General features: G+C 34.8%; 5 protein-coding genes across 5 annotated transcripts; 2 read left to right on the top strand and 3 right to left on the bottom strand.

Moving 5' to 3' along the window:
* Positions 1 to 27,898: 27,898 nt before the first annotated feature.
* On the bottom strand, positions 27,899 to 29,985 carry LOC123535006 (uncharacterized). Its single transcript, XM_045317516.2, has 4 exons — positions 29,871 to 29,985; positions 29,651 to 29,728; positions 28,441 to 29,133; positions 27,899 to 28,070 (listed from the first exon to the last, which is right to left on the bottom strand). Exons 2-4 carry the CDS (start codon positions 29,721 to 29,723, stop codon positions 28,063 to 28,065), a joined length of 774 nt encoding a protein of 257 aa, XP_045173451.1. The 5' UTR covers positions 29,724 to 29,728; positions 29,871 to 29,985; the 3' UTR covers positions 27,899 to 28,062.
* A 22,456-nt stretch (positions 29,986 to 52,441) lies between these two features.
* On the top strand, positions 52,442 to 55,706 carry LOC123534256 (uncharacterized). The gene is made up of 4 exons (XM_045316425.2): positions 52,442 to 52,588; positions 52,761 to 52,838; positions 54,418 to 55,098; positions 55,530 to 55,706. The coding sequence occupies exons 2-4, from the start codon at positions 52,766 to 52,768 to the stop codon at positions 55,535 to 55,537; spliced, it is 762 nt and encodes a 253-aa protein (XP_045172360.2). The 5' UTR covers positions 52,442 to 52,588; positions 52,761 to 52,765; the 3' UTR covers positions 55,538 to 55,706.
* A 4,888-nt stretch (positions 55,707 to 60,594) lies between these two features.
* On the top strand, positions 60,595 to 80,254 carry LOC123534528 (CD2 antigen cytoplasmic tail-binding protein 2 homolog). The gene is made up of 5 exons (XM_045316814.2): positions 60,595 to 60,782; positions 67,483 to 67,604; positions 75,671 to 75,801; positions 78,362 to 78,810; positions 79,951 to 80,254. The coding sequence occupies exons 1-5, from the start codon at positions 60,641 to 60,643 to the stop codon at positions 80,151 to 80,153; spliced, it is 1,047 nt and encodes a 348-aa protein (XP_045172749.2). The 5' UTR covers positions 60,595 to 60,640; the 3' UTR covers positions 80,154 to 80,254.
* Positions 80,255 to 97,656: 17,402 nt separating this feature from the next.
* On the bottom strand, positions 97,657 to 106,870 carry LOC123534877 (transmembrane protein 17B-like). Its single transcript, XM_053519374.1, has 4 exons — positions 106,748 to 106,870; positions 101,758 to 101,861; positions 100,852 to 100,965; positions 97,657 to 98,097 (listed from the first exon to the last, which is right to left on the bottom strand). The coding sequence occupies exons 1-4, from the start codon at positions 106,848 to 106,850 to the stop codon at positions 97,807 to 97,809; spliced, it is 612 nt and encodes a 203-aa protein (XP_053375349.1). The 5' UTR covers positions 106,851 to 106,870; the 3' UTR covers positions 97,657 to 97,806.
* Positions 106,871 to 128,613: 21,743 nt separating this feature from the next.
* Positions 128,614 to 133,862, bottom strand: LOC128547103 (uncharacterized). The gene is made up of 4 exons (XM_053518829.1): positions 133,274 to 133,862; positions 132,731 to 132,799; positions 129,745 to 129,856; positions 128,614 to 128,959 (listed from the first exon to the last, which is right to left on the bottom strand). Exons 1-4 carry the CDS (start codon positions 133,772 to 133,774, stop codon positions 128,928 to 128,930), a joined length of 714 nt encoding a protein of 237 aa, XP_053374804.1. The 5' UTR covers positions 133,775 to 133,862; the 3' UTR covers positions 128,614 to 128,927.
* Positions 133,863 to 144,179: the final 10,317 nt, after the last annotated feature.

The following is a 144,179-nucleotide window of genomic DNA, read 5'->3' as shown; positions in this document are numbered from 1 at the left end:
TTCACACGAAATACCCAACCCCCGTACCTCAAAATTTGGGCTCAAAAATGCAGCACAGGCCACCATTTTATACATATATTTCAAACATTTAAAGGCAGATACGCCCTGACCCACCTAACATGAGGGTTTAACCCTTTCCGTACCTAACCCCACTCGGCTCGCCGATGCCGCCTTCATTCTTTAACTGTTGCCGCTCCCCGCACCCAGTGAAATATTTCTGGAACCAGGTCAATTATACATACACTTCATATTTCTCTATATTTTATAAGAGATGTCTGAAAAGAATGTGTCGTGTTTTCGTGTCGGCGGGGCGAAAACACTAAACACGAAAACTCGACAAATACCTAATTTGTCGAGTTTTCGTGCTTTCGTGTCGGCGGGGCGAAAATACGACAACACGAAAACTCGACAAATAATGTATTTGTCGTGTCTACGTGTCGGCGGGGCGAAAACACGACAACACGAAAACACGACAATAACTCGACAAATAAAGGGCGCCGACACGACAAATTTATACCCGCCAACACGAAAACTCGACAGATAAATCTGTCGTGTCGGCGCCCTTTAAACGTCGAGTTTTCGCGTAAAATTTGTCGTGTTGTCGTGTTTTTGCCCCGCCGACACGAAAACACGCAATGGCAGAAATCAGCCACCATAAGAAATAGTTATTTCAAATCAGTTATACTTTTATGAGTAATAAAAAACTGATTCCATATCTTACATTCTTTGGCAGTATACTTCTAAAAGCAAACATTTGAAATTCATATTTAATTAAGAAATAATTTACAGCAAGAGTGCTTAAACACTATTTATGCACGATGGGCGATTATACGTCGGGCGTAATGATTTCACGAGGGCGCAGCCCAAGAGAAGTTATTTGTACGACGTATTACCGCCCGGGTGTGTAAATAGTGTTAAAACACGGTTTTGATATACTAGTAAATTATTTCAATTCAAATATGCCTTTAATCTAAAACAGTAGATAAAATATAATAGCGCTCTTTTTTGGTCGCAACAAAACCTTTGACGTCACCGCACGTTAACGTGACGTCATTCTAGCGTAAGTGTGTTAACAGAGAAAAGCCATATAAGAATGCTTGGTAAATTGAATGAAAAACAAGTGCTTCTATCATGTTTTAAAAATGAGTTTTTTCATGTAGAATTTCGAGCATTTTAGATTAGAAATGTTGAGATTTCACACGGCTTGTACGTGCACAAGCACATGCATAATAAGACCCATACGTATTTGTAAGCGTTTGCTAAACTCTGTCCGAAAAATGTATGTTTTACAATGACATATCGTACGGCTAAATTGTATGAAAAATTTAAAGCTCTAGATTTTGACACCTTAGATTCTATTTGAAATAAGGAATAATATCCTTTATGTACGCGTACCCGAAATGCACGTGGACCGTATCGACTCCGCAAACTGATTATGCACGGCAATCACGTTCTGCCATAAATAAACAATCAAAAAAAAAAAAAAAAAAAAAAAAAAATGAGGCGCACCATGAGAAAACCAACATAGTGCTTTTGCGACCAACATGGATCCAGACCAGCCTGCGCATCCGCGCAGTCTGGTCAGGATCCATACTGTTCGCTAACGGTTTCTCTAATTCTATTCGCCTGCAAAAATAGCGTTCCGCTATCTACACAACAGGTTGAATAAGGTACGTTTGACGTAACGTCAAATGACGCATAAAGGGATATTTTCGTTTCGATGGTCGGGTTGAAGATCGGCGTGTACAACTGGCAACTTTAAAGATATCGTAGTATCTTTTTAAGTTTTATCATTTAAAACGATAATACCTTTTGCCATTTTAATATTAGCAATTTGCATGAAAGGCCATCCTTTTTTATTTTATGTTTTCCAGTGAATTCATGATAGAGTTTCCTCAGTGAAATAAAAGTGATAATCCACAGTTTTTAACAGTAGATTATCATTTTTATTTTCACTGTTTTTGCCGAACTAGTTCCGGTCCTCCGTCGCAATTGAAGTCAAATTGTATACCGGGCGTTATGAATACCGGGGACCATAATGACTATGACGTCGTTAAAATGACGTCATTTGTGTTATGCTTTCTGTTGATCTTTCCCGCGATTTTCGAAAAAAAATTATAAATTACGCAACAAAAATAGAGTTTTACACATGAAATAAAAAGAAAATTTGTTTGTTTCAGTGAAATATCAATTTTATTTCACTCGTGAGCACCAAAAAAAAAGTCATTTTCACTCGTGGCTACGCCACTCGTGAAAATGTCAGTTTTTGATGCTCACTTGTGAAATAAAATTGATATTTCACTGAAACAAACAAATATCCTCTATTTATTTTATAGACGTACATGCATGTGCCTATGGAAGGTGATATCGGCCTGTACATACTGCTTTATGACAGATGTATCATGGTTTATTGTATTTGTAATAAAACACTGTTTATTGCATGTACCTTCATTTTGTTTTTCATGTATGCTTATGTTAGTTTAGTATATGTCTGATGCTTAATGACAACTGCATATTGACTATTTAAATGTGTCAAGTGGTTTCCGGAATTTTTCAGTGTTTTAAGTTCGAGAGCCCGAAACTCCAGCCAGATCCTAAGTTTTATCTAGCAGAAAGGGGTGGTAGGTAGTTATCCTGGAGGAAAGAATTCGGCGTAAGGCAACACCGATATCCAATCGGTCTCATGAATCTCAAGCGTACAGGAGTTAGTTAGACTAAAGAAAACTAATGAACAGAGAAGTTTTGCTTTCTTCACAGTATAACATGTATCAATGTATGTAACTCTATTTTGGGAATAAATATGTTTAAACTAATAGAGAAGTTGAGCAGTTGCTGTACCATCCAAACTGTGTACATGTGAGCTTCGGCTGCGTGTCGCTACCTGACACATGTCGCCGCCGGCAACGGAATCACCATATGAGATACAGCAACTGAGTCCAATGCGCAACTACTGGTCAAAGTCTATCAGTCATGGAGTTTAATAGGTTTTTTTATGAACTTACTTCACAAATGATGCAACAAGAAAAAATCAACTTGATTATTAAGGAAGGTATAAGTGAGCCGTGCCATGGGAAAACCAACATAGTGCCTTTGCGACCAGCATGGATCCAGACCAGCCTGCGCATCCGCGCAGTCTGGTCAGGATCCATGCTGTTCGCTAACAGTTTCTCCAATTCCAATAGACTTTAAAAGCGACCAGCGTGGATCCTGACCAGATTGCGCGGATGCGCAGGCTGGTCTGGATCCATGCTGGTCGCAAACCCACTATGTTGGTTTTCTCATGGCACGGCTCAAATTGCTACACAAGAACAGCGGCGCGGTGCAATGACCCGGTAACTCAAATGCACTGGTACAAAAACATGTTTGACACAGTCTTACACAATTCACTCACCCTTTGTGAATCAATCAACACGTTATTTCCGAGGCGCTGTTTATGCTCAGGTCGATTAGCACGTGACTTTCGTGACTACATATTGTTAGTGTTGGCGCTAGCGTGGGTTTTCAGAGGGACACGTCAAAGAATAGTATGTAATTTTTTTCTTCCTCTTATTTCTTTTCTGGTTTCTTTCTATTTCCGTCGTTCTTTCTTTTCTCATTTCTCCGATTAAACCTATGAATAATTTATTTTGTATTTTCCGCTCATTTTTATCTGCGATCATCAGTCAATTTGCTGTAAACACAAGAAATTTCTTCTGGAGTGGAGATATAGCTAATGCTACTGTTTTCTTTGGACTGATAATTAAGAATTATAATGATGAATATTCATACGTGAGCGAAAAGCCAGTTTGTTCTAGAGAATATTTATACGCACATTCATTCCATATAGGGACCAATGCCATGAATTTGCCCAAACTGGATCGATGGATATGATCTGATGATGGAATTATCGCCTGTAAATGTTGCTATTGTCAGAAATGAACGGTTGTTATGGAAACAATCAAGGTATGTACTGAGCAAGTTTTTTTTAATGGGAACATGTTTAAGTTTCATATATTTGACCATGCCAACAACCTGGCGCCCATGAAAAATTGTGCCAAGAGGGCTGCACGGCATGGCTTACTGACTTCCGGTCTACCGTCAAAATATAATTTGAAATATGAATTTGAAAATACCGACTTAAAATCGGGTTTGATACTTTTCTGTTACTCTTATTTCTTAACACCGTAAGTTGTCAAGCCACAATAGGCAAGTAACCCTGACTTGATTTATTTTATCGTCAACTCATAAGGTTTCATTTATCCCGGAAATGAAAGCGGTCAAGTCCGAAAATTTCGAAAGTTAAGTTCAATACAGTACAGATTCTTTGTCTTTCTCTTTTTATTGATTTTTAGAGTATCATAAAAGTGATTTTGGTACCTTTAATTGCAACTGAAACGTACACACGTTTTACAATGTAGTTTTTTTTTTTTATTTCTGCAGGTTTCCAGGTTGCCATGGTGACATAGATGGAAGACCATACAATACAGAACATTGACGGACGTGGTTTCAGATTTGGAGCATATAGGGCGTGTATGTTTTTCAATCAAGGTATGTACTGAGCAAGTTTTTTTGAGTGTTAAGACACTGATTCTGGTATGCCAGGTATGTGGCCTATGGGAATGATAAGGTCTGCGTATTGGTGGTAAGGGCCAATACACAAGACTGGACCATTGATAGACTTGCTTCTGTTTATCATAATAAGCTACTGTATAGCTACTGTGCAGTACATAAATTACAGGTGATATTTCTCACCTACATAGCAAATCAGTTCTCACCTTTATAACGAGTTTAGAAAGCTTGATTGAATTAGGGCTAAATAAACAAAGTGATAAGATACAACAGTGTTTTTTTTCTTCATATTTTCAATAATCAAGTTTTTTAACAATTAAATATCATCATTGCGTTTGTTTGTTTGTTTGTTTTTTTTTAATAAAAAATACAAAAAATGCATTCAGGCACATAGCTTTTATAAATTATGTGTATCTTGAACAATGATATCTCTTTATTGCTGGATTTTATTATACATAAAAGAATCGTTATTTAGACAACACAAGGGAATTATGCATATCCTTCTGTCCTTATTCCATTTTATCTATTAACAATGCAACTGAACGCTTCTTTAATTTCTAATAAAATCTAGCAATTATCACTTCTTTTCCTGGTTTTATTTGTTACTTTTGATAAAAAGATCATAATCATTGAATAAACAGATTTTTAATTTCTTTTATTAATTTTAAGTAATTATTTAATTGTTAAGGAGTGAGAAGAATTGCTTCGCTATAAGAGTTATTATTTAATTGGTCGGGACATTACTCAACATCAATTAAAATAATTTTGTGTACATTCTAAAAAAAAAAACAACAAAAAAAAAAAACAGCATTTTAATCAATAAAATGCAAAACACAGGAAATAACCAATTTATCTGTAGGCAATAAAATTTATGATTCTCTGACAATAATTAGGCTACATGTCAAGTCTACAGGGGTTTTATGGACCCTTATCAGACTGGACCAGACAGGATCTTGTATATTGGGGATTAAAAAGTCTGGTATTTGGGGGGGTGGGGGGGGGGGGGGGTCACTTATATAGGAGATTTTCTTTGCCTTTAATGGGAACATGTTTAAGTTTCATATATTTGACCATGCCAACAACCTGGCGCCCATGAAAAATTGTGCCAAGAGGGCTGCACGGCATGGCTTACTGACTTCCGGTCTACCGTCAAAATATAATTTGAAATATGAATTTGAAAATACCGTCTTAAAATCGGGTTTGATACTTTTCTGTTACTCTTATTTCTTAACACCGTAAGTTGTCAAGCCACAGTAGGCAAGTAACCCTGACTTGATTTATTTTATCGTCAACTCATAAGGTTTCATTTATCCCGGAAATGAAAGCGGTCAAGTCCGAAAATTTCGAAAGTTAAGTTCAATACAGTACAGATTCTGGGTCTTTCTCTTTTTATTGATTTTTAGAGTATCATAAAAGTGATGTTGGTACCTTTAATTGCAACTGAAACGTACACACGCTTTACAATGTTGTTTTTTTTTATTTCTGCAGGTTTCCAGGTTGCCATGGTGACATAGATGGAAGACCATACAATACAGAACATTGACGGACGTGGTTTCAGATTTGGAGCATATAGGGCGTGTATGTTTTCTTTTTTCAGTTTTGTCTAAAATGTCTAAAGGCAACATAGCGATATTTTCCATACATATCTTTCTGTATTTCACACACTGAGCATGATGACCAGGGAAATATACTTATTGCATGTTTTTCAGTGAATTATCGAAATATTAGGGTGAAATATATCAAATATATTTTTCACAGGTAAAGAAATTATAAAATGGGCAAATTTAGTCAAAACATGAAATAAAAAGAAAATTTGTTTTACATGTAAGGTAAAAACACATCTTTCACTCAAGAACACCATATTTTTTTTACTGATGGCTAAGCCACTCGTGAAAATATTGCATCTGGTGTTCAATCGTGAAAGATACTTAAATCTTACACTGAATCAAACAAATATCCTCTATATCTACAAAATCATAGAAATGGATGGTCAACGTTCAGTATTTACTCTGTAATATTCCTGATTCGCCTCCATTGATTTTGAGTTGTCGCGGAAATTGTTTTTGATGCTTTGACAATGACAAGCGAGGTATTTACGTTAACTTTGTCAAAATCATGTTTGTTTTTAGCTCACCAGAGCACAAAGTGCTCAGGGTGAGCTATTGTGATCGCTCACCGTCCGGCGTCCGTCCGTCCGTCGTCCGTCCGTCCGTCCGTCCACACTTTCCTTTAAACAACATCTCCTCCTAAACCAACAGGCCAATTTTGATGAAACTTCACAGGGATGTTCCTTGGATGGTCTTCTCTAAAAATTGTTCAAAGAATTGAATTCCATGCAGAACTCTGGTTGCCATGGCAACCGAAAGGAAAAACTTTAAAAATCTTCTTCTCAAAAACCAGAAGCCTAGAGCTTAGATATTTGGTGTGAAGCATTGCCTAGTGGACCTCTACCAAGTTTGTTCAAATCATGACCCCGGGGTCAAAATTGACCCCGCCCCAGGGGTCACTTGATTTTACATAGAAAAATCTTTAAAAATCTTCTTCTCGAAAACCAGAAGCCCTAGACCTTAGATATTTGACATGTAGCATTGCCTAATGGACCTCTACTAAAGTTGTTCAAATCATCACCCCGGGATCAAAATTTACCCCGCCCCATGGGTCACTTGATTTTACATAGGAAAATCTTCAAAAAATTTCTAAAAATAAAGCAGAAGGCCTAGGTCTTAGATATATCACATGTAGCATTGCCTAGTAGACCTCTACAAAATTTGTTCAAATCAGATCCCCGGGGTCAAAATTGACCCCGCCCTAGGGGTCGCTTGATTTTACATATGAAAATCTTCAAAAATTTTCTTAAAATAAACCAGAAGGCCTAGAGCTTAGATATTTCATATGTAGCATTGCCTAGTGGACCTCTACAATATTTATTCAAATCATGACCCCAGGGTCAAAATTGACCCCGCCCCAGGGGTCACTTGATTTTACATAGGAAAATCTTCAAAAAATTTCTAAAAATAAACCAGAAGGCCTAGGTCTTAGATATTTGACATGTAGCATTGCCTAGTAGACCTCTACAAAATTTCTTCAAATCATGACCCCCGGGGTCAAATTGGCCCCGCCCCATGGGGTTACTTGATTGTACATAGAAAAATCTTCAATATTTTCTAAAAATAAACCAGAGGGCCTAGAGCTTAGATATTCGACATGTAGCATTGCCTAGTAGACCTCTACAAAATTTGTTCAAATCTTGACCCCCCCCCCCCCCAGGGTCAAATTGACCCAGCCCCAGGGGTTACTTTATTGTACATAGGGAAATCTTCATAAATTTGCTTAAAATAAACCAGAAGGCCTAGATCTTAGATATTCGATATGTAACATTGCCTAGTCGACTTCTACAAACTTTGTTCAAATAATGACCCCCGGGGTAAAATTGGCCCCGCCCCAGGGGTTACTTGATTGTACATCGGAAAGTTTTCCAAAAAAAATCTAAAAATCATCAGTTTGACATTTGAAACATATTACTCTGGTGAGCGATCCAGGGTCATCATGACCCTCTTGTTATTTCTTGCACAGCCCGGTTAAAATTGTATGTGCAAGATCATATCTCTGTAACCACTGCATGTTTATACAACGCTTTCTAGTCATCAAACCTGCATAACTCTTGGTTGAATTTTATATAAATTATGGCCCTTTTTAGCTCATCTGATTTAAAAAAAAAACAAACGATGAGTTATTTTCATCACTTGAACGGCGTCGGCGTTGCCTGGTTAAGTTTTATGTTCAGGTCAGCTTTTCTCCTAAACTATCAAAGGCATTGCTTTGGAACTTGCAACAATTGTTCACCATCATAAGCTGACTCTGAATAGCAAGAAACATAACTTCATTCTGCTTTTTGCAAGAATTATGGCCCCTTTTGGACTTAGAAAATATCAGATTTCTTGATTAAGTTTTATGTTTAGGTAAACTTTTCTCCTAAACTATCAAAGCTATTGCTTTGAAACTTGCAACACTTTTTCACCATCATAAGCTGACCCTGTGCAGCAAGAAACATAACTCCATCCTGCCTTTTGCAAGAATTATGGCCCCTTTTGGACTTAGAAAATCAGATTTTTTGGTTAAGTTTTGTGTTTAGGTCAGCGTTTCTCCTAAACTATCAAAGCTATTGCTTTGAAACTTGCAACAGTTGTTCACCATCATAAGCTGACTCTATACAGCAAGAAACATAACTTCATTCTGCTTTTTGCAAGAATTATGGCCCTTTTTGGACTTAGAAAATCATGGGTAGGACAATATTTCTATTATACAGAGACAAAAAAAATCAGATGAGCGTCTGCACCCGCAAGGCGATGCTCTTGTTCTACAAAGAAAGTTAAGCGTGCAATTAACTATTAAGCTGTATCTCAGAAACAACTTTTTATATTGGACTGAATGTTCACACAGTGCTTCCCAGTCATCAAAACTTCTGCAATAACCAAGTTGGATAACTGTTGATTGGAATTAATACATTGTAATATCATCCTTTTTCGACTTAGTACTTTCGGTTCAATTCTATATGCAACTATCAAGCCGCATCTCACTAAAAACTGCATGTATTGGATTGAAACTTCACATAATACTTCACAGGCATCAAACCTACTGAAATAAGTAAGTTTGATAACTCTTGGTTGAATTAATTTTAAATATGGCTCTTTGTCGACTTGGAAGGTTTGGCGTATAAAGCTGGATTCAGTAACGACCGAAACCGCTCACAGGACATCCTTCCCATTAAAACGACTTCCGCAACAAAGTTAAAGAACTTGCGGTTGAAATTACTCCAAATTATGCCCCTTGTTTAACTGATTTGTTGCCATAATAAAATTTTAGTTTGTGATAAATTATAACGCAATGACTCAGTTATTTAACTCTTGTCAAGTTGTTGAATAAATAAGCCCGCTGTCTAATGGACAGCTCTTTTATACCAAGTTTGATCACCATGTGGAAATGTAGATCTTCATCTGCCAGACGGATAACCGACGTTCAATAGCTTGGCTGTAATATAAATCTTGGATCGCCTTCACTGATTTTGAGTCATTGGTCTCATGCAAGTGATGCTTCCATGAAAACATGCTTTGTAAAATAGCTTTATTGGCAATAGAGATATTTACGTTTAACGAAAATCATGTTTTTCTTTATCATGCATTATAGGCTGTGTTTTAGTGACAAAGATCAAGAACATATATGCAGATCATGGACGAAGGTTTTGTCAAGTCTCAGGTCTGGGGTGTGCATGTTTTCGTATTTTCTTTGTTCTAAGGTACCATTAGAATTTTTTTCTTCTTTTCTTACATATAGGGCCCTTCCTGTGTCTTAAGTACTCAGCAGGGTTACCATAGAAACATATATATCTACATCTAGGCAATGAAATAAATGAATGACCGGCATTTAGATGTACAATATCATACAGGAGATTTTGGAACATGAAGGGTCCGTGTGTTTACATTTTCCTTCTTGTGGCAACACTATGATGTATTTGTTTGGTTTTGCACATGTCGTTTTGTATCTATACACTCGACAGGGTTACCATGGAAACATGCATCTACAAACAGGCAATGGTATAGATGGACGACTGGCGTTCAGATGTACAAAGTCAAACAGCAGTTTGGAGCATATAGGGTGTGTATGTTGACTTTTTCTGTCTTGTGTAAACACTATGATATGTTTCTTTCTGTTTTTAGCTCACCTGTCACATAGTGACAAGGTGAGCTTTTGTGATCACCCTTCGTCCGTCGTCCGTCGTCAGTCCGTGCGTCCGTATGTCAACAATTTCTTGTCTGCACGATAGTGGTTTCATTTATGATTTTATTTTAACCAAATTTGCACACAACTTGTATCACCATAAGATCTCGGTTCCTTTTTTGAACTGGCCAGATCCCGTTATGGGTTCCAGAGTTATGGCCCCTGAAAGGGCCAAAATCAGCTATTTTGACATTGTCTGCACAATAGCAGCTTTATTTATGATTTGATTTTTACCAAACTGGCACACAACTTGTATCACCATGAGATCTTGATTCCTTTCTTGAACTGGTCAGATTCCAGTATGAGTTCAAGAGTTATGGGCCCTGAAAGGGCCAGAATTAGCTGTTTTGACCTTGTCTGCACAATAGCAGCTTCATTTATGATTTGAATTTAATCAAACTTGCACAAAACTTGTGTTATCATACGATCTCGGTTCCTTTTTTGAACCGGCCAGATCTCTTATTGGGTTCCAGAGTTATGGCCCCTGAAAGGGCCAAAATTAGCTATTTTGACCTTGTCTGCACAATAGCAGCTTCATTTATGATTTGATTTTAACCAAACTTGCACACAACTTGTATCACTACAAGATCTTGGTTCCTTTCTTGAACTGGCCAGATTCCATCATGGGTTCCAGAGTTATGGCCCCTTAAAGGTCAAAAAATGGCTATTTTGGCTTTTGCAGCCGTATAGAGACTTCATTTATGATTTTATTTGATGCAAACTTCCAAAATATCTTCAACAACAATAAATCTTGGATTCCATGACAAATCAGATCCAATCGTAGGTTCCAGTGTTATTTTATATCTGATTACCTCCCCTGATTGTAATCAAAATGGACTTATATCAGTAAGTACTTATAGGACTTATTTGAAATTTCATTAATGTCATTAGTTGGACTGAGCCAATCAGGGTAGATAACTATGGACTGATTTTATGTCAAATTACCTCCCTTTATTTCAAATTAAAATGGGTATATCTCCGTAACTAATGAAGATACTGATCTGAAATTTCATTTATGTGAACAGATTTATTTGGCAGATCCTTCTTTTGTTCACTTACAATAATGTTTTTTAATTACTTCCCTTTTACGTTACTATAAATAGCTTATTTTTATTATTGGCCGTAGGAAAAAACCGAGACCACTTTTCTGTGGTACAACATGGATGGTACCTCCAATTTTTAGGTGTATTTTGACATATCTGTACCTTGTAAGAATTTTTTTTTCTTTTTGGTTAAATACCTTCCCTTTGTTGTTCCTGTCCTTTGGACTTTTTTCTGAGGACCGTCTTGTCCTCAAGTGCAATGATAACAGGTGAGCGATATAGGGCCATCATAGCCCTCTTGTTACACATGCTTCTCGGTATCTATACACTCAACCTCAACAAGGTTACCATGGAAACATGCATCTGCATACAGGCAATGGTATAAATGGACAACCGGCGTTCAGATGAGCAGAGTTTGGAGCATATAGGGTGTGTATGTTGACTTTTCTTGTCTTGTTTAAGCCTTTTGATATATTTGTTTATCTTTTTTTTCTTTTTGGTTAAATTTCTTCCCTTTGTTGTTCCTGTCCTTTGGACTTAGATATTTTTTCTGAGGACCTTCTTGTCCTCAAGTGCAATGATAACAGGTGAGCGATATAGGGCCATCATAGCCCTCTTGTTACACATGCTTCTCGGTATCTATACACTCAACCTCAACAGGGTTACCATGGAAACATGCATCTGCATACAGGCAATGGTATAAATGGACGACCGGCGTTCAGATGAGCAGAGTTTGGAGCATATAGGGTGTGTATGTTGACTTTTCTTGTCTTGTTTAAGCCTTTTGATATATTTGTTTATCTTTTTGCACATGCCTTTCTGTATCTATACACACAGTAGGGTTAGCATGAAAACTAGCATCTCCATCCAGGCAATGGTATATTGATGACCGGCGATCAGATGTAAAAAGTTATACCGCAGATTTTAGAGCATACAGGGTATGTATGTTTACTTTTTCTTTCTTGCATGTGACAACACTCTGATATAGTTTGTTTCTCTACATACACAGCATGGTTACCATGGAACCTTACATACCATTTAGGCAATGGTAAAATGTATGACCTACGTCCAAGTCGTCTGCAAACAGTAGTGAGAGAAATCCTGCAACCCAACACGTGGTTAACGCTTAGCTTTAAATAGTCTAAGCATTGCTTAGACCTGTTAATAAATTCAGGCAGAAATTGAATTTAAAGAAAAATCTGGATAATATGAGCGCTTATTGAGAGCACGATCTACATGGTATGTTTATGTTTCGTAATACGGTTCGGTGTTTGCTGTTTTGTCACGGATTTGTTTTCAGTTGTTTCTTAGTGGTGTTTGTGTGCTTGTGTTGGTGTTGGTGTGTTTGTGGTGGTGCTTGTGGTGGTGTTTTAGTGTTTTGGTGGTGTTCGTTGTTTCTTCAATGTGGTTTTCTCGGTTGTATACGGTATGGTTTGTGTTGTTTTGTCATAAACGTTTTTTTGTTGCTGCGAATAGTTTGTCGCATTGGGTTTTCTTCGTCTTTCGTTCCGTTTCACGGTGTTTTCTTTCTGCCGTTAGCAATATATTATTATTAGATTTATTTCTGAACACAATTATTAGAATCTTTAAATATTGCAGTAAGACCGCCTCGATGGATAGCCTAGTGGTAGAACGTCCGCTTCGAATGCGAGAGGTCGTGGGTATAATCCCCGGCCGCGTCATACCAAAGACGTAAAAATGGTACCAGTAGCTCTCTTCTTGGCATTCAGCAATAAGAGGGACACTGGCTTCTCTTCTTCTTTTTTTTTTTACATGTCCCATCAATTTTAGATATACCATGAAATATAACGGCAGACGACATCTGGGTAAACGCGCGCAATTGATCTATTTTATTTCTGCTTTTTATTCTTTGTTTTGTATTGCAGCTTTTTTGTACTGGAATGTTGGAATACTTAGAGAATAAAGACGCAGACGGATATGGAGATGCAGACGACCAAATAAAACGTGCGTTTCTCATTATCATGAACAGGTATTATATTGCTACATATAGTATCCTATTTTGTATGCATTTCTTTTCAGATTTTTCCAAAATAGTGACTGATGTTGACTACAAGTACGTGTGAAGGTATCATATTGTAGATATCACAATGGTATAATGGATAGTGCAGCTAAGCATGCGCACAGATGTCATGTTGTGGATTTCACAATGGTTTATTGGAGAATGCAGATATGGCGGCTGATGTTGACTATACAAGCACGTGCAAGGATGTCATGTTGTAGATTTCACAATGGTTTAGTGGACGGTGCAGCTTGGTCCTTTTTCTCGGGCAGATTGAGGTATGTAATTTTTCTGTACACGTTATTTATTTATTAGGCTAGCTTTATATTAGGCGTGTAGTTTTCAACAAAGTTATTCGTCATTTTTACTTTAATAGATTTTCTACAAACTAAGTATTAATTGGTTATCATGAAGGTTTCCATTGTTTGAATTCTTTTTTGCTTTAAACCCGTGACTATTAACTGTTTAATATTGACTACCAGTGTTCAGTCAGCAATGCATAACTTTAAACATTAAGAAAGCAACGCTCGGAGTAATCAAGTAATGCACATGTATACAATTTCTAGATTTGGTGAAAGTAACACTCGAAGAATTGGAAGTGAAACTCAAAACTATTCGATGACAAACGCAGACTATCCGACGAGAAGCAGTTTCCTGTACCATGCACGTAAGGACTTGCTTATATAATTTATAACACACTTGTTTACGAGTCGGTAATTCAGTTTAGTTACGCTATGAAGTGTCATTTGGTGTAACTTTTACGTCAAGAAAACGTTACTGGGCTCAATGCAGTGCTGTGTTCTAAATAAGGCAGGCGTCTGTTACCATATCAGCCCGAGACATGGTTCGAACCACTTTTTTTAATCCGTACTATTTTGAAACGAAGTTTTATTTTCTGTCAGTAAAAACTAAACAGGGATAAAAGTGTCTTTTCATTTTTAAAGAAAATTAAATTACTCAGCTTTCCATTCGTGAATAAAGTAATTGTTTGTGCGAAGTCAATCTAACCTCATTTGACCTTTTGACCCTCGGTCCGAACTGACCAATGCCGGCCAATTTAAAATCCACAGGTTTTAAACCCAATTAAAAGTTTTAAATACATATGATATAGATGAGTTTACAAAATAAAATATATTGTTTGAAAGAAAGAAGATTTACTGATAATATAAACCCCCATTATGTTATAACAAAAAATGGGAGAAAAATGATAAAAGCTACCTGTTCATCTTGTGGAAAAATGAAATCAAAGTTTGTTAAAAGTACAGGGGGTAATTTAGATATTCACAAAGCAATGTTACCTTTATTATCTAAGAAAGGTTTAACACTTCCAGGATATAATTATTGTGGGCCAGGAAATCCCCTAGATAATGGCCCCCCTGTCAATAAAATGGATGCAGAATGTATGGACCATGATTTATGCTATACATGATTTTAAAAAAGGGTACATTTTGATAAGCCAAATGTTTTCCCAATTTAAATAAAACTAAACCCAAAAACTTTTGGGGGGAAAAGATTGAAAAACTTTTAGGGGTAAAACCCTTAAAAAAAAAACAAAATCCATTTGGGTCCCCGGAAAAAAACAAAAGTCAAAAACGGGAAAAGGGGGAAATTTTAACCCCCCGGAATCACTGCCCCAATCTCCGCGGAGGATAAATTAGCAGAAGAATTACAAAAACCCAAAAAAAGGAAATTTAGGAAACGAAGAGTGATAGTTAATGATTTTGATGATATTTTGGTTTCCACTGATTTAGTCGAAAAGAAAGTTTTTTCAAAATTTAAAAAGGGTAAAATACTTTTTAAACCCGTTTTGATATATTTAGTAAATATGCTTGGGTTATTCCATTAAAGAATAAAAGGGAGAATTGTTACTGAAGAAATTTGAAAAAAAAATTTTTAGAAGGACGTTACCGAAAATTTATGGGTAGTTAAAAAGGAAAAGAATTTTATAAAAAAAAGTTTGAATTTTTTTAAATTAAAAAAAGATTAATATGAAACCCCAACCCATTTTAAAAAAGCTGTGGGAATAGAAAGATTTAATAGAATTTAAAAAAAGAATAATGTGAAATATTTTACAGCAAATAATTTTTTACTTTTTTAAAAAAAATTTGCGGGAAAAGGTTGAAAAAATATAAAAACAAAACATTCTGGGTATAAAATGCCCACAACCGAACCCAGAAAAAACTTAAATAAAGGTCCCTTTTTAAATTTAAATTTTATATGGTGATTTAAAGATCCAAAGAGCAAAGAAAAATTTTAAAAATTTGGTGACCCGATTTCGTTTTAACCCCAAACTTTAAAAATCCATTTTAAAAAGGAAATTAAAACCCCCCAAACCCGGCCAAGAATTTTTTTTAAAATTTATACAATTAATAAACAAATGAACATACCCCCAATTTAAAAGTTTTAAAATGATGAAATAATTAAAGGGTTCTTTTAAAATGAACAAAAATTTTTAAAACCCTATACACAAGAATTTTTTAGAAAAGAAAAAGTTATTAACAAAGGACTATAAAAAAAGAAAGCTTTAGTAAAAGGGAAAAGGTTACAAAAAAAAATTTAATATTTGGGGGTTCCCTTTTTAGCGATCTTGAACAAATTTAATTTAGAAAAAAAAAGGGTTAAAAATAAAAATAGCAATAAAAAATCTTTTTTCTAAAAAAAGGGGGAATAGAAAAAATTAGATCAATTAATTATTCATTTAAAATAAAAAGCTGCGGGCTTACAGAAAAATTTATAATTTTGGGGAGAGTAATTCCCTTTTTATATATTACGCAGGTGTTTTTGGTTGTTCAGCGCTTTATACTTTTTCCCAGCTTTTTCCTATATTTGTAGCAGTTGCTGGGGGTGTCCATCAGTAATTCCCTTTTTAAAAACTAAAAAGACTAAAATTTAAACGCCCCAGAAATTTTATTTTAAAACACATCACAAAATAAAAAAAACTTATAACAAAAAAAGGTTTGGGAAAAAAGAAAAATAAAGAAGAGCCAAAAAAAGTTTTTTCAGGTTTTTTTACAATACTTTTAGAAAGCAAAAGGGAAAAAAAATTATTCAACCCTCTTGAAAGGGCATAGGAAGGAAAATTTAAACTTAAGGTAAAAAAAGAAAAAAAAGAAGAAAAACCGGTATTAAAGATTATTAAGTTTTTTTCTATAAGCATTTTATATAAAATGAAAAAAATTTAAATTTTTCAGTTGAAGGCAAAATTGATCAGGAAAAAGAAACGTTTTTAGATATTTTTTAAAGAATTAATCCTTTTTTAAATAAAATTTCCAGAACCAATTCACAAATGGCAAAATGTTAAAAACCCAAGCGGAAATTAAATATACCTTTTTGAACTTGTGCTCAAAAAACCTTCCCCAAATATTTTTTTCCTTTTCAGCAAAAACTTTAAAACAGTCATAAAAAAATGTTAACTTTGCAAAACCCATTTTTGATGGTTTTTTCCTTTTCCTTGAATTTTGGTTATTTAATTTAAACAGAAAACCGTTTTTAAAAAAACAAAAACACGAAAAACGGTGTTATAAATGACCCAGGGGGGCAGTATACAATTTTTTTCTTAACTGATCATATTAAAAAACCATAGGGAAAAAAACCCAATTGATGGATTTGTTTATTTTTTAAAACCAAACCCAAAAATTTGTTTAAAAGACTTCAAAAAGAAACGGGAACGGAAAAAAACAATTTTGGTTTAGATTATTTGAAACCACCCCAAATTCCTAAAAGAATTTTTTAAACGAATGTTTCAAAAGGTAAAAAATTTTAACTTTTTGATAAAAAATTTTAAAAAAAATGATTTTAAAATCTTATTCAAAAGAAAAAAGATAATATAAAAAAAATTTTCTAAAATCAAAAAATTTTTCATTAGGGGGGGTTTTTTTAAAGATTTTTTTTATAAGTAATTAAAAATATATAGAGGGTTTTAAATAGAAAGGTAGATAGAATAAATTATGCCTTTTTAACTAGCACTTTAGGGAAAATTTAATAAAACCCAGATAAAAATTTCCCATATAAAAAAAGTTTTAAAAGAAAAAATGTTTTTTAAAATTTCAAAACTTGACCCAAATAGTTAGCGATGAATATAAAAATCACGTTTTTGAAAAATTTACAAAATTTTTATAGACCCCTTAAATCTTCGTAAAAAAAATTTTATTTGAATGGGACTGGGGTTTTTCTATTAACTGAAGAAGAAAATGATGAAAAAATTATTTGATTGCCCAGCCCCAAATAATTTCGAAACAATCCAAAAAAAGTTATTGTAACCGACTGTGATACTAATGAAGAAAAAAAAATATAAAAAGCACTTAAAAAAGCATCTAAAAAATTTTTGGTATTAATGCTTTTTTTAATAAAAATGGTTGTGAAGGGAAAAAACCGAGTAAAATGTGGAATATCAAAAGTAAGGGAAAAAAAGATAAAAAATTTAAATTTTTTATTTTTTTAAAGAAAATTTAAAAACTTTTTATTTTTTTTTTTTTTTAATTTTTTTTTTTAAACCCCTTTTTTTGCTTGAAGATTTTTTTTTAAAAAAAATAATAGATGGGAAATCGAGAAAAATTTTACAAAACAATATTATAAGAAATTTGAAATTAAAAATTTTCCTATAGACAAATCCAAAGAATCAATTATATTTAACTATAAAACACTCTTATGAAAACTTAAATTGAACTTAAAAATTTAAAAAGGGATAAAAAAAATATTTTTTTTGTTGTTTTAAAAAATTTAACTTTTTCAAAATGGAAAAAACTGATACAATATATAAATCAGCTTATTTTCAAAAAAGGCTTTTAAAAAATTTTTAACACAAAGAAAAAAAAAAAACTTTACATCAAACTTTTGATAATAATAAATAAAATTTGGGAATTGGGGTTTTGAAGGAAGTGGTGGAAAAAATAAGTCGTTGATGCCCCAAAATTTTTAAAAAAGATATTTAAATTTATCCCTTGGCTGCTTCAAGTTTTTAGGGAAATTTCCAAAACATTACAAAATTTCCCCCTTAAAAAAATTTAATAAAAAATAAAGAAATTTATTGGGTATTAATTTTAATGGTGTTTTTTTTACTTACAAAATTTTTCCCGTAACAAAGGGATTTTGAAAGAGTTTCAAATTATAAAAAACATATAAACGTCTTGGGTTATACGGGGAAAAAATTTTCCCTTTTCATTAATCAAAAACCCAAAATAGAAGTTTTAAATTTAAATATCATTTTTATTTTTTGGGTATGAAAAAAAATGTATTTATCCTTGTACATTTCAAAATATCAATACGAAGAAAAATGTTACCCTGTTGCTAATTAAATAAAGATAAAATAAATGATAAAAAAAATGATAAAATAACTGATGGATGAAGAAGCCTCAAGAACTGAAATCCAAATTATGGTTTTGGGTTAAAAAAACTTTTAAAAGATTAATGAATAAAAAAACAAAAAATTAAAACAAAAAAATTTTTGTTTGATTTTTTGTCTGCAAAAACTTTACTCAAGAAAGGAAATTAAAAAGAACCCCATACCAAAAATGTTTCGCTATTAATGGTACCAAGGGGTTTAAAAAGCCCAAAAAAGGGGGGAAGGGAAAGTACAAATTTTAAAAAAATCATAAAGGGGGTTTTGCAGTACCCCTTTTTTAATTTATGGATTTTTTAAAACAATAACTAAAAAAGTTTTAACTGCTTTACCAAACAAATGAATCTTCATTTACTGAACCCTAAAAAAATCATTTTGATTGGGGTTACGGGAAAAAAGTTGTTTGTTTTTATGCGATAATTTTAACCCAAACCCCCCCAATTTTTTTTGGGGGGCCCCAATGCGTTTACTTTTTTTTTGAAAAAAATGCTTTTAGGAAGAGGAAAATTGGAAAAAAAATATTTAAAAAAACATTTTAACAAAAATTTGAGAATGTCTAAAAAAAAATGAAAGTGAATTTTTAAAAAAAAAAGTTTTGTCATACTTGAAAAAAAATATATAGAAGGTGAAGTGTCGGGCTACGTCCCCCGGGGGCCGCAGGTTCCCCCAGTCCCGTGACCAATTTTCATTTTTAAAAGGAAAATTCAGAGGAAAAGTTTACCGGAAAAGTAATATTAATTTTAAAATAACACATAAAATTTCCCGTTTTTTTTCATAATTTAAGAGGGTTTTGACGGTCATTTTATTAAAACAACAAAAAGGAAAAATTTAAAAAAAAAATTAATGTTATTCCTTTAAAAATATTTGGAAAAAAATAAATGGCATTTATTTATTTTTTGACTTGGTCTTTATGATTTATTCCAGTTTATGTCCAATCATTGGGTAACTATAAAAAAAAATTCCAGAATTTTAAAAATTTATCTCAAGAATTTGATAAAAAAAAGAATTTTTAAAAAAAAAAGGTGTTTATTCATATGATTACATGGATTTATTTTAAAAAAAAAAAAGAAACAAAATTACCCCTTTTAAAAAAGAGTTTTATTCCCAAATTTTTAAAAGAAACTTATTTCCCCCATAATGAATATGAACAGCTAAAAAAGTTTGGAAAAAATTTAAAAAATTTAAAAAAATGGGGAATATCATGATCTATATTTTTAAAAAAAAACGTATTTTCTTTTTGCTGATGTATTCGAAAATTTAGAAAACTATGTTTTTGAGTATTCAAATTAATCCCTTTTCATTATTTTTTAGTCCTGGTTTTCTTGGGATGCAAAGTTAAAAAAGACTGGAATTAAGTTAGATTTAAAAAACTGATATTTATTTGTATTTTTTATTTTAAAAGGGATTTAGAGGAGGAATAAGTTATATTTTTAAACAGATAAGGTTTAAACCCAAAAAATAAAAAATATGAAAAGGGTTTAATTTAAAAGAAGAAACAAATAATTATGTACTTTACGCCAATAAAACCCGTTAAAGGTTGGGCTATTTGTCAAACCTTTTCCCTCTGGAAACTTTTTAAATTTTTAAAACCAAAAAAAAAATTTAAGAAATTTAAATTTCAAAAAGGTTTTAAAAATAACTTTATAGGGTTTAATTTTGACTTTAAATTTCCCAAAAAAATTACATAAAACCCATAATGGTTTTCCCCTTTTGCTCCTGGGGAAAAAATTAAAATACCAGACAATGGCTTTTTGATTATGTAAAAATATTAAAAAAGAATTTTAAATAGGGAAAAAATTAAAGTAAAGAAATTGGTTTTCCCAAATTTAAAAGAAAAAAAAAATTAATGTTTCCCTTATAAAAAAACTTGAAAATATATACACAATTGGGTTAAAAGTAACAAAAATACTTTAAAAATTAACTTTTGACGAAAGTCCCTTGGGGTTTAAAAAAAATATAATTTATTTTAATTTCTCCCCAAAAAAAAACTAAAGCAAAAAATTTCCCTTTGAAAGGACTTTTTTAAGTTTTAAAGAAAAATTCTGTATTTTGGAAGACGATTTGGGGAATTTTTCGGGAAAAAGGGTTAATATTAAATTAACTCATGATGAAAATATTTTATTAAAAAACCCTAGCCCCCAAACCCTTTATTTTAAATTCCCAAAGATGTTTAACTCAACCTTTTTGGTATTTATAGAATAAAAAAAGTTTGTTATTAAACAGACCTTGTTTTGGGTTTGGGAAAGTGCATTCTAGTTTTTTCAAAATATTTAATTAGATTTTTATTATAAATTTCATTTAAAAGGGAAAAAAATGAGGGTTTAAATTTTTTTTAAAAATTTTTGTTTTTTCTACACGATTCATTTTTGTTATGAAATAAAAAACCCAAAAATTTCATAATAGGGTTTTTTTTAAGGAAAGGGGGGGGGGGGGGGGGGGGTTTAAGGGGGGGGGGGAAAGGTTTTGGTGGGGGGGGGGGGAAATTTTTTATTTGTAATTTTTAAAAAATTTTGGGAAAAATTTGTTTTTTTTTGGGTTATTTTTGGTTTTTTTTGGGAAAAAAAAAGGGGGGGAAAATGTTATTTTATTTATTGAGGAAATGGTAAAATTTTTAAAAAAAATTTTTGGGGGAAAAAAGAAAAATTTGGGGTTTTTAAGAAAAAAATAGTTCATAAAAATTACAAAGAACTTTGTTTAATTCAACCATAAGTAAACACACTTTTAAAGTTTATTCGGTTTTGAAGCATAATCCCTTTTTTAATTATGTTTTAAATAAAAAAATCTTTTTCATGTTAGATGAAAAAAATATATTCTTGATAATGGTTTTTATACATTAGCTTACTCTTTAAATTAGAAACCATAAAAAAGTTTAAAAAAAAATATTCGTAACCGGGTTTAAAAGGGAAATTAAAATTTAAAAAAAAAACATCCATTTTAAAATTTATTTGATAATTAATAGAATAGATTCATTTTTTCTATTATTTTTTTTTCTGATAACTTTGAAGAATTTCACTTTCTTTTTTTTTTTTATTTTTAATTTGCTTTTCCTTTTTTCTAATTTAATTGCATCAACAAGAATAATTAAGATTTCAATTTTTTTTTAATTGCCACCAAAATTTCCACCCCCCAACCAAACCAGGACTAGCATTTACAGTTTTTTCCATTTAAAAAATCCACCATCGGTTCTTGGGTAAAACTTTTTAAAAACAAAAGGAGGTTTCCTTTTTAATTCCTTTCTATTTGTTTTTCTATTTTTTTTAATTTTTTTTTTATTTTTGATTATTCCCATTTTTATTAATTATTCCAGTTAAATAAATGTCCTTTTTTTTAAAATAATTCATAATAGTTTGTTCATTTACTCTTTGATTATGAATTTTTAGTTTTTTAAATACAATAAATCATACAACGGTACTTTATCTTGTAACATTTTAATAAAAATAAACAATAATACCGCAAAGCATACTTGTTTTGTCTTGATATTGAACATTGTTGTATTTACATTGGTATATATTTGAATTAACTTCTTTTGGTGGAGGAAGTCCAAACGGATCGAAGTATATTTTATTAAAGTAACAAACCCAATGTTTCCAGGACCAACAGAGTCGTCCAAATTTATAATTCCACATTCAACCTTTTCTTTAATTTTATTTAAATATTTCTACAAAATACACCCCTAAAGTTTTTTAATTTTTAAATTTTTTTTACCCATTGTTCAATTTTCAAAGTTAATTATTGGTTTGTTTATAAATTTTATTTTTTTTTTACTATAGGAATTCGTCTGTAAGGTCTTCTCTGAGAATCAATCTGAAATACCCTGCCATGTCCCTTACCACTTAACAAAGATGTAATCAAAGGTATTCCTAGACTAGCAGCCAACATACCTAAAAAGCCACCGTCTGTTTTTGTTTTTGTGTTAATTTAATCACTCCAGATCCTACTAATTGCTTTCTTTGATTAGGTGTAAGATTTTGGTGATATCATATTTCTCTTATCATTAGCTACTGAAACATACCATTTCCAAGTATTTTACTAACACCAGTACTGGCTAACCCAACAAAGCACCAATGCCTAGAGGGGCTAATATTTTTGGAGCTATTTTTGCTGCCCTTGGAAGAATTGTTTTTCCTAACAAACCAGCCAAAGCTCCTAAAAATCCACCATTTTGACCTTGACTGGACATTTGTTTTTTTGAAATTGTAATTTCTAATCCCTTTTTTATTTGCAACAGCTTTTTTAATTTGATTAATTTTGTGTTTTTTTTAAAAGTAAAGGGAAGTTTCCACGTAATTGTTCCCTGTTTTAATCTAAAAGTATGTGGAATTTTATTATTATAAGCTTGTGGGTAAATTTTCTTTTGCCATCTGTAAGGTTAATTTTATATTCAATATAATTTGATGACTTTATAAATTTTAAATTTTTTTTTTTTAAAATTTTAATATTTATTTTATTTAAACAAAAACAAGTTCTTTTCCCCAATTTTTTATTTCAACTGTTTCCTCATAAATACAATTGCGTAACACGAATATTGGGGCTGTTTGGTGGAAAAATTTTTTTTAGCTTTTAAAATGTAATAGGGGGGGGGCTTAGGGTCATCTGTAGTTACTTCCTTTTTTTTTCCAATTTTAAAATGAAAAAATCCAAAAATTCAAAAAAATTTTGGGATCTATTTAAAAAAGATTTCCCAATAGTTTTAAATTATTTTGTTTATAATAAAAATTAATTACACCCTCATATTTTCCCTTGATATACTTGTAAAATTCTGTTTCGGGAAAAAAAACCCATACCAACTTCAAGACGAAAAGGGGGCTCAAAATGCAATTTTAAATTTGGGGGGGCGGTTTAATTTTAAATTTTATCTAAAAAATGTGGATTTTGTTTCTTGGGTGAATTACTTTTACCCGGGTTTCTTTGTAAATAAACAAATAAAATTTTGGGGTTTTAAATTAAACCAGCTGTTTTTCCCTAAAGGTTATTTTAGTTTGTTTTGAATCATTGATTGCGTCATTTTTTCCCCAAAGGGTTATGACCATCTTGTTTTTTTAAATTTTTTTCCCGTTAATTAGATAAAACCCCAAATTCATTAAAAATAAAACGTGGAACCCAAAGAATTAAATTGTTACAATTACTCTACCAGGGGATCAACAGCATTAGCTCTAAAAATTAATTCATCATCATTGCAGGGTGTAGTGGGTTTTTTGAATTTGACCTTTGGGGTAAAATATTTTGTTTCTAAAAACCCGGAAAAAAAAAAATAATTATTTAATGGAATTTTAGTGTTTACCTCTTTATTATCTTGGATTAATGCCTTTCTAATAGCGAAACCACTATTATATCCAGCTTGGTCCATTCCTACTTTCAGCAACAGCAGTAGTATCTAAATAAATAAACTCATTTGTTCCAGTTGATTTTGCATAATCCTCAGATAGTTCAACCAAACTCTTTACATTTATTACTTTGTATAAATTATTACAATCATAAACAATTTTTTTCCATTTGTTTAACCACTAACTGATCAATTAATGAAGCTGCATTATTAATTAAAGCAATTTGATTATCATCTCCACCAGCACCATAATTATTACCATTAGCAAGTTTATTTACTTTAAAACTTACTTCAAAATAAGCATTAAAACCAATCAAAATATGAACTTCTATCATTAATTGTAAAGTGATATCCGTTTTTTTGTTGTTTAAACATTATTTCCCAGGACAGATATTAAAGCTGTATCTAATTGAATAGAGTTAATTCATATCTTTCACAATATTCTTTGTTCTAAACATGTATATATTATATATTATTTTATTTTTTATTAAAGTTTAAAACTTTATTTTTTATAAATTAATCTGTTAATACGTTTTTGTTGAGCTGAAGTTCCAGCACGAGCTAAAGTCCCAGATCCTGACAATATTCTATTTATTCTCATATGAATATCCTCCTCTTATCATTATTATTTTTAATTATTATTCTTTTCTTGTAATTCCTTGGCAATTAAATTACCAACTGCCGGAGCAGGTTTCTTTTTAAGTTTTTCAACAATTTAGCTGCAGCTAAATTTCCAACTTCTGTTCCAACCTTTTTTGTTCCACTTTCAAGTGCTGCTTTTCCTGCTGTTTCCAAAGCTTTTTTTCCCAGCTGTGCTAATTGAAGATGCGGCTGAACTTGAAAGCAATTTCGTTAAAGTGTCAAAGATACCTGTTCCGTGTATGATTTCTTCTCCTGTGTGAGCATCAACATAAATAAATATTCCTTTATTTTTATCATAAACTTTTTGTACATTATATAAAACTAAAATTTTAATTCATAATAAAGTTTTAAAACTTTAGTTTTAATTAATTTCTTTTAAAATTAGTGTAAAACTTGTTTCAACCTCATTAAAATTAATTATTCTACCAAATACATCTGTAATATATATTCTAATTGAATTTATAATATATTTATTAATTTCAGAATATCCAACTCTTTGTGGTTCTTTTGTAAATGGATAAGCTCTTGTTAAATCTGCAGTACTTAAAGCAAGATAATATCACTGAAATTACCATCAACAAGTGAATTATCAATAAGATCACAATGAATGTAAATTGTATCCACAGAGTTAGTTATATTTGGTGTTTTAGTTCCCCATTCAATTTTGTCTAATTTTTTTTTCTCAAATCCAAGCAATGTAATGAAAATTTGATATTTCCAAATCCAACATAAAATTATCTGTAATTGAAATCAAAATCTTAAAACTACTTAAATCAAATTCCAAACTTATTGGAGCAATTTCTGATTTATCAAATTCATAATCACCATATTATTAATGTTTCCCTTAAAATTTTAGGCCGTAATGCGTTAACGCTCTGCCACGGAACGCGCATATATAAAAAGGTGTTATAACAGCACGTGAGCGCGAGAATCTCTCTGTTAACACACGTTTTCTCTCCTGTTAAAACACCCCCAAAAAGTGACATAAACAGCAGTTTTATGCTAGAATGGGTGTTTATACTAGGTTATAAAGTAGAACATAAAATTAACAAAATAAAAATAAGTAGAGATGTAGTATTTTGACAGACAGAAGAGTTGTTGCCGCTATTATACAAGGAGCTTGCATACTGGGAAATATGTTAGTACATGTATTTTTTGGTAGTAATATGAAATTAGGCGCTGCCTGTCTGACGGGAAAACCTGGTAATACGGATTCTTTCTTTTTTTCTGCATAAATTGTTCTTTCTGATATTTTCAGTTTGGCTTTCAGTTTTGACAGTAAACCTGACGGTTTTGCTCTTGTTATAAAAATTAACAAAGGAAAATGTTTTAAAATGTTTTGTTTAAATGAACGTAGATCTAATCATTTCTGTGTCAAGACTAGACAGACAATGGAAAATAGTGTTCATGAGTTAAAGATAATAGTGATATTTGGGTGCACAGAATCTATTCCCAAAATGCACCCATACTGGTACTGATGATAAACCCGGACAGAAAATGAGGTTTTTTTACCTGTGACTTTTTTATTTCTGCAAATTGTTATCAATGGTTGGTATCAAAATAATGCTTAACATTTGCTGAAAACTTTACATAATTCAAATTTATATTTAGTAAGCAAACTCGCATGAAGTGAGGCCCTGAAAGGGGACCGGGTATGTAAAATGGGGACTGAACGAACGTTGACTGATGATAAATTCGACCACTTTGTCATTTACAAAATTTTCTTCATAGTATTATATCGAAACTTTCACAAAAATACTGCAACAGTCATTTTGGATCAAATAATGAAAAGTGACCCAATGTCAGGCCTTTATGTTGACAGTGAGCATGCGTAAAACAACACCCTCTTCCCCAGTAATTTTGGATAGATATTTTGTTATACAGATAAATGTAAGTCATTTATTTATACAGAATATTACCAATTTTGTTTTTGTTTACACCAGTTGGTGTTGTAAGTGGTTGCTATTAGATGGTGTGTTCAATTATATAAATAACCGATTGCAATCGAATAATTCCAAGGCGGTCGACTTTATCATCTGTCCGGGTTTATCATCAGTTCCAGTAGGCCACCAATTACATACGTACTAATATTTAAAACTGTTCAGTATACCCTCTTCGGTACATACCTACACTTGGCGCTATGCGCCTCAACGATCATGCCTTTGATGGCAACTTGTTTCTCTAATACAATTTCTGAATCCGGGAATGCACAGTTTCTTTTCAGTTCATTTGTTACAAATGGTTTTTAAAAACGACCAAAAAAAAAAACCACACACACACACAACAATTTACACATTAAGCCTGCGTAACATCACGCTCAACCTCATGTTCTTCCGATATTCTTTTGTAGTATAGATACCGGAATTTACATAATCCTGTTATCCTAAACACTGACTATTTCAATTCTTTCAAATGCCATTATTGTCAAATGACACTCTTTTAGGACAACTTGTGACCCACTAATACAGCTATGGTAAAACTCTTGTATGTGAGAATGACAAACAACCATTTACATGTAAAATTCTTATTTCAAATTCATTCTAAAAAGTTCTTGACCAGAATTTTATCTATAACACAAACACTCTTAGTCGAAATTCAAGAAATCCAATTTAATTTACCTAACTCCTAACAGTCTGGGGCCTGTTTTGAATATGATTAAGGTTAATTCTTAGCTCGATAGGCATCGTAGTTAGGGCCTCTCAAGGATATAACCAACATATTTTTCCAAGTGTAAAACTCTAGTCAATGAATTGATCTTTTGAGAAAGTAGTTGCAATATATGTGAAAGACTGTGGAAGGGAGGGGAGATAAGTAATATCGATATATGCTTTTCCATGGCTTCGAATTTTTTGTTCAAAATTTATAGGCAGAACATTGATTAACTATACACATTATTGATTTCTGTTCCAATAATTGCAAAAATTGTGATAAATATCAAAAAAAAAAAAAAAAATGGGCATAAGCAAAAAAAAATATGTGACAAGCATCTGACAATATTCGAACTCGGACCTCGCGCATGGAAAGCATGTACGCTAACCACTGGACCACGGTGAAGTATGACGCAATTTGGTGATAAAATTATGTATATAGATAAATTTTGTTACGACAGCGTGTCTAAATTCGTTTTACTTTGACATTTTTGAAATTATTGGCTTTTCTACATTAAAAAAGAATAAATTAGCGATGATTTTGTTATACAAACACTGCTGTAATGTAGCCTACATATATATATTTTTTATTATTTATTTATTATAACAGATACACCATAATACATGTATAAACATATTGACTCTAACGTCTGTTGTAGTAAGACAAACACAGAAAACACACCACAATTTGCACAGCAAAATATTTTCAACACTGTTCATCCAGCTTAGAGACCTGAAAAAAGAAAAGATTAAGATATTATGCCAAATAACCGAGGAAAAAAAACCACAAACATACAGACCCTCAGCCCCAGCTAAACCGCCTTTTGTTATTTTGCTAATATCTGAATGAAGTCAAGACTGCACGTATCCAGATGGTATGATTAAAAGGAGAATGTGATATATTAAAACACTATAACAAATAAATCGAATAAGCAGTCGAATAAGCAGTCGTGCCGAGTCAAAACCTAAACGAAATTTGATTTTGCAGTAAACTGTCTTTTGATCAAACTTTCAAATACTATTAGCTACTTTTTTCTGAAATGAAACAGCTTGACCGTTATATATGACGTACTGATGAGTTAAAAAATAGTCATTGTACTTACTGAAGCGCATGCCCAACGCTGCTCCGCAAATGTTGCTTAATTTGTTATACCCATTGATTGCATATCCACCACAACCGCCCATGTGCATTTCAAACTGGAAGAAGTAGCTTTGGGGAAGATGACTTTCTCTTTTGTTTGGCGCTGTTTGACCTTCGTTTATCCAGTCCTGCATGAGCTTACTGTAACAGCAGCGCAAATGATAGTTGGTTGGATTTCCGTTACTTGGGTTAAAAAAGAAAGCCAAATAACTGTTAGGATTTCTGTCGCAATTTGTAAACGTGAAATCCTTTCCATTGGCACTGTAACCTTGTTTCGACTTTTGATTTGCAATAGATCGAGGCAGAAACCCTAAATAAAGAAATGGTCCCATTGTATTAGAGTTAAGTGGACGGGCATAATTGACATATTTGCTATATTGAATACTTAACGGTACTGAATACTTTGAAGATATTTGTCTCATATTGGTATCGTATTGCTTCCCGTTGGAGCGCGCATGTCTCACAAGAACCTCATGGGTGTCAGGATTTATCAGGTCCAGCTTGATTTCGACGCCAGCATTTTTAGAGATGAACATGTATCCGTAAGTCCCGTGGAATTCGCAAAATGCTTTGTATGTCTGACCTTTGCCGTTGTACATCAAATATTCTCCACTTTGAAGGTTTGTATTATACTGTTTAAGATCTTTGCATGAATCTGAAATAATTTGCAATTATTTATTATGCAATGCTTTTAACGGCCAACATATGGTCTCATATGTCTTTCTAACACTGGCTTACAAGATAAAATACATAGCCAACTTTGATCAGGAATACAACGAACCTGCTCTTGCATGATCAGCAATATGCGTATACAACACGAACACACATACACAGAGAAATAATACATTATTTAAATGCATTCTACTGAATTAGATTGTTACATACAATGCGTTTAAATATAATAGGAGCACAATTTGCACTGACATACAATGTATGTCTTAAATATAATAGGAATACAATTTACATTTGCATGGGATGATCTCCACATGTCTCCATCGTATGTATAGACAGATTGGAAATTGGATACCGATTCAGACGCGTGACGAACGGCTTTTACAACTTGCAATTATTTTTTTATTCTTGCAATATGTTGGCTTCTGGCGAACTGGACAGAAAATAGGATATATCTAATTTATTTGAAATAATATACATATGTGTTTGTTTTTACTTACGGTAACCAAAGCAAATGTTCACACTGTAATACACTGACAGGACAACAACAATTATATCTCGTAAAGGCACCATCTTGTCTGAAATTTACAAACGTTACATTGTGAATGATTTATTTCAAAATAGTTTTTAGTAATGAAAATATTTCTTTTTAATTATGAAACAGTTTTGAAAACGGTTGCAAGTGATGTTATTCCTTTTGATTAACGGAAATTGTCTTACCTTAATTTATGTTGCTGATCGCAGATTTATTTGTGAAATTGAAACGTTTGAGTCCTTATATACCTGTACATGCTGATCAGAATTGACGTAAGCAATGGATATATTGTTTACGTTACAGACATGAAACATCCGGCTTGAGCTGTTTTGATTTAATTGCGCATAAATCATGACGTAAAATGCTGAGGCGAACAAAAGCCAATCCTTGAAGTAGTTTACATATTTCGGTCAGAGGTTCATTTTAATTTTGATTTTGTTTTACAGCGCACCAACACAATACATGGTACCACAGAATCACAGAAATTCTGCGAAATCAAGTTTTTATACCCTGCAGGATAAGACCGCGGCTCCATTTACTTTTATGCATAAATTTTCCCAGAACTACATGGGACTCCAGCTAGAGATTAAACCAACAACCTACAAAAGCTTCATATCAGAGCTGATAACATCATACATAGAGTACTTTACATCATTTGTTTTTAAAGTATTTTCTATTTAGAAATGCATGTATAATATGCTAAACAGTGCATATATTCCTACATTCCTACAATCACTCTCAGTCATTTTTATCAATTTTATTATGGATTTTATTATTCATAGTGTATATATCAGTTGAGTAGTGCCTTCGTATTAATTTTATTTACTTATATGGAAAGGTAGCGTCTGGGCAACGTTAGTTAGAATTACCGTCTTGATATTTTGAACCCCTTAGTTAATTAATTTAAGCGCAGTGAATTTCGGTACCGGTCTTGCCATTTTCATAATAGAACTTAAAAGAATCGATCCGCTGCTGGAGAACAGAACTCAGTTTTATAACTTTAACATATGAAGCCTATTTTTTCAGCTTCAGCGTTAGTTTTACTAAATTTATTTGTGGTTTTTCTTAAAACAATAAAAGTGATGTAAACAAAACAAAAAAGACAGTGTTAAAAGTGCAAACATATCCATAAAACTACTGACAAAACAAATTATGTTTGCACTGAATGTGTGAATAAATGATCGTAGATAACATAAATTATACACATTAAGTAAACAGTTACATCCTGTTTTAGATTTATGTTGAACCAATCATAATCATTTTTGCATCTTGCTAATAAATCATATGACAGAGGCTTCAACGTGAAAATTTACACGTATTTACAGCAAATTATTAGTCCCCTACTGGTTGAGACTATAGGAATGCGCTTTTCCATCATTCCGTCCGTCCGCAATTTCGTGTCCGGTCCATAACTCTGTCATCCATGAAGGGATTTTAATATAACTTGGTACAAATGTTCCCCCTGATGAGACGACGTGTCATACGCAAAACCTGGACCCCTAGCTCAAAGGTCGAGGTCACAGTTGGAGGTCAAAAGTCAACAGGGTTTTTTTCCTGTCCGTTCCATAACTCTCCCATCTGTGAAGGGATTTTAATATTACTTGGCACAAATGTACCTCATAATAAGACGATGTGTCATGCACAGTTTTCAGACCCCTAGCTTAAAGATCAAGGTCACACTTAGCAGTCAAATGTTAACATTGCATGAACCAGTGTCTGTTTCATGTCCGGTCCATAACTCTGTCATTCATTAAGGGATTTTAATATCACTTTGCAAAAATGTTCCCCATGATAAGACAACTTGTCAAGCGTAAAACACGGATCCCTGGCTCAAAGGTCAAGGTCACAATTGGGGGTCAAATGTCAAGAGGGCTTTTTTCCTGTCCGGTCTATAACTCTGCCATCCATGAAGGGATTTGAATATTACTTGGAACAAATTTTTCCCATGATGAGACGACGTGTCAAGCGCAAAACCCTGATCCCTAGCTCAAAGGTCAAGGTCACAATTGGAGGTCAAACATTAATACGGTTTTTTTCCCTGTCCAGTCCAGAAATCTGTCATCCATCAAGGGATTATTATATTACTTGGCACAAACGTTCCCCGTGATGAGATGACGTGTCATGCGCAACACCCAGAACCCTAGCTTAAAGGTCAAGGTCACACTTTGAGATCAAAGGTCAATAGGATTTTTTTCCTGTCCAGTCTATAACTTTGTCAAACAAGACATGCTTTAAATATCAGTTGGCACAAATATTTTTCTGGATGAGACAACATGTCATGCGCAAAACCCAGGCCCTAGGTCTAAGGTCAAGGTCACACTTAGAGGCCAAAGGTCAGATACAAAAATGACTTTGTGCGGAGCATTTCTTCTTCATGCATGGAGGGATTTTGATTTAACTTGGCACAAATGTTCACCACCATGAGACGGATTGTTATGCGCAAGAACCAGTCCCTAGGTCTAAGGTCAAGGTCATACTTAAGAGGTCAAAGGTTAAATTTAAGAATTACTTTTTCCGGAGCATTTCTCCTTCATGCATGGGATTTTGATGTAACTTAGCACAAATGTTCACCACCATGAGGCACCCTTGTTTTTAGAATTACGTCCCTTTATTTTTACTATAAATAGATTATATTGTTACTTTTTTATTACTGGCCGTAGGGAAAAATCGAGAATTTTTAGGTGTATTTTGACCTATCTCACCTGGTAAAGCGTTTTGTATGGACTTATAATAATTTTTTTTAAAGATTAATTTCCCTTTGTTGTTACTATAAATAACTTACATCGTAACTTTTTTATAATTGGCCAAACAAATTATATATGAAAGCAACTGTAGGTTTTTGTATATGCAAATTTTAATCCAAGTGTTTTGTTATAACATATTGTATATATAGTACAATATTGTTTATACATCATTGACAGATATCAGTTCATTATGTTATACTGCAGTAGAAAAAAATTAGGTGCCTTCCAGTAAGGGACTTGTATTGCATGGCAATACTTCATTCACTTGTTATTACTGCTCTTTAGAATGATTTTGACATAACAGTCGGCTGACGGAGGGATGTATCTCTTCGAACATTGGGTGGGCTGCTTCCCGTATTTCTTATATATTAGCTTTGAATATATTATTGATTTCTATAGTGTTACTTTAGACCTTCGATGCAAAACAACACTATCACTCTACTATGTGAACTGGTATCAATTTTAGATATATATAGGTATTTGACTTTATAGTTTATTAGTCGATTATTCACCTTTGACACCACCATACGTTAAACTTGACTGCTATGTAAAACTACGCCAGCTACCTCGTGAAAAGATAAAAAAGTAGTCATATTTTCTTCAAAACTATCCGATGACTTATCAACACTTTCAATGAATTTCAATGTCAGTGCCAACACCATCTTTACGTTCAAATTTTTGTAACGAAGGCAATGTTATGCTTTCGGATGCAACAGAATCATTCAACTAGGCTTCAAAGAGTGCCTGCATATTCAGACTGTTCGGTATAAAGTATATCGAGTTTGTGTTATATAGTCTGAACATTTAGATGAATGAAAGAAACGTGGTTTGACAGAGAATTTACATGAGATAAAATATTGGTGAGAGTTGAATCAGACGAAATAGTTAATTCTGGACTGGATCTCAGAAATATCCCCCAGCAGTTGATAGAAGAATAGCAAGCCATGCTGGAAAGGGTACAACATAAAAAAGAATACAGAATGCAGCGCTTAAATTAGTGAACAATGAGACTATAATGGAATTTGTTCGAGTTAAGCAAAACAGTTTTAACAGGGTGTCTGATATCATTATACATGCAGACACGTAGTAGGATAGAACTGTAGGGCTATTGTAGCTGTAGGACAACTGTAAATACTTACAAGTGTGTAAAACAGGTAATAACCCATGATTTTCGTATGTGTTGATGACGGCTATTTTAATTGACTTATTGAAAAAATGCCGTCATATTATGACCAAGGAACCCGAACGAGAGATAAACGATAAGAGAATATAGACATAACATATAGAACTTATGAAACTAAGACAAAAGGACCATGATGGCCCTATATCGCTCACCTAAGTTTAATTGCTTGCTTGAACAAATTTCTTTGCTAAAGCTTCGAAAACAAAAATCTAGGTGAGTAGGTCATGGTAAAGAGTATTCAAGATAACTATACTGAAATCTGTTAAAAATTATACAGGCGGTCCAAATTTCTATGCTGCACCTTCAAAAACAAGAATGTAGGTCATTAAGTCTCGATTAAGACTATTCAAGATTTCCAAGTAGGTCCTTTTCTATTTAAGTTTAAGTAATTTTATCCTTCTTTGTTTATATAGGCAAAATTATTGATTTTCCAATAGATCGATGTTACTATAAGTTCGTAATGGTCTATAATTATTGCTGTCGTTAGGCCGGATTATGATTTCTCGTTTGTGAACATAATTCGTCTAATTAATATTCTTTCTAATCAAAAGGACCAAAACAACACTTTAGGGAATCAACAACAAGCAACACCTTTAGGCGTTTACTGATCGTTTAATTTGAGTAATTAACAATACTTTATTGTCGTGGCCTGTTAATTTTTTCGACTAATTGTCGCATTCTGCATAATGGCCATTAGGCATAATGTCTTTTCGTCCATTTGTCTGTTCGACCAAACGTGTTTCGACGAAATGTCATGCAATGTAATTTAGTATTGAATGTAAATGCTATTTCAGATTTCAGTACTCATCTTGAATAGTCTTTATTACTTAAGTAAAATGCATCAGGAAAACAAAATTCATTACTTGCCTTGAAGTAATTTACATATGTCGGTCGAACGTTTAGATAGCCTTCAGCTAAAGGCATAATTTTCAATGTATAAGTTCATATTTAATAAATTAATTGATGGCTTTTCTTAGAACACAAAAAGTGATACAAACAAAATAACAAAAACAAAGACAAAACAGTGTTAAGGGTGCAAACACTTCCGTAAAACTTCTCACAAAACGAATTATTTTTGAGCTAAAAGTCTGAATAAATGATCGTAAATAACAAAAATTAAGGAAACAGTTACATCATGTTTTAGATTTATGTTGAACCAATAATTAATAATCATTTTCAAATCTTTGCTAATAATTCACACAAGTACAGAAGTTGCCGCAAGATGCATCAAAAGGAAACTCCGCACCAAACAAAGAAGTGTATATACTAGTATAGTACTGGTAAAACAGGAGGTAATATAACGATGCTGATGATTTGTTGCAGACCCAAATCAAACAGCCAGTCTGATGAATGTTGGACAAAGAGGCGTGAAACTCGCAGATTAGATTACCAATTAACCTATACTGTGTTGGTGCGCCGTAAAACCCAAATAAATAAATAAATACCAATTGGCATAATTTAACCTTGAACTATAATGCCACACAAATGTAAGACTAAAGACGTAAATAAAAAATTAACAAAATCGTATGAAAAATACGTAGAATACATGTCTGGATTTGATATTTTATTCGTGTGTTTGTGAAAGTTACAATTTCAGTTTTTAAATGTTAAATTATAAAAACATTAAAAAGTTAAGAATAATAAGCGTTTATAAAATATACTTGGAAAGACGATTAATAACTCTAAAACGTCATTTAAAAAAAATTCTAACATGGCTCGAATTGATTTCCAGTTAAACAAAGAAGAAAATCAAACGCAATATATCCTGCGATAAACAACGGTTGACGCACGGACCGGTAAGAGAGCATTATGACGTCAATTTTTAGCCACCTGACGTCCGATACATTACTCCTCTCGTAAATGAATTCCAGCATAATATTTATTGAAATATATTAACGTGCATGTCAGAATGAAAACAATCAAGACCTTCTTGTGATTTATCGTCTAATTTACCACTGTTCATCGTTCAGATGCTTCAGTATTTAACCACTCGGGCTAACGCCCTCGTAGTTCAATTCCTACGCATCTGAACTCTGAACCGTGGTAAATTAGACGATAAACAACGCGAAGGCCTTGATTATTTGTTAAATAAATAGTATAAAATACCAAGGACGTAAATATCTTCTTGAAATAACTGCATAAATATATGGATCACCCTTTTTATTACTTGAAGAAATGTACACTTGAAACAGAACATCTCGGACAATTCACACCTTCAAGCATGTCTGGTCATGGTAAAGAGTATTCAAGATAACTACTGAAATCTGTTAAAACTTATACAGGTGGTCAAAATTTCTATGCTGTACCTTCAAAAACAAGAAAGTATGGGTTCTTGATTTTGTAATTTACCAAAGACGTTGTTTTACGTCTTAAATTTTACTTTTGTATGACATTATAGTTCAGTGTTAAATTATTATATATTTTTAACGTTTCGTGCAACAGCAGTAGAAATACTTGTGCGTGATACTTGTCTCAAATATGCGCTCAATGTCTCTACACTACGTCCTATTATTTGTTCATTAATTTTATGGAAATCTCCTCGTAAACACCCACAAGGAAATGATGAGCTGAACAGTCGTAATGTTATAAATGGCACAATGTAAAATCTGAGATGCTCTTGAGCGTCTCCCACCTAACTAAGAGGTCTGTACTGGTTCTTCCCAGGAAAGACGGCTCCGCGTGTATCGGTGCTATCAACCGGGCACGTTAAAGAACCAGACTGTCGATTCGCAAAGAGCTAGGCTTAGTTAGCCGGACAAGACTGTATCTAAAAAGGATTTCTCTCTATCTGTTCTGGGAGCTATATCTCACTCTGTCCCTCTGATCAGATCGCTCTGTGTCTGTTCTAGTAGAGGAAGAATTTCGCGCCCTGTATGGCTGCGTTAGCTATATGTAAAGCGCCTTTGAAGTGTTTGTCATGAAAAGGCGCTATATAAATCTGGTATAATAATAATAATAATAATAAGGCGACAGTAACCAATTTTGGAAACTTATCAATACGCGAAGAAACAAAAATAATTTAAACACTGGGTTCAAAATATTTTTCAATGGCGTAACAGTCAATGGCCCAAAAGATATAAACTCGGAATGGCAAAATTACTTCAGTAGACTTTATTCGCCGAGCGAAAGCCCGTTTTTTTTTTGTTTTTTTTTTTTTTTTACGAAAACTATCGAGTAGATATTAACAGTCAGGTTGATTTCGATATTAACAGTCAGATTGAAGTCATAATGTCCAACATATCCCAACACACTAATAATAACTATCTAATAACTGATGATTTGGTCACGAAAGCTCTTCGTTCATGCAAGAAACGCAAAGCAAGTGGTTACGACAGTATCTTTTATGACTATCTTATGTATGGTGGAACATTGTTAATAACGGTAATCGCAAAACTCTTTAACAGTACGTTTCACTTTTCGCACACACTTACAGAAATGAAAAAAGGAATAATTAAATATTAATATTTAAAGGTGGAAACAAAAAGAAAAATGACCCAAACAGATATAGAGCGATTTCTCTTTGTTCTGTCGTATTAAAACTTTATGAAAAATTTTTACTGATATTTCTCGAACAAGACGGAAATCTTCAATTAAACTCTTCTCAAGGTGGGTTTCAGAAAAAGGTCAACTGTCTTATGACCTCTTTATGTTAGGATGTGTCCATTACGGACTTGAAAATAATTCAACAGTATATGCGTGCTTTCTAGACGCCAAACAAGCATTTGACCGGATGTGGATCTCATCATTGCTTGTAAAAATGTATAAAATGGGTATTGATATTATGATATGAGCCGCGCCATGAGAAAACGAACATAGTGGCTTTGCGACCAGCATGGATCCAGACCAGCCTGCGTATCCGCGCAGTCTGGTCAGGATCCATGCTGTTCGCTAACAGTATCTTTAATTCCAATAGGCTTTGAAAGCGAACAGCATGGATCCTGACCATACTGCGCGGATGCGCAGGCTGGTCTGGATCCATGCTGGTCGCAAAGCCACTATGTTCGTTTTCTCATGGCGCGGCTCATATATAAGGCAAATGTGTCATATTTTGATAATTGCTTTAGCTGTGTCAAATCACATGGTCACACGTCTGACTGGTTTCCCATCTTACAAGGTACACGTCAGGGTCAGTGTATGAGTCCGTACTTGTATCTGGTGTTCATAAATGATTTGATGAACAAAATTGGAAAAAGCCAGTACTGCTTCAAATGAGGTAATACAATATGCAGTTATTCTACCTCCGCTGATGACATGGTTATATTATTGGGTGTTAAACATGGCCTAGATACCCTCATTGACATCTGTAATACCAGAGCGAAAAAGGAACGTTACTTTTATAACGCCAGTAAATGTAACGCTATGGTGTTTAACGATAATACATAACAACTCGAACGTGGAAGCTGGGAGATGAAAACATTGACGAAACTAATAGCTATCTCCGCCTAGGTGTACCCTGTAACAACGATTTAGATTTAGCTGAAAAATGTCTACGAGCTGTTATAAACTAAGAAATAAAATCTGGAAAGTAGATCCCTCGAAAGCACCGAGAACAAGGCAAATAGTGAAAATTGCAGACTCGGTTTGATTGAGTCTGTTCATGGGCAGAAATGGAAAAAGCAACACTGCCCACGCCCTCTAGCACCGGCTTAAACAGTATTCAATCTTCAAATCTAAATGAGTTGAAATCAATGATCCCGAAGGACCAGAAAATATAACAACACTGAGATGAAGTCGGGGCGACTTTTTACGGCCGCCACACAGCACTTAACACCCACTGTTGTGAAGTAATTTTATAAAATCTGGAAAGTAGATCTCTTGAAAGCACCGAGAACAAGGCAAATAGTGAAAATTGCAGACTCGGTTTGATTGGGAAAGTCTTTTTAGTATAGTTGATTGTGGCATTCATAGAAATGGTTTGCATCCCCTTACTTGTAAACAGATATACATGTCAGTCGTTCTACCTAAACCGTTATATGGAAGCGAATTATGGAATGGCATTACGGACACACAACTACTTCCCCAAATTACACAATGCATTAAACGTATCCAGTCTGCCCTCACATCTACAAGGACTGATGTTGCATTGAGTTGTGTTAACATCCACCCAATAGCGGAATTGATAGAAAAAAGAAAACTATTACTATTTGGTCAACTTTGAGTACAAAATTCAAAGTGAAAGAAATCTTCATTGTCAGACTCATATCATTTATGTCAACACCCTGTAAAGTAAGTGGATTTATGCCTGATATTTACAGAATACTAGGTAAATACAATCTAGCACATTACCTCAATGAATACATTGGTAATAGACAGTTTCCCAATAATCTATCCTGAAAAAAATCAAGACAGCTATCAAGAAAACGGCCGAATTCGAGTGGAAAAATCGCATTCTCTCTCAATCTGATTTAAGCCCGTTTCTGTTGGTCCAATCTACGTATGAGTCGTGTAATCTATGGCAATTTAGTCGCACTTATAGCTATTTGCAAGCTCAATATACCTCTGCTTATGTTCTTCTGTGTCGTTTTTTCTCTCGTAAATACGTTACAAATTGTATCAAATGCGAACAGATGACAAAAGACAATGCTAAGCACATTCTGTTGTTCTGCCCATCTAACGACAAGGCTAGAACCAATTTATAGGTGAAACTTTCACAATCGCTCGGCGTTGATGATTTTGAAAGCCTTTGCATGCTGCCAACAGACTTGCAAGTCATTGAAATGTTTCGGGGTTATGTTTCATTTAAAATGTTTCATTTAAAATGAACGACGAAGCATGAGTGTCCGATTTTAGGGCTTTTATATGCAGTGTGAATGTAATGAGCTGTAATTAAGTCAATGTTGGTAAACAGAAGAAGCATTATCTTTACCTCTTCCTGTTTCGTTTTCGTAGAAATGGGTAATACAAATGAATCGCTTTACCTGATTTGCCTGTCCACATGACCTAGATGCACTGTAAATAAACACTTTTTTTCAATTATGTGATAGTATAATGCGAACATAACTAGATTAAACAAATAATTACAGTGTTGCGAAGTGTCTATATTGTAACTCCTGTTTTTGTTTGCATCTCTATAAAAATAATTAAAATTTTGAAATTATATATATGTTTTGTAAATATATACGGATCTCTCTCTCTCTCTCTCTCTCTCTCTCTCTGCATGAGCAAGTTTGTAATGACAATATTAATTAATATCGATATTCTTGCAATTTGATATTTATCTAATAGTCTACAGTAATATACGAATTGTTGAACACGCGACATTCTATTTTTCCTTAGTTTTAATGAATTAGTTATTAGTTAATACATTACATGCATATTTGAATTGTTACTTTTTGTACGGGTTATAGCCCTACAGCTGTAATTGCGTAAATACATATATATGTATAGCACTTTATTCTATTTGTATGTCGTATGATCATGTATGTGGAGGAAATAAAGGTAATATATATGGAGCCACATTGGTATTTCCTTTCCAACTTGAGTTTCACGCCTGTTTGTCCAACATTCATGAAACCCCAGTTTGCCTAGGGTCTACAACCTGTTCTTTCAGTACTACATACACTGCTTTGTTTGGCGCTGCATGTGTACATTGAAGTGGAGACTCTAGGAAGTTACAGTAAGATATAAGCAATAGTAACAAAGATATGACAGAAAACAAAGGTTGCCAAAACACTTTAACCTTAAAAATAACCTAAGTATAACAGCTTGATGACCTTGACCTTCGGTATAATGGGCCAAGTCCCTATACATACTTTGTTTGTATGCTGGACAATGTTTATGTAAAGTTACAGTAAGATATAAGCAATAGTAACAAAGATATGACAGAAAAACAAAGGTTGCCGAAAAACTTTAACCTTAAAAATAAGCTAAGTATAACAGCTTGGTGACCTTGACCTTGGGTATAATGGGCTCAGCCCCTGCACATACTTTGCTTTTATACTGGACAATGTTCTTGTGAAGTTACAGTAACAAATAAGCATTAGTAACAAAGACATGACAGAAAAACAAAGGTTTCCGAAAAACTTTAACCAAGAAGGGTCACGCCGACGCCGACGCCGACACCGACACCGACACCGACGCCGACGCCGGGGCGAGTAGTATAGCCCCCCTATTCTCCGAATAGTGGAGCTAAAAACGCACGGCTACATGTGGGTATTTTAATCTATACAGGCTTTTGTGAAAAACTTACCATCACTATTATTTTCGTCTGGTCACATGCTTTAAAAAGATAATACAGGACTGTCCCCTGCCCTCATAATTGGTTATCCGAATAAAATAGAAGTCTGCCTCAGTATCTTCTGTATCCACCGGAACGGCAACATTTGTGCAGAGAAAATCAGTCTCGTGCTTAAGGTATTAGACCCGTAATAGTAATGTTTAAAAATGGCATTTGCTTGGTGTATTCCTAAAGTTGACCATGTTTCGCACTGTGTTGCAAATTTTAAACAACTTTTACCGTGCCGTTTTTCTGTAAATTTTGTATAATTTATGGTATTTCCTAAAGCTCAAGTAGAGACAAATTTCAGTGTGATGGCCACTATCTAAAACGTTTGCAGAGAATTCATTACAGCATTAATTCTGATAAAAGAAACATCAAACTATTGTAAAATAATTATAAAACACAAAATAAAACTGTAAATATCTTTTATTTCTAGGGTGCCTCAAGTAAACAGATTTAATGAGACAGAATTCTAACTCCAACATTGAAAAATTAAGGTCGAATCCTGTGGGTCTGTTTTGAATTTTGCTCACTTCATTCATAAATAACCTTGGGGCAGAAGTAAAATCTACCTGCATTTCTTCCACAATATGTAATCTGAAGAATGAAGGCAAAATAGAGAACTTTAACCGCGTGTATTTTTAAAGAAGTCTAACTCAATCCCTCCTGATTCAGAGGTAAATTCACTTTGAACAGCAAGAAATCGCTTATAAAATGAAAATTTTCCACTTTTGTACAATAAATCCATAATAAGTCTTGAAAGAAGTAAAAACTTACTAGAAAAAAGGAAAATATGGAAAACAAATTTGATCCCAGTAGGGCTTGAACCTACGCCCCCCTGAAAATTGCATTCAAAGTAGGTTAATGGTAGGAATTGAATACTCTTCAAAAAGGAGGTACTCTATTACGGGTCCAATACCTTAAAATATCGTATAAACATACGTTACTTTATAGCTGTCAAAAAAACATTGACCAGATATTTATTAGGATATCGTTAGATAATTGTTAAATGGATAATAGGTCACAAACCGGTAAATAGTTTTCCCTATATATTCTATATAAAACCGACTTTTTTTTAAGAGCTACCAAACATAGCTAGACCCATTTCAGAGAACAAATCCTTACCTCATTTTATAGAGTTATGATAAAACTGATATAAAATGAAGAGAAAAGTAGGGGTCATGTATCTTCTAAGAGACATTTCTCTTGTCAGATTTGCTTACTGGCAAATCACATCAAAATCACACTGCTGTGTCCTGGAAGTACTACTCATACTAAAACTGAGTTTCACTTCACCAAATACAACCTCCTCTCCCATTTTTCCTACCAAAATATCAAACATACATCCACAATGAAATTTAAACAGAAACCATGCCAAGTGAAAAATTAGTGTTCATAAACCTGTCCGCTATTACGCGTCTAGACCAGATGGCTCCCACGCTGGTTAGGCCTAATATTCAACCGATTTCTATATCTGAAACAGATTTATTAGGATAAGAAAAATAGCATTGCGCATTTTTATCTTTATTTACATGAAACAAGTATAAACAACAGCTTTCATTTTTAATTTTGTGACAAAAATTTGGACAAAGAATTATATGTTTTAATTACCATATCTCAGTTACATACTTTAAGACAAATAATATTATAAATATATTGACAAATATTTGAAAACGTCACAGAAATATAAGTATATTTTACCCTAAAGTTTGGAGTATATCAGATAAATTACCTCTGTGGCACTATTTTGTTCAGTGTTGTTTGTGACACCGTCCATTCCTTTGTTTGTAATGAGAAAAGCGGAAAGGACGTTATCAAGTGAACGTCTGCGAAGACATGCATGCAGCTTGCTGTCGTTTAGCTCCGTAAATATTACCAGAAACAGAAGAAACTTCCAATCCGTGATGGTCGATGTTTCCTCGTCTGTGCTTGACATAAGGTTTGGATGACATGTTTATTGTTTGATTTTACTGAAATTTATTGCTAAACATTTTGATTTTTCTCAGTCTTTTCCCCTATGCTTTATTTTTTGTACTTCATATTGTATATAAGTCGAGGATCAGATATATCCATGGCAATTTTCTATACAAAAAGTCTTTATAAATATGACCGGTTTAAATTCAGACACCTAGAACCAACCTTCCTTCTTACATAAAATTGAACGTCCTTCAACGTACACTAATGGCCGGACCGATTTATGACGATACTGAGAAACATGATGAAACTAAACGCATTTAGCAGAAATAATTGAAAATGTTTCCCTCATTCGACCTTGAACGTATGTATTTAATTTGATACCTAGAAACGTGATTAACGAGACTAGCTTGTTAGGAATTAGTTTTCCTCATTTGACAAAAGATGAACGCCCTTGAAGATATCACCTTGAACTACTTACGTTGAACAATAATTAAATTGTTTATCTGCTAATTGTCTGTCTAACCAACACAGCATTTACATGCGTGATCAAATTAAAGGTGGTTAATCAGATTCTGTTCAACAAATGAATTTGTTCGAAATTTAAGTAAGTGATCATTTAAACTTATATTTGTGTTCACCGAGATCTTAATACACGTCAGATTTTCACTGGAAGTATTTTTTTTAAATTTGATTTTCATATCCTGGTTGCCCAACCAAGATAACGTATTTTAGCATATTTAGTAAAACACATTTTGCCTAATTAGTTAGTTTATACTAATTTATTTTAGGTCGATTGTGAAGCAAGTTCTATATATTATCTAACTTATATTAATCATTCTCGACACCTCATTCCTGATGGAATCTGTCGCCACGAGGGTATGAGAAAAGAGAAGCTAGTTTCCATTTTAATGCTAAGCACCAAGCAAGGGAGCTGCTGTTACAACTTTTCACGTCTCAAGCCCACAACCTCCCGCACTCGAAGCGGACGCTCTACCACTAGGCTATTGAGGCGGTAAAAGAATTAAATACTATAAATATAAGCTATTATTTTACTAAAGTTGTCAAACATCAATTCAGTAGAAATGCAAGTTCATAAAATTATTATTACCTCCCTTTGTCTTTCTCGGTTAGTTTGAAAACAGATGTATTTCATTTTATTTCAGGTAGTTGAAATATCCCAATATTTATCCAATGCATATGTAAAATTAGATATAATATTTAAATCAAAAGAAATAGTTCTCTAACAGAAAATATGAAAACTGAAAAATGTCATAAAATGTTGCTCAAATGTGGTTGACCATCTTTAATTCGAGTGTGTCAGCAGGGAGACGAAACATTTATAAACGAGTACATGTATGAAAAAAGAGCTTGTGAATATTAAATCATTTTGCAAATATCATTCTGTTGTAGTAACCGATGATTCTTTTTCACTTATCCATATTTGATTTACAGATTTGTCACACACGCAGCCTCGACTAACGGTCATTAGTTTAACCGCGAATTTAATTCTCCGCGTCCACAGGCGCGGAGTGTTTGTGATGGCTTTTTGTCAGTGCAATGTATGTCGTAAATGACGATTTTATCCTTTCGATTTGCAAAATTTCAAATTTTCATATTTAATATCTGGCCTGGTCCATAATAATGGCAACAACTTAATAAAAAGCAAGAAAAATAAGTTTCATAAGACAGGAAAAGAATCAAAGAGCAGAAAAGAAAGCAATTTCTGTCGGACATCACATGGAAAATTCCTTTCCTTTTCAGTTTGATGAATGCGCCAGAAAGAAATAGTTTTGATCCATAAACTCTAAAACATTCTAAAGCACATATTGATGGCTTACCAAAATTATTTTAAATGTAAGCGTATCCAAATATTTTGTTCAGTGTGTTGCAATTATTACCGTTTGCGTAATTTGCGTAATGATATTGCCATGGGAGTAGCTGCGCAACTGTTTCACGCAAATAATCAATCTGCGCGTTTGGTAATCGCGCAGCACAAATAGCCAATTTGTGATTTAATAAGAGCTGAAATAAGACTTTTCTCGAAATACATCGCAATTGGTCTTAATAGTCATAAATCGGTTGTATATGATATAAAAGTGTGTTTCCGATGCAAAATAGCGATTTCTGGGATTAAAAAGCCAATATTTTGTCTCCAGAATGTCAGAAAATGCACAAAATGCATCCTTCTGGGTCTTATTTACGACGGAATGAATGATATTTCAGAATCCCAGTGAAAAATAATGCAAACAAATGAAACTTTTACCAAAATATACAATAAAAGGACCATAGGGCCAAAATTAAGCCCAGTAAATGGGTAGGGGGTGGCTTCAATTAAATGTCTATATTTATCTAAAATCTCGAAATTTCACAATGAAACATGAAAATATGTTTGGTATTACATCTTTCTTGAAAACAGAGATGAAAATGGTATGAAATTTGATAAGAATCATTTCTTATAGGAATAAGGTCAGTAATTCGGTCGAAAATGTGCTTCCGTGGTGTATCGAAAGAAGTCCATAATAAATAGATCCTAATTTTCCCTTTTTTTTGCGCAAAATCGTGTAGAACGAGTGCTTTAATCACACTTTTTCACTACACGAATACATTCTGCATGAAATGAGATGGTTTTCATGTTCATACACCCCACATGGCAAGTTTTGCAGATCGAAACCGGAAGTATGTGTTTATTGCGCGGACGAGAGCAAATAGGCGCCATTTTAGGGTAGCACACCACAACTGACTGGCATTTTACTAGGAACTACTCAACCACCTATTTTCTTTTCATTTTTTCGTTAATTTGTAATAGAACTTACATGAAAAATAGCTGTAGGAAAAAGTGGTGTTCTTTAAAGATACGTAAAGATTTTTTGTAGTCTTGCGCCAGGTGTAGGCTGCAATTTTTTCTGCTCTGCAAAATTGGATTATTTTGCAAAAACCAGTGATTCTAGAGATTGGATTTTTGACTCAGTTTTTAATAAACTGGTAACCAACATTCTGCAGAATTTATTTTGTGGAATTATCATTGGATTTACAAATAACTTTGATGTAAAACAATTGTAATTTGACAAATATTGGGGTAACGTTTCAATAATTTCAGTCAGTTTTGGTGAACAACATCTCACTCGAAATTATGGCTAATCCGTGTACAGGTAGACAATACAGTAGAGACCAATTACTGGATTATAGAGATGTGCCTAGGAGGTATACAATACCGAATAAAGAAACATTAGCTATGTTGAAAAAGTATAATCTTTTGAAATACAGAGGTAAACGAGCTGGTCGCCCGAGGATAAAATCTAAAGCTGATATTCACTTGACAAATTCGACCCAAATTAAACTAAATCATACATTTATATCAAATGCACACAGAAAGAAACAACAGGAACGTTCAAATTTGATCCAAATTAAACTAGATCATTCATTTTTATTGAATGCCCAAAGAATGAAACAACTGAAACTTTCAACTGTGAACATACGGTCTGTGCGAGGAAAGTCTGCTGACCTTCTCCAGCACATATTAGAGGAGTGTATAGACCTCTGTGTGATCACAGAAACTTGGCTACAGCCGGATGGTGATGACGTTGTCAGGGGGGAATTGTCTCAAGATGGTTACTGCTTTGATGATGTCCCGAGACCCGACCGTAAAGGTGGAGGACTTGCCCTGTTATACAGAAACAATCTCAAAGTGTCAAGATGCCCAGCAAAAACCTTTCAGTCTTTTGAATGTGCTGAATGGAAAGTATGTTGTCAATCATTATCCTCTACATCTTTGGTATATATAGACCGCCATATTCGGAGAGGACACCAGTAACTCAGGCTATGTTTATGACAGAATTCACTGGGTTTCTCGAACAAATAACGTCAAGATCCGAGTCTCTGGTGCTGTTAGGTGACTTTAACATCCACATGGATAATAAGTCAGACTGCTACACAAAACAATTTCAGCAGTGTTTGAGATCTTTTGGACTGGTTCAACATGTCAATGCTCCTACTCATTCTGGTGGTCATATTCTTGACCTGATGATCACAAAGCTAGAAGACAAACGTGTGAATGTCTCAGAACCTTTGCCAGACTATTACATCTCTGACCACTGCTTTGTAAGTTGTAACATTGAACAGTGTCGCCCTCCCTTGATCAGGAAAGAAATCAAATCTCGCAATTGGAAATCTGTATCAAGTGACATATTACAATCAGAATTCGGTCAATTAAATGAAATTGTAGTGAACACTTCCAATGTCAATGATCTTGTGTCTGAGTTCACTAGAATCACGTCCGACATTGTTCAGAAACATGCCCCTCTAAAGGAAAGAACTATTCTCTGTAGACCGACAGTTCCTTGGCATTCTGGATACCTAAAACAGCTGAAACAATACAAACGATCAATAGAAAAAATCTTTATGAATGACAAATCTGACCTTTCAAAGAAAGTGTATAGTGGTATAAGAAATGTATATAGCGCTGAGCTTTCTAGGGCCAAGGATGAGTATTACCAGAACAAGATTGGAGAAGCAGAAGGAAACATCAAAAAGCTGTATGCCGTAACATCCGATTTACTGGGAAGGTCGAAAGACAATCCGCTCCCATTACACACAAGTGCAGTATCTTTGGCAAATGACTTTCTACGATACTTTGCTGATAAAATAATCAAGTTGAGAAATGATCTTGACAACATATCAACTGAAACACCCAATGGTAATTCTTCCTACTCAAATCCACCTGTGACTATGAATACATTTACTGCGTTCAAACCACTTTCCGAAAACGATATTTTGAAACTTGTATATGCATCAAAATCTACAACTTGTGAACTTGATGTGATACCAACTAAGAAATTAAAGGAACACTTTTCACAACTTGTTCCCGTTGTGACAGAAATTGTAAATCGATCACTGCTATCTGGTGTGTTCCCTGATGAATGGAAAAGTGCTGTGATAAAACCTTTGTTGAAGAAGAAAGGTCTCCCACTTGAACTGCAAAACTATCGCCCAGTGTCAAATTTAACATTCCTCTCCAAAATTCTTGGAAAAGCTGCACTAAATCAAATCAACAAGCATATTGAAGCTAACAGTCTCCTCCCAGCTTACCAAAGTGCCTATAGAACATATCATGGGGTTGAAACAGCAATGGTCAAAATGTATAATGATCTTTTGGAAACCATAGATGAAAATCAAATAACAATCGTGGTCATGATCGACTTAAGTGCAGCGTTCGATACCATCGATATCCCGATACTGATTCAAATCCTTCAAGATGACTTTGGTATACATAGCACTCCCTTGAAATGGATAGAATCTTATCTCACGAACAGAACAATGAAAGTTTAAGTCGAACAGTCTGCATCTGACACGGAGCCACTAAGGTTTGGTGTCCCGCAGGGTTCTTGTGCCGGACCTGTGATCTTTACCCTGTATATATCGGCTCTTAACCGAGTGGTGCAGAAATATCCAGCTGATCTCTATGGATACGCGGGTGGCCACAAGATTGCGTTAAAATTCAAGCGGGAAATTCTCAAAATGAGAGAACTGTTTTTCAACAAAGCAATCATAAAATGGATGACAACCTTCAAACTGAAAATGAATCAGTCTAAAACTGAAATTATTATGTATGGAACAAGACAACAGTTAGCGAAATTGGACATCACAAGTGTAAACGTTGGTGGGTGTGACGTAAAATGCGTCGATCACGTCAGAGACCTAGGTGTAACTATGACCAATACACTCAACTTTGACCATCACATTCAGAAAAAGTGTCAGATAGCTCATGTACAGTTACGAAACCTTAGGGCTATACGGAAACATCTCACACAGAAGTCAACTGAATCATTAGTGCATGGATTGGTTCATTCTCACATTGACTTCTGCAACAGTCTATTTACAGAAATTCCAGCCTACCAAATCAATAAACTACAGCGAGTCCAAAATCATGCCGCTAGAGTAGTCAAGAATGCTTCCTATGAAAAACCAAGTACTGAACTTCTGAAAGAATTACACTGGCTTCCAGTTAAGGCTAGAGTCATGTTCAAAGTTTTAGTAATAGTCTTCCGTGTCATCAATGGTACAGCTCCAGTATATCTGAGGGAAATGTTTGTACCTACTCGACAACGATACAGACTTCGCTCACAAAGTGACACTAACTTTAACATCCCTAGACGGCGAACAAAACTAGCAGACAGATCTATGGCAGTCGTTGGTCCCAAATGGTGGAACGATCTGCCTAGCTATCTGAAAAACATTCAGTCTGAAGCCAGCTTTAGATCAAAACTGAAAACACATTTATTTAGGCAGTTTTATGAACAATGAGTGTAGTCTTGTTAAAATACAAAATATTCAGAAGTGGTGTAAAATAGTATTTATATATGTCCAAATCTTTAAATCTATGTTCTAGAATCCTGTTCATATTGTGTATGTATATATGTTAAATGTGTGTTATGTAATTGTAAAGCGCAATAGAATATTTTATAATTTTTGCGCTATATAAATGCCATGTATTTGTATTTGTATTTATTTGTATTTAAAGACGACCTGAAGTTGTCGTTTTTTATATGAAACAAAGAAGGATTTGAATTACTGACCTTTAACCTTAAGATATATTGATTTTATCTTACGACAGGACCTTTCATATAAAATTGTTTAATGAAACAAATAACAACAAAAAAAAAACAGATATGCTTAAGGTGTGAATTGCCCGAGCCGTTCTGTTTTAAGTGTACATTTCTTTAAATAATACAATTTGTGATCCATATATTTATGCAGTTATTTGAAGAAGATACTTACGTCCTTGGTAATTTACGTACGTACTATTTCTTTAAAAGTCGTTTTTCGGCGAACGCCGTCTAAGAACGATCATTTATCAAAATGGAAGATTTATGCAACACTCTGCCTGATTATTTCTTTCACTCTATTGATTGTGCTACGCTGAGTGAATTTATCCTAAACGACGCTGTTCACAGTTTTAAAGCTAACTTTGGCTCAGTATATTTAGCAAGAATATTGATATATCTCAAAATGATAAGTAAGTTTAATGAATATGATAAAAACCTGTTCAAATACCAACATATATCAAATTAAAGAAAGCGCTGAATACGGTCTGCGTATCACATGAATAAGGGTGTGATAAGAGTCTTTTATGTAGAGAAGTGCTTTTTAAAAGATTTTCCTTGTTACAACTGTCGTCTGTATATGAAAAGGTTTCTTGCTTTTGTGACTTATTCAGATTGCATATTAAAATGAGTACTTGTTTGCTTTGATATATTTGTTATAAATTATTTAACTGATTTATTATATATGAATATTTTTCTTTAGCATGGTATGCAAATATTGAACTCAGTTGAAATCTGTTTTATTATGTATATGATATATAATGACTGAATCTCATTACACTGAAATGAAGGTACGCTGCATACAGTTTATCTATGTGATATGGCTATGGTCAAACTTTGCTTATGAAAGAGAAATATTGAAATAATTACAATTGTATGTTTTGCTTGACCTTCACTTTTTTATAGGTGTGACGTCATTGTCCAAAGGTTCATGAATAGCGAATATGCATTTGTTAAAGCGGGATCAGTTGGCCTATTTTAGAAATAAATAAAAATAATAAATAAAAAAAATGCTTTAATTGATTTTTTCTCATGTATTCTAATCAAACTTGATTTGTAGCATCTTTATTAGGCCTGCAGCCAGTTCAGCTGGGACATTTGACCCCTTTTAGGGGCTGCTAGAGCTAAAACTAGAAATGCCTTTATACAGCGTCTCATGAACAGCTTGGTGGATCTTTGTCATACTTGGTCTGGAGCATCATTATAAGGTCCTCTTCCAAATTTATTTATATAGGAACGTGGGCCCTATTAGGGACCACTATAGCGAAAAGCAGATATGCCTTTCTTCGCATTAACCACTAAAATGTAATGGATTTTTATCAAACTCGATGTGTAACAATATCGTAAGGTCTCCTGCTATTTTGTTACAAATGGGGATAGGGACCAATTTAGCTAAAAATATAAACACGTTTAATGACCTTTTCTCATGAACCGCTTCATGAATCTTCATCAAGCAACTGCTGTAATTATTCGTCTAAGGATAAACGAAACAAAATTGCAACCCTACGAAACATTTGCGAAAAATTAAAATAGAACCATTTAAATTGTTAAAGTGCGGTGTTTAGTTTTGCAATTTGAAAAATGTTAGATGAAAGATGAATGTTAGATGAAAAATTCATAAACTTCTTTCCTTATTACAATTCGCCGACCATCATTTTTAAAGATATTTCTTGTTATAATTACATACCGTCATCCCACTTGTATTATATAAACACTTGTTATTGCTTTTATAATTTAACATTTAAAAACAGAAATTATAACTTTCACAAACACACGAATAAAATGTCAAATCCTGACATAACCCGCCCACTTGGCTCAATAGGGAGAGCGCCGATCTACGGATCGCGGGGGCCTGAGTTCGATCCTCGGGTGGGCCGTATGTTCTCCAAGATGATTTGATAAAAGACATTGTGTCTGAAATTATTCGTCCTCCACCTCTGATTCATGTGGGGAAGTTGGCAGATACTTGCGGAGAACAGGTTTGTACTGGTACAGAATCCAGGAACACTGGTTAGGTAAACTGCCCGCCGTTACATAGCTGAAATACTGTAAACCCAAAACAAACAAACAAACAAAAATCCTGACATGTATTCTACGTATTTTTCATAAGATTTTGTTAATTTTATCAAGGACGTCATTTATGTTTGTATGACATTATAGTTCAGTGTTAAATTATACCAATTGGTAATCTAAACTGCGAGTTTCACGCCTCTTTGTCCAAACATTCATGAAACCCGATCAGACTGTCTGTTTGCCTTGGGTATGCAACACAATCCAGAGGTCCGGGGTTCGAATCCCGGTCCAGGCACTGGAAATTTCTGAGATGCTCTTGAGTGTCTCCCACCTAACTTAGAGGCCTGTACTGGTTCTTCCCAGGAAAGACGGCTTCGCGTGTATCGGTGCTATACACCGGACACGTTAAAGAACCAGGCTAAGTTAACCGGACAAGTCTGTATCTAAAAAGGATTTCTCTCTATCTGTTCTGGGAGCTTTATCTCACTCTGTCCCTCTGGTCAGATCGCTCTGTGTTTGTACTAGCAGAGGATGAATTTCGCGCCCTGTGTGGCTGCGTTTGCTATATGTAAAGCGCCTTTGAACGTGTTTATCATGAAAAGGGCGCTATATAAATCTATATATAAATCTGGTATAATAATAATAATACACTGCTTTGTTTGGCGCGGAGCGCGGAGTTCGTACTTTTATGAATTATTAGCAAAGATGTGAAGATGATTATGATTGGTTCAACATAAATGTAAAACAGGATGTTACTGTTTCCTTATATGTATAATTTCTGTTGTTTACGATCATTTATTCAGACATTCAGCTCAAAAAATAATTTGTTTTGTCTGTAGTTTTATGCAAATGTTTGCACTTTTAACACTGTCTTTGTCTTTGCTGTTTTGTTTGTATCACTTTTTGTGTTCTAAGAAAAGCCATAAATAAATTTATTAAATATGAACTTATACATTGAAAAGTATGCCTTTAGCTGAAGGCTATCAAAACCTCCGACCGAAATATGTAAACTACTTCAAGGCAAGGAATGATTTTTGTTTGCCTCATGCATTTTACATCATGATTATTGCGCAATTAAATCACAACAGCCCAAGCCGGATCTTTCATGTATGTTACGTAAAAATGTTTATACATTGCTTACGTTAATTATGATCAGTATGCACAGGTATATAAGGGCTCAAACATTTCAATGTCACAGCTGAATCTGCGGTCAGCAACATAAATCAAGGTAAGAGAATTTCCTTTATTAAAAAGAATAATAAAACACAAGCAACCGTTTTCAAAACTGCTTCATAATTGAAAATTATTAGCTATTTCTTGTAATAACATTCATCAAATATTTTCATTACTAAAGATATTTTGCAACAAATTATTCACAATGTAACTTTTGTAAATTTCAGACAAGATGGTGACTTTACGAGAAATAATTGTTGTTGCTCTATTAGTGTGTTATAGTGTGAACGTTTGCTTTGGTTACCGTAAGTAAAAAACAAATACATGTATATATTCTTTCAATTTATTGATAAGGTTGATCTCTATAGCATATTGGTAAAAGTTTCTATTTTTGGGTAAGAAGCTGCTAATAGCAAGTGTGTGGTAAAAATAGTGTGTCCATCGGCATCGTGTCGCTGCTTCGAAAAATATGTTATTGTTCATTTGTATTCGTTGTTATAAGTGTCCTTTGTGGAAATGAGAGTGTCTTCTTTTTTACAAAATTTCATTGAATATTATATTATTGTCACTTTTATGCATTGAGTTGTGTATATATGCGTATTGTTTCGGACAGGCGAATCACTAAACTTCAAAGCAGACTGTCATACGTGTTTTAATATTAAATAACCGGTTTGAATAATATCTTAGTTACAGTTCAATGCAAGACAAAAGTACATACAGCTGCAATTCTTTTAAAACGCAGAACTTGATTATGTCCTTTCTAATACGCAGAAATTATGTCCTTTCTAATACGCAGAAATTATGTCCTTTCTAATACGTAGTTTCCGAAGAAGACTAATTCATAATTTCAATGATGATTACATGGTTTGTAAAAAACAGCGACAATCGGTAGAGATAAAACCTATTTTTTTAAAGATAGAAAGATATTAAATAAAGTCTAGAAATTGATTTCTAAGTCCTTCAAATAACCAAAAATGATTTTACAAATGTGAAATTTATGAAAGTTGTGTTTATATCAATAACTGAAGGGTTTTTTATATTGAATTTAAAGCTGTGACCACAAAGAGTGACAACTCTTGCCTTGGGCAAGTACTTTCAAGCAGAGATATCTATTAGTTTACTTCCCTTGCAATTACACAATTGAGTGGAAAATGAAAAGGGTTTTAGACACAATATCATAATTTTTTAACAAAAAGACAATTAGAATATATTCATATGTGTTTGATTTACCCTTAAAGAACTGCTTCAAATGTTTTTATCAGCTTATTTATGGTAAAAAATAATTTTAACAAGCCGATAATACAATGAAATATCACTTACTATTTTTATAGTGAAGATAATACGGTTTTGTTTGTATCAAAATGTCACATTTATGAACAGGTGTTGTAATACCTGACAGGTACGATTAGTAAAGGTGCAATTATATTGATCCGTATTTCCTATGCCTACAATCGGTAGCAAGAGCTGTCCCGACGCGAACGGTAACATTTGAAAAGCAATATTCTGTATTTCGACACTTCATTTGTGTTCCTATTGTATTTAAGATAAACATTTTACATGTATATAGCAATTTAATTCAGTAGATGTATTTAGTGTAATATTTGCCAATGCAAATTGTGTTCCTGTTATATTTAAGATATACAATGTATGTTGCAATTCAATTTAGTAGAATGTTTTAGTATACTATTTCTCTGTGTACGGATGTCCGTGTTGCAGGAAATTGCTGATCATACAAGAGCAGCTTCCATGTATTTCTGTTTGATCAAAGCTGGCTATGTACTTTATTTTAATTGTAGTGTTAGAAAAAGATATTAGTCAAACCAAACCCATTTTATGTTAGCCGTTGAAAGCACTGTATAATAAATTATTTGCAAATTATTTCAGATTCATGCAAAGAACTTAAACAACACAACACAAACCTTCAAAGTGGAGAGTATTCGATGTATAATGGCAAAGGTCAGGCATACAAAGCATTTTGCGAATTCCACGGGACTTACGGATACATGTTCATCTCTAAAAATGCTGGCGTCGAAATCAAACTGGACCTCATAAACCCTGACACCCATGAGGTTCTTGTGAGACATGTGCGCTCAAACGGGAAGCAATATGTTACCAAAATGAGACAACTATCGTCAAAGACTTCAGTACCGTTGAGTATTCAATACAACAAATATGTCAATTATGCCAGTCCAGTTAACTTTAACACAATGGGACCATTTCTTTATTTAGGTTTTCTGCCTCGATCTATTGCAAATCAAAAGTCGATACAAGGTTACAATGCCAATGGAAAGGATTTCACGTTTACAAATTGCAACAAAAATCCTAACAGTTATTTGGCTTTCTTTTTTAACCCAAGTAACGGAAATCCAACCAATTATCATTTGCGCTGCTGTTACACTAAGCTCATGCAGGACTGGATAAACGAAGGTAAGACAGCTTCAAGTGATCTTTCCCAAAGCTACTTCTTCCAGTTTGAAATGCACATGGGCGGTTGTGGTGGATATGCAATCAATGGGTATAACAAATTAAGCAACATTGGTGGAGCAGCGTTGGGCATGCGCTTCAGTAAGTACCATGACTAATTTTCTAACTCATCAAAATGTCATATATAACGGTCAAATTGTTTCACTTCATAAAAAAGTAGCTAATAGTGTTTGAAAGTTTGATCGAATGACAATTTACCGCAAAATCAAATTTCGTTTAGGTTTGAACTCGGCATGACTGCTTATTTGATTTATTTGTTACAGTGTTTTAATATATCACATTCTCCTTTTAATCATACCATCTAGAAAATCATATATTATGTTTTATTTAGGAAACTTAAAAGGGATTGACTATACATGTACGTGCAGTCTTGACTTTCTTCAGATATAAGCAAACTAACAAATGGCGGTTTATCTGGGGCTGGGGGTCTGTATGCTTGTGTATGTGTGTGTGTGTGGGGGGGGGGGGGGTCCGGTTATATGGCATAATATCTTTACTCTTTTCTTTTTCAGGTCTCTAAGCTGGATGAACAGTGTTGAAAATATCTTGCTGTACAAATTGTGGTGTGTTTTCTGTGTTTGGCTGGGTTCAGAAACACTGCACTGTCTTACTACAAGACGTTAGAGTTAATATGTTTATACATGTATTATGGTGTATCTGTTATAATAAAATAAAAATGAAAAAAAAAATATTTGTAGTTTTGAACAATTTAATTTTCATCTTGTAAACTGTAATAATTCCTGAGACGGAATTATGTTTAGGTTACCATTTTTTTAACTGGCCAACAGTAATAACAAAATGAAATGCATTGTGCAAGAAGAAGTATATTATTCTCGCATACCTTAGTTTTACCATGGTTCACCGGTGCGTCCCGGGATTTTGTCTGATTGATAAGAATGGAATTATAGCCGTATAGTTACAACTGATCATCATGAATTTCTTTGGGTATAAATAGAGTTTGACAATAAATATCATAGTAATAGTCACCTCCAGAAAACGTATACAATAAAAACGGATATAAACGTCTATATAGATCTAAGAAAATATTTATGCTGAACGCTAAAATGCAGTTAGATCAAATGATAGAATACACAAAACACCAAACTAACTGACTCCACTGTCAGCTGTACGGAAAGATGATAAGGCTACTTCAGCAAAATGTAAAACAAAAATTGTTCTACATATTTATTTTGTGCATTTTAGAAGTTAAGAAATTTCATTCTTAAACCATTCTAAAACCAGCTAGATTGCCAGTTGCTTACCATCAGTGTAGCAGGATGACGGGAGTCAGCGGTGCAGTGGTTAGCAGGTCGGACTACAACACTAGCCTAGCGATCAAGGTTCGATTCTCGGTCCATGCGGATTTCCCGACTTGTGTTCGATACTGGGTGGTTTACTTTAATTAATACCCTTTCCATCAGTAGCGACCTAAGATAGTGTACTGCTGGTGAAGTAGATATAGCCCCAGCCGTTGTCTAGATTGAAAATACGCTGTTTCATCAATTCATGTATGGATTTTTCCGTGGACTACCGACGCTCAACAATATTGTTTTTTGAAATCTGACGAAAGATATGCAGTGTGCTCACACCAGCAGACCGGATTATTTAGGCGCTGAGAAAGCAGTATTATCAGAAAGTGGCTCACCAAACGCTACATCAGAGCTTCCGAAGCGGAAGTGCCACCATGTAGAATTTATTCAGGGGAAAATGTGAGCTATATCTATAGCTATTGTCTGAAACAAAAATTACCATTTCAGAATGTATCGTTTATAACACGTTCATATAGAATCTATCATACTTTAGATTTAGTCATTTGATGCCCTTGTGACCAATATTTGTGAAATACTTTAAGATGTTCCCTAAAATGACGGATGATCCGCAAATATAACGTTATTAGTTTTCAAAAGGAAGGCCCAAATTAGCAAAACAAATATCCTCGGCAGAGCCTCGTTACCGCCAAAAAAACAGTTTTTACAACCAGTGACAAATTAGTATAGTCTAAAATGCGGGTCATTCTAACGTTTTACAGCTGATGACATCAAATACAACGATAGTTATGTTGTAAACTTGAACTATCTGTGTACATTTAGCAGTATTTCTATTTTTCAAGCTATAAACACTATAATAGAATTGTCGTATATTTACTCCAAGTGCAATTCTTGCAGCTCAAATATAGAGAGATTTATTCGTACGCAAATAATTGATAGATGGATATGATTTACATTATATACCTATCACACTATAAATATATACAATTTGTAACATTTGTGATTACATTAAACAAACATCAGTAAATATGGGGTACACTTGTTTCTGTTCTGTTCTTATAACTTGGTCCTCAGTTCTATTTCATTACCCTTAAATATTTAACAGTATTAGCCTCTCGTCAGTATTTAGTCATTTTACATGCTACCAGGCGTTACGTAAAATAATGATTTATTTCAATGTGAAATTATTACAATAAAAAAGTTACAGGGTGCATTGTGCTCTTACTTTTTCAATTAAGTTTATTATTTTGTGTGATTTGCATGAACATTAACTCCAAAGTCCATTTCACTAAGTTAGTATCCATAGGTAGATATCTAAATGGTAGAAATGAATATAAGCGAAAGTAATTCGGAATACATGGAAATGACTCGAACCAGCCGAGTTTATAGGGGTCGTAAAAATTTAGATATTATGCAAAGAAAGCGATATTTTATGATTCACATAATGTCGTTTTATTGGCACTTTAATGGTATATATATGAATATTTAAAATTGAAATTGTACGTGTTTATACAACAGTCCCATTTTAATTTTCTTAAAACTGGTTCAGAATACCCGAGTACACTATATGTGTAACTTAAATAGCTTTTTTTTCACATTTTCAGCGTCACATCTAAACAATCACGGTTTTTTATTTGGATATACTCGCTCAAATTGTAGGCTTATCCTGTATCAAGGTTGTCGACGGTACAATTCCTGTTTGTTTGTTTGGTGACTACTTCTGTTCTCTGGTTGGATGCGTACTTGGCTATGTATCTGGAAGAGGGACACAGAAGTTGTCTGGATCTCACTGCTGGTGATGTTTTATCAGTTGCTATTGTGTTCGAGTCAAACGCATCAGCTGCGGGTTTCTCGATATACAATAAGCTGTTCGTGACAGGCATTGCTGAAATATAATACACAAAAAGTAACTTTAATATGGACACCTACCACAGATCAAGCAAGGTATTACAATCACAAGAACGCTAAAATGCATTAACATTTTCGTTGAATGTTGAAGAAATCTAGAACGCTTCTGTAAAAAAACATTTATTTTTTTTAAGTAATAGCATTTTTCAAAGCTCTTATGTTGACGTCGTTTTAAGCATAGATATTCGGCACATTTGTTTGGTAAATGGTGATGCTATATGATTAAAAACATCCAGGACCCAAAAATAAATCTAGTACCCATTTCCTATATGTTAATTAGATAAAGGTATTCAATTCCCCAGTGCTGCATTTCACGACGCCCTTCGTTTCACACTCTGTCATAAGAAAATGACATATGGCATGTTGCATAAGAGTTTGGCGGATTTATATAATTCTTAGAATAATTCTTAATAACTCTATACTGAAATCACATTGAAGATATATGCTTGACATTGATGTGGCATTTTGATGATGAAATAACTGCGTTACAAAAGCCGTCAAGGGAAACTTAGGTCATAAACTACCACTAAAATTTGGGTCTCATTTAGCTGATTTTACATGTGTTTGTTTTTCTCGAAAAACATGCCCCGATATTGTTTTGATTTTTATTCAAATGTTTTTCAAGAAAAAATAAGTAAAGGTGTGTGTAGTTCGAAAGCCAGCTATTTAGTGTGTTATGCCTATAGACAGACCACTACAAAATCCAATGTAAGCCTCCGCAGGTCAAGTAGTCCAAATATAAATAGTACGTGCTAATCTTTCTCCCTTTCCTCGTGCCTTTTCTCAATAGCATCGTGTTTTCTTTTGCTCTAACGCGTTTCAGTATGTATCACTTAGCATTCGATCGAACTCGGCATGTTCCTATCACATGCTAGGTAAAAATGGCGGCATAAGAATTTAACGTCTACATCTACTGTGTACTGCCCAACAACAATCAATACTGATTATAACTGGGAGGCGCTTGTCTGGGACAGACTGTTAAAAGATGAGCAAGCTCATTAGGTGCAAAGTTAAAAAGAACTACTATTACTAAGATTAAAAACATAGATATAGATTAGAAGGTTGCCAGCCTCTCAGTGAATAGAATCAAACTGGGGCTGGACTGTATGTGTAGGGGAAGACCATTCCAGGAACGAATTGTTCTTGGAAAAAAGGAGTTAGAATGGTATTGCGTATGGGATTGTGGGATAAAGTAATTCAGGTTCCTTGTAGGTGTGAGGTGGCTATGGTCAACTGCAATAAGACTGTACTTTATTTGTAAAAATATAATAAGGGAATTTTTGATGCGGCGTTGTTCAAGGGATTGCCAGCTGAGATCTTTAAGCATTTGGGGGACACTGCTTGTTTGATCATAGTTGATACATACGTATCGAGCTGCAGATCGTTGTACTCGTTCAATTTTGTATGTTAGGGATTTTGCCAAGGGTGCCATATAGAGGAACAGTATTCAAGCTGTGGGCGGACATAGGTGTTGTAAGCTATTTCTTTTACTCTTCTGTTTTTGTTTTTGTTGTTTTTTTTTTACATTTCTTTTGATGAATCTGAGTGAGTTATTTGCTTTCGATGTGATGTTATCAATGTGTTTTGACCAACTGAGATCTTTACTTAGTGTGACGCCCAGGTATTTAGCAGCTTCTGTAGCTTTTAGTGCTATATTATGGAGTGTATAATTGTAGATGATAGGTTTTTTCTTTCGAGTAATCCTCAATACTTCACACTTATCCGGATTGAACTCCATTGACCAGTCCTTTTCCCAGGCTTCTAGGGAATGGAGATCATTTTGTAGGGATTGGGAATCAAGAGAGGATTTAACCGTCAGGTAGACAAAAGTGTCATCTGCAAAAAGTCGTGACTTACTTTTTGGTGGACTCTGGGAGGTCTTTTATGTAGGCTAGGAAGAGACAAGGGCCAATGACTGGTCCTTGTGGAACCCCAGAAAATACAGGAAGTTCATCTGAGGGGAAGCCATCCACAACTACTCTTTGGGAACGGTCCTTGAGAAATGACTTGATCCACTGGGATGTTAATAGATGGACTCCCAGGGTATCGAGCTTATGAATCAATTTATGGTCAACCTTGGCTCGAAAAGAGAAATTGAAAGAAAAGAAAAGGAGTAAATTCAGCGGGTTGTATTTAACGAATTGTAGTTTTCTTATATAAAAGTTAACACCCACTTTTCTTTTTGTTTTTCTACAGTAGCGATATAATTCTTTATGTGAATATAAGTCTCTGAAAATCTGATATGCTAGAAAATGTCGAAAAACCGTTATAAAGTAAGTGGATTTTATATGAAATAAAGAACAGCCAGATTTAGTGGTGTTCAGCCTATATAGATTTCAAGTTTAAACCTCATGACCTTGGAATAAAATGCACCGGCGAGGTATTTCCGGTTAAAAAAACGATTTTTTATTTTTAAAAAAAAAAAGTAGAACTCTGTGGTACTGACAATGTCAAAAAGAAAGGTTCAGTTCGATGATGAGCATGGAGGACAGGGAGATGTGACAAGGCGATTTAAGGAGAAACATTCACTTGACAGTGACGAAGAAGACGAAGTAACTGAAGAAAAGCTGGATGAAGAGGATATTGAAGGTAGCTCCAGCCAAAGAGCTGTAATTTTAGGGAAACACTACTTTCTATAGTTTTGTCGGCCATAGTCCAGGCTTTGCACCACTAAAATTATGACTCTAATATACTGACTAAAGGTTAGGGTTAGGTCGACTATGGCCACAGTGGTTCGTTTGCCCTATGGAAAATAGCCAATTTTACTGCGTATTAATATGAAATAAGGCACTGCCTCAATCTGAATCAATCCGACTTCAACTCATCCCATAACGTTTGAAAAGAACTGTTTAAATTAATGACAGCACGGAAGGACATTTTTTAATTCGATATTAAATATCTCATTCGGTATATCGCATGTTATCATAGAGGGATCGATCCGGATTTTAGTTGCTACGTGTAGGATCGATTCCCTATCAAATTAAAGGTAGATTTTGGAATAAAAACAACATTGCCCATATTGTATTGTATTCAGGTAATTTCCGCCTCTTGGATAGGCGCACCCTCCGGATATATTTATTTAGGGTGCGACACCTTATGTACCAGTCACTTTATGTACCACTCTGACACCTAATGTACCACCTATAAATTATATAGTAACTGTATCTCATAGTGTACTAGAGTACTGCAGCTCAGTGTGGAGTCCACATACACAGCTCAACATACATAAAATCGAGATGGTCCAACGCAGGGCCGCTCGATGGGTCACCAGTGACTATTCAAATTACAGCAGTGTCACACACATGTTAAAGCAATTGGGGTGGCGTTCCCTTGCAAACAGAAGAAATGATGCCAGGCTACTGATGTTTTACAAGATTGTCCATGGACTGGTTGCAGTGCCAATGCCATCTTATATTTTACCTCCTACCCGGCTCACTAGACACATGCATTCCCAATCTTTCCGGCAAATTCAAACACCCTGTAATTATTACAAGTTCTCTTTCTACCCGGCTACCATCATTCTCTGGAATTCTTTGCCGGCTGACATTGCTCAAGCACCTACCCTGGACCAGTTTAGGCAAGGGGTAACCAAACTGGGCCAGGACTTCTGAGTGACCAGGCTGTTTTTAATCCTTTTACTGTACATTTCGCCTTTTTATAAGCACTATCAGCTTTTTCTCAAATTCTCACAAATACTTTATGTATTACTTTAATTCTCCTGTACATTCCTGCTTTTAAACTCTTATGCACTGACGCGCACCTGCATAAAATACTCGCAAGGGTGTCATGCAGTATTTATAGATAGATAGTGTAGTACTATGAATAGGTAATAATTACCTGTGAAAACAACTTAATTTGATTTAATCAGCTCAATGATATTAATCTGTTGAAACAATTAACAGTTATATTTTTTTTCATTTTATAAAACATCTTGATATGAAATGACTATCAAAATAAGTAAAATATTGAATAAAATAGAATATAAGGGATATAATAATATGGATAAGATATGGTTCTTAACTTTGTCTTTGAGGTAAGAATGTGATAATCCACTAGTGTTTCCTGCAGGCCTTTTTAACATGGCGCAGCGCCATGCCCCGTTTGAAGTGCCGCCAAGGTGCCCTTCAAGTTGCCCTTCAAGCTGCCCGTTTGCGCCATGTGCCCTTTTATTTTATCAGGCTTTTGTATTTATCTTGAAAAGTGCCCTTTCAAAACCAGTCTGGATAGCCAATGTCCGCGGGGCATGTTCCGTGTATTGTACCGTCAATTAGCGGCTTTGATCAACAGGTCGACACGTGGGTGCATCAACCGTGAATGACCCTGATTAAGAACTGACAGGATTATGCAATCAATTACTGTTTTATGATTCTTTAATTGGAAACAGTAGATGAAAATTTGTTGTTTTTAGCACGTCGGCGGAGAAGCTACATTTAGCCTTTTTACGGAAGAGATGATTGAAAACGGTCAGTTAACACATGATTAAAGGATAATTATTTTAAAAGGTTGTAATCAATTAAAATGTAGATTGATTGTCGCACATTTTTGATGCGCTCATTAGGCCTTTAAAAATAAAATGTTGAATGTTTGCCCTCTGCCGATCGCCGACCAACCCATGAAAAATGACCAGACTCAAAATGTTTTACATCGATTTTATCTACAAGATATATTTTATTCCTTCATGGGTATCATTTATAAAAATAATACAAGATAAACATTTAAGCTTCAGAATGATACCAAATTCATTAAAATCGACAAATGTCTTGTTTAATAATTACGAAGTAGTACTTTCAAAAGCACATTCATGACGCGCCGACGCAGAAGTCGCCACCATCTTGAAAATTTGAAAACGTACATCGGTATGAAAATAACCGATAACCTAGCGATTAAGTTATAAAACCTGATCGAGATTTAAATGAATAAACTAAAAATGCAAGGCCCTAGTTTTGTTTCAGTAAATAATTTGTCAAAATAATTTTATAAGGTTGAAATTTAAGTTGAAAGTGCACGGCCGCATTCAAGCAAGCCGAAATTTTGAATTATTATTCGCAATGAACCATAGGTATTCACATGTATGTTTATTTTACTTAATACTGTATGATTAGATAGAAGAAAAAATACAGATTCATAGTCAATCGTTGATTCAAACTAGTGTATGAGGACACAAAATTTTAAGTAACATCCCCCAGCTACACAAAAATGAATGAAATATCGGTATCAGGCGAAACATCAAAACGTCTTAACTCGACGGATTTTAAGGGGGAGGAAGGGATGGGGGCCCCTGACCATCTCCTCAAAATACACCCATGATACTGAGCAGTGAATTTTAACATGTTAGATAACTATCAAATAGAAAATATTAAGTAATAGTACGATTCTTAGGCTCCGCTACATTATGACCACGCCCGCGACCTTGTGATTTACTTGCAAAATATCTGGTGTGTCCGCTGCCCAGAGGAGAATATTTTCGATAGTGCCAATGTAAACAGATAATATAAAACGTTTAAATTGGCGTTTAATGACTTTTGAGTGTTCCTGTTAGTTTGACTTGGATAGCTTTTCAATGTTTGAATCATATTTAGTGTTTTTAAACCTATGATAGTTTGATTGACACAATTGTTGACCTATACCGCGACATTAGTGATGTTACGTCACATGATAACAATGGCTGACTATTGTTGTTCGAAGTACACATGGATGTTCTTGAATGATATCTTATTCATTTTCACACAGTTATTGATGCATATGACATGAAATATTGTGGTAAAGACAAGAAATACACTGTTGTGTTGTTTCTTGTTTAATGTCGTTACGTCGAATGTCAAGTACCGCGACATTACAGATGAACGGTATATATATTATATATCCATATTTGTACTGATGTGCATAACGTTGAGGTTTGGACAAGTTATGTGGACGCTTATTACTATTAGGCACAAGGAAAAAGAGTAATCTTCAAAAAAATCCGAAGTCAGACGCTCTGTGCACGTGCTGGAGGTACACATTTTTTAATTCGATAGTAATATATTATGCCTCTTTCTCGTAATTCCGAGCTTTCTCATTGATCCGAGCCTTTAGAAAATTTGCACTTGTAGCTATTTCTTGTTTTTAAATTTTATGCATGTTGTGGCAAACCATATGACTGTTAAAGATAATAAAAAGAAAATAGTATTATTCACTTTAAAAGTGAGTAGGGTCATCTGACTGTGACCTTGACCTACTGACCTACTTTCTTGTTTTTTAAGATACAGCCTTGAAATTTGGATGACATGTACAGTTTTGCACACCAATCTTAAAACTGGCTTTCAGCGACCATGAATTGACCTACTGACCTACTTTCTAATATTTTAGCATCAGTTTGCCATTTTAAACATGTGACTCATATTACTCAGGTGAGCAATTCAGGGTCATGATGACCCTCTTGTTATGGATTTTTGCGAGAAATTATTTTTTGCCTAAAAAAGGTTAGTCTCTTTTATGGCCTTTAACAATATGATGATTGAATTTTTGTTGTAAAAATTTCAGATTTTTAAAAATGTTTAACAAATGCAAAACTGATTAATGGTACATAGGCATGTTTGTAATGATGATAATAGCTGTAGTAAAAATATTTGTAATAGCACATTAAAGAAAAAAGGAATATAAAAAAAAATTGTGCTTTTCTATTGTTTTTGTTTTACCATGATCGGGATATTACCCTGAACGAGGTAATTTATTATTTACTCCATTTGGGAGATATTTTCAGCCTATTTTATAACAAAGGCTGTTATTTGGCCGCTTTCTAATTCGAAAAAACAGGTGACATTTCCCAATGTGAAGCACTGAATTTCCCCCAAAAAAAGTTAAGAATTTCCCATAAATGCTGAAATGTTGAGCTCAGACAAAATAGTTTGTTAAATTGCATGAAAGATGAGTGCAAATTGTTCCCAGTCACGGCCTTAGACTAAGAATCAGTGCATATATGAACAATGGCAAGGAGAGAAAAAACATGAATTTTTATTAAAAACTGAATATTTTGAAAAGAAAACACATTTTTCTTCTGATATACAGGAAAAAAAACTACAAAATTCATTTTCTTTGAATTGAAATGCAGGAAAAGTACATTATATGTAGCAATCCTGTGTACCCTAACTTTTAGCCTGCTGGCGGCAAGTTGTTCTGCCTTTGCGACCAGTGCAGACCAAGATCACCTGCACATCCATGCAAGCTGATCTTGGTCTACACTGTTCGCTATTCAGTCAGTAAATTTAAAAAAAATCTATTTACTATATTACATGTTAAACTCCCATTTGAGGAGATGTGGTGGTCTATGAGAAAGGGTGTTCAACTGAAAGGGCATGGATTTGTGCTCAATCTGGAGTCCTAACCACACCTTGTATGACATCAGTACTGACTTTTCCAGGAAAGTGGTCACTAGAGTGATTAAAATAAGCTTTAACCTTTCATCACAATCAAGCTTAAATAAATTAGTTTAATCTAAACCTGCTGGTGGCAGATGATTCTGCCTTTGCGACCAGTGCAGACCAAGATCAGCCTGCACATCCGTGCAGTCTGATCATGGTCTGCACTGTTCGCTATTCAGTCAGTAAATTTTCAGTGAAAACCCCTTTGAATAATAAGTGGTACTGTCCAAATTGAAGGATGGACCAGTCCATTTTAGAAATTTAGCAGGGTAAGGGTTAATCTAAACCCCATGTTCATTCTCATGAAAACAGGACTGACTGTAAATTGTAAAAGTTAGTATTACCAAGAAAAACTTGCATGCTGCTTGTAAAAGGTAATAGATCATGTTGTTGACGTCCTTCAATATATTATTACAATGTAATATGAGAATAACCTCTGAAGATCAAAACTCTAAACTGTCTAGTGTGATAAACCTTTCTAGTGTGATAAACCTTTAGCCTGCTGGAGGCAACAGATTCTGCCTTTGTGACCAGTGAAGACCAAGATGAACCTGCACATCTGTGCTGTCTGATCTTGGTCTGCATTGTTCACTATTCAGTCAGTAAATTCTCAGTGAATAACCCTTCAAATAATAAGTGGTTCTGCCCAAATTGAACGATAGACCTGTCCATTTTTTAGCTCCACTATTCGGAGAATAGGGGGGCTATTCTACTCGCCCCAGCGTCGGCGTGACCTTTCTTGGTTCAAGTTGTTCAGCAACCTTTGTTTTTCTGTCATATCTTTGTTACTATTGCTTATATCTTACTGTAACTTCACATAAACATTGTCCAGCATACAAACAAAATATATGCAGGGGCTGGGCCCATTATACATTATACTTAGGTTATTTTTAAGGTTAAAGTTTTTCAGCAACCTTTGTTTTTCTGTCATATCTTTGTTGCTATTGCTTATATCTTACTGTAAGTTCACATAAACATTGTCCAGCATACAAACAAAGTATGTGCAGGGGCTGGGCCCATTATACTCAAGGTCAAGGTCACAAAGTTGTTATACTTGGAATTTTCATGTTAAATTTTTTTGAAAGCTTCGTTTATAGACATATCTTTGGTACTTTAAAAGATAATGACTTGAAATTAAAAATATTTCTTTATAATCATCATCTGCATGTGTGGTTACAACCGCATAACTCTTATTATATTTTTGACAGAATTATGCCCCTTTCATACCTAAAGTTTTTTGGCAATCTTTGCTTTCTGGATATAACTTTAGTACAATATAAGGTAAAGACTTGAAACTTAAAATATTTCTTTATCATCATTATCTGCATGTGTGGTAACAATCCCCATAACTCTGATTTGTATTTTTGACCAAATTATGCCCCTTTCATACTTAAATATTTTGACAAACTTTGTTTTCTGGACATAACTTTGGTACTATATAAGATAATGACTTGAAACTTAAAATGTATCTTTATCATCATCATCTGCTATAATAATGAATAAAATAGATAAATAAATAAAATGAAAATAAATAAATAGAAATATAATTTGAGTTTAACAAACTTTATGTGCATGTAGTTTCTTGGACTGTTTTTTCTGATATAATTTAATTCCATCAAAATTATTTTTAAAGAATGTCAGTGCCCCTTCCATACTTGACCTTTAACCCCTCTGAGAAGTAAGGTCTTTTTATATCTTGGTGTATCTTCCTTTAAAAGTAGAGGTCTCTTATTGAGACATAGATTCATTTTACTGTCAAATTGCCAAATAGTGGAGCGCGCTGTCTTACGGACAGCTCTTGTTAAATTTAGCAGGGTACAGGTTAAAAGTACAAATGTAAAAACATTGTTTATCTAACTAAATAATATTATCTCCCCTTGTTTTGACAGGACAGGAGGAAGGAGAAGTTGATTATGATGAAGGGATCAAAATTACCCCATTCAACATGAGAGAAGAATTGGAAGAAGGGCATTTTGATAAAGATGGCATGTACATCTTCAGTAAAGATAAAGTAAGCTGTTTATTCATCATACTAAGTTTCCATGTCTTGAATGAATGAATGATGCTTGTGTAAAATCTTGTTTACCATTTGTTGCAGTAAGATTTTTGACAGAAACACTCCGGGAGAACTACGTTCCAACGCAAGTCATGTCTCAACGATATCATGTGACATATCTCAACGACTTCTGGCTACGGTATCGCTCAATATGACACGGCTTATATTATTTTCATATGTATCAATTACTTTTATTATACTTACTTATGTCTTGACTTGAACATTTATTCAGATTCTAAAAGTAATCGCATAAATTTATTAAAACATTTAAATTTTAAAAGCAGTTGTCTGTTATTTAGAAAATAGAAGCATTTTACTATTTTCCAGAATAAAACAAATATACAACACTTTTTCAACAGCAATACTTACTGACAGTCAATGATCGATTAAAGGCAATGCCAGTTTTAATCTTAGAAATATATCTCTGCAACGGCTTTATCATAAACGAACAATATTTATTAAATATCATGTCCCTCACTCTAACCGATGATGTTACTAACTCTATACGCGACAAAGGCAAGCGTTACTGACACTCATCGAAGTATTGCTGCTTAACACATTACTTATATTTGAGTAAAATATACAATGTCTGTGACTGAAAATCAGATTTTGTTCAAAGTATGTACTAGTATTTTTATCCGTTTCTTTTATTATCATTTGACGGTTTCTCCAAGATATCTTACTAGCAATATATATGAGGTGGCGCGGAGTTGACTTATACTATTGCATGCGCACACCTTTATTATTATTAAGTGTGTAAAAAGATTCTTTTGAAGCACAGGGCGCAACTAAGAAACCTGTAGTAAGCATGTGATCGTAGGTTATTAGATTTGTATCTAGGTATATGCTCGCGTTCTGCAGCGGAAATATAGAAATATTGCGCGACATCAATCAAACCGAGTCTGCAATTTTCACTGTTTGCCTTGTTCTCGGTGCTTTCGAGGGATCTACTTTCCAGATTTTATTTATGAAGAATGAATGCTTATTTATCGATGCAAATCTAAAAATCTTTTTATAATTACTACATGTGTATAATTCATTATATCAATGAAAAAATTGTTCTTTAGCCCAAGTGGAACTGAAAATGTCCTAGTTAAAGAACTTAAAAACGTGACGACATCCATGAAACTGACGTCACAATTGACGACACGAACTCGAAATGAAACTGAAACGTCAATATTTATAAATTATTGACATTGTTTTTGGATATAATGCACTTGTTCTGCAGCAGTAATTTTGCGCGACTTTAGGAGCGCAATATTATCCGCGAAAGAACGAGTGCATATATCCACATACAAAGTTGATAACGTTTTTATTACATACCTACTATCAAGTAATTGCTTTATGTCTAAATTTTCTTTCTGCTACGAAAAACAGGAAAAAGTACGAGAAGAATTTCTCCGAAAATCTAATAAACAAATCAAGCTGACGCGCATTCATATTTTCCGCAAGTTGAACCGTCAAATAGATGCCGCAACGTGCGCGTGGACGTCATGGACATCACGTGATTATTTCCACTTAAACGTTTAGAAAACATTTCTCTCTGATATGAAAGCTTTTAAATTTCTGTTGTTATCTGTGAAATACGGTATGCAACAAAAATGATCTGTCAGAATGAAACGCTTATTTTTATACGATGTGCAAGAAAAAAAAATCAGTTATGTGTTAACGAACTCAACAGAAATATCCGTCCTGAGGGCACTTGCGCCTTGTGTTGTTACGAGTTATGACGTCTCAGGTTCCTAATACATTTGCACGACGTAATAATAATTATTATATGCGGACAAAATGAGCAATACGCCTGCACATGGTGCCGAAAACATTTGTTACGAAATAGCTAATTTATGTGGAAAGTTCTTGAAGTAATGCTTTACGATCCTGATTATCTATACAGAATTGATTACCGGCGTACACATGTACGTACTATCTAATAAGTGTGAATGTATAAGCTATTTGTAACATTAATGAAGCGTTCTACGTCTCTCCGAGATAATTGAGCCGTGCCATGAGAAAATCAACATAGTGGGTTTGCGACCAGCATGGATCCAGACCAGCCTGCGCATCCGCGCAGTCTGGTCAGGATCCATGCTGTTCGCTTTCAAAGCCTATTACAATTAGAGAAACCGTTAGTGAACAGCATGGATCCTGACCAGACTGCGCGGATGCGCAGGCTGGTCTGGATCTATGCTGGTCGCAATGCACTATGTTTGTTTTCTCATGGCGCGGCTCAATTAAAGATTTTAAGGTTCGTGGTGACGGAATGCGCAAGGTGCCCCTCAGAACATTATTTCATATACGGACGGGCATCTTGGTAGAGCAAACGACCTTTTGCAAGCGTACTGGATGGATTTCTTAGATGAAAATCCCACATCCAAAGCTAAAGTTCAAGCACATAGATGAAAAGGCAAAATAAAGGAAAAAGGCGTTTCAGTAAAACGACAAAGTAAAGGAGATTCGAGTCACTGCACGACTTTTATGAATTATGTTTGAAAAAGAAAAGTAAAAGAATGATGCAATATGCTGCATAAGTTTGGATTATCTTAGTAAATGCACAAGTTTCGAGAACTTAATAAGGAAATTGGGAGATGAAAACAACGCAAAATACTAGCAATGAAATTTTCAGGAAATGCGCGTGTTTAAAAAGGACGAGAAAGAAAGACATGCAGTAAAGTTTAGAATAATATAATTGTTATTTTCTTCCAATTATTAAAACCTTACAGGTTCTCTATCCGCTTTTAACGTAAAATGTAAACATTACATTGCATAACATGTATAAAACTGACTGTAAGAGTAATGGTTCAGCTGAGCACCACTTTTGTGTAGGAGCCATCAACAATGCTTACAAGATTCCATGGAATTTGATATAAATGAAAGATACTTATTTCTATTGAAGAGCATTAACCTTACATTTTAATTTTCATGCTTAAATTGTACATGATTTTATTAATCCATTTCAAAGAATTTTACTCCACCCTGCGTAATACTATAATGTGTATTATTATAACGACAAATACATTTGTCATACTGATTAAATTGTTGTATCTTGCCCAGACGTCATCCAGTCATTTATGAAAATGTCAAAGAAATGTTCTCGACGTAAAGATAAGATGTACATAAGAATTTTCTACAAGTTCAAATGGTAATTATGATACTGAGACTTTGCAACACTGTATGTGAGACGTTGTCACATAATCTCTGTTATCGTTGCGGCCTTGCAACATTTATGTAGCTTACATATGTGTATTTGTAACTAGTTCATTGTATCTTGCAAAATGCTGCAAATAGCTAATATATCTTCCACACATCAAACTCATCTTTTCAGTTATGAAACGTAGAATATATACGCTTAATTACACATAATATATGAATCAACAAGGTCATTCGAAGCGACACCGTAGCTTCATCGTTGAGGCATGTCACATGATATCGATGAGACTTGACTTACGTTGGAACGTAGTTCTCCCGGAGTGAGAAAGTCAGATAATTTTTTCATTACAAAATGAAGCATCTTAATAAAACTACTAGTAAGTAGTTGTTGTGTAAAAGCTTTGTATATAGGTTTTCTGCAAACAAAAAGTCTTATTTTTCTTACTTAAGTAGTATAACCAGTTCGTAGTTATTCAGGGTTGCCACTTACCTTGAAAAGTCAGGGGAAAATAATTTTTAGCTCGACTATTCGAAGAATAAGTAGAGCTATCCTACTCACCACGGCATCGGCGTCGGCGTCGGCGTGACACCCTGGTTAAGTTTTTCATACCAGTCTATATTTTGACAAAGTCTTTTGAGATAAAGCTTTGAAACTTTCAACACTTGTTTACCATCACCATGTCAAGTTATAGGCAAGAGTCCAGGGATCATCCTAGGTCAAAATTTTAGGGAGAAGTGACTTCTCCCTCTGCAGAATTTAAGGAGAAATCGAGGAATTTAAGGAGAAGATTCGACATAGTATTCAGTTTCCTGCCTATAATTATATATTTCCACTTTCTGTGGGTCTTGCTATAACTTATAAACAGTAATTATTTAAGGAAATTGATTATTGCATTATTATTTTCATGAATTTCTAAATAAAGTATTAACTTAGCTATGTAAAATTCGCCTTAAAATTTTTATCCGAAATTTACACGTCCGAAACTCGTACGTTTATCAGGTGCACGATCGAAACGCCATGAAAATTTTCATTAATGTTTCGATTCTCGTGCTTTAATAATGCCCGATTCTTGCATCAACTTGTTCAGATTTATACATCTAATTGATATATTTATTAATCTTTATCAAAATAATACCAAACTCGTAGATATTGGCGATCTTTTTACAATAATTTTGTACGGCAGTTGAGACGTCCGCGGAATTGTATTTTTTTTTATCAACAGCGCCCGGGCAATTCATTAACAGAAATTGGCCGTATTTGAAATATTTTTTGAAGTAAGTTTTAATAAAATCAATTAATAATATTATACAATTTGATGCATAAGTTCATGCACTCGTTAAGTTTATCGGCTTTTTACACGCCGATTGAAAATTTTCAAAATGGCGGCGGCTTACAATATTATTAACACTGTGGGATATTAACGATACGATTGGCTGAAGTTTGACAGGTGAGTAGGCGGGGTTGACTATGGATTTATCAGTAATTTAATCTAGAATATGCATCAAGTTTTACCACTTTAAATAAACAGATTACAACACTCAGAAAAACTCGGCGATTCGGATTTCGCCTGGAGGCGATAATTAGACGAGGTGGACGACTTTACAGCGACGATATCGCTCCAATCGCCTTGTAGGATGATCCCTGATCTGAGTACATAACTCTGTCAAGCATTTTGACTGAATTATGGCCCCTTTTGACTTAGAAATCTTGGTTAAGTTTTTCGTACCAGTTCATATTTTGACAAAGTCTTTTGAGATAAAGCTTTGAAACTTTCAACACTTGTTTACCATCACCATGTCCAGTTGTAGGCAAGAGTACATAACTCCATCAAGCATTTTGGTTGAATTATGGCCCCTTTTTGACTTAGAAATCTTGGTTAAGTTTTTCGTACCAGTCTACATTTTGACAAAGTCTTTTGAGATAAAGCTTTGAAACTTTCAACACTTGTTTACCATCACAATGTCCAGTTGTAGGCAAGAGTACATAACTCCATCAAGCATTTTGACTGAATTATGGCCCCTTTTGACTTAGAAATCTTGGTTAAGTTTTTCGTACTAGTTTAAATTTTGTGTAAAGTGTTTGACATATGGCTTTGAAACTTTTATAACTTGTTCAGTATAATAGTCTCTATCAATAGGCAAGAGTACATAACTCTGTCATCTTTTTTGGCTGAATTATGGCTCTTTTTGAACTTGGAAATTGGTTCTGTTTTGTATATGTCCATGTTTTGTCAAGACTATTTGACATATGGCTTTTAAACTTTAAACACTTGTTTATCATTATGATTTCCATCTGTAGGCAAGAGTACATAACTCTGACAACTATTTTGACTGAATTATGGCCCTTTTTGGACTTTGAAATTTGTTCAGTTTTTCTTACAAGTCAGCGTTTTGTCAAAACTATTCGAACTGTGGCTTTGAAACTTTTAACACTAGTTTATCAACATGATTTCCATCTGTAGTACATAACTCTGTCAACTATTTTGACTGAATTATGGCCCTTTTTGGACTTGGAAATTAGTTAAATTTTTCATATAAGTCCATGTTTTGCCTAACATATAACTAAACATATTTGCCATCATGGTCACACATTGCCATTTAGTGCAAGACTAATCGAAATCCACAAATACAGGAACATTTTTTGTTTAATCCATTTTTTTGTTTTGTCTGAAAATCTATGGAAATATAAGTATTTCCAAACACATTTTGGTGTAATTGTGTATAAACATAATTTAAATGTGTTTGAATCAATTCCGTTTTTAGCTCATCTGATTTTTTGAAAAAAAATGATGAGTTATTGTCATCACTTGAGAGGTTGTCGGCGTCGGCGTCGGCGTTGCCTGGTTAAGTTTTATGTTTAGGTCAGCTTTTCTCCTAAACTATCAAAGCTATTGCTTTGAAACTTGGAATACTTGTTTACCATCATAAGCTGACCCTGTATAGCAAGAAACATAACTCCATCTTGCTTTTTGCAAGATTTATGGCCCCTTTTGTACTTAGAAAATATCAGATTTCTTGGTTAAGTTTTATGTTTAGGTCAACTTTCCTCCTAAACTATCAAAGCTATTGCTTTGAAACTTGGAATACTTGTTCACCATCATAAGCAGACCCTGTACATCAAGAAACATAACTCCATCTTGCTTTTTGCAAGATTTATTGCCCCTTTTGGACTTAGAAAATCAGTTTTCTTGGTTAAGTTTTATGTTTAGGTCAGCTTTTATCCTAAACTATCAAAGCTATTGCTTTAAAACTTGCAACACTTGTTCACCATCATAAGTTGACCCTGTACAGCAAGAAACATAACTCCATCCTGCTTTTTGCAAGATTTATGGCCCCTTTTGGACTTAGAAAATATCAGATTTCTTGGTTAAGTTTTATGTTTAGGTCAACTTTTTCTCTTAAACTATCAAAGCTATTACTTTGAAACTTGCAACACTTGTTGACCATCATAAGCTGACCCTGTACAGCAAGCAACATAACTCCATCCTGCTTTTTGCAATAATTATTGCCCCTTTTGGACTTAGAAAATCATTTTCTTGGTTGAGTATTATGTTTAAGTCAATTTTTCTCATAAACTATCAAAGCTATTGCTTTAAAACTTGCAACAGTTTTTCACCATCATAAGTGGACACTGAACATCAAGAAACATAACTCTATCCTGCTTTTTGCAAGAATGATGGCCCTTTTTAGATTTAGAAAATCATGGGTAGGACAATATTTCTATTACACAAAAAAAATCAGATGAGCGTCAGCACCCGCAAGGTGGTGCTCTTGTTATGTTAACTTTGGAATTTTGAAGACTGAAAGGAAAATATATGGTGGTATTGGTCAGTGAAAAGTATGGTTTAGTCAGGGAATTTCATTTTCTCAACTAAGTGGCAACCCTGTTATTGTCGATACATACTGTGTAGACTGGATCCCGTCCCTTTGCTTGTTCTGGCATATTTTTCATGTTAAATTTTCTTCATTAACGGTGGAAGTAACTCCAGCAGATTGTTTCTTTATTATCCCCCGCCGATGAAATCGGGTGTGGGGTATTGAAATGGCGTCAGTCCGTCCGTGCGTCCGTCCGCAGCCATTCCTCAGTAACTAGCTGGTAGAATTTCATGAAACTTGAAATAAACATGCACCAGCATACTGCGATGATGCCCGTCAAGTTTTGTTTTTTTTTATTGGTCAATTTCCTTTAGAGTTATTGCCCTTGATTTAATAAAAATGTCCGTCCGCAGCCATTTCTCAGTAACTATCAGGTAGAATTTCATGAAACTTGAAATCAACATGCACCAACATACTGCGATGATGCCCGTCAAGTTTTTTTCTGATTGGTCAATTTCCCTTAGAGTTATTGCCCTTGATTTAATGAAAAATCCACGTCTGCTGCCATTTCTCAGTATTTCATGAAACTTAAAATAAATATGAACCAACATACTTTGATGATGCCTGTAAAAAAATTTTTCAATTGGTCAATTTTCCTTAGAGTTTTGCCCTTTAATTGTTTAAAAACCTACAGATTTGTACATAACAAACCAACCAATTGGTAGAATTTCATTAAACTTCTTTTATTCTTTTCCATGAAAATTTATTATAAACATGTGAAGTTTTGTACCCACACCTGGTCACCACCTTGCCTTGGTAACTCCAAGAGACATAATTATTCTGATTAGGTGGTGTTTTGAAAAAAATAGTCCTTGAAAATTGTTGAAAGTCCTTGAAAAGTACTTGAATTTTGTCTCAGATGTTCTGTATGAACCATGCCAACAGATAAAAATGTGCTATTTTAAAGGCTTAAAATTACTTACTAAATGTTTGCTGTATTATAACCATGCAGGCAGGGAGCCAGGATACATACTGTGTACGGTTTATGTTTTCTACAGGACAAGATAAAAGATGAGTGGATGGATAACATAGACTGGCAGACTATAAAGGAAAAAGACAAACTGGCTGAGACTAACAGAGATGACAGTGAGAGTGAGGCAGAAAAACTTGATCTTAAATCCATATACAGGTACATAAGCAGATTGGGGTCTTAAATCCATATACAGGTACATAAGCAGATTGGGATCTTAAATCCATATACAGGTACATAAGCAGATTGGGATCTTAAATCCATATACAGGTACATAAGCAGATTGGGATCTTAAATCCATATACAGGTACATAAGCAGATTGGGGTCTTAAATCCATATACTCATAAATACATTTATTACATACTCATTTATAAACTCCGTTAAGCTTCAGTGGAACCTGAAACGTCGATATTTTTCCATATTGATGTTTAAATTTCATGTCGGGTGTGTGACGTCAGTTTCGTGTATGTCGTCGCGTTTAATAGTTCTTTAACGGCGATATATTTACAATTTTACTTGGGCTTAAGAACATATTTATATCATTTATGTAATAATTATAAGTACAGATGCGTATGTAATAAAAGATTATTAGATTTGCTTCAAGAAACATACACTTGTTCGTTCGCGGAATAATAATGTCGCGCAATATTTCCGCTGCAGAACTCGTGCATATTTCTCAATACAAATCTAATAATCTATAAATATTGGGATCTTACATCCATATACAGGTACATCAACTTATTAAGATCTTACATCCATATACAGGTACATGTACATAAGAAAATTAGGATCTTTCATCCATATACAGTTACATAAGTAAATTGGGATACAGGTACATAAGTGAATTAGGATACAGGTACATAAGTGAATTAGGATCTTACAACCATATTCAGGTACATAGGTGAATTAGGATCTTACAACCATATTCAGGTACATAAGTAAATTAAGATCTTACATTCATATACATGTACATAAACAAAATATGATCTTGCATTCATATATGGGTAAAGTCAAACCTGCCTTAAATTAAAGGCAACTTGTTTAAAGCAGACACTAGCTTTAAGCAACCAGTTAGCTAACTCCAAATTTACATTTTGTTTTAATTTCTAACTGAAGTAAAAAGTCACCTGCCTTAAACAGCAACATAGCAGACCCTTCGCTTTTGTACATCGGTTCTTTTGGATCTTAAATGCACATACAAATTAATAGTTTGATTATGATTTTAAATCAATATACAGCTGTCTCCATTGATTGAGATCTTAAATCCATATACATGTACACTGGCTGACTGGGGTTTTAAATTCATATGCAGGTTCATCACAAAATGCTGTAGATAGCTTCAGATTTTATAAACTAGGCAAATGGTTTATGAATAATTACTAATTAAACTTATGAAATCATATTTTTAGCTCACCTGTCACGAAGTGACAAGGTGAGCTATTGTGACCGCTTGATGTCCGTCGTGCGTTGTCTGTCGTGCGTCAACAATTTGTAAAAAAATCTTCTTCTTGAAAACCACTGGGCAGAATTTCACCAAACTTCACAGGAATGGTCCTTGGGTGGCCCCCTTTCAAAATTTTTCAAAGAATTGAATTCCATGCAGAATTCTGGTTGCCATGGCAACCGAAAGGAAAAACTTTAAAAATCTTCTCCTCAAAAACCAGAAGCCCTAGAGCTTAGATATTTGGTGTGAAGCATTGCCTAGTGGACCTCTACCAAATTTGTTCAAATCATGACCCCGGGGTCAAAATTGACCCCACCCCAGGGGTCACTTGATTGTACTTGATTGTACATAGAAAAATCTTCAAAATTTTCTAAAAATAAACCAGAGCTTAGATATTTGACATGTAGCATTGCCTAGTGGACCTCTACAAAAAAATTTCAAATCTTGACCCCCCCAGGGTCAAATTGACCCAGCCCCAGGGGTTACTTTATTTTATGTTACTATAAATAGCTTATTTAGTAACTTCTTTATTATTGGCCATAGGGAAAAACCGAGACCACTTTTCTGTGGTACAACATGGATGGTACATGTACCTCCAATTTTTAGGTGTATTTTGACATATCTGTACCTTTAAGAAAATTTCAGCTATATTTACTCATGATTCTTTTGATTGATCTTGATTATGATTTTTTGACCTTCCTGTCCTGAAGTGCAATGATAACAGGTGAGCGATATAGGGCCATTATGGCCCTCTTGTTTGGCTTTTCATTCACATTAAAGATTACTACAGTTACTTTTTCACAATAATTAATTCCTGAAAAGGTCCTCAGATTTGAGATGTAATGATTTTTACCATAAAAACAGTGTAAAAATAAGATTGTCCAAAAACCTGACATTTTTGGGGGCAGATTTATTCAAAAGTCTAAATTTTCTTTGAAATTTTATCAGTGATCTACAGGGAAAGGATTTAGTACTGGAGGTTTTGTCTTTAATGTCACTCAGCCAGACCAGTTTTATTGCCCTTGACTTACTGAAATCAAAATTGTGCTTATGAGGTCTAAAAGTTTGTATCTGAAAAAGTAGAATCATGAAACATTTTAGGTATGTTAGTATGTAAATCAGCATGTGAAGTTGTGCTCATGAGGTTCTATTTCTTATTTACCCCTTCCCCACCACTCCCTCCCTTTTCAGTTTCTTTTACCTTGGTTTGATTTCAATGTAACTGCCTTTCTCATAAGAAATATGATATCTACTTACAGTATTGTTTATTTCAGTGAGATGTTGAAACACTTGAATCCTGGAGAGACAGTAGCTAAAGGATTAAGACGATTAGGTGGTAAGAAAGGTAAAACAATGTCATCGAGCGAGAGATGGAAAGCTAAGAAACAGAAAAAGGAGGAGACAGAGGAAGACAAACAAGCTGCAAAAAACAAAGAAGACTTTCTAGCACTAACCGGTCTTGCTGATCAAGTGTTGCAGGATGGTAACATGGAAGTTTATGAAATGACGCACGAGAAATTGACGTATGAACTTAAGAAATTTGAAAATGGCAGTGAAAGAGTGTCCATACCAGAAGGGACAAATGATGATGATGCTTTAGATATGTTTGCAGAAGACTTTGATAAAAGTGAAGCAGGAAAAATAGAAACGGATTTGAAAAATTCTGATGCAGCAAAAAATGAAACCAGTGCAGAAACTAATGATAAAGCAAAGGAGAGTAAAGGTATATACTAAAGGTTTAATTATTCTAGTAAGAAAAACAAATAAAACATTTAAGGTAGTGGACCCGAAATAACAATACTCATTTGAGCCACGCCATGAGAAAACCAACATGGATCCAGACCAGTCGCACATCCGCGCAGTCTGGTCGGGATCCATGCTGTTCACTTTCAAAGCCTATTACAATTAGAGAAACTGTTAGCGAACAGCATGGAACCTGACCAGACTGCGCGGATGCACAGGCTGGTCTGGATCATTGCTGGTCACAAACGCACTGTGTTGGTTTTCTCATGGCGAGGCTCATTTTCCATTCGTTCACATTCGTTCTCTGTATGAGATTTCGGCATTCTTTGGTTGATATGAAAAATAATCTTCTGTTAAGGCCGAAAGTTGCCTAAGTCGCATACAAAGGATAGTTACATAATCGCACAGAAACTGCCAGTTGTTATTACAGGTCCTTGACCTTAACCTGCCTTTAAGACAATTATGTTTTATTTTTGATTGACAGTTACCTCTATGGCTGTCATTTAAAGTTCAATATCCATACATGTATTTTTGACATGTAATGGTGAAGTCAGCTAAGTAGTGTTACAGAATTTTAGAATATCAGTACAATCAGAAACTATGAATTGAAGGAAAATACCACGGATAAATGAAACTGATGTGTAAGTTATAGTAAGATATGTCAATATGTGTAAAAAAATAATTTTATCACAGCCCTAATTGACATCTTAAAAGGAAAAGATTCAGTTTATTCTAAAACAACGTTATCATTGCCTGCATGGTTTAAAGTACACTCGTGTGCACTCAACAGTGCAACTTATATATGGTCTAATATAATGAGATTATGGTTAAAAAAAAATTGATTCATTTTTTCAGTGTGTTCACCATTAGCCTGCTGGCAGCAAGTAACTTTGCCTTTGCAGCCAGTGTAGACCTAGAGCTGCACTGTTTGCTTAATTCGGCCAGTAAATGTTTAGTGAACACCCCTTCGAATAATAAATGGTACTGCTCAAATTGAAAGATAGACCAGTCCATTTTAGAAATTTAGCAGGGTAAAGCTTAAAGTATCCTGAAATGTTTACTTAGAGTACAATCATCATGTTGTATTAGATTAATGTTATGTACATTGTTGTTGGTTTAGATGTTCTGGATACAGATGAAGTGATGTGGGAATACAAGTGGGAGGATAAAGATGATGCAGAAATCCACGGCCCGTACTCCAGCTCAGAGATGCTGAAATGGTCAGAGGATGGTTACTTTAAAGCTGGTGTGTATTGTCGGAAAGCGGGGACACCGAGTCAGTTTTACACATCAAGACGAATAGACTTTGACTTGTACACTTGAAGTTATTGTATAGAATTCTAGATTTATGATATTTTTTAAGAATTTGCCAAATTCCACAGGTGTGTTATATATTGTTAATGAACTGAAGTTAATTTTTCCATCACAGTTATTATAACCCCTGAAAACCAGGTCAGTCAGTCATGTTGTCATGGAGACCATTTCAAAACATTTGTGGCAAAAACTCCATTCATAGTTCTAAAGGGATTCCATTGAAACTTCATACACATAATCAACATAAAGTGTAGCTGTATGTGACATTTTTTTCTTGAATGAACAAGAGGTTCAGGGTGCACCCAGACCCCATCCTCCCTCACCTTGTGGGGCGTACGACTTCACAGTTATAAAGGGATTCCGATGAAACTTTATGCACATGATAAGCATGAAGTTTGACATTTTTTAGCTCACCTGTCACAAAGTGACAAGGTGAGCTTTTGTGATCGCGCGGTGTCCGTCGTCCGTCCGTGCGTCCGTCCGTCCGTCCGTAAACTTTTGCTTGTGACCACTCTAGAGGTCACATTTTTCATGGGATCTTTATGAAAATTGGTCAGAATGTTCATCTTGATGATATCTAGGTCAAGTTCGAAACTGGGTCACGTGCCATCAAAAACTAGGTCAGTAGGTCTAAAAATAGAAAAACCTTGTGACCTCTCTAGAGGCCATATATTTCACAAGATCTTCATGAAAATTGCTCAGAATGTTCACCTTGATGATATCTAGGTCAAGTTTGAAACTGGGTCACGTGCCGTAAAAAACTAGGTCAGTAGGTCTAAAAATAGAAAAACCTTGTGACCTCTCTAGAGGCCATATATTTCACAAGATCTTCATGAAAATTGGTCAGAACATTCACCTTGATGATATTTAGGTCAAGTTCGAAACTGGATCACGTGCCATCAAAAACTAGGTCAGTAGGTCTAAAAATAGAAAAACCTTGTGACCTCTCTAGAGGCCATTTTTTTTTCATTGGATCTTCATGAAAATTGATCAGAACATTCACCATGATGATATGTAGATCAAGTTCGAAACTGGGTCACGTGCCGTCAAAAACTAGGTCAGTAGGTCAAATAATAGAAAAACCTTGTGACCTCTCTAAAGGCCATATTTTTCATGGGATCTGTATGAAAGTTGGTCTGAATGTTCATCTTGATGATATCTAGGTCAAGTTTGAAACTGGGTCACGTCCGGTCAAAAACTAGGTCAGTAGGTCTAAAAATAGAAAAAGTTTGTGACCTGTCTAGAGGCCATATATTTCATGAGATCTTCATGAAAATTGGTCAGAATGTTCACCTTGATGATATCTAGGTCAAGTTCGAAAGTGGGTCACGTGCCTTCAAAAACTAGGTCAGTAGGTCAAATAACAGAAAAACCTTGGGACCTCTCTAGAGGCCATATTTTTCATGGGATCTGTATGAAAGTTGGTCTGAATGTTCGTCTTGATGATATCTAGGTCAAGTTCGAAGTCACGTGCCATCAAAAACTAGGTCAGTAGGTCAGATAATGGAAAAACTTTGTGACCTCTCTAAAGGCCATATTTTTCATGGGATCTGTATGAAAATTGGTCTGAATGTTCATCTTGATGATATCTAGGTCAAGTTCGAAACAGGGTCATGTGCGGTCAAAAACTAGGTCAGTAGGTCTAAAAATAGAAAAACCTTGTGACCCCTCTAGAGGCCATACTTGTGAATGGATCTGCATAAAAATTGGTCAGAATGTTCACCTTGATGATATTTAGATCAAGTTTGAAACTGGGTCACGTGCCTTAAAAAACTAGGTCAGTAGGTCAAATAATAAAAAAACCTTGTGACCTCTCTAGAAGCCATACTTTTCATGGGATCTGTATGAAAGTTGGTCTGAATGTTCATCTTGATGATATCTAGGTCAAGTTTGAAACTGGGTCAACTGCGGTCAAAAACTAGGTCAGTAGGTCTAAAATTATTAAAATCTTTTGACCTCTCTAGAGGCCATATTTTTCAATGGATCTTCATGAAAATTGATCTGAATGTTCACTTTGATGATATCTAGGTCAGTTTCGAAACTGGGTCATGTGCGGTCAAAAACTAGGCCAGTAGGTATAAAGATAGAAAAACATTGTGACCTCTCTAGAGGCCATGTTTTTCATGAGATCTTCATGAAAATAGTGAGAATGTTCACCTTGATGATATCTAGATAAAGGTCAAAACAGGGTCACGTGCCTTCGAAAACTAGGTCAATAGGTCAAATAATAGAAAAACCTTGTGACCTCTCTAGAGACCATATTTTTCAATGGATCTTCATGAAAATTGGTCAGAATTTTTATCTTGATAATATCTAGGTCAAGTTCAAAACTGGGTCACATGAGCTGAAAAACTAGGTCACTATGTCAAATAATAGAAAAAACGACGTCATACTCAAAACTGGGTCATGTGGGAAGAGGTGAGCGATTCAGGACCATCATGGTCCTCTTGTTTATTGAATGAACAAAGGTGGGGATACACAGCCCCCCCCCCCCCCCCCCCCCCCCCCCAAAAAAAAAAAAATACACACACACACACTCCATCCTTTGAGTGGGAACAACAACGATTTCAAAGGGATTCTGATGAAACTTCAAGTATGGACAAAGGTCTTACCCCTGTGTACATTGAACTTGAACAGTTCGATTCAGTGTAAACTTAAGCAGTTTTGATTCAGTATAGATAATTGTTTAAAATTTAGCTATAAATGGTCATGATTCATTCATTGTGCATCTTCTTAGATACTGGTAAATCAAAGGTTCTATTCAAGTTCTTTACTGTGTATAGAAATTAGATTTCATTTCTTGTTATGAAACTGCAAATATCTTAGTGTTGCATGAAACCTCAAAATCAGTCAATTGTAAATGGAATACATGCTGAAGTTAATGTAAAGGAATGATTATGTTTGAAAACAGAAGTGATTGCACTGTTATGCTTACATGTTTAGCAAAGTAATTGTTATATTTTTACAAGTAATTGCCCCAGGTGTGATGGTGTATTTTGAAAGAAGTTTTATTGGATAAAAATGTGGGAGTAGTTTGCTCCAGTTGGAATTGTGTTCAAAATCACTGGAGTTATGTTTTGCCTAAAATTAAAACATACAGATTCTTCATCTTATTTTTGCCAGAATTGATTCACCATTTTCATTTTGATTACTCAGTGATCAGACATTTTTTAGCTCGACTTTTCAAAGGTAAAGTAGAGCTATTGCACTCGCCCCGGCGTCGGTGTCACCGTTGGTTAAAGTTTTTGATAAAGTCAAATATCTCTGTTACTATCAAAGCTATTGACTTGAAACTTAAAATGGTTATTTACTATCAAAGACTACACCAGGAGAAACAATCCCCATAACTCTGATTTGAATTTTGACAGAGTTATGCCCCATTTTAACATAGAATTTTTTGGTTAAAGTTTTTGATAAAGTCAAATATCTCTGTTACTGTCAAAGCTTTTGACTTGAAACTTAAAATAGTTATTTACTATCAAAGACTACACCAGGAGAAACAATCCCCATAATTCTGATTGAATTTTGACAGTTATGCCCCTTTTTAACTTAGAATTTTTTGGTTAAAGTTTTATTTAACGTTCAATATCTCTGTTACTTTCAAAGCTATTGACTTGAAACTTATAATAGTTATTTACTATCAAAGGCTACACCAGAAGAAATTGAATTTTGACAGAGTTATGCCCCTTTTACTGGCAAAGCTCTAATTCAGAGTCAAGCACTGAGAAAAGTTGAGCGTGCTGTCTTACGGACAGCTCTTGTTATACCAATTAATCAGTGTTGAAAGTTTGACTGCTTCCCACCATTAGATGTCACTCATTCCCTTCTAGTGTATGACACAAAACTACTTCCTCCATTCATTTTTTGCTGAAGTGGATGAATGTTGGGAGGGCAACCATACCACAAGGAAATGTCTTCTTTTCTTTTGTTGTTTGAAGGTATTAATCACATTTATTGATAGCTCTAGTTAGAAGTGGTACATTATATTCTATTCATAATCATATGGCAGCTATTGATCCCAAATAAAGAAAAGGAGTAAAGCGTGTATCTTCCATTTTATTTATCATCTATAACCAAATATGAATATCAATTATAATGCCCTAAATCCTGATTTATCGAAATGTTGCGTTCATGTTGAATTACGTCTTTGATCTAATTTGATGTCAACTTATCAATTGGTTGTGCTGTTTAGTTTAGTAATTCCTCAGCAATGTTTTGCGAGTTTCTTCCAAAATTTGTGGTACACCTAGGCTCTAGAATTTTTAAAAAGGTGTCTTAGTGTTTTAGTAAGAATTATTGAATTAAGAAGATAACTTGATGCATAGTTAAGAATGTCTTTTTTAAGGGTTACCATAGGTGTAGCACAGTAAGGTGCTCTGAAACTTGATAAAAGATACAACAACAAAGTTAAATAAGCAATGCTTAAAAAATTTGGGGATCCGAGTGGCAGAAATAATGGTTTATTAAGTGACAGTACAAATGTACTAGATGGCAACATATTTTGAAAAAAATAACTGAAGTTCCTATTACCATTCTTTTGGATGATTTGAGTGTCATGTGTTATGAAAAAATATTTAAAAATTATATAATTTTATGAAAAATGTTTGTTTTGAAAATTGTGGATTAAGCCAAAGTAGTGATAAATTCTGAAACTTATTATTTGTGTTGCCTATCCCTTGTACTTGTTGTAAACTGTTGACCAACTTGGAAAGGATTAATTTTTCTTTTAGTTTAAACATATTTTATTGCTTATAATACATGTATATATATAATTACACCAACATATAGATATTAACAATCAATTGAATTATAGCAATAGGATCAGAAAGGATTAATGTAATATTGATGTTAGTGGTGGATGAAATTTTTTGGATTGAAGGGTTGTGTCTAGTCCAGACATTAAATCCCATTGAACATTAAAATTCCCATTCATTTAATCTTAAAAAGTGGAAATCAACAACTTGAACTCCACGAAGCAGGCGTTCCATTTAAAATTCTTAAAATTTCATCCCCCCCCCCCCCCCCCACCCCCCCCCTCCAAAAAAAAAATATTTCACAGTATTTGTGACTGGTTGAAATTGACCATCAGTAACTGCTAAAAAATTGAGAAATGAATTTGTTTTTTAACTAGATGTGTGTCCTTAGGACACAGGTGCCCCCCTCCTGCCACTGTAACATAGTTTTATGACTCAGGTTAAATAATTTTTAAGATGTTTGCAACACAAACTTAAGAGTCTTATGTGTATTTTTTACTTGAATAGCCCTAATTCTGGCCTAGCTGAGTAAAATCCTAAAGAGAACACTTCACAGGCTATAAAACAATCCTATAATGTTTTATGATTCTAGATCAAGTACATTTTAACATAATGTTTCACAAACTTTTTTTTAGCTCACCTGTCACAAAGTGACAAGGTGAGCTTTTGTGATCGTGCGGTGTCCGTCGTCCGTCCGTGCGTACGTGCGTCTGTAAACTTTTGCTTGTGACCACTCTAGAGGTCACATTTTTTGTGGGATCTTTATGAAAGTTGGTCAGAATGTTCATCTTGATGATATCTAGGTCAAGTTTGAAACTGGGTCACGTCCCTTCAAAAACTAGGTCAGTAGGTCTAAAAATAGAAAAACCTTGTGACCTCTCTAGAGGCCATATATTTCACAAGATCTTCATGAAAATTGGTCAGAATGTTCACCTTGATGATATCTAGGTCAAGTTCGAAACTGGGTCACGTGCCGTCAAAAACTAGGTCAGTAGGTCTAAAAATAGAAAAACCTTGTGACCTCTCTAGAGGCCATATATTTCACAAGATCTTCATGAAAATTGGTCAGAACGTTCACCTTGATGATATCTAGGTCAAGTTCGAAACTGGGTAACGTGCCTTCAAAAACTAGGTCAGTAGGTCAAATAATAGAAAAACCTTGTGACCTCTCTAAAGGCCATATTTTTCATGGGATCTGTATGAAAGTTGGTCTGAATGTTCATCTTGATGATATCTAGATCAGGTTCGAAACTGGGTCACGTGCGTTCTAAAACTAGGTCAGTAGGTCTAAAAATAGAAAAACCTTGTGACCTCTCTAGAGGCCATATATTTCATGAGATCTTCATGAAAATTGGTCAGAATGTTCACCTTGATGATATCTAGTTCAAATTCGAAAGTGGGTCACGTGCCTTCAAAAACTAGGTCAGTAGGACAAATAATAGAAAAACCTTATGACCTCTCTAAAGGCCATATTTTTCATGGGATCTGTATGAAAGTTGGTCTGAATGTTCATCTTGATGATATCTAGGTCAAGTTCGAAACAGGGTCATGTGCGGTCAAAAACTAGGTCAGTAGGTCTAAAAATAGAAAAACCTTTGACCTCTCTAGAGGTCATACTTGTGAATGGATCTCCATAAAAATTGGTCAGAATGTTCATCTTGATGATATCTAGGTCAAGTTAGAAAGTGGGTTACGTGCCCTCAAAAAGTAGGTCAGTAGGTCAAATAATGAAAAAACGTTGTGACCTCTCTAGAGGCCATATTTTTCATGGGATCTGTATGAAAGTCGGTCTGAATGTTGATCTTGATGATATATAGGTCAGGTTTGAAACTGGGTCAACTGCGATCAAAAACTAGGTCAGTAGGTCTTGAAATAGAAAAACCTTGTGACCTCTCTAGAGGCCATACCCTTGAATGGACCTTCATGAAAATTGGTCAGAATGTTCACCTTGATGATATCTAGGTCAAGTTTGAAATGGGTCACATGCCTTAAAAAACTAGGTCAGTAGGTCAGATAATAAAAAAACCTTGTGACCTCTCTAGAGGCCATACTTTTCATGGGATCTGTATGAAAGTTGGTCTGAATGTTCATCTTGATGATATCTAGGTCAAGTTTGAAATTGGGTCAACTGCGGTCAAAAACTAGGTCAGTAGGTCTAAAATTAGAAAAATCTTTTGACCTCTATAGAGGCCATATTTTTCAATGGATGTTTATAAAAATTGATCTGAATGTTCACCTTGATGATATCTAGGTCAGTTTAGAAACTGGGTCACGTGCAGTCAAAAACTAAGCCAGTAGGTATAAAAATAGAAAAACCTTGTGACCTCTCTATAGGCCATATTTTTCATGAGATCTTCATGAAAATTAGTGAGAATGTTCACCTTGATGATATCTAGGTAATGTTCAAAACAGGGTCATGTACCTTCGAAAACTAGGTCAATAGGTCAAATAATAGAAAAACCTTGTGACCTCTCTAGAGACCATATTTTTCAATGGATCTTCATGAAAATTGGTCAGCATTTTTATCTTGATAATATCTAGGTCAAGTTCAAAACTGGGTCACATGAGCTAAAAAAACTAGGTCACTATGTCAAATAATAGAAAAAACGACGTCATACTCAAAACTGGGTCATGTGGGAAGAGGTGAGCGATTCAGGACCATCATGGTCCTCTTGTTTGAGTAAGTGGACAAGAAGTCTGGTCTTGTGTAATGAAAAAACTTAAAAAACAAAATAAGTCAGGGGTCATAACTCCTACAATACTGAATGAACCCGGACGCGAAACCCCAGGTGCACATCTGCACATGCTGACCAACATTCCTGTAAACTTTGGTGACTAGGTCGAATACTTTCGGAGCTACGCACGACACAACATTAAAATGACCAATTTTTACTAAGTCAGAGGCCATAACTCCTACACAACTGAATAAATCCAGACGCGAAACCCCAGGTGCACAACTACACATGCTGACCAACATTCCTGTAAAGTTTTGTGACTCTATGTCAAATACTTTCGGAGATAGGCGCGACACAACACTAAAATGACCAATTTTTACAAAGTCAGGGGCCATAACTCCTACATGACTGAATGAATCCGGACGCGAAACCCCAGGTGCACAACTACACATGCTGACCAACATTCCTGTAAAGTTTTGTGACTGTGTCAAATATATTTGGAGATAGGCGCGACACAACACTAAAATGACCAATTTTTACAAGGTCAGAGGCCATAACTCCTACATGACTGAATGAATCCGGACGCGAAACCCCAGGTGCACAACTACACATGCTGACCAACATTCCTGTAAAGTTTTGTGACTAGGTCAAATACTTTTGGAGCTAGACGCGACACAACATTTTCGGAAGGACGGACAAGAGCAAATCTATATGCCCCCACCACTCATGGGCGGGGGGCACAAAAATGCCCAAACCTGTATAAAGGATATTACATTGCATTCTAAACTCTCCATTATTCTTTAATTACAAAATTTAGCAATGCAGACGTTCTTATGTCCTTGAAACATATTTCTGAATTACCCAAAGTATGGCTGTTTTGGCCAAATTCAGCAGACTAAACAGTCAATTTAATGTTTAAAAACAAGGATTTCAGAGCACTTAACTTTCATTGTTTTCCTATAACTAAAATGAAAAATATTTCAATGTTTTTTACCTGGGCAGATGGGGGTTCAAACATTTTTTGTTTTTTTTAACTTTTTCAGGTAATACTCTCTGCTATTGAATTCGTCAAAATAGCCATACTGGTGGTAATTTGGAGAATTTTGAAAGGCTGTACATGACTGTATTTCGTCATCAAAAGACAGTTACGAAAGCTTTTTATTATCCTGTAAACTTGTTTGGTATTTTGTTGTAATTTTTAGCTCGACTACACCAACTATTGGAGAGCTGTTCTGATCGACCCGGCATCGGCGTCCTACCGCATCCACACCTGGGATAAAGTTTCGATACACTTTTTCTTTATCTCTGTAATTACTCGATGGATTTGTTTCAAACTTAAAATAGTTATTCCTCATCATCATCTGCATCATATTGCACATGGCCATTATTATCACACCAATATTTCATGAATTATCCCGCCTTTTTACTTAGAATTTCAAGTTAGTTTTGATGCACTTCACTCTATCTCAGTTATTACTGTATTGATTTGATTCAAACTGAACGTAGTTGTTCTGCATCGTCTCCCACAGCATATGACACCAGGTCCATAACTCTGGTACCAATATTTAATGAATTATCCCCCCTCTTTTACTTAGAATTTCAGTTAAAGTTTTGCTGCAATTTCACTCTATCTCAGTTATTACTAAACGAATTTGATCTAAACTTAAAAAAGTTGTTCAACATCATCACTCACATCATATGACACAAGGGCCATAACTCTTGCACAAATATTTCATTAATTATGCCCCCTTTTTACTTAGAATTTCAGGTTAGTTTTGATGCACTTTCACTATATCTCAGTTATTGCTAAATGGATTTGATTCAAACTTAAAATAGTTGTTCCCCATTATCACCCACATCATATGACACAAGGTGCATAATTCCTGCACTAATTTATCATGAATTATGCCCCCTTTTACTTAGAATTCAAGGTTACTTTTGATGCATTTTCACTTTATCTGAGTTATTACGAATGAATTTGATTCAAACTTGAAGTAGTTGTTCCACATCATCATCCACATCATATGACACAAGGTGCATAACTCTTGCTCCAATATTTTATGAATTATGCCCCCTTTTTGCTTAGAGTTATACTTATTTAGTGTTTTGATACACTTTATCTTTATCTCTCTTATTACTTAATATTTTTGACACAGACTCAAGCTATTGTCCAGTATATTCTGCACCATTGGAGTCATTAAATACTCCAGTGACAGCTCCAGCTTCCTCAGATGTGCCCAGTTTCACCATCCAGCATCGAAATAGTCAAGCGCAGCTGTCTCCTGTGACAGCTCTTGTATTATTTACATTAAATGGGTCTCAGTTTCAACCATGATCACACGTAGTCCAGTATTAAGGAATTTTTTATGGAAAATTCAAGACTTTTCCCAAATAAATTTTGGCACACAGAACAGCCAATTTTAGGTTATGCCAAAATCATTATTTAGTTTTACAGAATTTCCATGCCAACAAAAATTGATTTCACAGAATACAAAAAGATATGTCAGAATTGTTCTGTTGGCTTTCGAGCTATATGAAATGTTTTGTCCTTGGATCTTGCATCAAAAGAATAATGTAAAACAAAGCAAACAAAAAAGCTCCAAATATATCCCATGAACTTGATCTGATAACATGACTTTTAAAGAAATTTTGAAAGTCCAAACAAACATAATAATGAGCTGTGCCATGAGAAAACCAACATAGTGGGTTTGCGACCAGCATGGATCCAGACCAGCCTGCGCATCCGCGCAGTCTGGTCAGGATCCATGCTGTTCGCTAACAGTTTCTCTAATTACTATAGGCTTTGAAAGTGAACAGCATGGATCCTGACCAGACTGCGCGGATGTGCAGGCTGGTCTGGATCCATGCTGGTCACAAACCCACTATGCTGGTTTTCTCATGGCGTGGCTCAATTATTAAATACCTTTATCAACTTGGGGGATGTTCGAAAAGAGTTCAAGATGCAAGTCCGACCTCTTCTAAATCAACTTAGTTCAAAACTCTGTACTCTAAAGAACTAGTCTGGCCCATGTCCAGGCTCCTATTCACTTCAAAGATCTAGATGAAGCAAGGACTGTTGGAGGAGATGACACAATCAATTACTAGTATTGTGAAATCATTAATATTCGTGGGGGACTAATTTTCGTGGTCGAGTCAATCGACGAAATTTAATCCCAACGAACAAGTAAAATTCACATTCATTTTTATGTTCTAAACTTGAAATCCACGAATTTATATGCCCACGAAAATGCTGTTTTGACCAAAACCACGAAATTTCATGTCCACGAAATTAAATGATTTTACAGTATTTGATGCTGGATAGTGAAAAAGGGAATATTTGAGGAAACTGGAGCTATTACTGGAGTGATTAATATCCAACATAATACTGTGTTGTCAAACGAAACGAAATGTTTCATGTGTGACTTATTGAAGTTCAAGGTAAGTTCAAATAAGAGAGGTAGGGTATGTATGCTTTCCACCTTCCATTCATCCCAGTAAAATAAATGTCACACATATTTACAATTCATAGACCTTGCCATATATGATGTGGGTGATTATATGCATGTTATGAATGATTCCAATCCATTCAGTAGAAACATGGAGCGAATGTACTACAAAACATTATTGGGATGCTTCTATAGAAAAGGAGCATAATTCACAAATATTTTATCCAGAGTTCTGGGGCCGTATTCATAAAGCATCTTAAGTATAAGTTTTGACTTAAGTTGAAGATTTTACTTAAGTTTGTGGTGATTTCAGCTTAAATCTAAGTAAAAACTTAAGTCCTATTCATAAAACAGCTTAAACTTAAGATACGTAAGAAATGACTTAAGTCAGAAAACAAAATGGCGTCGTGAGTACGATTAAAGTGTTGTTTTTCAGATAAAAGCACTTTAAACATAATTGTGCATGTTGTATCTGTCTGAAATTAATGGGGGTTTTTTTAAATGTTTTCGTCCACAATAAAAGCCTAGAATTACTTATTAAGTTGTTTTATGAATAACAAGTAAACTTAAGTAAAATAAATTTCTAACTTAAGTAAATAATCAATTTCTTATACTTATACTTAAGATGCTTTATGAATACGGCCCCTGGACATTAAGTCAAGATATGGATGACTTGTGGAACAACTATTATGTTTGAATTAAATCCACTTTAGTAGTTAAAGAGATAAATGGAAGTGCATCAAAACATAAACCCGAAATTCCAAGTAAAGGGGGAGCATAATACATGAAAATATTGGTGTGGGAGTTATGGCCCTTGACACAATGTGTCACATGATGTGGGTGAAGCGAATTCATTAAGTAATAATAAAGCAAAAGCCAAAACTTGAACCAATTCTGGACCCTGTGCTTACAAAATGGATAGCTCTCGATATACTTTGTATAGTCAAACTAAAAAGCCCGAATGGAGGACGGCAGTCTGCATACAGAAAGTAACTGAACTGAGTTGGCTCTGATGAAACTCAAACCCCCCACCTCCACCCCTGTCTCTACAGTCCCTATGCTACTCCTACCATCTGCAGCTTTTGACACCATTGATCACCATTTTACATCACCTTCAACACTCAAAGATAAAGCACAAGGACATCAAAGGCCACTGCACCATTTATACACTGAAGACTTAAGTAACTGTCCTTCACACCAGTCGAAGATGTATCTAGGAGTAACATGTATTGCGGGTTTTCTTGCAGCATGTATCTTCTCCAAGATAAACTGCAACATGCTGAAGCTGATGATTACTGATGAAAGGGAAGCACCTGGCATTGTTGTCGCATAAAATCTGGATTAATTGCAGATGTATTTGTATGTTAGTCAACAAAACCATATCGGGAATTTTGGGGGGCAATGTTAGACTATACAGGTATGCAGAAATAGGTAAACACTTGCAAGTATGGCTAAGCCCAACTCGGCAGAGGAAGTTAAATAAGACACTAGACATTTGATGCTGCCAAATCTCTTGTGAACTGCCTGGTTATCTTTCGTCTATTGCAATGTGTTGTGAAGTGGTAAAATGTACAACTTTTCCAAAACACAGCTGCTGCAGCATTTTAAAAGCATATAGAATAACCAAATATACGTTCATCAACGATACAGTGCTCTTTCGGGTAACAACCAAATATACGTTCATCAACGATACAGAGCTCTTTCGGGTAACAACCAAATATACGTTCTTCAACGATACAGTGCTCTTTAGGGTATTACAAAACGAGTCCTAACTTTTCCAACATGCCCACAACGTTCAAATACGTATTTTATAAATAATCAATAATGATCGATATTACCAATAAGATCGATTTTATTGATCACTTTTATAATTTTATCGAGATAACCCATATATTGTCTTCAAATCTACATAAGTCTTATGTTTGTCTTATAAGGTCTTATTATGCGTGATTTGAATTTAAATAGGTCAGGGTTTTCTCAAGAATGCTTAAATTATGCAAATTTGACAGTTTATTGATTTATATCGATAAAAATAGGTATTACATTATATAATAGGTATTTTAAATAAAGACATTCCTAGCAAAATTTATTGTACCCCCGACAACAAAGTTGTAAGGGGGGGTATACTGGTTTCAGGTTGTCTGTCTGTCTGTCTGTCCGTCTGTCCGTAGACGCAATCTTGTGCGCACCATCTCTCCTTATCCCCTTGACAGAATTTAATGAAACTTCACACAAGTGATCAGTACCAACAGTAGTTGTACATGGGGCATGTTAGGTTCTTTTAGAGAAAAAAATTTGCAGAGTTATGGGACTTTGTTTTTTTAGCTCACCTGTCACAAAGTGACAAGGTGAGCTTTTGTGATCGCGCGGTGTCCGTCGTCCGTCCGTGCGTCCGTAAACTTTTGCTTGTGACCACTCTAGAGGTCACATTTTTCATGGGATCTTTATGAAAGTTGGTCAGAATGTTCATCTTGATGATATCTAGGTCAAGTTCGAAACTGGGTCACGTGCAGTCAAAAACTAGGTCAGTAGGTCTAAAAATAGAAAAACCTTGTGACCTCTCTAGAGGCCATATATTTCATAAGAGCTTCATGAAAATTGGTCAGAATGTTCACCTTGATGATATCTAGGTAATGTTCGAAACTGGGTCACGTGGGTTCAAAAACTAGGTCAGTAGGTCTAAAAATAGAAAAACCTTGTGACCTCTCTAGAGGCCATATTTTTCATGAGATCTTCATGAATATTGGTCAGAATGTTTATCTTGATGATATCTAGGTCAAGTTCGAAACTGGGTCACGTAGGGTCAAAAACTAGGTCATTAGGTCTAAAAATAGAAAAACCTTATGACCTCTCTAGAGGCCATATTTCTCAATGTAGGCATAGGAAATAGAGATCAATATAATTGCACCTTTACTAATCCTACCAGGTGTTCTGTACTACAAAAGTGGATCTATTGTGACATTTTGATACAAGCAAAACTGTATTATCTGCACTATTATTTACCTACTGGTACTTCGTTTTATTATTGGCTTGTTAAAAGTTAATTTTTTACCATATGTAAGTTGACAGAATCATAGGAACCATGTCTTGAGGGGTAAATCAAACACAAATGAATAAATCCTTAATGATTTTGTTGTGCAAAAAAGTATGATACTGTGTCTTAAACAGTTTTCATTTTCCACTCAATTGTGTAATTGCAAGGGAAGTAAACTAATAGATCTCTACTTATAAGTACTAGCCCAAGGCAAGAGTTGTCATTCTTTGTGGATCACAACTTTAAATTAAAAAATAAAACTTCTGTTATTGATATTAACAAAACTATCATAAACTTCACATTTGTGAAATCATTTTTGGTTATTTCAAGGACTTGGAAATTAATTTCTAGACTTTATTTAATGTAATTCTATCACTGAAAATTTTAAGGCCTATCTCTACTCAATGGATCTTCATGAAAATTGGTCAGAATGTTCATCTTGATGATATCTAGGTCAAGTTCGAAACTGGGTCACGTGGGGTTAAAAACTAGGTCAGTAGATCTAAAAATAGAAAAACCTTATGACCTCTCTAGAGGCCATATTTTTCACGAGATCTTCATGAATATTGGTCAGAATGTTCACCTTGATGATATCTAGGTCAAGTTCGAAACTGGGTCATGTGGGGTCAAAAACTAGGTCAGTAGATCTAAAAATAGAAAAACCTTGTGACCTCTCTAGAGGCCATATTTCTCAATGGATCTTCATGAAAATTGGTCAGAATGTTCACCTTGATGATATCTAGGTCAAGTTCGAAACTGGGTCACGTGCGGTCAAAAACTAGGTCAGTAGGTCTAAAAATAGGAAAACCTTGTGACCTCTCTAGAGGCGATATTTTTCAATGGATCTTCATGAAAATTGGTCAGAGTGTTTACCTTGAAGATATCTAGGTCAAGTTCGAAACTGGGTCACGTGGGGTTAAAAACTAGGTCAGTAGATCTAAAAATAGAAAAACCTTGTGACCTCTCTAGAGGCCATATTTTTCATGAGATCTTCATGATTATTGGTCAGAATGTTCACCTTGATGATATCTAAGTCAAGTTCGAAACTGGGTCACGTGGGGTTAAAAACTAGGTCAGTAGGTCTAAAAATAGAAAAAACCTTGTGACCTCTCTAGAGGCCATATTTCTCACCGGATCTTCATGAAAATTGGTGAGAATGTTCAGCTTGATGATATCTAGGTCAGGTTTGTAACTGGGTCATGTGCGGTCAAAAACTAGGTCAGTAGGTCGAAAAATAGAAAAACCTTGTGACCTCTCTAGAGGCCATATTTTTCACGAGATCTTCATGAAAATTGGTGAGAATGTTCACCTTGATGATATCTAGGTCAAGTTTAAAAGTGGGTCACGTGCCTTCAAAAACTAGGCCATTAGGTCAAATAATAGAAAAACCTTGTGACCTCTCTAGAGGCCATATTTTTCAATGGATCTTCATGAAAATTGGTCAGAATTTTTTATCTTGATGATATCTAGGTCACATGTGCTCAAAAACTAGGTCACTATGTCAAATAATAGAAATAATGACGTCATACTCAGTTCAACACTGGGTCATGTGGGGATAGGTGAGCGATTCAGGACCATCATGGTCCTCTTGTTTTACTATACTATATACATAGACACAATCTTGTGCGCACCATCTCTCCTCATCCCCTTGACACAGTTTAATGAAACTTCACACAAGTGATCAGTACCAACAGTAGTAGTGCATGGGGCATGTTAGGTTCTTTTAGAAAAAAAATTTGCACAGTTATGGGACTTTGTTTTTTTTTGTTACTATACTATATACATAGACACAATCCTGTGCGCACCATCTCTCCTCATCCCCTTGACACAATTTAATGAAACTTCACACAAGTGATCAGTAACAACAGTAGTTGTGCATGGGGCATGTTAGGTTCTTTCAGAAAAAAAATTTGCAGAGTTATGGGACTTTATTTTTTTGTTACTATACTATATACATAGACACAATCTTGTGCGCACCATCTCTCCTCATCCCCTTGACACAATTTTATGAAACTTCACACAAGTGATCAGTAACAACAGTAGTTGTGCATGGGGCATGTTAGGTTCTTTCGGCGACAAAATTTGCAGAGGTATGGGACTTTGTTTCTTGTTAACATACTATGTACATACAGTCTGCATATGCAATCTTGTGCGTGCCTAATCTACCAAACCCTTGCACACAATTTAATGAAACGTCACACAAGTGATCAGTACCAATCCTAGTTGTGCATGGTGCATGTTACATTCTTTTAGATAAATATTCTGCATAGTTATGGGACTTTGTTTTTTGTTACTATACTGTATATATACAGTCTATATACATACAGTCCACATAATTATGCAATCTTGTGTGCGTCAAATTGCAATGTACTGTGTCAGTGCATGCGGGGGGTACATTCATCACCTTTAGTGATAGCTCTAGTTTATCATGAAATTTACATGTGAAATATTAAAATAGTGAAAACAATTTTAAGTCCGCTTTTCAGAACCATAAGTAATAAACGTTTCAATTTCAGGAATTAAAAGTGAAAAAATAAAAGTTTCAGGGTTCCTATGCTAAAATGGGGTCAGGTTTTGAGGATAGAAAATTTTACCCTGTTTAAAAGGGTTATAGGCATTCACTGTAAAGATTGGCCCGTTTTTGAGGACTCAAAAAATTTACACGTTTCACTACGTTACTGGTGCGCAAAGGATATACAGTCAATGGATACATACTAAATGAACAAATCTGCTTTTTCTACTATTAATTTATTTCACAAAAATATACATTTAAATAAATAAATGGACGGAATGAATATAATATATACATAATTTAGTTTTTAGCCCAGCAAACCTGTTTTGAAAACAGACCATCAAGAGCGCTAACTATAGATCGGCAATTCATAAAAGGTTTAATGAATGGACTTCATCAACAAGTTTGCTAAATACAAGTCCAACTATAGATGTATGTACATAATGTTTGAAGACTGGTATCAGGACAGTACTGGAGTGGATAGTCTTAATAGGGTAGACTGTATAAACATCATATCTATTTAAGGTCAGATCCTTGGGGTTTTTTTTAAATGAAAAAGAAACTTTTATCAGTGCTAAAATCATCAAAAAAAGTCTAACAAATCCAACTTTTAATGTAAACAATAGCTCTAAATCTGTAAATAAGTGGTAACCACTGAATATAAAAAACTGAATTCTCCCAACAGTTATGAACAATTTGAAAACATCGTTTTAAAATACAGACGAATCATGTTTAGCTTCATTTAAATGTTTCAAAAAGAATTATTTCCCTGTTATCATTTAAAGGATAAAGGAAATAATTTGCATTTAACCTTTGTCAATATCATGCTGGACAAGACTGATTCTGCCCTTGCGACCAGTATAGATCATGATCAGCCTGCACATTCGAGCAGTCTGATCAAGATCTGCACTGTTTGCCATTCAGTCAGTATCTTTTTGGAAAGCACCCCTTTTAACAGTTAATGGTAATTTCCAAACTGAGAAATGGACAAGTTCATTATAGAAATTTAGCAGGTAAAGGGTTAACATTTGGTCCTTTGGCAAGCTGTTATTCTTATATTATATGGCCTACAAACACAATACAATATACTGTTCGCAGCACTCTCTTACTAATCCTAAATAAATCTCATGTAACAATAACTGTATACACAAAAAACTACTTAAAAACACTTCCTGCCAAGATCTCAAACTAAGCACAGGCGTATCCCAAAATATATTTGTTCACATATTTAAACCTTTGACCTATGAATAGTGCTCATGCGCCTCTTCTCCTTGATCCAACCAATAGTCATCATCTGGCATTTGTTCAAGGTCTGTGAACTGTCTTAAATGGAACTTGGTCACTTGATAATTCACCATAATTCTTATAGCTATGTATCCACATATGATTTCAAATAGTACAAAAAGGGCTTCGATAATATTCACAGCTCTTTCGAACGGTAAAATTTTGGCGTCCTCGTTGAAGAGAACCAGCAGAATGAGAGGGAACTGTATCAACAATGTCAAAAGCCAGAAACCAGCTAACTCTGGTACCTGAAATAAAAGAACAAAAAAGTAGCTGTCATCAAATGCTGATTACATTTGCTACTTATGGAACAGATTCTTCCATGTGATAAAATAATTTAATACAATAATGTACTAAAATAATAGGGATGGGAACGAATACTGAAATCAATATTCGAATATTCGGTTTGCCATATTCGAATATTCGGTTAGTTTTAATGGAAGCTTTAAATTCTTATTAAGTGATTGGCATATACACAACGTATTCATTTGTTTAAAGCGTGGATCATCGTAAATAAGGCCAAAAAAATGTTTGTTTCGGGTAACCCGATCCTACATAGGGAAACCCGCCGATCTTAGCGTTTTACTTCACGATTCTGTCAGTATAATCATGAACATATTTAACTAATTCAGTGTTTTAGCTTCAAAATGATACAAAAAATCAAAACGATTATAATTTAGACCGTCGCAATTTTATCTAAAAATAGCAGGTCGTCCCATTTAAACACGTGACGCGCTGTTGTATTACCGCCGCCATTTTGAAAAATTTCAATCGGCGTGTAAAAATCGTCGTGTAAAATGCAAGTAAGGCAGACTTAAAAGCTCCTTCAACATGAACTTGTGCATCAATTATACGTTTTTCTTGATTTTATTATTAACTACTTCAAAATTTAATTCGAATACGGCCGATTGCGGGTGAAAACCGATTCTGCGGATGGCCTGAAACGTCGTACAAAATATTGTGAAAAGATCGACAATATCTACACGTTTGGTATTGTTTTCGAAAAAAAAAATTCTACAACTTGTTGCATAAAACAGGCGCCAATAAAAATGAACAAAAGATAAAAAGATATCACATTTACGCCTAACACAAACTGTTAATCCGTAGCGATGACCCCAGGTAATTATGCATTGCAATTTTCTTGTTAATTGGACATCTTTTGACATGCATCTGACACATTGACGCCTGTTGCAAACTGTTAATAAGTAACGATGGCCCCTGTCAGTTATGCATTGCTATTTTCTTGTTAATTGGACATCTTTTGATACGTGATAAACTAACATGACATGGTTTTATTCTGTAAAATTAGCATGCTCATATTGTCCAAAATCAATGATACTTATTTTGAAAAAAAAAATACAATAATTTACGAATATTCGAATTTGATTTTCATATTCGAATATTCGACTGATTTTCGAATATTCGAACATTCGTTCCCATCCCTATAAAATAATATCAGTTCTTAGTATTAAACCCATAGCAATTACATTAAATTCTTGTGCTGAACTTCAACTGACACAATAATTATTAACCCCTATCATGCTGGACACGATTTTGCCTTTGCTACCAGTGTAGATCATGATCAGCCTGCACATCCATGCAGTCTGATCATAATCCGCACTTTTCGCCATGTAGTCAGTATCTTTTTGATAAGCACTCCAAATTGAAAGATAGCCAAGTTCATCACAGAAATTTAGCAGGATAAGGGTTAATTATGTAATATTATAATTATGTATATAAGTGAAAATTTAAGAAAATTTGTGATAGTTTGCTTCAGTTCTTCATTCTACTACTTAAATACAAATTTCAGATTGGTCCTACTTTTATCCTGTCTATACTTTAAAATCAGACATGGCGAAATACCCATATGATCGCAAAAATCAAAAGTAAATAATGAAGTACATTTATGTCAAATTAAAAAAAAATCTGTACATAGAGAAAATTTCTAGGAAATGTTCTTTATAAATAAGAGACATAATGAAAGTGCTTTAAAAATTAAACTGAAATTCTACACATGGAAAATATCTTAGAAACTATAAATATTCTGAAACTGGGCCATTGTTTTCTGACAAGAAGATTTTTTAAAGTATCCACTATATGCATATAGGAAATACTGTATAACTAAGTATACTAGTACATATATGATAAAGTGACTACCACATCTGTTGGCCTTATGATAAACTGGATTAATTTGAACAAACTTGGTATAAGGCCACTTAAGAAATATTTCTGTGATATTATTCAAAGTAGATTTCCTAGCAACAAACATAATGACCCCCATTTTAAGTAAATCAGTCTGACCATTATGCACTTTCTTCAATTCTTTGACCCAGTGACCTAGTTTCTCACCCAAGTGACCAAGTAACTAATTTATCCTAGATTTTAAATAGCAACATTCTGACTAAGTATCATGAAGAACAGAAGAAGATTTTGCCTCTAAAGTGTTAACAAGATTTTTCTATGATTTAACTGAATGAACCAGTTTTTGATCTCAGGCACCTCACTTTACAACTTCATATACAGACATTCTGACAAAGATGATCAAGTAGAAAATGTTGCCTCTGTACTGCTAATTAGGTTTTTCTATGATTTGACCTAGTGACCTAGTTTCAGACCTCAGGTAACCCAGTTTCAAACTTGACCAAGGTTTCATAAGAGAAACATTCTGACAAAGTTTTATAAAGATTAGGTGGAAAATGTGACCTCTAGAGCGTTTACAAGGTTTTCCTATTAATTGACCTAGTGGCCTAGTTTTTGACCCCATATGACCCAGTAACAAATACTTCCAAGATCTTTTTTATGGTAACATTCTGATAAAATTTCATTAACACTGGGCCAAACTTTTGACAATCTAGGGAGTTAACAGCCAAATTGTTGGTGACGCACACCAAGGCACGATGGACACAGGGTGATCACAACAGCTCAACTATAGCACTCTCGTGAGCTCAAAACATACAAGCTTTTAAGTTTAGCCTTGATATTAGTACTTAAATTATACAAACCCTCTCCATGAGGTTCCCAATGTATCCAATGTATAGACGAACAATTTCTATAATTGTGTAGGTAATGTACACTGCTACCAAGGTGATTTTATACAAGATGTTCAAGTAGTCGTACTGTTGGAATAAAAGAAAAAGGAAATACTAATTTTATGCTGCATTATGTAACACTGAAATCTAAATTTCTTCAGCAATGTTAACATGAAAGTCCTTAACCTTTAGCCTGCTGGCGGCAAGTAATTCTGCCTTCGCGACCAGTGCAGACCAAGATCAGCCTGCACATCGTGCAGGCTGATCATGGTCTACACTGTTCGTTATTCACTTAGTTAATTTTCAGTGAAGACCCCTTTGAATAATAAATGGTATTGCGCAAATTGAATGATGGACCAGTCCATTTTACTTTTAGAAATTTAGCAGGCTAAAGGTTAATAAAGCATCAATTCTACTAAAGCAAAAAGTTAGGAAAAGTACATTATTTTTTCTGAAGATTCACAGCATCCGCTTGAATTTTGAAAACGACCTTTTTTCTCAGAATTTTGTAATGAAACAATAACCACTGTATGGGAAATGACCTAACTTAGAAAATGAATGGTCACTTCAATGTTTTTTTTAATACAGAAACAAGAAAATTACAGCCACCTTTCATGTCACTCAACAGCATTGCGGTTGAGGAAAAGTCTTCCCACTTCTCCCTAAATCAGCTGGAGGGAGAAGTGACTTCTCCCAAAATATTGGACCCAGCTAGACCCCTGAATATATACCGGTACAACTTACTCTTATAATGGTATTTAAAGAAGGTATTCAAATTATTTTTATTTTTTCATTTTAACTACAATTCACACGAGTAACTGCTAAAAAAACATTAAAGTCCAAGTATTAATTATACCTTTATCATTATTATTATTTTACCTTTACTTCAAATCCAACAAGTGTAACAATGATCCAGAAAGGGGAAAAGAATGCATTGAAATAAATAGCCATCTGTAATGGTAGGTTGGTCACATAGTCATTTCCTGTAATAATAAAAAAAGTTACAAACAGTTATCATGTGTAATATAGGAATGTATCAACTCAAGAGAAAAAAAGGTTTAAATTTTGACAAAAGCTACAGAATCATTACTTGCAATCCAAACAGCTAATACTGTGAAATCATTAATATTCGTGGGGGACTAATTTTTGTGGATTTCGTGGTTGAGTCAATCCACGAAATTTAATCCCAACGAACAAGTAAAATTCCCATTCATTTTATGTTCAAAAGTTGAAATCCACGAATTCATATCCCCACGAAATTGCCGTTTTGACCAAAACCACGACTTTTCATGCCCACGAAATTAAATGATTTCACAGTATACAGAACCAGTATGTGCAATCTTGCAGATAGGGCAACCCTTGATATTACTGCACCAATGCTGTTTATACAAATTTATGCATTTTACTTTTAATACAAAATATATTATGAATGTAATAATTACGATGGTTAGGACTGATGAATAAAAGTTTTCTTCAGTATTTAAGACATAGATTTTGCCCATGAATTGTTGAATTTGTTTTAATACTTCATTAAATAAATAATGGTGACTACCGGAAATCGCTGTTATAATTTCACATTCAATATGCATCGAACCCAAATAAAAGCTAATTATGTATAAAATATTTACAAAAATAAATGTCATAAAGGCAACTTTATGACAACTAATCATAACTCTTACTGGCAATTACCTTATACACTGGTATTACAGTTCATAATAGCACATATATATATTGATTACCAGACCTCTAGACTCCGGGTCTAGAGGTCCAGTTACCGTTATCTATTTGCTCAAGCAGCGAAATGAATTCAACAATTCATGAACACAATCCATGTCTTAAATACTAAAAAAAAAAAAATAAGTTTATTATCTTAATTCATTAGTCCTGAGAAAAACAAGAAAAGCTTCCTATTTGGGCATACAAATCCTATTAATTATTTGTTGAATTTGCGATCATGTTTTTCCCAGGATTAAAGAATTATATATACTTCTGTTTCCTGTGACTTATACCATATATTTAAAACAATGAGAAGAATATAAAAAAAACTATTTTTTGAAATCTTCTCCGCTTTTAAAGATATTCAAAAATATGGAAGTGTCTAGGGGTACGGATAACAAAATAAATAGGTGCATATTATTATGCCTAATTTATTTATTTATTTATTTTTTTTGCTGAATTTCAAATAGAATTCATTTAAGGGATAGATTCATTCATTAATCAAGCTGTTATCAACAGTTTATTTGACAACAATCTAATCGGCACAGAACAATGTATTCATTTGGAGTTCCTCGGTTTTTTAGGTTTTGAAAGAGAAGTTAAACAATCGAGTGAACGCTGGTATCTGTAAACCAATTAGATCCAAGTTTTAAGTGAAGACTAGTTCAGTCGTATTTCATTTTTGTTATTTCATTTTCAACAGAATTTAAGATGCACATTACCCTAAATCTCTAGAAAAAGGAGGTCAGTACCCCTAGAAAACCCCAAACAAGCGTGTCTAGAGGTACGGATCCTTACCCCTAGAATCAGATTCTAGAGGTATGGATCCGTACCCCTAGACACTTCCTAAAAATATAGTCTCCTAGCTCTTTGTAAATACCATTCTCAGTATTCATATTGATTACAGGACTTCTATCCTGCCCTGTAAGGTTTGTCTAGAGGTCCGCACCCTCAGTCACTTCCTTTTTAAATGACAAAGTTGTCGAATTTTAGCATCAGTCAATGGAATCTTGGACGTTTCGACCCAAATTTACGAACCCCCAAGACATTCACTCCGCAATTTATTTCTTGACAATTCGACCCAAAACATTACAACCCCAAACATTTCGACCCCAAAATAGTTTATGTTTTATTTTATATTTCATCCATTTTACATATTTTAGAAAATAGAATAATAAACTCGATCTATATAAATATTCATTTTCAAATACATAGTCAGTGAATAAACCGCGCTGGTCGGAAAAGATCGGTCCGTAGTTTATTATTGAACTAATGAGTTATTATTTCATGTTATTTGATAATCTAAGAAAAAATATATTAGAAAAAACATGTTTTTAAAAGAATTATATCATGTTTAAAATTGAATATAAAAACTGTTTACTGCATTTTATTGCCAAAGCGAAAATAAATTCACCCTTTGAATAGTCCTGATGAGTTTTGATGGATCACTGCATGATTATACAATAATCAGATATTGTGAAGCCGACCAAATGAAATGTGACCAAACAATTGTCTAACAGGTAAGTGAGTAAATTTGATAAGCTTTAATTAATTGAAAAAGCTAACAAAATAGGTTTCATGTTTTCACAGTGCCAAATATTTCCGTGCGCCCAACAAAAATTATCAAATTCGTAAAAAAAAACGTTTTCATTTTATTTTTCCTTTTGAAATAATTATTTAATGATTGAATCTATATCAACCTACAAAAAATATACTATTATTAAAGAAATATACCTGTGTACAATTAGAATACATTTTAGGGCATGGAAATTCCGAATGAACAAATTATCCAGCTACACATCAGTCTCGTTTCAATCATGCACATAGACGTTCACGCCAAAAGTATTTAATTACCATTTGAAAAATAATTAATTTATGATCATATGATTTGAATCAGAAATAACACACTTCAAAAATACCAATAGTTGAAGAAATAACGGTGTATTATCATTATGGCAATTTCCCGCTGGCCGCCGAATTTCAATCTCTATAAAATCGCTTTGCTAAACAATAATTATACTTATCTTCAAAATTATTATTTAATTGATACCAAGATTTCTCAATAAAACACCATACAAAATACCATTATAATAAAAAAAACGGTGTATTTCGTTAATGAAAAATTTTCCTGCGCGTTCGCCGATTACATCTCAAAGTCATTTTGCGTGAACGCATTTAATTTTCCATGCGTAATTTTAATCATTAGTAGAATCTATTATTGATTTTTAAAAAACTTCAAAATACCTTTACCTTTACTAAAACAGTGTATCCGTTATGAAAATGTATTCCGCGTTTTAAACCCGATTTTTTAAGGTGGTTCCGTTTTACTTGTGACGAAATCGCTTGAAGTGCTATATCATACTTTTACAAATATACATTAAATCCGTGAATTGCTAGAAAATATTGAATATGGGAAAAAAGTAATACGCTGTCACTTTTCTTAAAAGATGAAATATGATAATATTTTTTCCCTTATTTAACAAACAGCCACAGTTCTAATATTGGCAGAAAGTGGATTTCGTGTTGATATTTTAAACTGGAAGGTGTCGTATAGTTAGATAAGAATTAAAACACAAATCATATGAAAGCAAATTATATGTGTCAGTAAATCGCGTACGAAAATAAATTAAAGCGAAAAAAGTCAATGATTTGTTTATTTCCCTGTTTGTTCTTAGCATTTATCGGCACAAATTAAATGATAGTTGACACCATGTTTAAATAAATACCGATGTCACCACAATCGCTTGTTAATTGCAATGCGCACTGCAGATAAATGCACACCTGCTGTATATCAACAAACAATTAATCAAGGTGTGATAATCCAATCAAAAGATTACGTGTTTCTGATTATGATTTTAAATATCAATATAATGAAGATGATGACATCTTAAACTTCTTTGAGTTACATTATAATTATTTATATTTGGTTGAATCCCATAAAAATGAGATGCATATATCTTTCGAAAAAAAAGTCAAATAAAAATAAATAAATAAATAAAGAGGTATTAAAGATGTGACTTTATTAAAGTTATTTTCATAATTAAAATCGGCGAAATCGGCCCATGATTTAAAAATCTTTTCTTTCTTTTTTTTTTAATATAGCCGTGTACTAAAATAGTCTTTAAGATGATTTGAATATATAAATAAACACCAAGTATGAAAATATGTTATATGAAGGTTATTTTAAGATAGATAATCAGAACGATTTGTTCATAAATTATTTACGTAATAAACGCGGTTGGTACATAAATCCCGTTATTTTAATAATTTATAAATGATGATTATTTCGGTATTGTTCGGTATTGTGAGAGAAAAATCACTCATTTTTTCATATGAAGGCATGTACTAATATAGACTTTAAGAAATTAAAAAAAAGAATTTTAGAAAATAAAGAAATTTAGACAAATAGATCTATGGCTCATTTTTGTAAAAAAAATCTTATTTTCGCGAAAATAATCGTATTATATAACCTTTTAAATTAAATTGGTAATTAAGCGTTATTACATTTTGAAATTGCTCAATTATCTATAGATTAAAGCTTAATTATAATAACGACGGCATTTTTAGATGTTTTCAGGCATATCATTGAATGGGGTCGAAATGTCCAAGGAGTTGGGGTTGAAATGTCTTGGGGTCGAATTGTCTCTTGGGGTTGAAATGTCTTGGGGTCGAAATGTCTTGCTAGCAGTCAATGTACATGAGGTCACCATTTTACATACCCCTTTCAGGGCCTCACTTCGAGTGAGTCTGCTTACTAAATATAAACTTAAATTATGCCAACTTTTCAGCAAATGTTAAGCTTTATTTTAATACCAACCATTGACAACAGTTTGCAGAAATAAAAAAGTTACAGGTAAAAAAAAAAAACTTCCATTTTCTGTCCGAGTTTATCAATATCATCAGTACCAGTAGGTCACTTCTCAACCAATTTGAGGGGGCACGGTCCCCCTGGGATCTGGACCTAGCACCTGTTACTGTAAAAGCATTACGTCGGAACAAATAAAATGGTCTAGAAGAATTAAATGCTGCAGGTTCGAATTTTCATTGGGGCGAAAGCGTTGATACACAGGAATGGACATGTTCGACAAGTACTTGAGACTATGATTGAAGCATTTTTATATTGACAGCTGGTAAAAATATCATAACTCTCAACCTGCTTTCAATATCTGATGTTTCTGTGGGTCTCTGGCAGATTTTGACACAGGAAATAACGTATCTGTGACCGAAGTCATTGTCCTCCGAAATGTTGCCTCCATTTTGTTTCAATGTTGTGATCACGTGATAGTAGATTTTGACTGGTACCGTTCAACTTGATATCGAAAAATTCCTTTACACGGAAAGGTTTTTTCAATGTTTTTTTTCTATCTATGAAAATATTATATTTCGAAAAGAATCAGTTCACAAACAAGCAAAAAATGATCGAAATGTGTAGAGAAATATGAAATATTTCATTTCATTTGTTTTATCTTGCAGATGACTATTTAATATTAGCTGACCTATTCAGCTTACTTGCAAAAAGGACGGATCTCGATAGCTTATCGTATTATGGGAGCAGAAATGGAAGATATCTTTCAATGTAAACAAATGTCACATATTACATGTCTCTAGATCCATACAATCTATAAAAACAATCTACACCTTACACAATATCAGTCTCTGTCTGTTGTCAGTCAGGCCACCTATTCAGGTTCCACCAAGGCAACTGCTTATAATACCATTGTAAGACCAACTTTAGAATACTGATCCAGTGCATGGAATCCTTACTATCAGAAGGATATAGACACACTAGAAAACATACAAAGACAGTCTGCAAGATTTATAACAAACAATTATAGCAAGACCCTTGGCACAGTCTCAAATATAATAAAATACTTTAATTTGAACTCATTGCAATTTAGAAGACAATATAGTAGACTACCTTTATTTCACAAAATGGTTTATTATCATGTAGATTTTGATCCTAAGCAATATGTTATAAATACCTTACACAAGACAGTCGATCCAGACATTACAATCATCTAAAAAAATTCAGATACCAGCTACTACAACGGATTATTACAAAAAATCATTTTCCCATGAAACAGTTGTTCAGTGGAACACATTACAATCTCACACAGTCAGTGTTTAAACGGTCTCTAGATTCAAATTCGCACTGGCTACAATGATCTTTACACCATAATTCCAGTACGAATCTTTTTCCTTTTATCCTGTTTTTAAACCCCTTCTAACATTTTCCTTTCTGCACAACATTTATGTCTGTATATATTTTGCAGTTAAGGGATTTAAGGTTTAAGGTGTTATGTTTTTGCACCTTTTCTAAATCACACTGTTAGGAAGCGCTATGGCATTGTGTACTGGTTAGCCTAGGATATCATTATTGAACGTTAGCCATTATTGAAAATGATGGTGATGATGGTGAAATGAAGATTTCATAATTATATTGTCGATGGTGTCTTGAATTAAGCATGACGTGTATTTGTTGACTATATTTACAATCAGCCGGTTTAATATTGGGTCATGACAATTTGAATACAGTTAATGATATTTTCAATACTGTTAATGCTTTCTTAGTCTTAGTTAAAAAAACAATATAAAACGATGCATTAGTAATTGTCAGTTATGTTATTAAAACAAATGTAAACAATGAGAAAGTCCCGTGATTTATTTATTTTACACACTGTCTTGGGCTGGGTATTTATGGACACGCCTGATTATCCGACTGTATGTGCCTGATGTCTCTTTAGATAGTACAAAGAAAACAAATTTCACAAAACATAAATAAGATTGAATAATTAAGCTAAAACTAAATCACACAATACAAATCACGTGTATAGATAACCCCACTCATGACACGCGGACTTGAGCCTATGTAAGAAGTTTTTGAAAAAATTAAGTCAGTAAGGGTGACCTCCCCTGGATTTTATAAATGGCGTCTAGGGGGGAGGGAAGGTAACCGTGTTTGCAAAAAAGTAAAGTCTATAAGGGTGACCTCCCCTGGATTTTGCAAATGGCGTCAAGGGGGGCAGGGGAGGTACCCGTGTTTGGAAAAAAGTTAAGTCAGTAAGGGTGATCTCCCCTGGATTTTGCAAATGGCGTCAAGGGGGAAGGGGAAGTAACCGTGTTTGGACAAAATTAAGTAAGGGTAACCTCCCCTGGATTTTGCAAATGGCGTCAAGGGGGGCAGGGGAGGTACCCGTGTTTGGAGAAAAGTTAAGTCAGTAAGGATGACCTCCCCTGGATTTTGCAAATGGCGTCAAGGGGGGAAGGGGAGGTAACCGTGTTTGGAAAAAAATTAAGTCAGTAAGGGTGACCTCCCCTGGATTTTGCAAATGGCGTCAAGGGGGTCAGGGGAGGTAATCGTGTTTGGAAAAAAATAAGTAAGTAAGAGTGACCTCCCCTGGATTCTGCAAATGGCGTCAAAGTGGGAAGGGAAGGTAACCGTGTTCGAAAAAATATGTCAGTCAGGCTAACCTCCCCTGGATTTTGCAAATGGCGTCAAGGGGGGAAGGGGAGGTAATCGTGTTTGGAAAAAATCAGTCAGTAAGAGTGACCTCCCCTGGATTCTACAAATGGCGTCAAGGTGGGAAGGGGAGGTAACCGTGTTTGAAAAAATATAAGTCAGTAAGGGTGACCTCCCCTGGATTTTGCAAATGGCGTCAAGGGGGGAAGGGGAGGTAACCGTGTTTGGAAAAAAATAAGTCTGTAAGGGTGACCTCCCCTAGATTTTGCAAATGGCGTTAAGGGGGGGGGGAAGGGGAGGTAACCGTGTTTGGAAAAATGTAAGGGTGACCTCCCCTGGATTCTGCAAATGGAGTTAAGGGGAGGGGAAGAACGTGTGGAAAAGTATACCATAAGGACTCCTGGGTTTGCAATGGTAAGGGAAGGAGTACGGTTTAAAAAAGTCAGTAAGGGTGACCTCCCCTGGATTTTGCAAATGGCGTCAAGGGGGGAAGGGGAGGTAACCGTGTTTGGAAAAAAATAAGTCTGTAAGGGTGACCTCCCCTGGATTTTGCAAATGGCGTCAAGGGGGAAGGGGAAGTAACCGTGTTTGAAAAAAATTAAGTCAGTGTGCCCTCCCCTGGATTTTGCAAATAGCGTCAAGGGGGAAGGAGAAGTAACCGTTTGAAAAAAATTAAGTCAGTAAGGGTGACCTCCCCTGGATTTTGCAAATGGCGTTAAGGGGGGCAGGGGAAGTAACAGTGTTTGGAAAAATAAGTATGTAAGGGTGACCTCCCCTGGGTTTTGCAAATGGCGTCAAGAGGGCAGGGGAAGTAACCATGTTGTGAAAAAATTAAGTCAGTAAGGGTGACCTCCCCTAGATTTTGCAAATGGCGTTAAGGGGGGGGGGAAGGGGAGGTAGCCGTGTTTGGAAAAAATGTAAGGGTGACCTTCCCTTGATTTTGCAAATGGAGTTAAGGGGGGAAGGGGAAGTAACCGTGTTGTGAAAAAAGTTATGTCTGTAAGAGTGACCTCCCCTGGATTTTGCAAATGGTGTCAAGGGGGGCAGGGGAGGTAACCGCATTTGGAGAAAAGTTGTCTGTAAGGGTGACCTCCCCTGGATTTTGCAAATGGCATCAAGGGTGGCAGGGGAAGTAACCGTGTTTGGAAAAATGTTAAATTATTAAGGGTGACCTCCCCTGGATTTTGCAAATGGCGTCAAGGGGGGGCAGGGGAGGTGTTTGATAAAAGTTGTCTGTAAGGGTGACCTCCCTTTCGCAAATGGCGTCAAGGTGGGAATTAATCGTGTTTGGAAACAAGTCTTATATGGGTAACCTCACCTTGATTTTGTAAATGGCGTGAAGGGGGAGGGGCAGGGGAAGTAACCTTGTTTGGAAAAAAGTAAGGGTGACCAGGGTGCTGCGGAAGTAACAGTGTTTGGAAAAAAAGTCTGCAAGAGTGACCTACCCTTGATTTTGTAAATGGTGTCAAGGTCGCAGGGGAAGTAACCGTGTTTGGAAAAAAATGAAGTATGTAAGGATGACCTCACCTTGATTTTGCAAATGGCTTCAAGGGCGCAGGGAAAGTAACCGTGTTTGGATGACCTCCCTCGGTTTTGCAAAAGGCGTCAAGAGGTCGAGGGCAGGGGAAGAAACCGTGTTTGGAAATATAATGTCTGTAAGGGTGACCTCCCCTTGATTTTGCAAATCGCGTCAAGTGGGAAAATATTAAGTCTGTTAGGGTTACCTCCCCTTGATTTTGCAAATGGCCTCTATGTTAGCAGGAGAAGTGGTAGGAGATGTAAGCGTGTTTGGATAATGAATCCAAGGGTGTAAGGAAATTAATTTTGGATGGGGAAAATTGTCCGTCAGGGTAACATCCCTTTTATTTTTCAAATGGCATCCATAGGGAAGGGGAAGTATTTTTGGACGGCGGAGACTAGCTAGGGTAATCTCCCCTTTTTGCAAATGGTGTCAAAGAGGTTAGAAGTAGTAACTGTGGGTGGTCTATATAGGTAACCATTCCTTTATTTTACAAATGGCGTCATCAATAGTTAATGCATTTGTATGACATTTTATTTAAAAGAAATAATCAACACAACTGTTTGGCATTTTATTCTTTTTTCAAGCAGCAATAAACAGCACAAATAGTCACAAATGACATTATAATGTGTGATCATAGTGGTCAACTTCTAAAAATTATTTTTAGAAATTAATACATATACAAAAAAAAATTAATTCCTCAAACAGTAAAACACCTGGAGAAAAAATGTATTAAGCTTACGAATATATTAAAAGTTTGACTGTCATTTAGAAACAACCAGCGATCAGGACAAATATAAATTATATAAAATACAGTTAATTTTCAAAACAGAAAATGCACTCTTTTCATGATTATAAATCCAAAAAATGTGAAAAGACACACTAACAACAGTTAATGATTTCTGGCGCCGTTTTTTACCTATAGGTTTTTACCTATTTCTGTTGTAAAGAGATATAGGAAGGGGGCATTTCTTTGTTTGAGTATAAGATTGAAATATCTTTCACCGAGTAAATTTTGTGTTCCAGAGTGAAATATAATCTCAGTGTTACACACTGTTTTTATTTCTTACATTAGTAGATTAAAAAAGCTACTTCAGAACTTATGATGTATGTCTTGTGGAGTTAAAATAAATAATTATTAATTTCATCTTATCATATTCAACAGCGCAGAGACAGGTGGCATGTGTATTTCATAACGTCACAATGCTGATGTTAGAAAGATGTTAAATATCTGCGGGATGTATGTTTCTTTTATAATTTAATGGTTTTACGTGTACATGTACTGCAATGTTGTCCTTTTTTTTCTTTTTCTTTTTTTGTTATCATTACTAGACACATTTTTGTATTTTTGAAGTACATGTCCAGTCCTTACAATTCATATCATCCTTTCGCGTTTAAGTGTAGTTCCGTATTAGTGAAAATCGTATTTGAATTTCTCTCCGTTTGAAAAAGTGAGTTTACCATGATAATAATCTAACGTTATATTCGTGTAATACTTTAAAAGCGCGGGTTAAAAAAACCTAAAAGTTTGCCACAATTCTACTAAACATTTCATTAGCACATTTTACCCACCATTCCAAAAGATATACCAGTCTAAAGTTTAACATATTGTTGCCATAAAAGACAAAGTTGCTTTAAAAGTCATTTCAGCCCCAAAAGTTAATGTTAGTGCTCAGAGTTAGGTGTCGGTTTAGAGTTATGCCAAACAGTGTAAAATTCAGTGAACAAAAATGGGGCCAAAATGACTTTAAAAAACTATATTTAAACGATGTAGACAGATAGCATGTGTGTTTGAATAAAAGAGTCATGATTTTATCTGTATATTTTGCAGTTACTAGAGTATGTAATTTCATATCATAGCTTTCAGAAGCTATTACTGAAATATAACGATACACTATACCCTGATAAACCCACTGTTTCAGAAGTGGGAAACCCAAATACAATTTTCACTTGCACGCAACATCAATTTAACGCGAACGAATATGCATTACATATAATCTAATAGTTTTTAAATATAGAAACATAAAAGAAATCAATCCCGTAGAATATCGTTCCAAAGAGTATTTGTTGTGTCAATTCACTTACTTCTTTCAAAAACAAATAATTATAAAAAATATCTATTAAGATCTGAATAAGCTGCAACTTTCTCTGGCATGGCAATTTCTTTATCTTCTTTTGTGTGTGCGACTGTTTATCTGAGTGATTTGACTTTTTTTGTTGTTGATACACTTGTATATTTGTTTTTCTAATTAAATGAATGTTGTATTTAAATGTTTATCACGTAAACTCTACCTTTTTTTTTATAACAATTAGATAATCAGTTTTTATCTATGTTTGAATTGAACTATTGTATTTTTATTTTACAGAAGACCACATTGAAACTTTTTGTGATATGTTCTAGAACTATATGTCTTTATGTGTTACCTTTTTTAAATAAAGTCATTATTATTATTATTATTATTATTATTATAACATTGTCCAACATTATATTACCATAAAAATGAACGTAATGTTGCATATCGCGTGTGACATTACATTGGTAGAATTTATTTAATTAAATAAATGTATATAATTAAATTTCTTTGATTTTTTTTATGCAAAATCGAATTATTTTTCACACGTGAACACTAGAGGTTACATTCCCGCTAGCTGTATCCAGCATGATTCGATATTTCGATCTTACACTGAAACAAACACATATCATAGTTAATATCCCGTTTGTTAGAGTGGCTTTTTGTACATAAACTGATCCGCGTATATTTATTTTTGAAAACTACCCCTTGTCCAGTTTTTACAATAACCATAAAGGAGAAAAAAATCTGAGACGCTTTTGAAATAATTGACCACATCAGTACTCTATGTGGCTTTCTACAAATATTGGCTGTCCCTAATTATTATTTATCAAAGTCAATTATGCATTTTCTGTTCATAAAATAAAATATTTATGATGAAAAATATCTATAAAAAGAAAACGATAAAGATGTATAATTTCATTAGCAATAAAAAACTAAGCTAGAAATATTCAAACAAGAACTGTCTGTTGACAGCGCGCTCGACTATTCGAAGCATTGATAGAAGTACAGGGTCAAAATATGACCAGAGGTTTTCAGACAAAAGAAAAGAAATAGATAAGACAAACAATGTACCTGCAGTTGTGGATTTGGGTAAGTCTTGCGCTATATGGCAATGCGTGACCATGTTGGTAAGCAAGTGTTCAAAGGTTCAAAGCCATATATCAAACAGTTAATAAACAAAATATCGACTGGTATGCGAAACTTAACTAATTTCTATGTCCAAAAAGGGCCATAACTGAGCTAAAGTCCTTGTCCTATGTAAGTAGACTATGAAGGTAAACAAGTGGTCAAAGTTTCAAAGCCATATGACAAACAGGTTAGGCAAAATACAGGCTGGTACGGAATACATAACTGATTTCCAAATCCAAAAAGAGTCATTATTCAGCCAAAATAGTTGACAAAGTTACGTACTCTTGCCTACAGATGGAATCATGATGATAGACAAGTGTTAAAAGTTTCAAAGTCACATGTCAAATAGCTTTGACAAAACGTTGAATTTTATGAAAACTGAACCTATTTCCAATTCCAGAAAGGGCCATAATTCAGCCAAAATACTTGACAGAGTTATGTACTCTTGCCTACAGGTGGAAATCTTGATGATAAGCAAGTGTTCAAAGTTTCAAAGCCACATGTCAAATAGCTTTGACAAAACGTTGACTTTTACGAAAACTGAACCTATTTCCAATTCCAGAAAGGGCCATAATTCATCCAAGATACTTGACAGAGTTATGTACTCTTGCCTACAGATGGAAATCATGATGATAAGCAAGTGTTCAAAGTTTCAAAGCCACATGTCAAATAATTTTGACAAAACATGGACTTGTACAAAAACTTAACCCATTTCCAATTCCAGAAAGGGCCATAATTCAGCCAAAATACTTGACGGAGTTATGTACTCTTGCCTACAGATAGAAATCATGATGATAAACAATTGTTCAACCTTTCAAAGCCACATGTCAAATAGTTTTGACAAAACATGGACTTATACAAAAATTGTACCAATTTCCAAGTCCAAAAAGGGTCATTATTCAGCCGAAATAGTTCACAGAGTTATGTACTCTTGCCTACAGATAGAGACTGTTATAATAAACAAGTGATAAAAGTTTCAAAGCCATAGGTCAAACACTTTACACAAAATGTGAACTGGTACGATAAACTTAACCAAGATTTCTAAGTTAAAAGGGGCCATAACCCAGCTAAAATCCTTGATGGAGTTATAAACTCATGCCTAAAACTGGATATGGTGATGGTACACAAGTGTTGAAAGCTTCAAAGCTTTATCTCAAAAGACTTTGTCAAAATGTGGACTGGTACGAACAACTTAACCAAGGCGTGAACCCGACGCTGACGCTGACGCCGACGCCGACGCCGTGGTGAGTAGGATAGCTCTACTTATTCTTCGAATAGTCGAGCTAAAAGCTAACAGAACCTTGTCAAATAAATACAATTCAGCAAATGTTACACATTTAGGCCGCTTACGCATGATCAAATTAGCGATTAATACCCCCAGACGCCGCTTTGATAAAGAGAAAGTAAAATATTGCCATCATGACTTTTGACCTTCAAGTGTGACCTTGACCTTGGACTTAATGACCTGAGTTGTGCCCGTTGGACTAATCGAAAATGTTTATCATATGTTAATAAGCGCGAGAGATATAAAAAGTAGCTTTTAAGTGGGAGGGGAGGGGACGGTGAAGGGCGTGTATGTGCGGGGAAATGAGGGAAACAAAGTGAGTTATAAGTTATTGCGTTAAATGTAAGAGACGATTTTCTGGAAGTGGCTAGGGGTAGCAGCGTTAGACTCCAACTGATATACAAGGAAGTGTAAAAGATGTAAACTATAAAAGAAAGGGGCGGGGCGGGGTGAGATGGGAGAAGCTGTGGAAGAGGGGATCGGGGATAGATACAATGTGTGAGAGATGTAAAAAAAAAATGAAAAAATGGAAGTGGATTGGGGTGGGGAAGTAGTGTGGGACTAAGGGATAAACATATGACGTAAAAGATATAATTATAATCTAAAGAGTAGAGAAAATATAAAATAAATCTTTTTTTGTTGGGACAAGTCAGTAAAATGGGACAGGGAGCGGAGGTGTGTAGGGGAGAAGGTGGAGTAGGGGAGATGAGGGAGATATGAGATGTAAGTTTGTGTAAGGAATGCATTTTTGGTAGGTACTGAGATGTGGGTAAAGGAAGCATGGGTAGAGCTTAAAAGCGTGGGATATGAGGGATACCAGTGCTAAGAAATATATGAGTTATATGTCAAATTGAGAGGTGTGCCATAAACTTTAACCAGCACTGTTACAAAATTTTACCTCAGTGACCTTAACCTTTCAGCTACCTGGCGCTAAAACTTTCTGTCCCTTTCTAAGATCGATCAATTTGTGAGGTTTGGGGATTATAGGGCAGTAGTTTAGAAAGTATTGTGAAATTGAGAACCTTGACATAAAGCTTTAACCAGCGCTGTTATAATATTTGGCCCCGGTGACCTTGACCTTTAGGATGCATACCCTACATAAATATATGTTTGCCCCTTATTAAAACCAACATTTATGTAAAGTTTGATGTTAATAGGGACAGTAGTTAAGATAGTACTGCACGTTTGATTTACCGTGAGTGTAATGGCGGGTTTAATCAAATTCTACTTTTTTAGAAAAAATCCTCATTCTTCGAACGTTGAGCTAAATATCATACAAGCCGTTAAGACAACATGCGACAGACATGAAGTTAAGCTATTTGACCTTTGACCTTCAAAATTAACATTGACTTTGGGCCTAGTGACCTTGGTTGTGCACTTCGCACGTCTTTTTGACGAGGTAAATATTTGATGCCAGGTTTATGAAAATCTTCCCAGCGGACACGATGGATTGGTGGAAGGACGGGCGAACGGATCGGCGGACATGCGTGACTCCAATATAACCCAATATACTTTGTACGTCGGGGTATAACTTTATACATGTCAGCTAATGTCTAGTTTGTTTAACTATGCTTGTGTCAGGGCAGCTGTGGTGGTGTCTTGCTTGCTTGTATGCTTGTGCCAGGTCCGTGTGGATTAATCATATTTTGTCCTTCAACAGATATTCCTCACTCGTGTTTGAAATCAACCTGAAAATGATGATGAATAGTTAAGACACGAAATTCTTCAAGATGTAAGGTCAATAAGATTAAACTAAATCATCAGCAAAAAATATATATCCCCTTCCTTCGCACGGGAAAAAAAATTGGGAATGCAAATATTTGACGAAAGGAAGCATATTAACAAGAAATAAGTTGACAAAAGTAAACAAAACAACTAGACTACAGGTTTGTTTCAAAAGTAATGTTCAAAAGCCATGTGAGTATGATAGCCCTGTACATACTTTTCAATAGCTCTTTAAGCACGTTCCACTAGCCCTGCACGCATGTAATCACTGCAGGCGTCTTTGCCGACCTTCTTACAAAATGTAGACGAAATTTCATTTAAAAAAAATGCTACATATACAATACAAGAAAAAGATAGGTAAATAGACGGTAAGAGTGCACAATGAAAATGGTGCTATATAAATCTGTTTTATCTGTCACTGCATTACCAGTGAATTATTTTCTAATTCAACACTTAATAACAAAATAACAAGAACAACCTCCTTCACCTTCCCCCCCCCCCCCCCCCCCCCCCCCCCCCCCCCCATCACAGTGGACAAGTGTGTGAAGTTTCAATCCATTTTCATCAGAGAGTAATGAGATACCAGCTAATATACAAAAATTTAACCAAACATTACTAAGTCGAAAAACGACCATAATTTTGTGGAAAAGCTACAAAGAGTTATGGAACCTGCTAAGTGCAAGTAAGTTCATCACAGTGAATGTGTGTATGGGCATTTAAGACACACACCCACCCCACTCCCGCCCGCCCCCAACTTTATTACTGTACATGATTTAATTACTCTTGTCAAATATGTTTTTAAGATATTGCAGCACAAACTTTTGAAGAATTTCATGTGTATTTATCACTAAGTCAAGGACCATAACTTTGGCTCAGTCGAGTGAAGTTCCAAAGATAATACCATGTGCACAACTTCACATGTTATGAAACAATCCTCTAAGTTTTATGACTCTAGGTCAAGTACATTTTAAGAGGCATGAGGGAAAAACTTTTTTCATTTTTTGACAAAGTCAAGGGCTATAACTCTGGTCTTGCAAAGTAAATTTTAAAAAAAACAAAGGCACAAATTCACATGCTGGATAATATAACTACATGGTTTCATGACTCCATGTGAAATACTTTTTAAGACATATGCAACACAAACTTTTAAGCATTTAATGTGTATTTTTCACTAGGTCTAGGAATATTTGAGTGAAATCCCAGACAGAACACCGCGATGCTATATAACAATTCTCTGTTTTACGACTCTAAGTCAAATACTTCTTGAGATACATGTGACATAAACTTGTATCCCATTTATGCCAATTTTTGGCAATCAAGGGCCATTACTCTAGTTTGACTATAGAAATCCGATACAAATTCTTAGATGCACAACTTCACAAGCTGAATAATATTCCTATGATGTTTCATGACCCTTGGTCAAATGCTTTCTGAGATATGTGCGACACAGGTTTTTCATGCATATTTTTGACTTAGTCAAGGGTCATAACTCTGGTCTGAGGGATATCTTGAACAAAGCATCATGTGCACAGCTTCACATGCTGAATAATATTCCTGTAATGTTTCATAATACTGGGTCAAATACATTTTGAGATACACGCGACTTAGGTCCTTCTTAATACATATTTTTGACTAATTCAAGGGCCATAACTCTGGTCTTGCTGTGTGCGATCCAAATTAAAGCCCTTGGTGCACAACTTCCTGTGCTGAATAACAATCCTGTGAGGTCTGATAAGTCTGGATCACATTTTTAGATATGTACGGCACAAATTCAGAAGGACGGTCGGACGAACAGACGGACGGACAAGAGCAACTCTTGATTTACAGTTATACTGACGAACGGATTGAGAACGAGGGTGTAAACTGTAAATCTCCAGTGAAACACTGGTAGGGACAACAATTATTTCAAGTATCACAATTCTGACCAAAACAACCAAAGACTGAGCAAAACTAGACCAGACTTCAATTATTCAAACCATATTTGAACAAAATTGAACGAATTAGAACTGTATGAGCTATAAACGAAAACGCTGAAGATGCGGATGTACGGACAACTCGGAAAGTATTAATAAGACTTCTTCTTTGGAGGGAAGACGTAACATCGAGAGGGTCATTTGTTATTTGCGGTAAGATTCGATGACATCCTATCTGTTTCCGTTTCTGTCGTCTGCAGCAGGGCTGTTTACTGCTAAATTTGTCTGAGCATAATTTTATCAAAATTACAGTAAGCGTTACAGACCTGTGTCATTCAGTTGGTACTATACGGGAAAAGCATGTATGAATTTTCATTAAGTTATGATAAGTAGTTACTCAGAAACTAACTGTTAATCGCGAACATAATTCTGTAGAAACAAGTGCTGTCGGAGGACAGCAACGCTTGAATATTCAACAGCCTTGTCACTAAAGAAAGTTAATTAAATTGACACTAAAGCGCAGCAAAAAGAGGAATAATTTTGTAAACATGTATGTCAGCTCATCACAGTGGACAAGTGTGTCGAATTTCAATCCATTCCCATTAGTGGTTGCTGAGATACTAGCTGACATACAAAAACTGAACCAACAAGAGTTCCGCCAAGCGGGGCAATATACGCCCGAAGGGTTATATCAGAGGAGGATGGGAGCAAAATTCAAAGAACTTGACTGTTGAAGCCAAAAGGACATGAAGAACAAAGGGAATAAATTCAAACAAGAGGGTCATGATGACCCTAAATCGCTCACCTGAGTAATATGAGCCACATGTATCAAATGGCAAACTGACGCTAAAATATTAGAAAGTAGGTCAGTAGGTCACATTCATGGTAACTGAAAGTCAGTTTTAAGATCGGTGTGCAAAACTGAACATGTCATCAAAATTTCAAGGCTGTATCTCTAAAAACAAGAAAGTAGTTCAGTAGGTCAAGGTCACAGTAAGGTGACATGTAATCACTTGGGCTCATCAGGTAAATATAATAAAACAGTCTAGGAAATATGATCTGATAATTTTGAAGTATTTCCTATATAACTCATATAACAAGTGACCACCAGGGCGGGGCCTCTTATAACCCCAGGGGCATAATTTGAATAATCGTGTTAGAGGTCCACAAGGCAATGATACATACCAAATATCAAAGGCCTAGGCCTTGAACTTTCAGACAAAAAGATATTTATTTTTTCCCTATATAAGTCTATGTTAAACTTTGGACCCCTGGGACAGGGCCTCTTTTCACCCAAGGGTAATAATTTGACCAATTTTGGTAGAGGACCACTAAGCAATGCAACACATCAAATATCAAAAGCCTAGGCCTTCCAGTTTCAGACAAGAAGATTTTTAAAGTTTTTCCCTATATAAGTCTATGTAAAACTTGGGACCCCCTATGCGGGGCCTCTTTTCACTCCAGGGGCACAATTTGAACATTCTTGATAGAGGACCATAAGATGATGTAACATGCCAAATACCAAGGCTCTACGTCTTGCGGTTTTGGACAAGAAGGTTTTTAAAGTTTTTCCTTTTAATTGCCATGGCAACCAGAGTTCTGCATAGAATTAATTTCTTTGAACAATGTTGAAAGCGGACTGCCCAAGGATCTTTCCTGTTAAGTTTGGTGTAATTCTGCCCAGTGGTTTTCAAAAAAAAAAAGATTTTTTTAGAAAATGTTAACGGACACACGACGCACGACGGACCACGCACGATTGAGCGGTCACAAAAGCTCACCATGAGCCTTTGGCTCAGGTGAGCTAAACAAAATTCTAAGTCAAGAAAAAAATTCTTAGTCCACAAAAAAATCCTTACCAGGTACAGATATGTCAAAATACACCTAAAAGTTGGAGGTACCATCCATGTTGTACCACAGAAAAGTGGTCTCGGTTTTTCCCTACGGCCAATAATAAAAAGGTTACTAAATAAGCTATTTATAGTATTATAAAAGGAGGGTAATTAAAAAAAAATTATTAAGTGAACAAAAGAAGGATCTGCCAAATAAAAACAAGAACACTCCAATGCAACGCAAATGCAGAGCAATATATACACAAAACAAAGTCATATGACCTTTGACCCCTAACTGTGACCTTAACCTTGAAGTGAGCCATCCGAAACATGCGCTCTGCACATCGTTCGATGAGGTGAACATTTGTGTCAGGTTTCTTTAAAATCCTTCAAGGGGTTCAGGAGTTACAGAGCAGAAGGGAAATTGCTAACCAACAGATAGACAGACAGACAGACAGACGGACACTGAGGCGATAACATAATACTCCCTTAGGGCGTATAAAAAGGAATCGAGATCTTATGGTGACAAGTTTTGTGCAAGTTTGGTTAAAATAAAATCATAAATGAAGCTGATATTGTGTAGACAATGTCAAAATAGCTAATTTTGACCCTTTCAGGGGCCTTAACTCTGGAACCCATTATGGGATCTGGTCAAGAAAAGAACCAAGATCTTATGGTGACACAAGTTTTGTGCAAGTTTGTTTAAATTCAAATCATAAATGAAGCTGCTATTGTGAAGACAAGGTCAAAATAGCTAACTCTGGAACCCATAAAGGAATCTGGCCAGTTCAAGAAAGGAACCAAGATCTTGTGGTGGTACAAGTTGCGTGCAAGTTTGGTTAAAATCAAATCATAAATGAAGCTGCTATTGTGCAGACAAGGTCAAAATAGCTAATGCTGGCCCTTTCTGGGGCCATAACTCTGAAACTCATTGTGGGATCTGGCCAGTTCAAGAAAGGAACCAAGATCTTATGGTGACACAAGTTTTGTGCAAGTTTGATTAAATTCAAATCATAAATGAAGTTGATATTGTGCAGACAATGCCAAAATAGCTAATTCTGGCCCTTTCAGGGGCCGTAACTCTGGAACCCATAATGGGATCTGGCCAGTTCAAGAAATGAACCAAGATCTTATAGTGATAAAAGTTGTAAGCAAGTTTGGATAAAATAAAATCAATGAAACCACTATTGTGCAGACAAGAAATTGTGGACGGACGACGGACGAAGGGCGATCACAAAAGCTCACCCTGTCACTACGTGACAGGTGAGCTAAAACTAAATCAAAAACTGCTAAGTCTAAAATGGGGCATAATTTTGACAAAATGCAAAGTAGAGTTATTGGACCTGCACAGTGCACGTCAGACCATGTCAGTGAACAAGTGTGTGAGGTTTCAATCCATTCCCATTAGTGGATACTGAGATACCAGCTTACATACAAAAACTTAAATATATATATAAGCTACTTTTAGCAGCTAATGTCACCGCTCGCCTGTAAGAGCTTGAATGTAAGAATATTTTCAAGAAAAGTGTTATGGTTCTTGTCCTTCTTACTCACCTACTGATGACAAAAAGTTTATAAAGTTTCATGTGTGTGTCAGTGCGTGCGTGCGTGTGTGTGTCTTGGGCGATGCCCCACAGTGTTGTTTTGTCTGTTTGTTTATCTGTGTATGTTAGTTTTGTGTGTGTTTGTCTTGTATACGTGGGTGTCTGTGCCGCTGTAGTTTACGTTGTAGGGTTCCATGTTGCTTGTCTTCCTGCTTATCTTTGCCAGTAACACTGGTTATTTTCATGCCAAATAAAGCCTTCTTCTGTAAAACATTCTGTGCAAACGCATGTTGTATCTCTGCTCTTGACTGAGACCAACAACAATGTGTAGCTTCATTGTGCCTTTTATAACATTTTACGCGCGCATTTCTATTATCTTGTTATACTCTTCATATTCTTCTCTTTCTATGTACAAGTACTTAAGTACTTCATTTTACTATCGATCTTCGATCCCCATTCATAGAAATCCCCATGTCGGTGGATACTAACTTTCTCTGCCTTAATTGATGTGTCTGATGTTCTTTTAACGACCCCTCCTACACCATCACATGCCCCCTTCCCATGGCCACTTTCAAAGAAGTTTAAGCTTCTCTTCGTACCATAGATGGATTGGTGTCGTGCTAAAAAATCGAAAATGGTTTTATTCCTATGTTGTGATGTATACAAGTCTGTTCAATTATGAATGAACTTTGCAGATGAACAGAGGCTTTTCACTTCTATTAAAAGCTTTTCGATAATTGCTTGGACCATGGTTGAATTATGATTCAATAGTTCTGATACCGCTACCATACTGGAATGTGTTACTTCATTATCACCATTTTTATGTAAATAGCTATTGAATTAAGTGTCACTAATTCGGGATTCCAACTGACGTTTTTAATTTCTTTCATCTCTTTAATACTGTAGTTTTCTGAAAAGTCAATTGTATGCACACTTGATCTTTCTTATCTTTCTTTCATCTGTTTAAATGCCTGAAACTGTACCTTGACACGATAAGCGTGCTCTTTGAATTCTTCAAACTCGGTTCGTTTTTTGTTGTTGTTTTTTTTTTTTTTTTGATATTCTTAGTAAAGACGGCTCTATCTGTTTCGATATTTAGTAATTTTGCCCTCTCTTTACCACCATCGCATTTCACTCTCTTCCACTCTGTTTAAATTGCACAGCTCATTTAATAAACGGTCATATTCTCTGAAAAACTGCCTGTGCTAGTGTTTGTAATCACACCAGATCGTTTCAGACTTTTTTTTTAATACAAAGTTCTGGTGTTTTGTGCATAAGCAGGTCACCCTGGCTGCATAATTTACAAGGGTGATGTGATAAAAGTTTGCAAAACTAATTATGTGTTCTGGATTGTCAGCGTTGTATTTTAGAAAGACATTCTTGAGGTAGTCGTTGAGTACAAATTTCTGCAACTTCATTTTAGTTTCAAGACTTTTCACTGCATCAGCCCTTCCTGGTAATTGTCATGCATTATCCCCTCTTTCCATGAATACTCTGATCTTTTCGCAGAGATGAATCTTAGAGCGATACACTTTTCTACCACCTAGCTTAAGCTTGCTTTTATACCTAACACGAAGGCCTGCCAGATTTGCAGCATATTGTGTTAACTTACACTTCCAGCTATAACCGTTTTGATTAAACGTTTGTTTCTATCTACTGGCGCCGTTTCATTCGATTCACGAACTACACAGTTAGCAAAAATCTGTTTTTTTCGAATGACCAGGTGCTGTCTTTGTTCTATATCTGCATTGATAATTTCTCTTTCAGTTGAGAATTTTGGTGGCTTTAATTTTCTGTAGTCGTGATATTTTCTTTCTTAGAGCTTGATTCTTTCTCTTTAGATCCTTCTGTACTTGTCTCGGGTATTCAATCTTTCTTTCAGCCTTCATTTTGCTACTTTACCTCCACCTCGTTCTAATAGTTGGCAGTTTTATAAACTTGGTAGAAGGTGCTAGGTATCATATTAACAGCACTGAACGGATTAGTACCAACATTTTCGCGATTACTGGTATAGTCCCAGTTCCCTTTTGCTTTCTCTGCACTTTCTCTGCACTGTCTCTGTTTTATGCGCAGTTTATGTCGTCTACTCTTTGCTTTCTTCTTGCTAAATAATCCAACTTTGGTGTAGTATTGCTTTGTTCTCATTCTCTCATTTTTTTAATCAGGAATTACTTTCTTCAGCCTTTTTCCTTTCGCGATATTCTTTCTGACGCTGCGCATGTGATTTTGCCATAATCTGGAATACAAAGACAAATTAAACTGGATTTAGCTTGTAATTTATTAATATTTTATTTGTTAATGAATGAGTAAAGGAATGGATATTTTTATTATTGTGCTTTTATCATTCTATTTGAGTGTTGGTTCAATATAAAAATGTCAAAACTGTCTGATAATTAACTAAATTAAAATCATATGGTTTTTACGTGACGATTTTCTGTCATACACGTAACCTTAAACTAGAATGTGTTTTAATCATTTTTATCTTCGATACAATGAACATAAATTGTAACTGTGTTAGAATATCGTTAAATTTGTCATATACAGTGGTCGAAAGTAATTGCAAAACATCCCCTGAGTGATGTTAAAAACATATTTTGCATGTAATGCAAAAGGGAGCATGTTTGGCATCATTTTACATTTGAAATTTTAACATTAGATATGAAACGTAGTAAATATTTAATAATTGTCAAGTGTAAATAGTTGTGGTGAAGATTGAAATGATGGAACATGGTGTGTGTGCGCAAGCGCGAAAAAGAAAGTCGCGGAAAATTTAAAGAAGAATTTTTTTAATGAAACTAAATTTTGAGAGTGTTTAGGAAAGTATTCCCATCCCAATTTAACTTTATTTGAGGCAATTAAACTTATTGTTACTGTGGATACGCCGATCCAGAGATGAAGTGGTAGTTTCAGTAAATTAGCCGGTCGGTCACCAGGGTAAACAAAGGAATGTCAAAATCTAACATGGCTGCCATCGTGAAAACACCGGTGTCACTTGCATTTCTGGCTTTAGTTTTTGTGATTAATAATAGTAACATACCAGCAAGAACGTATCCAATCGTACATTATCCATCCTCAACACCAGCATCATTGCTTATAAACTGTGTTCCATCTGTGTTGCACAGAAAAAATGAAAACATTGTTCGACCGGTATTCTCAGGTTCGTCACCACTAAAATTTCTTATACTCTCGCTAATGCTCTCGGGTGATATACAACTAAATCCAGGTCCAGCTGACAGTATTTATCCCTGTGGATACCGTGAACACCCCGTTACATGGTACCACAACAGAGCTATATCCTGTGATGACTGTAGCATCTGGTACCATTCCCAGTGTATTGAAAACAGTACATCTTATTACAATATGAAAATGTATCATGGATATGTGCTAAGTGTGACACGCAAATCATCAATAACTTCACGTACCACTCCTTCGAACGAACTTGAAATGTCTAATCAATTTAGTGTTCTTAGCGAAGATAGTCGCGCATCAACCATACCGTCTATCGACTCTTCCTTCAGTCTAACAGCATTCAGTAGCCCTAAACAGCGGAGACTGATTTCTTCTTCTAGTGAACCAAGTTCAATAAAAACAACGCAAAACCGTAAGCAAAATCTACGCGTATTGTTCACTAACTGTCAAAGTATTCGTATTAAAAGAACACAAATGGCGGAGTCAGTTGAATACTTGAAACCAGACATAATCATTGGCTCAGAATCTTGGTTAGCAAATGACATGAAAAATCCTGAAATATTCCCCGAAGGTTATCAAACTAACATTCATCGAAAAGACAGAAACAAAAATGGAGGAGGGGTCTTTATAGCGGTAAACGATCAATTTAACACGTGGACAGTCGACAACAGTGATGCAGAGTGTGAAATAATTTGGACTGAACTACAAACAACTATGAAAATTGTCGTCATTCGATCATTCTATCGACCACCTAATAATGCTAGTATTCAAACACTTGAACACTTAGACGAATCAATATCCAGAGTTAAAGAAAAATGTAAAGACCAAATCTTCATACTAGCCGGCGACTTTAACCTACCTCACATAGACTGGAATTCATTGGCAGTCAAGACTAGTTGCAATCAAAGTACCTAACATCACTACCTCCTAAAATAGCTGAAGAACATGGTCTAGAACAAATACAATTGAACCAAACCAGACAAGACAATAATCTAGATCTGTACTTCACATCTCACCCCAGCTTTGTAAAAACTTGTGACACCGTACCGAGCATCTCAGATGATGAAATGGTCATCGTGGACTCTGATATTTAACCAAAATATAACAAGCCAAAAAGACGCAAAATCTATCACTATCAAAAAGCTAACTGGGAAAATATTAAAGCAAAAATGTGTAAATTATCAACTGAAGTTTGTAACGTGAAAAACGTTGAGAACTGTTGGAACAATCTTAAAACTGGAATTAACAGCGTTCTGGACTCTGAAGTACCATCTAAATTGTCATCGAATAAACACAGTCATCCATGGATCACATCATCTTTGAAAAATAAAATTGAAAAGAAACACAAACTACATCAAAAAGCTAAACTCTCAAAAAGCAAGGAGGATTGGGAAAATTTCAGATCGTACAAAAGTGTAATCCAAAAAGAAATTAGAAATGCGCACTGGACTTATGTCAATGAATCTCTGTCTAAAAGTATGCAAGATGGAAACAACAAATCATTCAGGAAGTACATTAAATCAAAACGCTGTGACAATGTTGGGGTAGCGGATCTCAAACGCAATGGTGTTCTCCATCAGGACAGTCGAACAAAAGCAGAAATCCTTAACAATCAATTTAAATCTGTATTCACTAAAGAAAATCCATATGCTCAGAAACCAAAACTAAATGAAAATCGATACCCGGACATAAACGATCTTAAAATAACCACATCTGCTGTGGAAAAACTTTTGAGTAAACTGAACATAAATAAAGCAAGTGATCCTGACTGCATCCCAAACAGAATACTACGTCACTGCTCCGAAGAACTGGTTCCAACAATAACACATATCTTTCAGATAAGTCTATCTACTGGCACTCTATCCTCAGACTGGAGAAAAGCGAATGTTTCGCCCATCTTTAAAAAGGGAAGTCGCCACGAAACCAGCAGTTACCGACCAGTGTCACTGACAAGCGTCTGCTGTAAGACATTAGAACATATCATATGTCGTCGCATCTTAAAACACCTGGGACATCATAAAATATTAACTTCTCTACAACATGGTTTTTGAAGTGGACACTCTTGTGAAGGTCAACTATATATAGCTAATCACAACAATGGATGACATAATGAAAAAATATGACAAAAAGAACCAAACAGATATGGTTATATTAGACTTCAGTAAAGCGTTTGATACCGTACCTCATCGAAAATTACTTTACAAACTAGACAATTACCGCATTCGTGGTTACATCCAGAAATGGATTCTATCCTTTCTAATGGAACGCAAACAAAGAGTTATTGTTGAAGGGGAAGCATCATCGTCATGTAGAGTTGACTCGGCGGTACCCCCAAGGAACCGTATTTGGTCCTCTTCTCTTCTTATGTCATATCGATGATCTTCCCAGAAGTGTGACATCCCAAGTGCGCCTATTTGCAGATGACTGTCTCCTTTACCGGCAAATCTTGTCATATCAAGACCACATAACTCTACAGAAAGATTTATTATCACTCCAAAATTGGGCAGACAACTGGGGAATGAGATTCAATGCAACAAAGTGTTACCTTATGTCAATTCATCGCAGCAAAGTACCATCAACTTACAACTATACATTGGACAATCATTTTTACAACAAGAACAAGACAATCCATACTTGGGAGTTCAAATAAGTGACAATCTGAAATGGTCAACACACATTAACAAAATTTGTAATCGTTCAAGTAGTTTACTCGGATTTATAAGAAGAAACTTACGACATAGTAATAAAGCCTTCAAAGAACAAGCATACATTTCCCTAGTTCGATCTGTGTTAGATTATGCAAGTGTTGTCTGGGACCCCCACCTCCAGATAGACATAAACAAGCTTGAGGGTGTACAAAGGCGCGCAGCGCGTTTCGTTTTCTAACGATTATAGGCGCAAAAATAGTGTTTCTAACATGATGCGTGACCTGAAGTGGAAACACTTAAAGGAGCGCCGACGAGACCAGCGCCTGGCATTCCTACAGAAGATCGTCTACGACCTGGTGGCCGTCCCCGCTAATGACTTCCTGGAATATAACCCACAGCAACAACGAAGATCAAATTCTATATCAATCAAACAAGTGACATGTAATACAGACATATACAAAAACTCATTTGTGCCTCAATTCATCCGCGATTGGAACTCATTACCAGACTCAGTTGTTACTTGTACCAAAAACGATATATTCAAACGTGCTCTCTTGGACTATAGGTCGCGCGATTAACATCTTACATCAAGCGCACACACACCCTCGATAAGTTTTGCTCATTAGTGAGATAATTTCGAGTATCAGTACAGATACAGATACAGATACAGACAAAAAATTAAAAACATGAATTTTACGTGGCAACGCAAATACTTTTATGTGACAATCTTCAGCAGTATATCAGTGCTTGGTTCGCATACATTTTGAAGGGAAATCGCTCGAAACTCAAAAAAATTGTGTATTCCCTACTTTGCCCTCAGTCGGCATTAATATGTTTCACACCACAATGGACAAAATAATAAACGTAATTCATGTAAGTGAATTTATTTACCCTTTGCACAACGGTAAATTTCTCTCCTCTTCGTGTTTACAGAAATTCAAATGCAAAGGCGGTTCCAACCTTCCGACTTGTCATTAAATGATGTGCGAATAAAATATCGTTGTGGTCGCATCAAACATCATATCAGGTCCATAACGACGTCTCGTAAGGCTTCGTCACGTAAAATAAATATCAGTTTCTAAACGATTTGTTTCGAGTCAAATTACTACCCGGGCATCATGTATAGCTTATAATGTAAAAAGACTTGTAAACCATTGAAACACAAAAAAATTATTTGTTTCTATTGTATATGTAGCTCTATGCATATCCGTCACGTGAGGATACAGATTAAAAATCCCAAATAGGCAGTTGTTTTTTCTAGTGAGCATATCCATTATTTCTGCCAAAGGAAATTAGTATTTTTAATAAATATGCTGTTATAAGGTTTATTTGAAATGTTCAGCATATTCCTATCGTATATCTCTATTCAGTATTTATGGTTGAAATATATGTCATGTAAACTTCACAAAGATTGTGACATCATTTTATTGACTACTGTCCTTTTTCTAGAATTGTAATATACTATAACATGATGAATAGGACTCAACATGACCATCACTATGTATAAAACAATTGTGTTCGTTGATTTATTTCGAATATGACGTAAAAATAATCACTCCAAAAGTAGGATTCAAGGTTGTGACGCTGCATTTTACGACAGATGCTTTCTCTTCTGCTTCATTGATTTTTATTATTCGAGATCAGTGTGTCTTTTCCAGCATTTCCTTCTTTGTATCAGAGTGTACATGCCATTGGGCCGTTTTATTTTATATCTGAATTGGTTCAAATGAAAATAGGAAAATAAAGGAGCTGACAGTTTAGGCAGGTTCTTTGAGAATGCATTAGTAGCTTTTTACAGTCTTTATTTAATCAATTTAATCAATTCTTTGTCTCACCTCTTGTACTCCTCTTTTCTTCCGTAACAAAATCCAGCTGTTTATCCTTTATAGCATCAATTTTCTGCTTCTGGTTAGGTATATTGCATTTTGTAGCGAGTCGAAGCATTACCTAAAAATGTTTGAATGAAATGCAAAGCTTTACAAGTCATTTATCAAGACAATTACATGTAAGTTGTTGCTTATTTTCAAAGAATGTTTTTATGCCATTGTATTTAGATGTTTAATTCTTATTAAATGATGATCTATGATGATCTATCGATGTCGATCTCTTAATATAGATCGTCGCCTCTTGAACAGCTACATATTAAGTTTGCTAAGTAAAAGCGATTTTGTCCGAGATATTTTCTGAAGATCGTTATCTAAAATGTTTTACTGTAGAATACTAGTGGAGTTTTGTATCGTTTCTTGAAGACAAAGAACAGAAAATACTTTATTTGCTGCACTTTGCAGATGATATGTGCTTGAAAATAATAAGTTCTATAAGAAGATCCTTTGGGAGCAAAGAATGCACCCAAGCAAAATAACAGACTTCGTTTGACTGAGGCTGTTCATGAGAGGTAATGAAATATGTAATACCCATCAAGCATCCCTAGCACCGGCTTCGCCTTAAGATTAATAAATCTATTTTTACGCAACGCTTGCTAGTTTGCGGATATTGAAAGCTCTGAAAAAATGATCGGACTTTGTTACACTTCTAGTGCAAGATGGTGCTCATAAAGCTGGACCATAATAGCCCTTTAATGCTTATCAGTGCTGTACAGCTGAAGCAGGTATATCAAGAAGCATTTTTGAACCCATTTAGATATCGACACAGATCAGCTTGAAATATAAACACACTAAACGGTATATTTGTAGTACTTGTAAGTGTAGGGATAGAGGGAGCGCTCACGAAAACAATTGAAATTCTACAAAACAAATTAATTACGCAGTTTCAAGCGATTATACACCGAAAACCTTTAAAAAACGCAACACTGGTTAACAACAGAACTTAAAGTTATCTACAAATTTCATGAAATCTATTGTGATTACCAGCCATTCAACAAACATAATTGGTTAAGACTCTTCAGTCGCTGAAAAAAAAAATCACACTAAGTCTGTCCAATCCCATAGGTTAAGATCAACTTCTAAAAGATGCACGATGACTATTGCTACTATCGGTAAAGTATGTAGCGTTAATTAAAATACAAACAGTCTCCTTCGAGAATTTCAAGGATTTTCCTGTAAGTACTCAAATTGCTAAATGATTGCCATATATATTTTTTCCAACAGAAGCTCGCTGTCGTAGAAACTCGGCCGTCATTGGCACTTACTCTCTTAAATGGAGGACAACAGGAAAACTCACGCGAATTACCTGGGGAGTAACTCAAAATAGATCGAGTTTTATAAAGAATAATTACGAGGAGTGTTCGATATGAATTGCTTATTGTCCTCTAGCTCGATATCCACGTGGGGCACGATAAAAACCAATACCTACCTGTATAGGGTTATTCAATACCTACACAACGGTGTATAAATCTACATGTTTGACTAAGTGTAAGACATAAAATTTGCCATTTGACTACACGCAGTCATTGACCACTGTAGTAAAAATGGTTGGTAGAAGCGTCGACAAGAAAGATGAAATACGGGCATACATCAAAGCTCGCTCAAAACTTGGTTGTTCTTTGAAGCAGCTGATGACTGAACTGTCTACTGCTTATGGACCTTCTTGTGCGTCTTATGACACAGTTCGGCGGTGGAAAAAGAAATTTGAGTCTGGTGTAGAGTCCATCAAAAATGCACCGAAATCAGGTAGGCCAAAATCTGCATCTCGTAAAGAAATCGTTTCCAAAATAAAGGAAATCATTGAAGGAGATGCCAGATTTACAGTTCGTGATATTGCACGAAAGGTAGGCATATCACTATCAACGGTTCACCTTATTTTGAAGAAGAATTTGAAAGTCAGAAAGATTTCTGCTAGATGGGTGCCACATCTTTGACTGATGAGCAAAAGAGGCAACGGTTAAAGTGGCCCAAAAGCTGCTTCAAATGTTTCCAAAATATGACAAAAAGCAGTTTTCCAATGCGTCACAGGTGATGAAACCTGGTCCATTATTTTGAGCCCGTCAGAAAGGTTAGCAATGAGATCTGGGCCACTAAACACAGCAAACGCCCAATAATTGCCAAACGTTCTTTGAGTGCAAAGAAGGTTTTGTATGCAATCTTCTTCTCTGGTGAAGGAGTCGCAATAAAAGTGCCGGTGAAAAAGGGCAAAAGCATCACCGGAAAGTACTACAAAGACGTAGTACTGAAGAAACTGAAAAAGTATTATCAGAAATGACGCCCTGCCACTGGTTTTAAACATGTCCGTCTTCTACACGACAATGCCCCCGCTCATACCTCCGCAATAGTTACGGCGTTTCTGAGGAAAGAAAAAGTAACTGTTTTGCCTCCCCCCCCCCCCCCCCCCCCCCCCCCCCCCCCCCCCCCCCCCCCCCCGTATTCCCCAGACCTTGCCCCATGTGATTTCTTTTTGTTTCCGAAATTGAAATAATTCCTTGCTGGGCGGAAATACCAGTCCCGACAGGCACTTGGGTCTGCCATTCATCAGTACCTTATTATTGTGCCCAAATCAGCGTACCGTGACGCCTTCAAGAAGTGGATACATCGGCTGAAACTTTGCATTTCTAGCCACGGGGAGTACTTTTGGGCTAACTTGAAATTTGAAGTCTCCAGATAGAAATAAGCAATTCATTTCGAACATCCCTCGTATTGTTTTGTATTGAAAGACCTTAGTACATAACATCTTAATCATTCAAAACAAATATCAAATGAAAGGAAGGTAAAATCATTCACAAGCAAAAATGTGTCAATTTTGCCTTTGAATTAAAGTGTACTGATAAGGTACGTATACCACAAGGTCCAAACTTTAGCATATTTGTATACCTCCTACATAAATATCAGGAAAGGTCAGAAGCTTAACCTAACTTGTATACAAGCATACCTTTTCCGCCAAGTCCCACATTGTCTCAAATTCCTCCTGCTCAAGTGAAGCACCCTGCTTATGCTGAATCTAGACAATTAAATAATGTGACATTTTAGAATCAAGTTTGCTTTAAAATAAGTTTATTTATTTGTACGGTAAGACTGTTTTCTGTTCATCTAACGTGATTCTATTTGCGATGGGTTAGGGTTTCGGACCCACTGTAACGGTTGGCAAAACAGTTGATCAAATTCATAAACACGATAAAGTTAGCCCAATGTAATCTATTAACAGATTGGCTTCTACATGGAAAACGTCATCATTGGTAAAATTTGAAAGTGAATTAATAAATCAAATTGTAAAGAAGCTTACACAGTAAGTTTAAAATGAGGCTTTGACTTACCTTGAAGCAAACAAAGGCAAATTTGAATTAAATGAAGTCAGTTTGAACAACTGAAAACAATATCTAAGCATTTACTCAGTTTTCAAACAATTAATCAAATTGGAAACGCCTTCCATGCTACACTGAATGCTGTATTGTTCATTTTACTTGTCTATTCATACCTGTAATCTCAAGTTTCTTAAACGGACGATGTCGGCCTCCTCATCAAGCACTTTATCCGGTATTTTACTGTTGTCGTTTACACTCCACCATTTCGATTTTGACTGGAGTCCACATATGTTCCTCAGAAGATAAACTAAAAGTGATACATCGAATGTATCTGAAGAAGGTGGACGATACTGCGGAAATAGATTACTTATCTGTGTTTTGCTGAGAAGGTTGTTTTTCTTTGCATGGTTAAATGTTTTCATACACTGTTGCAGCTTAGCATAGAGTTGTTGCGGTGGCACTGAATGATCAAATCTTGCCTTCAAAATAGCTGTCCCCTCTTTTACAATGAGTAAATGAAGCCGGAGATAGTATGCCTCTTTCTTATCCGGATCAACAGGTGATCCGCCAGCTACACCTCTAAGTGCTCCGCCAGGTACTCCTTCAGGCACTACACCAGAAGCTCTTTCAGGTACAAATCCTGGTACTCCGCAAGGTACTCCACCAGAAGCCATTCTTTCTTTTGTCACTATCTGAAAAATAGAATACGAGAGGAATGTTTAATCAATACTGCTACAAATTCCCAGGAAGGCTGAAATTAGAACTGTCCGGTGCTTGCTCATTTTTGTTGTGATTCACAGTTTTCATAATTGGTCGCTGAAATCATCTGTGTATTTGTATATTTGAAATATGTACTATTCATTTTTCTGGTCAAAATGGAGGAATATTTTATAAACCTGCAAACCCACCAAAATATTTCTGATGCTTATATGAATTAATGGTTGCGCCTTAATCATGCATATCCAGTAAAGTAATTCAAAAACAACCTTACGAAGAAAACCATTTAAAATTTGAAAACGTTTTGCCATAAAGCACATTAGGAATCAGATCTCAAAAGTTACCAAAATTTGTATTGACACAGATGACATGTGTACAAATGCAGTATCAAACAAAACATGCAGATCTCAATACAGTCAATATTCTTGTGCTCTCACTAAATATGAGACATGCTTCTGTACTGAATACAAAAAGCAAACAATCATTTGCTGGACTAATTTGACAGATCCCAATGCAACTGTAATTCTTGTAGTAAAATTCACTTGTAAATGACAGTAATTGTAATCTTCAGCATATCACAATTATGCATAATAATCGTCCTAGTTACTTCATGGTCTTTGATATACATGTATTTAAGAATAAGTATTCAAAAGCAAAACTAAATTGTCACCTAAATTGTTAAATGGACAATCAGTACTTTGGTCTTCGTCATCGTTCCTGTTTTATTTTCACATTTTTTGAAAATCGATAGAGTTATACGTTTACGACGACGCTGAAGCTATTTCAGAGTAATCCTGGCAGATTAACACCGCCCCATCCGCTAGCTTTTACCGTATTCACCTTGTCGCTTGAAAGAGTTGAATGCGTCCTTTTTTATCCCCCGACGAAAGTCGGAGGGATATAGTTTTGGCGTTGTCCGTCCGTCCGTCCGTCCTTCCGTCCGTCTTTCCTTCCTTCCGTCCGTCCGGAGCCATAACTAGGAAATGGTTGGGAATATTTATATATTACTTCATACACATGTTCAACACTATGAGTTTTTGCGGCCCGCCAAGTTTCAGTCAGATTGCCTTAGTAACACCAGAGTTATGGCCCTTAGAAATTTCTAGTGTTAACTATATAGGGTACTATAAATATGGCAATTTCTGCATCATAACTTTTGATATATTTGACCTAGAACTATGAAACTTAAACAGACTTTAGATCACCATAATTTGGTTGTGTACACACAATTTTGTTCAGATTTATTTTGTAAATTAAGAGTTATTACCCTTTAATTGTATAAAAATCCACATATTTGTACATAACAAACTTACCATTTGGTAGAATTTCATTAAATTTCTTTTATTCTTTTCCATGAACATTTATTGTAAACATGTGAAGTTGTGTACCCACACCTGGTCACCCCCTTACCTTGATCACACCCCCCCCCCCCCCCCCCCCCCCCCCCCCCCAAAAAAAAAAAAAAAAAAAAACAATATTCCTTATTTTAGATTTTTTTTCAAACAAACGTCATATACATGTTCACCACTATGAGGTTATGGGGCCCATCAAGTTTCAGTTAGATTGTCTAAGTAACACCAGAGTTATGGCCCTTAGAAGTTTCTAGTGTTAACTATAAAGGGTACTATAAATATGGCAATTTCTGCATCATAACTTTTGATATATTTGACCTAAAACTATGAAACTTAAACAGAAGTTAGAGCACTATAATGTTGTTGTGCACACACAGTTCCGTAGGGATTTATTTTGTAACTTTAGAGTTATTGCCCTTTAATTGTCTAAAAATCCACATATTTGTACATAACAAACTTACCGTTTGGCAGAATTTCATTCAATTTCTTTCATTTCTTTTCCCTGAACATTTATTATTAACATGTGAAGTTGTTCACCCACACCTGGTCACCAACTTGCCTTGGTCACACCCCCTCCCCCTCCCAACACCCTCCCCCTCTAAAAAAAAGTTATTATTATTTTCATGTCTTATTTTAGATTTTTTTTCAAACCTCCCTTGAATACTTATCAACATGCAATTTGTACCATTCCCCCACCTCGCATTTCAATTAACTGCATTTAATTTTAAAAGCTAAGCTTATTTTAGTAAGCATATCCCATTCAAAATAAATTCTTTAGTCAGGATCAAAGTATCATACATTTATTATGTACTCTTTAATTAAACATTTGTTTTCTGTTAAATTGATTTTGACTAATGAAATTATTTGCCTCTTATTAACATCCTTAACTTTTTGCAGGATATATTTTTTTGCCATTCCTCACCACAGACCCTTTCGGCGGGGGATACCAATTCATCGAATTTGCTTGTTTATCTTATGATACACAGCTGACTCTACATAGTAATAATGTCTAAACCCTTGTAACTTTATCGCAATATACGTTGTTTAAAAAGTAAAATACGCATAATTCAATTACGTCGAAATGGGAAAAGCGTTTTTGTTTGTTTTGACAATTATTATCGACGAGAGAAAAATATTTGCGTCTACAGTAATTTCCGGCCACAACGTAGTTATACAGAACTAGTTTTTGTTGCGTAATATAGAATAATGATTAGTAAGTGACCTTATAACGGAGATTTAATGTAAACAATCATTGAGCTACACAACATTTGTAAACTTCTACAGAATGCATCATGAAAATTATGTTAATGTTTTGGTCCGATAACCGTATCAACCTTTCCGGCACACACTAATATTAAACCTACTTTAGTCTGTATATTGTATCTGCCGAAGTGGTTGATAGATTCAACGTAATATTTAAATGTTCCGTAATTTAACTATCGCAAATCTAAGTCCATTATATTTTTTTAGTCTAGGCCTAGACTATTGTTTTTCTTTTCTTGTTTTGTGTGTTTGTTGTGGGGATTGGAATCTTCAGTCTGATCCTTTATATGTATGTGAATTTATCTACTATTTATTTGAAGGCTTTATATAATGCCCATCGTTTAAGGAGGTAGGTTACCTTAGTATTTGTATGTGCGCATGTCCAACCGGAAGCTAACGTGACGATTTACGACGACGTTTACGACAAACTAAATGTGTTTGTATATCCATTTTCTGGAAAAAAAATCATAAACCTGATTCCGATCTGATGCTTAATGGTTAAATAATGCAGAAGTAATGAATGAATTGCCGCAGAAATGCTTTAAAACACTGTTGCCTTAAAATGACTTCATTAACGTCATGACGTTACATGTCAGCTACCGCGAAAAATTTATAGGTTTTATTTTGAAAGTACGTAATTTCTTTATTTGAACTATTTTTAACAGCCATTATTTGCTGAAATATTTTTATGAGTCTTTCGCTCTGAATAATGATCAATTTTTTGCTTCTTTTATGTAGTATTATTGAAATATTATGCGGAATGTAAGAAAATGGATGATGGTAACTGATGTTATTGGGAATACAGCTTGGTGAAAGGTTATTTATTACGGCCATTTTCAAATAAATAATGGGCAGTTTGATTTGTAATACTTTTTTTACAGTTTCCGTTGATAATTTGTTACTAATATACTAAAACTAAGCTCTAAAATTGTTCAAATTTCAGAAAATTGTGGTTTTTTTAATTGAATTGATGTTACCATGGAAACAAAGCCCGTGACCTATATATCTAAATGTAAAATTCAAAAGCGTTGACACTGGTGTATTTAAGGAACACAGCTTCGGCTTTCTTTTTGCAACTCAACAATATCCATGAGAATGATTATAGCAGCATGCAGAACGATTTTTCTATCAAAAAATGTCTGACGAAGTAATTTAAGCTGTGAAATTTGTTTAAATAAATGCAAATAACACGAAAACATTACTTACGTTAGAAATAAAATGTTTTAAAACTCCTTTAACTAGAAAGATAATTTTATTTAATATTTTATATAAGAAATTATGATAAAAGCAAAATATAAGCTATTTTAAACATCTCTGTTGCCATGATTGCTTTAAAATTTAAGAAATATAGGGTACCATGTAAAGTGCTTGGGATTTTGCTAATTATTTGACCCAAATATTCCATATTGGTCATTAATAGAATGGCACTGAAACCGTGCGAATCCCGTTTTCATACATTATTGTTTAACAATGAGAGAAAAATGCGTTACCATGGAAACACGAGCCCTGCGACCTATACAGTTTAAGCTTATATTAGACAGCTAACGCACATACTAGTAAAATTATCAATTATCCAGACTTCTACGGATAGCAATGAAACCAAAATACACTGAAAAGTGTAAAATATCCGTATTTTCCTTCTTCTTTTAATATTAAATACCTTTGGAGGGTCATGTACTTCAAACCTGTATAAAATTGTACTTGAAGGGACAGAGATAAACGAATTTGAGATTGTAGTAGCTAAAACATTAAATTAAACGAAATACAAAATATTGCTGCGGTTCAACTAATTTGAATTTAACCTGGTAACAAGGTAACCTACACTGCGAAAAATGGGTCAATATGCGGGAGTGTACGGTCCCGTATATTTCGAAAATACGGGAGTATACGGGATGTATATTGCAAATATACGGACCTAATATACGATCCCGTATTCGGAACATCTAGTATACGGGAAGTCCGTATATTTGTCATGCATATACGGGATCCCGTATACGCCGAATATACATAAATGTATATTTCCCGTATATATGCAATATACGAACTTTTAAAAAAAAGTCCCTAGAAATGGTGTTTATTCGTGTCCTGCTTTAACATAAGTTTCATTTTCATGTATTCGAAGGTCTTGAGACTTTTTTTCCCGTATACTTTCCGTATTTTAGAATATACGGAACACGTATACGAGCCTTATATTCCGAATATACGTAGTATACGGATCCCGTATTTTTGTCATATACGGACTGTGATTGCATCTAATATACGGGGCATATACGGACTTGTATTTTCTAATATACGGGCTTCGGATTTTTTCCGTATACGCATGATATACTAAGTATACGATCCCGTACTTTTGTCATATACGGGGCATATACGAAACTGTACTTTTTGATATACGGGCTACGGACTAGTCCCGTATATGCATGGTATACGCAATATACGGATCCCGTACTTGTGTCATATACGGGGAATATACGAAACTGTATTTTTTACTATACGGGCTACGGACTAGTCCCGTATATGCATGGTATACGCAATATACGGATGCCGTTACTTGTGTCATATACGGAATGTATTTGCATCTGATATACGGGGATATACGAACCTGTAGTTTTTGATATACGGGCCAGGTTTTTCCCCGTTTATGCAAGATATGCAGAGTATACAGATTCCATATTTGTGTCACATTTAGACTGAATTTGGTTTTCGTATTCGGGAATTCACGGACGCAGTATTTCTAAAAGATACATCTACCAACTTTTCCCGTAATGCACTATGTGTAATATACAAATCCCGTATTTTTCTTTTATGTGAACTGATTTCGTATATGGGCACACACTGAAAGATGACAAAATGAATGTCAGTGATACCTACAGCAGAATACGATATGTTAGAAAAAAGCAAGACAAAGACAGGGTATGAGAAAAAATTCATATTGTTATATATTGGAGACATGTCAGATTAAACTAACATTTTATTCAACTTAAATACATTTTAAATCAGTTTTTCAAACGATTATGAATCATTTTCATTTCTTGTCCAAATGAAATAAGCAGAATTAAAATGTGAGTAATTAATAACATCAAGCATTTCTTAATATTTTTATGTTCATTTCTAATTGAAAAACTAGCAATTCGCACATTTAATTCTGCGCCGTTGACTCGACAAATCAGTTGAGTATCACTTCTTTTACTACTGTCTGTACATGTTTTCGTTATTCCCATGAATGTTGATTACCGCTATAGGCGTTTCGATTTGTCGTCTTCTAAGAAGAGCAGTATACCCCTCCTAATGTCCGAAGATGTATTCAAAACGAGCCCTTTAAAAAGACGCATGTTGGTTCTGTGCTGGAACACGATATGTAAGCAGGTTACAAATGATGAACCACATGGAAATATTCAGTTTCCTGATCTCAATAAGTATAAGCTTTTATCTGTTGTTACGAATGTCACTGAGAACGAATAGCTCATCCGGGCTGTCTGTCTGCATCTGTTGATCAAACTAGTAGAAACTTCACGCATAAGCATATTCTCTATCGTGAAAATAAATAGTCGTCCCGTTTTCTGATTCCAGTAAACAACTCTTGTGTCAACCTGGAATAAAAAAAAAATGCACGCATTAAAAGTTACAAAAAATGGACTCTTGCAATTCATAGATACTGATAATTATATCTATTAAATGATGTGAAAATTATGACGAATAAAATGACATGTGGGCAGGGATGACGACATCATTAAGTGTCAGAACGCACCATACTCATTTCGTCGCGAAAAGAAATTAGATATCATTAAATGTGCCTGTTGATATTTAATACAAGTTATCTACAGTGTTTTATTTGCATTTTATGGTTATATTACGTTAAAATCTATCTCCCAAATTATATTTAATATAAAATGCATGGTGTTCATAGTGCCGTCACACGTTGTCCGGCCAATCCTCACCTCATTTTGATTGATTGTCTTCAAACTGACATACAGTAATAACATAAGTACGGGAGAGACTTTTTTAAAGAAAGATTTTACCTGTCACAAAACTTCAAAAGCACATAAAGTGCGGTAATGGGATTTAAATAACACTTCCCCATTTTATTCCTACCAAAATGTCAAAACTACAGCCACGGTATAATTTAAACCAACGCTAGCGTTAACGTAAACTATGATAAATTAGTGTTCCTTAACCTGTCCGCCATTACGCAATCCTCCGTGTTAGAACTTATTCAAAATGCACAATAAATCTTTTGTACAGTTTGGATAAAATATATCAGAGTGACATAACATCATTCTCGCATACCAGAGGTCTACCGTGGTTCCCCGGGATTTTGAGGAACATCTGATGGATGAGAATGCATAACAGTCGCGTTGTTAAGCTTTTTTTTTTTTTAATTTAAATTTTCAAACATCTCTTTAAACTTTGTGGCTGAACAAGTTCTGAACGATATATTTGCCTCTAAACGTTTAATATTTGGTTAAACAATCTGAAGAATTTCCAGAATTTCAATCTCGCGGTCCAGTATAATATTCTTAGACAAGTAAAATATTAATCATAAACGTCTCATCTCTTTATGTTCAAATAAATATAATGCATCTCGGTTTTTAATTCAGCAATCCTGTATTAAAGTATGAAAATAGAAAACTTACTGTAAATCTGGATTTAAAACTATCAAAATCTCATAGATTTACCTAACTAAAATATAATAAATAATATCAGGGTATCAATACAATTTACATTATTTCATATTAGAGTTGCCGAATATTCGATAATAATTATGTAACAGTGTATACATGTCTAATCTGTGGTAAAAAGAAAGAAATGGTACTAGTTTGATTGAATGTTTGAAGATCGAATTTACAGACATACTCATTTCATTCCTAACAAATGACCACTTTGTTTTCAGAATGATTGGTTTTGCACGAGCGCATGTCTATTTGTGCACGTGAACAGGCCTGGCTAGAGTAACAGAAAAACGGTAGACATGCAAAGATAGACCTTCCCGCGAGATGTTTATTGTTCTCAGAGTTTTTTTTTCGAAATATATAGACCCTAGGCAAACCGGCTTTAATATTCCTTAATCAATATTCCTTAAATGCATAGGATATACTTGACGATAAAATTCTACAAATGACATCTACGGAGTAAAATATTGAAAGGAGGTTCGATTAAAAAGCAGAATTATCAGTTCATCAAGAATACCTTTTAAGCTGAAGTTGTCACATTATGAAACTTAAAATAGGAATTTTCGTTTCTATAAACTATTAAAAAATGTCATATATATATATAAAAAGATGGTCGCGCCGGGAAAAGAACCCTGACCGCAGCGGCAATAAAGAAGTTTTCCGCTGTCGTTACCAATAACGCAATGGAGGGTTTAGTGTTTAATGCGCGTTAAATATACAATTTTTATCGTAAAAATTAGTTAAAACATCTAATTCTCATTTGTTTCCGCAACATTATAGTCTGTCAGTATACGTAGCAAATACACCATTAATTTCCATATATCTAAAAAAGATATAATGCCGTGCCATGAGAAAACCAACATAGTGGGTTTGTGACCAGCATGGATCGAGACCAGCCTGCGCATCCGTGCAGTCTGGTCAGGATTCATGCTGTTCGCTTTCAAAGCCTATTGGAATTAGAGAAACTGTTAGCGAACAACATGGATCCTGAGCAGACTGCGCTGATGCGCAGGTTGGTCTCGATCCATGCTGGTCGAAAACCCACACTATGTTGGTTTTCTCATGGCACGGCTCAATTATGTAAATTTATGTTCTCTTATGAAATAAATTGTTTTAATTTTGGTGGGTATCGTCTTGTCTAACATAACGCCTCACTGCTAATCCGCACCTGTATTTGTATTTATAGTCGTATCAGTTCAAATACTAGTCTGACAAGTTTTAATCCCACGGGATTTTCATGGGCAAATTTAGTGCAGTGACAAGTACATTCTTTATCGGAAATCCGTAGAGGACAGATCGTTTACAAAAATTTAAAGAAGATTACGACGGAAAAATGCAGCGCTACTGTTTTGAGAATTCACAATTGAGATGAGTATACATTATATATTTTTTTTAGATGTTTGCGCTTAAAATTTTGTTGCTGAACTTTTGTTTATAGGGCATTTGAAATGCCCTTTGGGAAAGTAATGGAGAAGTGTTCATCGTACAATCAGCAAGATTTTGGGTTATTTTTTTTTTTAAATCACTGACTAAAAACAGGAATTTGAATTTTGTTATAAAAAAATAAATAAAAAAAAATTAACAAAATATGATGAAAAACACTACAGGTAAAACTGGTGGGGCGAGCGTCTTTTTGTTTGCATGTAATGCGCAAAAATGCAGTAGGTTTTCCTGTCATTATTCTCGGTCATTATTATTTTGGACTTTAATCATTGTCCCTATGCTGTACTGGTTTAATTCACCCAGGTTATAGGTTTATGATTTTAACGTAATTTTGGGGGAAATTTTTGGGAAATTTTTAGTTCGCTGGGTTTAAAGGTAATTTGACATAAACAAAGATGGCGTATGAAATTTAGGGGGGTCACATTATTTTTCCTATAGACAATGCGTGTAGGGTCTAAAATGTTTTAATCATTTAACACACACAAAAACAATTGAAAAAATGCATTTAATTTATAAAAAATAAAATAAATGTTCTGAAACTCACCAGTAAACTATCAAATTGTAAGGAAAAATGCATAAACCAGGGGAAAAGTTTTTTTGTTCATAGGTGGGCACCTAAAGGGGACACTTTCAAAATATGAGGTTTAAAATTTTTTTCATTTGGTACATAACTTTTCTCAAAAATGCACAAAAAAAATTACTAGATTTCATGGTGAGTTTCAGAATTTTTTTTTTAATGTTTTTTAATTTAAATTTTGCATTTTCACAATGTTTATGGGTTTTAAATTGATTAAAATGCATCTTTAATCCTGTAGCGCATAGTTATAGATAAAAAATGGCCCAAACCCCAATTGGTGACCCCATTTGGTTTTTCCCCTGCAAGTTACCTTAATAAAAGTTTTTTGCTTTGTAGCCTAATATAATTTCAAAAAAAATAAAAAAAAAAAAATTACAAACTTTTATGCTTAAAATCAAATGAATTTCCTTTTGGGTTGTTTCTTCCCAAATTTTGTAAAAAATTATACTTTAAAATCTTGTTCAAAATGAAAAAAAAGCATGCTGCATATTGTTAAGCTTAACAGATCCGAGGAAAAAGGGCGACAAAAAATTATTTTTGGCCCATGCCGTTTTCAAAACAGTATTTCGCAGAGGTTGAATGTTGTAGAGATGCACTGGAAAAATTGGTATGTAAAAAGGGTAATGTAAGCTTCCGCTTTTTACGGTAGGAACGAAATTTGGGGCTTTTAACTTGATTGCTATATGAAGAGAGCGTTCCGTTTGGGTTGTATAGGGGCATGAAACTTAACAGTGAAAAAAAAAGATCGTGTTATTGGATGTTTTCTAATGTAACTATTGGTTAGTGCTTTTTTTTTAAATATCAAAAGAAATGTAGTTTTTTTTCTTTTTTCATCAGCGGGGAAACAGATCTCAAGTTGTAATGTTAACGTAAATGGTAAGTGATCTTATGAAAAAATAACATACTGTACAATTCTAATGTAGAAATATTTCTTAAAGCACGAAAGCTCATTTTTAAAAATCAAATAATTCACGATTTATAAAATATTATTAATTCATTGTAATGAAATTACAAAGCTTTTCAGAACTTTAAACAATATAATGCGGACATGTTCGAA

Source organism: Mercenaria mercenaria, chromosome 12 (assembly GCF_021730395.1).
Source record: "Mercenaria mercenaria strain notata chromosome 12, MADL_Memer_1, whole genome shotgun sequence".
NCBI lineage: Eukaryota > Metazoa > Mollusca > Bivalvia > Venerida > Veneridae > Mercenaria > Mercenaria mercenaria.
The sequence above is the reverse complement of the archived record's forward strand: the minus strand, read 5'-3'. Positions and strand labels throughout refer to the sequence as shown.

Excerpts from the sequence above, each read along its gene's own strand:
- LOC123535006 (XM_045317516.2), bottom strand. The coding sequence starts at position 29,723 with ATGGTGCCTTTACGAGATATAATTGTTGTTGTCCTGTCAGTGTATTAC. Across the intron at positions 29,134-29,650 it reads GAACATTTGCTTTGGTTACC|ATTCATGCAAAGATCTTAAA; the intron begins GTAAGTAAAAAC and ends AAATTATTTCAG.
- LOC123534256 (XM_045316425.2), top strand. The coding sequence starts at position 52,766 with ATGGTGACTTTACGAGAAATAATTGTTGTTGCTCTATTAGTGTGTTAT. Across the intron at positions 52,839-54,417 it reads GAACGTTTGCTTTGGTTACC|ATTCATGCAAAGAACTTAAA; the intron begins GTAAGTAAAAAA and ends AAATTATTTCAG.
- LOC123534528 (XM_045316814.2), top strand. The coding sequence starts at position 60,641 with ATGTCAAAAAGAAAGGTTCAGTTCGATGATGAGCATGGAGGACAGGGA. Across the intron at positions 60,783-67,482 it reads GGATGAAGAGGATATTGAAG|GACAGGAGGAAGGAGAAGTT; the intron begins GTAGCTCCAGCC and ends TTGTTTTGACAG. Across the intron at positions 78,811-79,950 it reads TAAAGCAAAGGAGAGTAAAG|ATGTTCTGGATACAGATGAA; the intron begins GTATATACTAAA and ends TTGTTGGTTTAG.
- LOC123534877 (XM_053519374.1), bottom strand. The coding sequence starts at position 106,850 with ATGGAGGCAACATTTCGGAGGACAATGACTTCGGTCACAGATACGTTA. Across the intron at positions 100,966-101,757 it reads TTGTTGGATTTGAAGTAAAG|TACGACTACTTGAACATCTT; the intron begins GTAAAATAATAA and ends TTATTCCAACAG. Across the intron at positions 98,098-100,851 it reads TTGGGAACCTCATGGAGAGG|GTACCAGAGTTAGCTGGTTT; the intron begins GTTTGTATAATT and ends CTTTTATTTCAG.
- LOC128547103 (XM_053518829.1), bottom strand. The coding sequence starts at position 133,774 with ATGGCTTCTGGTGGAGTACCTTGCGGAGTACCAGGATTTGTACCTGAA. Across the intron at positions 129,857-132,730 it reads TGTGGGACTTGGCGGAAAAG|GTAATGCTTCGACTCGCTAC; the intron begins GTATGCTTGTAT and ends AAACATTTTTAG. Across the intron at positions 128,960-129,744 it reads AGAAAAGAGGAGTACAAGAG|CCTTACGAGACGTCGTTATG; the intron begins GTGAGACAAAGA and ends TACGTGACGAAG.